Consider the following 144,179-nt stretch of genomic DNA (forward strand, 5'->3'; position numbering starts at 1 on the left):
TCCTCAGGCCGGAATCCTGGGAGTCATTCTCTCCACTCACTAGCGAATCAAGATAATCCAGCCTTCTTATGCATAAAATTCTCTCGCCTATTTGAAGTCACTTATACCCCTCTTAAAATTTCTTTTTTCAAAGATGTGAGCCCCAATTCCTTATGCTGCTGCTGCTGCTAAGTCTCTTCAGTCGTGTCCGACTCTGTGCGACCCCGTAGATGGCAGCCCGCCAGGCTCCCCCGTCCCTGGGATTCTCCAGGCAAGAACACTGGAGTGGGTTGCCATTTCCTTCTCCAATGCATGAAAGTGAAAAGTGAAAGTGAAGTCGCTCAGTCGTGTCCAACCCTTAGCAACCCCATGGACTGCAGCCTACCAGGCTCCTCCATCCATGGGATTTTCCAGGCAAGAGTACTGGAGTGGGGTGCCATTGCCTTCTCCCACAATTCCTTATGACTCATTTTAAAAGCACTCTTATTATTCTTATCTTCACTACCTATATATTCTCCAGTTTGTAAAAGTTTTCTTTTTTTTTTTTTTTTTAGTTTGTTAAAGTTCTTAATTAGAATCATTGATAAAAGACAATTTCTGAATGGGAGACAATATTTGCATCACTTTACCAATAAGAGATTAATATCCAAACTATATAAACAGCACTGCTAAGTTGCTAAGTCACTATAGTTGTGTCCAACTCTGTGCAACCCCATAGACGGCAGCCCACCAGGCTCCCCTGTCTCTGGGATTCTCCAGGCAAGAACACTGGAGTGGGTTGCCATTTCCTTCTCCAGTGCATGAAAGTAAAAAGTGAAAGTGAAGTCACTCAGTCGTGTCCAACTCTTGGCGACCCCATGGACTGCAGCCTACCAGGCTCCTCCATCCATGGGATTTTCCAGGCAAGAGTACTGGAGTGGGGTGCCATTGCCTTCTCCTATAAACAGCACATACAGTATCAAAACAGTATCAAAAAACCCCACCTAACCAAGAAATGGACAGAAGACCTGAATAGACATTCTTCCAAAGAATATATACAGATGGCCAACAGGCACATGAAAAGATATTCAATGTCACTAACCATAAGAGAAATGGGAATCAAAGCCACAATGAGGTATCACCTCATACCTATCAGAATGGCAATTATCAAAAAGTTTACACAGAACAAATGTTGACGAGGATGTAGAGAAAAGAGAGCACCTCTACATTGTTGATGGGGATATAAATTGGTGCAACCACTATGGAAAACAGTATGGAGGTTCCTCAAGAAACTAGAAATAGATCTACCATATGACCCAGCTATACCATCCCTGGATATAAATCTGAAAAAGATGAAAACATGCATGTGCCCCCAGTGTTCATAGCATTTCTCACCTGCAAATTTGAAAGTACACAATTCAATGCTGGTCAATTGGCTCTGCTTCTCAGGGACTTGAACTCCTTCTAGTTCACCATGCCACACTTTGTGTGTTGCCCTAGATATTAAAGTCCAAGATGGTATTTACATTCCAGGAGGCAGGATGGAGAAAAGATCAAACACAAGGTACAAAGACTGTGTGTCCATTGTATGTTCAAGGAGATTCTGGGAAGTTGTCATGTTAACTCTTCCTCTTGTATCCCAACGGCCAACTCAGTCGCATCAACATAGCATGTGATTTGGGAATATATTATTTGTACCTAGGTGGAGAGCTGGTAAAGAATCTGCCTGCCAATACAGGAGATGTGAATTTGATCCCTGGATCTGGGGGGAGATTCCCTGGAGGAGAAAATGACAACCCACTCCAGTATTCTTGCCTGGAATATTCTGTGGACAGAGGAGCCTGGTGGGCTGCAGTCCATGGGGTGGCAAAGAGTCAGATACGGCTGAATACGCACACATGCACGGATTTTTACACAATAGGAAGCATGACTTTAACTTGGTGTTCCAATGCTTTGCACGGTACCTCAGGGAGTACATACTGAGGAAATACTTGTTAATTAAAAGAGTAACCAAATTATCAACTGAACTCTGATAAAATAAGAATCAGAAATCTTGGGGAAATTTTTGAAAAAATCTAAAACTTTAAATCTGAAAGAATGATGGTCTTAGAAAGTTGATATGGACTTGGAACTCACTCTAGCATCTTTGTGACTGTTTCCTAGGTATTTCATGAAAATATTTTGGCAGTCCTATGTCTGTTTCATTTTGGCACATTTTAGATACCAGGAAGACATTTCAGGAAGAAATAAATATCTAACATCTCTGAACTGCTCTGTCTGTAGGCAGCTTTCTCTTGATTAAAAATTGGTTAGCAACAGTGAGTCAGATTGCTTCCTTCAAGACAGTTAAACAGCAGGCTTCTATCTACTAAGGAAGTGGGAAATTCTTAAATGAATAGAAATTAAGCTTTACAAGCACGACCCAGAGGGTATCTTAACACTTATTGATTTTAAATCAAGGAACATGAAGTCTTCTCTTGTAAATGCCAGATGCGTTGTCTTCATGAGGTTGTGTCATGGGAAATGCAGTCACACACTGTTATTTCACACCTCCTTTAAAAGTTACCAATATCACAAGAAATGGCTTAAATTCCCTCACTTCCTTCTTCCCCAGGACCTTGCTGAAAATACTCAAAAACTCTTACTTAGATTCATTTACACATATTTCCAGCTGCTAGTATTTCAGTATTCATCTGACTTCTTCTCCTAAAGTGAAAGTCCATATACTGAATGCCCTATAAATGTCTGAAGCAATTTAAATTGGAAAAGGTAAAATCAGATGCAATCTGATGAAGCTTTGCAAAAATCTTCAAAGCACTGAAATTTCCTATCACAGAAAACCTAACTATATTTAGGCTGCTAAATTAGAGGAAAAACTGATTTGTGTTGGTCTTGATCAGGGTAGCAATCCCTGGTGGAAGGAGCCAATTTGTTATTCAGGGGAGCTGGGCTCTATAAGAGGATAGCAAACTTTCAATGCTTCCTAATGGGTCAGAGATGCTTCCTGGATGAATATCAGACAGGTAGGATTGCTCTCTCTCGAGGACTTCATTTTGTATGCCACTTACTGAGCAACTGAACTGAACTATCACATAATGAGCTGGGTAAGTCAATCCCTGAAGCCACTAGCTCATTAAGAGGCTAATGACACTCCAAATTTGTGGAGAGCTCCATGATCCTTGTGAAATAAGAACATTATGACTGATACGAGTAGAATCTCTGTATCCATAGAGAATGTTATAGTTGAATCTACAAAGGGATAGATTTGGTTCTTTCTCGGGGGCATCTTTCTAGAGGGTTATCCTCAAAGGAGTGAGATGAGAGTAAGAGATTACAATCACTGCCCATCTCAGCTAAACAGTGGTTTATTCATCAACAAAGATCTTCTTAAATGTACCAGTATCTGCATCAGGATATAGAGATGAACAACGCATAATATCTAACTTAAGAAAATTTGAACTATTTTCAGAAGAGCATGCAATTTGTTATTGTACGTGCAGGAAATGTGCTAACAGGAACATACACACGGGATTATAGCAATATTCCCTTATTACTGGGACTAATACAGAGGAGACCTAACTAAACTTTGGGTGGTGAGTTGGTAGGTTAAAAATGTTTCCAAGAAGTGGGATTTCATCTTAATCTCAAAAAAAAATGGGACATGATCAGTTGAACAAGCCAAGAAGTAAATGTTAAATAGAATAAATAACAAGAGAAAGTGTGGAGCAAAAAGCACAAGAGAAAAATCACACATCACAAGTGGTTTGAAGTAAACACACAGAGCGTGACTGTGAGGGAAGATGAAGCCAGAGAGATTGGTCATATACTAAGTGTACGCCGTGTTGGATGTGGGATGGCTTATTTAGATGTATTTTTACACTTAAGTGAATTCAAAGCAGAAGGAAAGTTCAGACTCATTTTCAATATAGTTTTAAATTGTATCAGTGGCATAACTTTAAAACCTCGCAATATTCTGATCTTGTGAAATGAAGGATTCATTACATCAAGTTCTTTTGACTTCAAGAGTACTTCTATGCCATCAATAATCATTCAGATGAAAACTGAATCAGTTACCAGAAAGACATTTTGCCACAGATGTGGCACCTCATCAGATTTCCCATCTTAGTGTGAGGTGGAGTTGGGCAGAGTTAAAAACCAGGGAAGATAAATTAAAATAAAATGGGTTCCTCCATTCCCTCCTCAGCTTACTTACATGTTTGAATGGTAATGGAGGGTAGCATAATAAAACTTTATTTAGTGATTTTAGAGTTTCTAGTATATATATTTTTGTAACCCTATAAGAAAGACTAGGGAATTTTAAGACAACTTTAGTTTATCATGTCTCCTTACTTGAGGCAATCGTAAGTTTTTAATTTAACCTGTAACTTTTTCTGGCTGCATTCAGTCTTGGTTGCAGCCTGTGGGACCTTTCCTTGTGATGCACAGAGTCTAGTTGTGGCTTGCAAGCTCCAGAGCACATGAGCTCACTACTTCCCAGTGTGTGAGATCTTAGTTCCCCAACCAGGGATCAAACCTGTGTTCCCTGCATTGCAAGGTAGATTCTTAATCACTGGACCACCACGAAAGTCCTTTTAGCCTGGAACTTGATACAAAGAAAATCTAATTAAGTCAAACAGATTGTCAGGTGGGAAATAAGTCTCCATCAATAAAATGCATGCATGCTCAGTGGCCTCGGTCATGTCCGACTCCTTGTGACCCCATGGTCTGTAATCCACCAGGCTCCTCTGTACATGGGATTATCCAGGCAAGAATACTGGAGTGGGTTGACATTTCCTACTCCAAGTGATCTTCCTGACCCAGTGACTGAACCCAGTGGCATCTCTTGCATCTCCTGCACTGACACTGTGCCGCCTGGGAAGCCCCCGACATACTAAGTACCAGGCCATTAATTCAGTCTCCATTCTGAATTATATTCTTATATCTGCTCCTTAGAATTTTTAGCCTTTGGGTATGCTAAGCTTTGGTTGGAATTATTTAGGGAGTGGTTAGATATATGCAAAGAGTTTTGTGCTTTAGAAACGTTCTTGTTTTATCAAAGTGAAAAGATAAATATTATACATGTTGAAAATGTGAAAATATTTATGAGAGCTGCCAACTCTTTAGGTACCACCAAGTTGGGTGGCATAAGGTAAATAGGAAAAAGAGCACATCAATTTTGTCAAAGATTATCTCTGACTTTCAAAATAGAGATAGGCATGGGTGTAGTTTGGGGAACCCATCCTTCAGGCAGCAGCTACAAAGTCTGGGGCACCAGATGTGTGAGTAAGCTCCTTCTAGGGAGATACTCATTTTATCACTATAGAGAGCCAGAAGGATAAAGTGAAGAAAATGTCCACATTTTTTTTGTCCTCTGGGGAGGATCACATTCAGGCCCTAGATGTGTGCTAAAATTAGAAGTCAGATCCTCAGGCAGAGCTTGTAAGATATGAAGGTAGACCCCTTGTAGGAAAAGACAGAGATGAGAGGTTTTGCCTGCTCTCCCTCTACTGAGCCCTGGGGGATAGGTAGTATTAATACATGCTTCATCTGGCAGCAAATTATGTTCAGACACCGAGACTCCTTTGCCAAGAACTTGTCTAGCACAGGTTCACTGCCGGAATTGTAATAATTTCACAAGCCAATAGTATAAAGGATAATGTCTCTTAATAAGCCAATAAAGAAATAATCTACTCAAAACCATCAACAGATTAATTACAATATTGTTTCAGGCAAGGGGAGATAAAAGGAATAAAGCCCAAATTTAGTGGAGGAGTATCTTTTTATGCATTGTTCTTGGGAGAGTTGGCTTAGCTAACCGTGAGCTGAGGTCCAACTGCTGGTGCAAAAGCAAAAGTCCGTTGTTGCTAGGGTCGTTGCTAGGGTACAAAGATGCCAACTTTGATGGGAAAGATGATTTTCTTCTTGGGGCCTCTGCATGGTTTTGACCATTGCCAGCAAAGAATCGCCTTGCCCAGCCAGGAGCTAATGCCCCAAGGTCTTTGGAAAGCTATTTTGATTAGCGAGGAAAAGTTGACTTCCCCAGGCTAAACACTTTTCAGTTGCTGGTCAAACCTCTTAATATTTAAAGCTTAAAATCCTCTAGCCAGAGTCACTCTTTCACAAAAGTTCTTTTAGTTAAAAAAAGAAAAAAGATTTATTTACTTAATTTTTTGGCTGTGGTGGGTCTTTGATGCTGCTCGCAGGCTTTCTCTAGTTGCAGTGGGTGCGGGCTGCTCTTCATTCTGGTGCACAGGTTTCTCATCATGGTGGCGTCTCTTATTGTGGAGCATAGGTTCTACGTGGCAGGCTTCAGGAGTTGCAGCGCATGGGCCCAGTAGTTGAGGCTCACTGGCTCTGGAACACTGGCTCAGTAGTTGTGGTGTATGGGCTTTGTTGCTCCATGGCATGTGGGCTGTTCCTGGACCAGGGATCAAACCCGTGTCTCCTGCATTGCAACATGGGTTCTTAACCACTGGACCACTAGGGAAGTCCCCAAAGTGCTTATCCATAAGCTCCCAGCTGTGCCTGTCAATAGCTGAGCTACTGAGTGTTCATGCTAATGATGATATCCTGACACAGCTTTCTCAATGTAAACAACTTCATTAGAACAAAAAACAAGTGGATTTTGAATCATATCAAACCAATATCCAACACTGCACAAGTGTGAGCATGCCTGTTAAGAACCGCTCCTTTGTTTACCATAGTCTTATAGGTTTCATGGACATAAATCATGCTGGCTTTCAGGACTGAGTGTTGGGGGGGCCTGTCCCTCAAGTGGAAGTGTAAAAAGTATGGGCACCAGATGTGCAGTCCAAATCCTCTGCTTCTGAAGGTGACAGTAGGAGTTGGGTATCCCCTCCCAATTGTATGCCATGGTGCCAAGATTGGGTTGTATTGCCAAGGCATGTCTCAGCTTTTCTTACCTGTTTCAACGTGGTATATTCTCATTTGCCCAATGTGTAGGAGTTGCTCAGCTAGTTTCTTGATTTCTTTCAGAGGGAATGGTTCCATCAGTTTAGTTCAGTTCAGTCACCCAGTCATGTCCGACTCTTTGCGACCCCATGAATCGCAGCATGCCAGGCCTCCCTGTCCATCACCAACTCCCAGAGTTCACCCAAACTCATGTCCATCGAGTTGGTGATGCCATCTAGCCATCTCATCCTCTGTCATCCCTTTCTCCTCCTTCCCCCAATCCCACCCAGCATCAGGGTCTTTTCCAATGAGTCAACTCTTCGTATCAGGTGGCCAAAGTATTGGAGTTTCAGTTTCAACATCAGTCCTTCCAAAGAACACCCAGGACTGATCTCCTTTAGAATGGACTGGTTGGATCTCCTTGCAGTCCAAGGGGCTCTCAAGAGTCTTCTCCATGGGTGCTTGTAAATTTGGCATGCCTTCTGGTGAAGGAGTTCAGGAGCCTTCCATGCTGTCATCGTGGTGGACCTCAGGCAGGGGATGGATTTAAATTTAAGTCTCACATAGCTCAAATTAACCCAACAGTGATTGGGAAATCTCAAAAAGTGCAAATACAGAGTGAGGTTCCTGACTTTACATCTCAAAATAATTGAGAATATTCCTGTATTATTTCCTTCACATTCAAGTAGTTCTTCCTCTTTGTATTTCACAAATCTATTCTTTCCCATTTTAACTACAGTTGACCTTGAATGACATGAGATTGAACCTCACAGACCTACTTGCATATGGATTTTTTAAAATGAATATATACTGCAGTACTACACAATCCCTGTTGGTTGAACCTGAAGATGCAGTAAATAAGGAGCTGATTGTAAAGTTATATATGAGTTTCCAACTCTACAGGGAGTCAGTGCCCCAAACCCCCATGTTGTTCAGGGACCAACAATACTGTCAATTTCACTTGACATTTTTGTTTATTTCCTTCTCAGAACAGAATCTAAGAGACAAAAACTGAGGCATCATTTCCCAGGCTGCCACTGATGAAGGTGAGTTTTTACCTAGATTCTGTGTTGTTTCACATAAAATCAGGGACATTGTATAGATACCTGAGCTCATAACCAATCCCTCTGAAGTGGAATCACTAAGTTGGGGCTTGAAAATATGTAGAAGCTATGTGGAAAACCTCTTACGGAAATGGAGAAGGACCCCATAGTCCTTGCGCCCTACGTCTTCAGCCTGCCTTTTGTCTGTGGAAATTTTTACCCGAAGAATGAGTTTAAGCAAAGAAATGAGAACATGCAGAAACAAGGGAAAACAGTCAAAAAAGACCAAATAATATTAGTGTAGTCATTAAGCATCATCAAGGATCTTTTGTTCCTTCTCAGGTGCTATAGATAATATTCTGAGCCGTAACTTGGAAGCTGTCTTATATCTTAGGATACTGAAACCTCCACTAGGTGGAGAAGTTAACTACATGATGTGCTCATGACTCTGGCCATGACAAAAGCTGCCACAGTTCTGATAACTGGCCTCAAAGAAATGGAAACACACTGACCCTGGAACTGAAGATAAAGTGTACCTAAAACAAAATGATGCTGATCAGCCCACCTACGACCAATTTCAAGATGACTCTCAGAGCTGACTGTGCTATCTCAGCATGTATCCTGCTCCCTCAGACTATAAAAGCTCTTGCCCACTGATTGTCAGTTGCGGGGAGTCGGCCTTTGGACCAAGGTCCGCCTCCCTCTCTCTCCTAGTTGCTGGTATCCAAAATTCTTCCCTTTCCACCAGCTTGGCCTCTTTATTGGCTTTTGAGCAGTGAGCAGCTGGCCTGAGTTAGGTCACATTATTATAAGAGAAAATCCCTTTTGCTGCTAATTTATTCATTTGTTAACAAATCCTTACTAATGCTTAGCAGGACTGGTGCTCAATCTTGGGAATTCAACTGTGAAGAAGAAAGGCAAAATCTCTGTCCTCACAAAGATTACACATTTGGGTGGAGGTGAGAAATTATATACGAGTAAACAAATAAATGGCTCTATAACTTCAGGTTACGACATGTGCTTTGCTGATGCCTACGAGCCAAAGACCACAGAAAGCACACTCCCACAAAATTGAGTTTGCCGGTGCTGGAAACCTCATTCAATGGAAAATCATGGGATCCCAATAAGAGGGTATATGTGTGGGCCCTAGTGGCTCAGACGGTAAAGAATCTGCCTGCAGTGCAGGAGACCCAGGTTCAGTCCCTGGGTAGGGAAGATCCTCTGGAGAAGAGAATGGCAACCCATTCCAGTATTCTTGCTGGAGAATGCCATGGATAGAGGAGCCTGGCGGGCTACAGCCCATGGGGTCGCAAAGAATCAGGCACGACTGAACTACTAACACTTTCTTTTTATACAGGATTTAGACTTGTGGTTTGAGGAGTATTCTGAAAGTGTGGTTTTACTCTGCTTTGGGTGTTTTCAGAAAAATGAGGGTAATTTTTTGACTAGATATGATGGTGGTTTTACGCTAGAGGTAGAAAAATAGAGCTTAAAGTGGCCTCGATCAAATTATGTGGAAAGGAAGATGTTTGATCATTTCTGTGGTTTGTGGTGTTCTTGTTTTTGATTTTGCTCAGACACAATTACAGAGTGGTCTTGTTTATTGTCTTTCACCATCAGGGTTAGAATGACCCTGTCTGAAGTTTTATACTGTGAAATCATTTAACAGGAGGGCACCATAGCCTCACTGCGGGTGCCAGGACAACTCCCAGTTGATTGCTGTCAGTGGCTGCTTTTCTTTTCTTTTTCACGTATAAAGAAAAATAAAGTAAGTTAGATGAAATGAGATGGAACGCATTCAGGGAAGTATGGCCGTGGACAAATAAAGAAAGTTGGATGGACGTTGACTTGGGGATAAAAGTAATTTAAGAAAAGTCTTTACTGTATGCATATCACATGTGTGGAGATCTAAATGATGTGAAAAATAAACTATGAGAAACTCTGGGGAAGACTGTAGCAATTAAAATAATGGTTGAGGCATAGCAAGGAGGCTGAAAAATGCAGTGCCTGAAATAAGTTAGAAATACATTTCTCTTTCAAGTAACAGTCTGGTTGATCCAGGGTGGTGAGGCAGATTTGGTCCACAGCATTGTTAAAGGATTTAAGCCTCTATCAATCAATGTCATCTTCAAGAGAATGGTATTCATTTGTGTGGTTAAAATAAATTCATATTTAAAACCAAAAAAAAAAAAAATAAGGAAAAAGTCAAAGTTCAGGGAATGAAGTTTCTCTTTAAGTTATAATAGACCTACAAGTTATATTTTTACATTTTTTCTACCTATTATCTGTTGGCTCTAACTTAGGCATTCCTATGAAAAGGGAGGCTTGTCTTTTAGTGGGTGTCCTGTGTACAAGGAAAAAGATTTTTAACCAGAAGAGCTTTCCAGAAAAGAAGTTTCAGCATCTGTAAAGGCTCTGGAGCAGAACAAACTGGATATGTTAAAGGAAAGACAAGAAGGCCAGTGTGACCAGAGGAAGTGAAGCCGCTTAGCCCTGCCTAACTCTTTGTGACCCTTTGGACTGTAGCTTATCAGGCTCCTCCGCCCATGGGATTTTCCAGGGAAGAGTACTGGAGTGGATTGCCATTTCCTTCTCCAGGGGATCTTCCCAACCCAGGGATCGAACCCAGGTCTCCCGCATTGCAGGCAGATGCTTTACCGTCTGAGCCACCAGGGAAGCCCTGAGACCAGGGGAGGATGAGTGGAATTCAATAGAATAGACAAATACCAGAGCATTTCAGGCCTTTCATGACAACATTTGATTTTATTCAAAGTGAAATGGAAAGACATTGTGGGGGGTTGAGGAGAGACATATGGCATAATCTAATTAATATTTTTAAAACCTTATTCTGCTATATGGATGCAGATAAATAGAAAGACAATGGGGAAATGGTTAGGAAGAGTTTGTCACAGTCCAGCAAGAGGGGGAAACTTGCAAATTAAGGCAATAATGGTGGATGATGTGGCAAGAAGCAGACAGATATGACATGTCTTTTGAATGCAAAGCAGCAAAAGTTCTTAATAGATGAAATCCCAGGTTTGTATTAAAGAGTGTGAGCGCATGCTCAGTCACAAAGTCGTGTCTGACTCTCTGAGACCCCATGGACTGTAGCCTGCCAGGCTCCTCTGTCCATGGGTTTGTGCAGGCAAGAAACTGGAGTGAGTTGCCATTTCCTTCTCCAGGGGATCTTCCCCACACAGGGATTAGACCTATGTCTCCTACTTGGCAGGCAGATTCTTTACCTCTGAGCCACTTGTGTGGTGGTGTATTACAGAGAAGAGTTAAGAATTATTTTTTTTTACCTCAGCAGGTGGTGGGACCATTTACTAACAAGCAGAAATGAAGCAGTGAACCTCAGAAGAGAAGAGACAGTTCCTCCATTGAAATGGAACAGAGTGAAGGGAAATGCTAGGGGATTGTAACATTCAGCTGTAGGACAATGATACAGTTTTCTCCTTATTGCTTTGAATTTTAGGTGAGATCATTAGAAAGGCATCTGACAAATGTGAGGAAAAGATTAGAGTTGCAGTTCAAGGAAAAAGATAAGATATAAAACAACCAGTAGAGAGAATTAGAAGCAAAATCTATCAGGCAAAGGAAATAGGGATATTGGACAGTACTAAGGACCCACTTGAGATTGGGGATCACAAATTTGAAGTGTGTCTCATCAACAGGTTGGGGGTTTTTCTCCAGCTATGTTCAGCTTCTCAGATGAGGTCAGAATCAAGGGGAGATTTCAGTTTAACTAATGGTGTTTTCACAGGCTCATACAAGGTGGAGGGACAGGATGTTGAGGGTAGTAAGATAGTAATTTTAGTTTTGGATGATAGAATCTAAGCTAAGTAAAGTACAAAGTGAGAGTGTGATTAGTAGCTGAAAAGTGAACAGAGGTGGGCAATAGATTAAGTAAGATCATAAATGGTAGAGTGAGAATCATAGATTATATGAACTGAAAAGAGAAGATGACATGGATAGAGTGAGCAGAGTGTTTGAAATTGAGATTTTTGGAGAAGTTGAATTTATTGAGAGTATAATAAGTTCTATAATATGACTGTGGAAATGATGGGATGAGATGAAATGGTTAAAATGTTTATTATTGGAAGTGAAGATGTCAGGGACTGAGGAGGGTGATTGTGGAGGGATTTTGCCCACGTAGGTGAAACTCCTACATGGATAATGAATGAAGCAAGTAATAGGAGATCAGCTGTTGTTCAAAACGCCAAGGGTTAGACCATGAAATTGTGTTATGCTCTGTGGTTTTTTGAAGGAGAAAGGAAAACCGGTATGAAAGTGGCTAGAAGAACTTAAATGTAGTGTGGTTAATATATTCCAGGCACTCTTCTAAGCATTTTATGCCATATCAGACCACTTCGCCCTCACCCAGCTCTGACATTTTGTAGCTGAGGAGACAGAGAGGTGTCCAAGACTATTAGCGAACAGTGGGGCTGAAGCTGGGCGTCCCGACTCCAGAGTGGACACTCCTAATCACTATGGAATAGTTTCCTTCTTAGGATCAGTTCCTGGGCACTTTTTAATGTTAAAGCTCATAGGATTGTAAAAGATGGTAGGGAAGTGGTTATGAGAAATCATGATTTTACCAGAAAAAAAACTCAGATTGGTGGGCTACACTTAAATCCTACTAAGTGGAGTTCAGCCTACAGGAGGGGGTGCTCTCAACTAAAGGACACAGAGTTCTCAAAACTCCTTAATTCCAGAATAACTCAAAACCTGGTTATCTCCCTTCAGAGATGACTGTGGGCCTTGGTTGCGGTGCTGTAAATAGAGGTCCTCAAGGCCACCTGTCAAAGCAGCAGTCTAGGAGACCACTGTTAATGGTGGGTTGGAAGGACTATGAGGGTTTACGAGACCATAACTACAGTCTTAAAGAAAATTTATGAGGAGTTATTTAAAGTATTCCTTTTGCCTCAAAAATGTTCTCCTAAGTGGGAAACATATTAGTCATACAAATTCCTCAGTGAAGTTAAAAATAAAGCTATCATTTACTGAATGTGAGGGGAAAAAGTGGATAAGGGTAACTATTCTAATGGAAGTAAATTTGCAAAGAAACATAGTTCTGATGGCTGTTGTCTTTTTATTAGCTATTAAGTTCATTTAACAGAAAAACAAATTCAGTCTAAGATCATTCATTAAGATATGCATAATTAACAATAATTCATTAATCATTCTTTGAAGATGGTCCTATTTTACTTCTATTACCTTCCCCATATCTGAGATTAATGAGTGAGTCTTGGAAAAGAGCATGTGTTTCAGTTCAATGAAACATTCAAATAATAAAACAGGTGTTACTTTGTTCTGGGTTAATGACAGGTAGGCTAGACTTTGCGGTAAAACTGTCCTAATCTCTTTTAATTTGGTTTAGAATGGCATTTTAACTGCTTCAACAACCCATTAAGTGCTTTGCAAAATGACAAAACATTCTATGTGACTTAATTAATATCTACTCCAATTATACACAACACTTCATGCTCAAGATCTAGATTTATTTTAAAACATTTAGTCCAATTTATAGTAATGCAGAAAAAAATCACATCTAATAAACCACAACTGTAGAAGAGACAAAATAATTGTGCTCTGTCACATTTCCACACAAATATAATTTGATATTTCATTAAAAGAAATCACAATCACATGTAAATAAAATATTTATCCTCTCAGTAGTAGTAAGAACCTCTTTTGAGTATGTAGGGTCTTCTGGGTTTATTCTCATAAAGCTGCCGTTTCAGAATGTAAGGAATTTTTCTCTTTATCACTTCTTCCTTTTCATTTTTGTCATTTCCAGCATCAAGAATGTCTTCCTGAATCAACTGCAAGATAGACAGAATATGAATCAAACTTACATGCATTAAAGTCTTCCATTTCAAGCTGTTTCATCTACCTTTTATCTCATTTGCATTCAGACATAAGACATATGTGGATGATGTGGTTCATAGCAATTAAGTGTTTTGCTTGAGGACAGGTAGATATCAGGTGGCTGAGAGGACGAAAACATGATTTTTCTTATTCTCTGTTCAGTGTTCTTCCTAGTTCATCAGCTAGCTTTAAACTTTTTTTATTTGTCAAGGCCATATTACTACCTCCAAATGAAAAAAATTCACTTAATGTTACTTTTAGTATTTTTCTTCAATGTATGATACATCAAAAGATGGAAATATATCATACTACTACTACTAAGTCACTTCAGTTGTGTCCGATTCTGTGAGACCCCAGAGACGGCAGCCCACCAGGCTCCGCCATCCCTGGGATTCTCCAGGCAAGAACACTGGAGTGGGTTGCCATTTCCTTCTCCAATGCGTGAAAGTGAAGTCGCTCAGTCGTGTCCGACTCCCAGCGACCCTATGGACTGCAGCCCACCAGGCTCCTCCGGCCATGGGATTTTCCAGGTAAGAATACTGGAGTGGGGTGCCATTGCCTTCTCCGAATATATCATAAGTCACAACAAATATAGAGATCTGAATTTAGTGAACCAAGTTTGGCCTCAAAGGTCAAAAGAAATTTATATCCCATTGTTAATTAATGTGGAGAAGGCAATGGCACCCCACTCCAGTACTCTTGCCTGGAAAATCCCATGGACGGAGAAGCCTGGTAGGCTGCAGACCATGGGGTCACGAAGAGTCAGACATGACTGAGCGACTTCCCTTTCACTTTTTCCTTTCATGCATTGGAGAAGGAAATGGCAACCCACTCCGGTGTTCTTGCCTGGAGAATCCCAGGGACGGGGGAGCCTGGTGGGCTGCCGTCTATGGGGTCGCACAGAGTCGGACACGACTGATGTGACTTAGCAGCAGCAGCAGTTAATTAATGATTTGAATTGAAAGCCATTCTAGAGATCCATTTCTCAGTCATAGAGAGAGGAATGCTTGTTCTGCCTACTTGCTCAGCTGTTTTAGAATTAACATATGTGAAGGCTCTGTTTAAGTGTTAAAGATCTTTAGTTTGTGCTTCTTTAATTAATCATTAAAATCAAGCTCACATTCAAAAACTCAAGGGAGTTAATCTTCATGTAGAATCCTACCTAATATCTCATTGAACATGCTGTAGTCTAAAATTAGTTCCAAACACTTTTTCAGATAGTACTGCTCTGATTCAAAATGTTCAACCAGCATAAAATATTTAGAAACTCTTCCCAGAATTTTGCACATGATTTACATAAGATTTTTAAACAAATCAATGCTAATGCTCAAGATAAGAATTATATTCATATTTGTGATTGTCTTCTAAACTTCGGGGTGACTATAACTAGTACTAATAGGAGACTAAGTTTTTAATCATAATCTGTATGCATTGAATCGTATCACAAATACTTTATTTCAACCCACAGCTATTCAATTTCAGAGAAGGAAAAACAGCTACTGTCAGACAAACTAGTTCCTTAATCTTTTGTTTCTCTGTGCACATAGTCTGTAATTACTTGTACCACACTCTGAGTAATATCATCATTTCATTTTAAATCACTCTGTAACATTTCAAATAGCAAAAGTTTTATGTGCACCTGATTTTTGTGTATTATAGTTTATTAAGGGTTTTTTTTTTCTGAATAAAGAGCACATAATTGACATTTCCCAATTTTCCATGTTTTATTGACATAATATTTTAAAGAGAAAATCATTTAACTGGAATTGGAATTAGAAGATAAACAATCCAGCAAGAAAAATTAAAAACCGTTTTTTCATTTTATTTTAATCTGGAAAATACTTTTTTTGTCTACAAGTTAGAATAAATACTAGAAGTTCTGCACTGCATTTCCTCTTTTCTACAGGGTATCTCTGTGATAGCATGTTATAGAGATGGTTATATTAGCAGGAAGGCACCCTCAGACCCTCAGATCCCTGATATTTGTGTAAGCCCAGAATATGAAACATGAAGTAAATTTCTCTTAGGGGTTAATCCGAAAGAAATGTTTCCCTTGTTGGGAAAATTATAAAATTATAAATTTTCTTAAAGCATTTTCATCTTCCTTTTCTCCTCCAAATATTTTCAAACCAAAGGTGGTGAGTCACAGTGTAGTATTTTTTTTTATTTTAATTTCATTTTTAAATTTTTAATTGGAGGAGAATTGCTTTATGATGTGTTGGTTTCTGCCATACAACAATGCAAATCATCCATAAGTATACACATATACCCCATCCCTTTAGAGCCTCCATCCCACCCACCCCCATCCCACCCCTCTAGGTCATCACAGAGCACTAGCTGGGCTCCCCGTGTTATATAACAGTTTCCCACTAGATATCTATTTTACACATGTGGTGTATAATATACATCCATTCCTTCGTTGTAGTTCTGTATAGTGAAATTTGGCTTTATTAGCCAAATAAAATTAGCTGAATCTAATTCAGCTTCTAAGGATGATTGAAATCCACAATCCACACACTCAATTAAAATAGAAATAGAAGTGGTAAGTGGAAATATATATATATATTCTTATCATTCCAGTTTTATTTACCTAATATTTTCAAATACAAATGAAGTCTTTTGTGTTCTGTGTTTATTTATAAACAAACACACAGGATTTAGTGTTTCTAAGAAAACATTTTGAGTTTCCTAAATTTCTTCAGCATGCCACTACCACCACCAGCACCAAAAGTTGCCTAAGCACACCATCCACAATAAAAGGCTGTGGATCAAATCTGCCTGAAGACAGATCCCCCTTTAGAGACCAAAGAAAAGATATTTTGCTAAACTTCAAATATTTGCAAAACACTTTAAAGATCTGAAGGAATGTTAACCTCAACGCATGGTTTATTCTTCCTTAATATTTGTAAGCCTTCCTGTTATGATAATTATCAGGATTAAAACAATCAGGATAAATGAGAGTTAACTAGTATAACCATAATCATATTCATATTTTTCTTCATTTTACCTCCCAGTGTTGAAAGGCCCTGCTGTGACAGATTTTTCGGAGCTGGTATATCGTCAACATTGCTTCCAAGCTAAAGCCATCTAAGGCAGCAGGAAATTTCCTTCTTGTAATGAGCTCCTCCTCATGAAACTCTCCTGTTTCCTCAGCTTGGCTGTCCAGGTTATTTATAAGACTGCAGACATTCAGCAGGCTCATTTTCCAAGAGGGAACACTTGCCTTACTGATCTGAAATGTAGAAAGAAATAGCTATTGTAATTAAACTTATGTTGTATGAGTTAGAAATGAATTTCTACTGTGCTAAGCCATTACCTTTTAGGATCTAACTGTTACTCTAGCCTAACACTGTTATTAACTTAGTAACTTCATATCACAAAATTGAATAGCTCCAAATACTTCATATCCTCTATTTAACAAAGGCAATAAAGCTAACACACATAAACACACACATACACAAGCAAAGCAAGAAAGAAAATAGAAATTATAGTAAGTAGAAATGCGTAAATATATATGTATACATCACAGGTGAAAATATTCAAATACCACTCTCTCTTTATTATACTTCAGGTTAGTGTCTAATGGAACAGCAACTATGATGATACTAATAAATATTGGCAATTATAGTATTGTGGGACCACAAATCTATTCCACATATTAATATTTGTCATAGGTAGCATCAAAGCTGACTAATTTATTTATCTGAAAATTATAATATTTTCTAAAATAACTATTCTTTCTAATAAGACCCTGTATGAAACCATTATTGCCATAGTAAACAGCTTTCTCATTTGTCAATTTTAGGAGAAACTATATGTGAAATAACTTATAAAAATTAATAAACCTCAAAGGACACAGATGAAGAAAAGCATCAAATTTTTCTAAAGAACATAAAAAATGTTTTGTAATGAACACAAAGCTGTGATAAGAAGACTCAAAAATATTAGTATCGATTCTATTGGCATCAATTTTCTCTGAATTATTCTCCAAATGCAGTGCAATTGCAAATCTGGAAAATATGGGGAGACTGGAAGAAGAGGGAGTGTAGGGAAATAATTATGAAGTTAATTTCAAAGTATGAATGTGTAAGAACCAAGAAAATTTAGGAAAACAAAAAGGTCATGAGGCAGGACTTACTCTGCCAGATATTTAAAGCTATCTTACAGCTCAGTGATCAAAGAGTGATCAGAGAGCGATCAAAGAGTGATCAAAGAGTGATCAGAGAGTAATCAGAGAGTGATCGAAAAGTGATCAGAGAGTAATCAGAGAGTGATCAAAGAGTGATCAGAGAGTAATCAGAGAGTGATCAAAGAGCAATCAAAGAGAGCTGAGCGCCAAAGGATTGATGCTTTTGAACTGTGGTGTCGGAGAAGACTCTTGAGAGTCCCTTGGACTGCAAGGAGATCCAACCAGTCCATCCTAAAGGAGATCAGTCCCGGGTGTTCATTGGAAGGACTGATGTTGAAGCTGAAGCTCCAGTACTTTGGCCACCTGATGCGAAGAGCTGACACATTGGAAAAGACCCTAATGCTGGGAAAGATTGAAGGCGAGAAGAGAAGGGGATGACAGAGGATGAGATGGTTGGATGTCATCATCGACTCAATGGACATGAGTTTGAGTAAACTCTGGGAGTTGGTGATGGCCATGGAGGCCTGGCGTGCTGCAGTCCATGGGATCGCAAAGAGTCAGACACATCTGAGTGACTGAACTGAACTGGACTGAATCAAAGAGTAAATCAACAGAGCAAGAATAAATATTAAACTCAAAAGAGAATATAATGTCCAAAATGTGATCCAAGTCCATATGATTGAAAAGCACATAGCAAAGTGTGCATTCGAAGTCCTTAAGACAGTTGGTTCAGGGGAAATCTGGATTTAGATCTAGTTATAACCTTTATTGATATATTATAGTCTAACAATATCCAGATGGGTTAAATATGAGTAAAAATAAAAATATGTAAATATATAGAATTTATTTTATAAATTTGGAAAAATATTGTTAATCAAATAGCCAAACCAGAATCCATAAAGAAAAAGATAATTTTACATGCATAAATTTGTAAATTATCTCTAGAAAGCTAACAGCCTGAACTAAAAACAAAAGCAAGATATAGTGTAAAAGCTGTCACAAAATGCTAATATACTTAACACAGGAGCAGCTCTTCAAAAAGAAAATGGGGAATACTCCATAAAAAATATTAAACCCTAGGCAAATAATATGAGCAGACAGGCACAGAATCACTCATCAAAGAAGAACTATGTAACAGAAATATGTGGAATGACGTTCAGCTTGGCTACTAGCAAATCAAGGACCCTAAAAGTTTAAGTACACTCGATGTATTTATGAGGATATGGAGAAACAACACTTTATCTTCTAAATATTTGTTGGTCTGAGTAAACCTTGCAATAACTTCTTGAAAAGTGTTTTTAGCAATATGTATTAAAATTGTAAATGTGCATACCCTTTGATTAAGATTTTATCCTAGGGACATGAAAACCTATAAGTACAAAGATATTCACTAAAATGTTTTCAACCAGTTTGGAAACCCGTTGCCTCAATTTTTCTGCCATGGGAAACTTAAGAGGCAAAATGCTCCATTCTGTGGCAGCAACACCTGATGTCTTACCAATTAAGGCAATGCTACAATTTTATATCCGAAAGCTCTTTAGAGATCGTCTGAATATGTTCCTTAGAACACTAGCTTTGTACTCACTGTTTTTAAAAAGGAGTTTTGCTGTCAAGTAAATTGGAAAACTTGAGTTTAAAGGAAACTTAAAAGATTCTTGAATTTAGTATCCCCAGAATTTTTTGCTTGCAAATATTCATTAAAACTTTTCAGTGTGTGTGTATGTTAGTCACTCAGTCATGTCTGACTGCTTGCAGCCCCAAGGATTGCAGCCAGCCAGGCTCCTCTGTCCATGGAATTCTCCAGGCAAGAATACTGGAGTGGGTAGCCATTCCCTTCTCCAGGGGACCTTCCCCACACAGGGATTGGACCCAAGTCTCCTGCATTGCAGGCACATTCTTTACCATCTGAACCCCCAGGGAAGCCAACTGTTCAATGGTGCCAACATAATATCCAATGCTCCTCAAACTAATTAGCCACAGAATGCTTTATTCATAAATTATTTGTCAGGACTTTTGTTGTCTGATTAATTTTTGGTTGAGAAAACAGTAAAGCATCTTGCTGTCTTCTGCCAGTTAAAACAGTCACTATAACACTTAGTAGTACTATTTAATATCACTTTAACCCCTGTCATACTCTGGAAGCACAGCAGAGAGAGCACTTTGAACCATATGGTATCTAAATAGACAGGCATTAATATTTGAGAACATTTCTTATGAGGTTTAAATAGTTTACTCAAGAAAATGACAAAGACTCTCTCTTTGATGAAATGAGTCAGGATCCCCTGAACCCTCTTCCTGACAAGGTCCTGACCTTGGTCTTTGTCCTTCATCCAACTGAGTCCAATTTTAGCAAGAATCCTTCAGAGTCAAGTTCGTAAAAATGCCTCACTGTTGGTATCTGATCATCCTAGAATTCTGCTGAGTAGTCTAGCAAGAATCCTCCTAGATTTAGAGTTTCCTTTTAGTAATTTTCCATACACTGACCCCCCCACCCCCCACTCCAACCCTGCTCCTTGGCTGGAAATCCACACTTGTCTTTATTGTATTTGGAGTTGAACTTGACCTTTCTGCATACTGTGGATAGTTCCCTTTCTTAATAAAACTATACCAAAGCACTAGGATCAGTAATGAAGAGAATTCTATTGTGAGAAAAAATTCCTTTATCTTCCACTTCTAGTCAAACTTTGCCATTTCTCTTGACTTTCTGTTGCTACATTTCGGTGTCTGAACAGTTTTACTTTAAAATTGAAACTGCTCGCATATTTTACCTTTAGAGTGGAAAGAGGAAAGCTGGAGGTTTTGGAAGCTTTTAATATGGAATTATTAATAGTATTACTAATTAATAAATAGTCTTAATAATACTATCTTTTTAAAAATTGAAATACAGCAATTTGCTTAAAATGGTCAAAAGTTTAGAGTTCTTATTTGCATAGAATACCCACAGTAAACATGAATTGAATCAGAGAGAAATAAGTGGTAGTAGTTTTGTACAAAGCAAGAAATGAGCTTTCTGTTCCTATTTTAGCACCAAAATTGGGATAATTATGCTTCTGAGTGCTTCCTCATAGTAGTCTGTATTTTACTTATTTCAAAGAGGCAATGGGATTCAAATTTTCTTCCATGATCTGTTTTAAAGGCATATTCCATAACTGAATGAAAGAGAAATATATAATTGTGTCTACACTTTTGCTATGTATTTTTCTTAAGAATAAAACTAAACCACACCCTATACTGGAATTGCTTTTCCCTTGCAGTATCTTCATCAGGGAAGGAATCATAATCACTCCCACATTTTTGCAAAGTAGCTAGCACTCCCCAAACCATAACACATTTTGGAGATTACTTGGGACCTTTATTTATCAATTTAAACTTGAAATCATAAAGGTAAAATCTCTACCAATACACTAAGGCATACTAATCTGCTTCATTATTTAAATAAGACTATTGACTTCACTTGTCTTCCTATTTATGAGTTGAAGTGATTGTAGTCATGGTTATTCTGATTGAATATTAAACAAAGGATCCATTTTCTTAAAGTTATATATATTTGGTCACTGAGTTTTAATGACTAAATAAAATTTGATCATTTGTGATAGGAAGTCTAACAAGTTATGGTAGACTTTGGTTTCAATGTGTTGAACTTTTATAGATCTGGGCAATTGTGGAAATACCCAAATGTCTTCTAAGGACCATAGTAGAAAATACGTCTGTTAGCTTTCAGATAATAATGCCTCACAATCCTAAACACACACACAAATGGGTATTTCCCCTTCACATCCACTACTGAACATAATTCTACTTATATGCTAGAGGTATTGCCCTGGATATCTGCCCAATATATCTTTCATCATCTAATTAGGGAAGACCTGAGGTGGCAGGAGGAATTCTGAACATCTACTTCCTAATCACAGCATCTGTGGAGTCTGGAGTCCTCAACTTTGGAACCCGTGTTACAACAGTGATTACACAGGGTGACTGCCTCACTTCAAAATATATTTTTGATTTTTGGTTTTGTTTTGTTTTGTTGAGAAACATCTTTTGGTTGGGAACCCTGTTCTCTAACCCTACATTTAGATATATTCTGATTATTTCATGCTGAGTAAATCAAAATTGTGTAGTAGCGTGGTACCTGGGGATATTCCAATTGAGTTTTAGTCTTAGGTATAGGCTGGAGTCTAAAAACCTTGCTTTCAAGATCCCAAGAGAGGAATAATAAGGTCCAGTACAAAGTTTTATCTGATTCAATACAAACAATATGCAGGTTCCAATAACATTTCTGTTATGGGGAGAATCTAAATCCAGAGGAGGACTTCATGTAAATGTCCCACTACAGTATTCTTGCCTGGGAAATCTCATGGACAGAAGAGCCTGGCAGGCTACAGCCTACGGGTCACAAAAGAATTGGACATGACTTAGCAACTAATCAACAACAACTGCTGCTGCTGCTGCTGCTGCTGCTAAGTCACTTCAGTTGTGTCTGACTCTGTGCGACCCCATAGACGGCAGCCCACCAGGCTCCCCCGTCCCTGGGATTCTCCAGGCAAGAACACTGGAGTAGGTTGCCATTTCCTTCTCCAATCAACAACAACTAGGAGATCATAAACTCCCACCCCAACATTTGAAAATGAGGATACAAAGGCAAGCATTGTTAATACCCCCCTTGCTTAAGATCAGACTGTTCACAAGGCACAGTTTGCAGGCTTAGATCTCCAAGTTTCTGTTTGCCAGTCTTTGCTCTTTACTTTCTGTTACATTTATTTCATGGATTTCACAAACTTTCATTCTTACTTTAGGAACTCCATTTCACTCTCCCCAATACAAAAACAAAAGGCAAAAATGTCGCTTAATTTTCATTTATGTATGTAACTTGAAGTCAGTGTATCTTTCATCATATACAATGTGATTGAAATGGAGAGAGGATTTCCACATAAATGTGACTACTTAATTAAATCTGCAATGTAGTGATTGATATCACTAAACTTCTGTCCCTGTCATATCGATACCCTTAAGTCCTTTGAATTTAAGGAACAGTTTACCCAAAAAGGAAATGCCTCCCAAGGAGCTTTTCAGTCTCAATGGGAAGCTATTACTATAAGAAGAGGACACCATGTTTGTAACAAGAGTTCATGTGTTTTCAGTCTTTGGTTTAGAAAGAAAGAAAAAGTTACCTTTGATGTATGCATATTGGTCAGTAAATCTGTTTCTAACGCTTTCATTTCCTCTTCTGAATCTGAGTGAAATCAAAACCACATGTTTACTATATAACCACATATCATATAATTATAACTTGAATATTTAGATTAATCTCAAAAAACTTTGTCTTAGAAGTTTATTATCTTTGCTATGTATTTATTCTCCTTATAATAATATTAAAAAAACAATTATAGTTTTGTTTTAGGCTAACAGAATAGAACAATAGAAGCACTTTTACAAAAATAGGCACATGATTTTATGCCAAGAGCTCTCTATGATTTGGAGTTGTTTAATCTCTGAATCTCAGGATAATAAAACCTGATTATACTACAAAGATGTCATCAAATATACTGGTTAATTTTTACTGGCAGTAGTTTACATATACATAGAGTATATATATATTGATATTTTCAAAGCAAGATAATGAAAAGGTAAGTACAAGACATTTTTTAAAGATAAAACCAAAGGAAGTTACTTATTGATAATTTTGGAATAAGAAAGACACTGAGATTTATTTTATTTGAGATGCTATTGTACAAAACACACTTTGAAAGATTTGTTTCTCTATATTAAGCAACAATTTAGAATTATGTGTACTTGGCAATTTTATCACAGGCTATTAAAAAATCATTTAAGCAAAAGTAGAGATGTCCACCAATACATGTACAAGAGTGTTGAAAATGGACTTCTGATATTTTTTAGAACATCCTTTGTTTCCACTAATGAATATTTCACAGAGAAGAAAAACTTGGAAAATACATAAGGTAATAGAAATAAAGCTACGGGACACTATAATGAAAATCAGAGCAGGAATTTGAATTAAACATTTCAGTGTCATATTTATGACATTACAGTATAAAACAGGTTAAATGATTTTTTCTACACTTATCCCTTGGTTTTTTGTTTCCACCTGGATGTGATCATTCAATTATTTTTCAAACATTAATTGGAGCATATTGCAATCATTATATTTCATATTACTCTCTAAAATTTGAAATTTATTTTCAAGGTAAGCTATTGATAGATATTTAGCAATGTATGATTTCTTCTTAATTATTACATGCAAAATACACTATAGGGAAATAAGTTTTATCAATATAAGAATAATATTATTCTAGTTACATTATGTATTAACTTAAATGACATTCAAGAAAATAGTGAAATTCGTAATATGTCTACTTGTCACAGAAAAAAGTTACTTAAAATATATTCTTAAAAAAAACTTGGCATTTTTTTGTATTTCCTAGAGATCATTTTCTACAAATAATGCTTTATTCAGTCGATTCATTAAACATCAATATTCATTTTATCTTTATACACACACTATGAAGAAAATAATTTTTGAGAGGGAGAAGCCACCATGTCTTAAGAGAATGAATGAAAATGGTATAAAACATTTCAAATACAATCAGTTTGAATTATGAGTTTGCATTTTGACAGGCACCACCTCTGTATTTTTCATTAGATCAGCTTGATTTAAGTTTTACATTTTTTTTCCCTAGTGATTACACTGCAAACTGGAACATGAAGTGTCTCATTGAAATCCCTTTTACTACCTAGCAAATTTAAAAAGGAAAGGGAAAATTTTCAGTTCTTGTAATCATAAAGACAGAGAAAGAAAATATCCAGTTTCTATCACTAAAAAGCAAATCAGAATAAGGGAGAAACTCTTCTCCCCAGATACATTAGCATTAGTAACAACACATTGCAAAAACAGAAAAAGATATCATTTCAGGGCGTTGTGAAATGCAGCTGAGCTTACCTGAGCACAGACTCCAGGAGCTGAAAGCCAGGAGAATCATGCACACCAGCTGGATTTTCATTCCTGCCATCATCTTGAGCCTTCTAGCAAGCCAAGTTCATAAACGTCAGGAACAGGCTGAAGGGGGCTCTCTAGCACAGCTGACTTTGGAAGTACTGAACTATGAGAGATGCTTTGACCGTTCCCTATATATATATATGCAGGAGATGATGTCATGAGTATACAGAGATTATCTCTTCACGATGTACCCTTCATCTCCAACCCACCCCACTTCCTCCTCCCCTTTTCCTTTGTCCCCTCACACCTCACCCCCACTTCTGAACCTCCAGGAACAGTGACATCTTCCCTAATTGCCACCACTGCTCCAGATTATGACGCACAAAAGGAGTCATTCAAAAGCAATTCCATATAGAGCATACTGGAAAAGAACTTCCAGTACTATTCTTTCCCCCATTTCCTCTCATTCTCTAAGAAGTTGTCATTCTGATTTCGTGAGGCATAAGATCTGTTATTTCTAGTGTGAGCAAAATCTCCAGGATGAATGCCTAAAGTCAGTAATTCTTTAGGTTTGGAAGTTGTTTAAGAGTTAGGATTCTTTTCTGATAACCCACACTTTTGAACAAGTGTTTTGTGGTTTCAGGAATAATATAGTTCTGCTATACACTGTTGCCAATATGCTGGAAGAAGAAAGGAGGTGGAAGATAAGCAGAGAATCAGTTTTAATACTAGGTTAAGCAAGAGAATTTAGAGAAAGGAGAGAAAACCAATTTTAAGGGAGACTAGTAGCTCTAAGAGTATTATTTCCTAACAAATCGTAAAACCTATATAAGTAACTGGAAGGATGATTGAATTACATATGCTGACTTATGGTTGAATGTTTTAGAAAAATAATTTGATGTTTACAAAATCCAACTATAAATCATTTATGTGCTAGCAGTCAGAAATACGTATTGCTGCATCACTGACTGCTGTTTTCTGATACTTTCCTCTTTTTCTGTCTGCATTGCTCTGCTCCTTTTACAATCATTCTTGCTGCCACATTTTGTTCAGTCTGTAACCCCCTTCTCACTGGCTGTCACCACTGTATCAGATTTCTTGCCCCGTGACAGTCACAAAAATGAGACTGCGCTTCTGGAAAGGAGACAATTCTAAATAACCACTGTCCACCGGTCATGTTTCTAAGACAGCGTCTTCACATGAGTTACAAAGACACTCATTCCCTCTCGGGGTTCTCAGTAGAAAATTGCTCAAAATGTTTTTTGGAGTGAAGTTTTCTTCTTGCATTAAGTATTTCAGGATATATTACATGATCTGAAAAGATGGTACTGTTAGAAATGTGAATATTTGAGGTTCAGGGGTCTGAGACTTGCTCACTTCTGAAACATATCAGATAGTAACAATCTAGAAAAGAAGTCTTGATTACTACAGAGAGTTGATTTATTCCCTATAGCATATGTCTATGGGATTGGCTACTCTATTTTACCCTACACCTAAGAAGAAGGACTAATTTCCAACTTTTAATAATAATGTAAAATAGTCATTCATGTAATTTAATATTTAGGAATTTAACAATGGCTGATATTTTTACTACTTTTAGTTTGTTTTACAGGTCTACATGCCACACAGCATTGAACACGACTCACTTCAGGAAAGTTTTGTGTATACAGTGTAATTAATTAGCAAAGAAATGAGAAATATGTACTCTGAATTTTTGCTTTCCCGCCACTAGGGGGCGCAATAGAGGTCTAAAAAGCTTTATTTTCACTTAACTGATCATATTAGAATTCTGAGCATTATGCTTACTTTCTTCTCACTGTTAGAGCATCTTTGTGACAGAATACTTTAAGGGCACTTTAATAAATAAAGCAAGAAATTTTATATTCTTTGCATCACATATAAATTAGTCATTTTATGAGCTTCTGACTTGCAAATATAAAAACTAATCTTTTCAAATGTGTGATAGCAGCCAGATTGTAAAAAGTAAGTGTGATTCCTATTTATCTCAACTGATTTCTTTAATACATGAGGTTCAGGGAAATGTTGGCAAAATTTATTCCTAATTAGTTAGCTGAAAAAGGGGTAGAATGGATAATGGGAATTCAATTTGTTTTAAATGGTGCTGCTGCTGCTGCTGAGTCACCTCAGTCGTGTCCGACTCTGTGCGACCCCATAGACGGCAGCCCACCAGGCTCCCCTGTCCCTGGGATTCTCCAATCAAGAACACCGGAGTGGGTTGCCATTTCCTTCTCCAACGCATGAAAGGGAAAAGGGAAAGTGAAGTCGCTCAGTCGTGTCCAACTCTTAGCGACCCATGCACTGCAGCCTACCAGGCTCCTCCTGCCATGAGATTCTCCAGGCAAGAGTACTGGAGTGGGCTGCCATTGCCTTCTCCTTGCTTTAAATGTACCACTTTAATATTAGCTGTCAGTATAGAAATTATTTTAAATATGATAAACTGAAAGAATTGGGGGAAATGTGTAAACAAATGTTAAATGATTCAAAATCAGATAGATTGTATACACTATTTTTCTTTGTGGGGAAAAGAAGGTATGTGACTTTTGTGGTAAAATTATGGTATAGATAAACATTATCTGACCTTGAAATGGTATTTTTAAAAAGTCTGTTACACCTTTGTTCTTCAGCCCCAATGCCTTTAAGCTGTGGAAAGCCAACTAGATTATCTGTTCTAAGAAAAGGAAAGTCATGTGTGGGTATTTGCCTTTAGAAGTATTTTAAGAAGTACCACAAGGATGCCTTTTGTGCAGGATTTCAGGCTCCTTTCTATGGAGGTGGGTGAAATATCTTTATTCTAAAGATGTTATGCCTCAAACCCTAATTTTTACTTAGCTCTTGAAATACTAATGAAGAGTTTGAACATTACCCTGGGATTCCCTAGTGGCTCAGGTGGTAAAGAATCTCCCTGCAATGCGGGAGACACAGGTTCCATCACTGGGTCAGAAAGATTCCCTGGAGAAGGAAATGGCAACCCACTCCAGTATTCTTTCCTGGAAAGTCCCATGAACAGAGGGGCCTCACAGGCTACAGTCCAGGGGTTTGCAAGAGTCAGACACGATTGAAGTGATTGAGTACAATCTTTATTTGTTGGCCTTCCAGGTTGAGGTCATCATGGAACAGCTAATTCTAAACAGGTTTTATCTATTTATCTAAATGCTTGAATACTTGAATGCTAAATCACTTCAGTCATGTCCAACTCTTTGCTACGCCACGGGCTCATCAGGCTCCTCTGTGCATGGGATTCTCCAGGCAAGAGTACTGGGGTGAACTGCCATTTCCATAGGTTTATCTAAATAGGTTTAAGGGGCTTCCCAGGTGGCACTAGTAGTAAAAGAATGCACCTGCCAATGCAAGAGACACAGGTTCAATCCCTGGGTTGGGAAGATCCCTTGGAATAAGAAATGGCAACCCACTCCAGTACTCTGCCTGGAAAATTCCATGGGCAGAGGAGCCTGGTGGGCTACAGTCCATGGGGTCTCAAAGAGTCAGAAACGACTGAGCGACTAAGCACAGATGATAACATCTCTACTGTAGGTAATTTCTGAGTTTCTACTGTGGCTTAATTCAGACCTGTATTAGTTGATTATTGATTTCAAAAAATCAACAGAAATGCCTGAAGGATTGGCAACTGCAAAGAGTGGTCTGTAAACATATTTAATTTGGAGATGGGAAAGCTCAGAAACTGTTTAATAAATAGTGTTTCTTCATTTTCAGGTGATTTCTTCCTCTACCTTTGGAGGTTCCAGTAACCCATTTACATAGAGCTTCCTGGACTCTACAACATTTTTATACTGTAATACCTAAAATTTACCCTGTAGTGTTTCTACCATTTGGAATCTTCCTTCCTTCTTCTCTGTGACCTCTCTGTCTCTCACTTTCTGACATTATCTTTCATGTTAAAAAGGCTGTATTTTATGACCTTATCAAAGTTAACTTTTCCAAGTTTGAATCCCGAAAGTCTCATCTGTTTCTACTCTTTCCAGTTTCTGCTAGCTGTTTGTGGTCAATTGTGAAGGGAAGCAGAATTTGCACTCCCAAAATATGCCTCTTTGCTGTGTTGATTATCTTGAGCTGGTTATTTTTAAAACACAGCCAAGACAAGAGAAGCTCTGAAAACTGAGTAGAAGCTACCCCGCTTTTAAGGGCCCTTTACTTTAATAAGGAGAATCTCCACTTGTAAGGTTATCTTCCTCTCTAAACTATGCCTGGAAGGGAAGGATGACTGCATCTCTGAAAGCTCTCCCCAGTGGAGAAGGCACCAATTGCATAACAATTACATCAAGGTTTACTGTGCTTTCCCTGATAATCTCCCATTAACAGGCCTTCCCCAAACCCCTCCCCAACATCTCTCTTGCTTTTAGCTGAAGATGATATTTATTATGGTGGCCTGGACCATTTTGGGGAGCAGCTCAGTTTCCTGGGTATCTCCCATGTATACGGGAAGTGTATCTGGTATTAAACTCCTATTTGTAAACTGTTAGTTATTATGGTGCAGAGAGTGGGGATGGGGATCTCGATGAAAACCTGGAAGGGTAGAGGGAAAATTTGTTTTCCCCTCCCCTACAACTGTAATAGGGCTTCACTGGTGGCTCAGATGGTAAAGAATCTGAGGAGATTCTGAGGAGGTGGCAGGAGACCCGGGTTTGATCCCTGTATTGGGAAGATCCCCTGGAGAAGGGACCGGCAATCCACTCCAGTATTCTTGCCTGGAGAATCCCATAGACAGAGGAGCCTGGCAGGCTACAGTTCATAAGATCACAAGGAATCAGACACAACTGAGCAACTAAGCACACACACTCAGCTGTAAACTTCTAGAAAAAAGGATGCTCACACATAATTATATAGTCCCTTCTTCCAAGGTTTGCAATCTGTAAGTACTCAATACGCAATCACTAAATTGAATTGAAATGCTGATTATTTTAAATTTCTAACTTGTTCTTCCATATTTCCTTTTGTGACATTTCTTTCAGCCACAATTCTAATTTCAGTGACTGAGAACTCTTGTTATCACTAATCTTAATATTTGATATGAGTCTTTAATAATGAGGTCAATCCTCTCAGACTTCACTCTAGTCATTAGTGTCCTCCCTGACTGGGGAAGTCAACTTTAAAAGTATATTTGAGACATACAACCTGGGATCATGTGCATTCACCAGTTGAGTGAATAAATTGCAGGTTTACTCCATTCCTCTAAATAAGTCTCTGGTTTGGAACTGGAACTGTGATTCCTCTGAACAAACAATGATGCCAATCTCTTTTTAAACTCAATTGATTTTTCTGTTCGATTAAGGTCCATTTTCTAAACAAACAGACAATTAAATGCATTCACAGACCCACACCCACATATACTATTGTACACACACAGCAGGTATAATCCAGTCCTTGGAGAGTTAAGTAAATGTAAACCAAATGTCCAATTTTCCAATCTATGTGTAATCATGCTTTGCCCATAATCCCTATAAATTCCCAGCTTCTTTCCCCTTGGCTCTTCCTGTCTGTGCTCTTGCATCCGTAGAGGTAATTAACTTGGAAAACTTGACGATGGATTTCTGCAGCCAAAGCATATTTTGCAACTTGAACTCCAATTATAACACAAGCTTTCCCTGGGATTCACATGTTAATGAGTTGCCATATTTGACTAAGGATTTTCCATATAGTAGTTTCTGCTGATCTCACATAATGTCATTTCTCATATCAAAGAAAACATTGATATGTTCACAAAAATCACTCCCCTCTATATGTGATGCTCCAGCAATTGTCCTTATAAGCCCTCTTTTTGAGTAAGATTGTTAGGTAGTTAGAATAGGAATCAGGAGTCCAGAATGGCAATGGCTGAAAGACAAGGAAGGGAAAAGCCAGTGAAAATAGAAAAAAGGGAGGTCAAAGGAAGGTCCAAGGACCAGAGTGAGGACCTCAGGTAGAACAAACAGCACTCCTGGAGAGCCCAATTTACATAGGGTAGGCCTAGGGGGAGGAAAAAAACATATAAAAAGAGGAGCCAAAGGACCAGGGGTCTCTCTCTCTCTCCTGCACGCTGGTGTACTCCCGCACTCTCTTCTCTTCACGTCTTTGGGTCGTCATGCCCTCACACCTTGAGGATGGATTTTCCTGCTATTTTCTAAATAAAATTGAGCTGTAACACAGAGCTGTAACACTGATCTGTCTAAGAGCTATAACACGGTCTTTTCAAGACCTGAGAGCTATAACAAGGTCTATCCAAGACCCGGGAGCTATGCCACTCCAAGGGCTTTAATGTCCGTCAGTCCAAATCTTTGTTGAGACCAGACAGAATCAAGGCGAATACACTCACCTGACAAGATCAAAATGAAAAGAATTACAGGAAAAGTTCTTAACAATCTTCTTTTTTTATTTTTTATTTTTACAAATTAGAGTGCAATTATTTTGAGTAAAAAATGAGATGAATGAGTTTTATTTTAAAGAAAAGCACCTCTCTCTCTTTTTTTATTATAAAATCTAAGAAGATTTCTCTATCACTTGTAACACACAAAACTGAACAAATGTACTTGAGTCCCCATTTACCAGAAGCAGATTCAGTGACATTTTTCTTCTTTATCTGAAGACAATATTAGACACTCAATTTGGAATATAATGGTCTATATTATTACTACCCCTTTGTCTTACTATTTTTTCAACTTAGATTCTTTCCCTACTGATTTTGTTAAATCTCATGGCTGTGAATTCTATCTATTCCCTAATATCCCCTCAATTTGCATCTCCAACTTCTCAAATTGCATATCCAATCACATCTTCAGCAGCTCTACTTAAAGTATACTTACTGTCCAAAAGACAACTTTTTTTTTCCCCCGAGGTAAGGAGAGACTTAATTGAAAATAATTATTACAGTGAATGGAGGACTCTTGTAACAGGGAGAGTGCTCTGATTACAGATCATAAGGTACGCAAGTATCTCCTAAACTAGTAATTTTAATAGAGTGTGAGAGGTACCGTAATAGCACACCTGTAAGAAAGAGGCCCAGGACACAGATGACAAGGGGGTTAATTCCGCTGCTAGAGAAAGGAACCGAATGACAGGAACAAGGGAATTGTGTCTTGGAAAGCAAGAAGTCACCTTCAGAATTAATAGAGGTTTACATTTACTTGCATGCTTCCCAGGTGCCTCAGTAGTAAAGAATCCGCCTGCCAATGCAGGGACACAAGAGATGTGGGTTTGATCCCTGGGTCAGGAAGATCCCCTGGAGGAGGAAATGGCCACCCACTTCAGTATTTTTGCCTGGAAAACCCCATAGACAAAGGAGCCTGGTGGGCTATAGTCCGTGGGGGTCACAGAGAGTCAGACACGACTAAGCAGCAGCAGTCCATTTATTCATTGAGTGCTTACCACAGCCCTGTGATGCTAAATTGCTTTCTGTGTGATCTCATTGAATCCTCACCAAACTGTCAGTGGGGTATCAATTCACTTCTGCTAGTGTAACTTTGACTAAAGGGTCTTCCGAGTAAAGCACAGAGACACTGAGGCAAGGGTATGGCAGCCTTGGGAGCAGGCAGGGGAGCAGGGATGGGAAACACTGAAGCTTCCTCCTCAAGCTCTTCTTTAGCCAAGTCTCCCTGAGCCACTGACTCCAAAGTTCATGAATTGTGTGTCTATTCGAATGTCTTCTGTGTGCCAGGCATTGTGTTAGGTGCCAAGGCTACAGCTGGTGGGCAAGACAGCATGGTTCCTATCACCCATCATAGGGTTTATATTCTAGCAGGGCAGCTGAAGGCTTCTCAGATGGTGCTAGTGGTAAAGAACACACCTGCCACTGCAGGAGACCTAAGAGACTGGGGTTCAATCCCTGGGCCACAAAGATCTGCTGGAGCAGGGCAAGGCAACCCACTAGAGTATTTTTGCCTGGTGAATCCCAAGGACAGTGGAGCCTGGTGGGCTACAGCCCCTGGGGTTTCAAAGAGTCAGACATGACTGAAGTGACTTAGCATGCAGGGAAGATGAACTGGTGAGTTCCATTCCAGTGTGATGAAGAGAAATGAGGGGACACTTGGAGGACTCCTGGGCTTGCAGGATGAGGGGGGCTTCCTGGAGAACCTTGAGTTCAGGGTAGCTGAGCACCACCGGTGAGGCACAGGGGCTGCCCTTGTCCCCCTTCACAAAAGACACTCCTTGCCCTTGACCCTCCGCTGGCCCAAGAAGATAAGTCCCTCTGCCAGGACCTGGGGTCCAGTCAAGGGCCTTCAGACAGACTCACTTCTGTTTCCAGGGTGTCAGGGTTTCCACCCGAGGCCATGGCATGCCCAAAATAAAACTTTTGAGTCCTTCAAACACCTTTCTGAAAATATCCTCCTCCCTTGGTGTTCCCCATTTCAGGAATTAGAAGCATCATTCATTGAATTGCACAGATCCAAAAACTGGAAGTCATTTACAATTTCCGCGCCCCCATCACTTCTAAGTTATCAGATCTCCCCAGGGTGCAGGTCTGCCACCCAAAAGTATTCCAAGTCCCAGTCCTTTTCCTGACTCCATCATCACCATTCAGCTCCAAGCTATCATCTTATCACCATTCAGGCCTGAGCTGCCACTGCTCCTTTGGGCCGCACTAATAGTCGCTTACCTAGTACACCTACCAACAGTCTTAATCCATTTCAGTCTAATCACCATACAGAGAAGTTTTTTGTTGTTTTTTGCTTTTTTTGTTTTCTTTCTTTCTTAGGTAAATCTATTCTTATTACTCTCTAAAGGTTTCCTGCTGTATTTAGGAGGAACTTCTGACTGTGACCTTTATTATCCTGAATGGGCCTCTGATTCCCTCTCTGTCTGTATATTTCAAGCACACTGGGCTTCTGACTTTTCCTGAAAGAAGCCAACATTTTCCTTCGGAGATCTTCAATACATGTTGGAATTAGATAGAAAGAAACTGAAAGTGGTAGTCGCTCAGTCCTGTCTGACTCTTTGTGACCTTCATTCAGCAAATACTCATCCCATGCACCCTCCCAGAGTGGGTAGAATATACTTCCATACCCTTGACTATGACTTTGGCCATGAGACTTGCTTTAGCCAAGGAGATATTAGTAGACAGGAGATATTAGTACACATAAGGAAAACAAAGACTTAATATCAGTTGCATCTTGGGACTTGCCCTCTTGCTTCTCTGCCACTGCCACAAGAAGAATCTCCCTGCTTTACCCCAAAATAAGAAGAAACATGAAGCAAACCAGAACTAGTCAACTTGCAAAACTGCAATGGTGAAGCAGAGCTTCCTGAGCCTAAGGCAGGGTCCTGCTGACTAACTCACAGCTATACAAAGAGAATTAAATTATTTAAGTAGCTGAGTTTTAGGATAGCTTGTTATGCAGCATTTTCGTGGCAATGGTTGACTGAAGCAACTATTTTAAAACTTATCCCACTGCTACTTGATTCAATCTCTATAGTCTCTATTTGTCCACTTATTTTTGTCTTTTGTGCTTAAAAGCAGGACTTTTTTTTTTTTTTTTGGTCTTATTTTTCATATTACCAGAACATGAAATAATGTTTTTCCATGGTAGGGACTCAGTAAATACTGTTAATTGGATGAATTAATGAACTAACAAAATTCTTAGTAGCCAATTCCTGATGGTTTTAGGGTGGCTATTTCTCCTTCATCTCTCACAAAGACATTTTCACTCTGCAGTCTGTGTACAATGAAACAAATTTTCATTTGTTTGAAGCAAATTCATTTTGCTTCATTCATTTTCATTTGAAGCAAATTTCTTTTGGAGAGAATTTTACTCAAATAATATAAGAGAATGCTTCCATTCCGGGGAGTCGTGAATGTTATTTTTAATTGCAATTAATATTTTGCAAGTTATTATTAAGGAAAAGTGAAAGTATGGTGGTCCTAAAAGCACATGTTGATGTTTCCAATTTGGTGAGTCAGTTTGTACAGAAAGTATATAGAGGGACAAGTTGTCAGAGGCAGAGGCCTACAGCCAACAATATAGCATTCTGCATCTAGAAACAGCCACCGTAACCAATACCACAGTCCTCAGAGTAACATAAGGATTAAACTTGAAATGTATTTATTGAAAACCTGCACTATGATAGACACTGTGTAAGATTAATTTGATTTCATGTATCATAACATACTATGAAGCAGGATTCACAGAATGATATTATTCCCATTGTGTTGGCTTAAAAAAACTAAGGCCATAGTGAGTTTAAATAAGGATAAGGAGACTTATTAAATAGAACTTGGATAGGACTGCACAAGGCTTTCATTTCTAAAGCAACAACTAATCTTTGTAATATTAATGCTGGATCCAAGTACAAGTCAAAGAAAATCTTGTATTAACATGCTATAGAAAATACTATGCCAAATAAAGGGCTGGCTAATACTTTTAACCTAAAAGTACATTTAGTAAAAGTCAGATTGGATTTTATTTTCAAATTGATTCTAAGTCATCAGCTTAGCCCTGTTTTTCTCCCTTTTCAGGTTTAGATGTGTTGCACATATTAAACAAATGAATAAATAATGATAAAAATAATCTCAGAATCCTCTTTTTCTGAGTCTAGAAACAACCACCATAACCAATACCACAGACGTCAGAGTAATCTAAAAATTAAACTTGACATTTATTTATTGAAAATCTACTCTGTGACAAGCACAGTGCCAAATCTATTTGATTTCGTGTGATATAGCTACTATGAAGCAACGTTCATTATAAGGGTTATGTTGCATCTCAATGGCTCTACATGCATTGAACTGTTTCAACTGGGGTAGTAAATTAGAAAGTATGGAAGAAGAATCAGGAAGTTAAGTGGGGTTACAGCTTGTGCAGAGTTGGAGTGAGTGATCTGAAAAGGAGGACACTTCCCACTTCCGACTCTGGGTGGAGGCACTTGTATGTATAGTATGAAAACACCACACAAGCACTCTGGAGAATCAGGTCATATTTTAATGTCATCTGAATTCATGAAGCCAAAGAATGTCACAACTGAAAAAGGCTGTTATGAATAAGCAGTTTTATATTTAAATTTTAGAGAAGGGAATACATAGTTATAAATCTCTGTTTTCCAACTCTTCATCACATTGGTCATGATTGCACAGAGTCTAACTTCACTTCTTATCCCAGAGGAAGACTGTTCTTCAATATCAGTCAAGTGATTTTGAGAAATTAATTTATCTTCTATAAGTCTCTCTGTTACAGTTTGGCATCCCCATAACAAGCTGGAAAGCATCCAATGGATATTAGTTACTGCAGAATGGACTTTTATTTTGGACAGGTCTGTTTTTTTGTCTTGTTCTTTTATATAATATCTTGCTTTGGTCATTATCAGGTTTTGTTGCTCTCTTTCAGTAAACACATCCTTTTGCTTCCAAGTCATAGATTCCTTACTCATATGATCTTTTGTCCCCCCTTTCACAGTGTAATATGACCTTTTTCCCTATGTCTTCTCTGGCCCTGAATTCAGAAAAACGTGGTCATAAATTAGGTGCGTGCATGATTTCTCAGTCATGTCCCACTCTTTGCAACACTATGAACTATAGCCTACTGCGCTCCTCTGTCCATGGGAATTTCCAGGCAAGAATACTGGAGTGGCTTGCCATTTCCTCCTCCAGGGGATCTTCCCAACTCAGGGATCAAACCTGAGACTCCTTTGTCTCCTGCATTGGCAGATGGGTTCTTTACCACTGAGCCTCAAATGCCTTTAAGGACAAGGAGGTGACTTGGCCTATTTAAGTCCTATTTATGGGGACCATCTGCTTGATACTGGGACTTCCCCGCTGGCTTAGATGGTAAAGAATCTACCTGCAGTGCAGGACACTCAGGTTCAATCCCTTGGTCAAGAAGATCCCTTGAAGAAGGGAATGGCAACCCACTCCAGTATTCTGGCTCGGAGAATCCCATGGATTAGCCTGGTAGGTTACAGTCCGTGTAGTGGCAAAGACTCAGACACAACTGAGCAACTAACATTCACTTTCTGCTTGATACTGGGCTTCAGATGATTTTTTTCCATATGGAAACATAGACCCCAAATGGCAAATTTTCCGTTTTTTTCAGTATTTTCCAAAATTTTAGATTCTTATGGAAATGTCACAATCTTTAAATGCAAATATTTTCTTCAATTTTCTCTTTTGCAGTACCAAGAAAACTGAAATGTCTGTGTACTGAATTCAGCCTCAAAATCCACCATTCTGCTACTTCCTGGTTTTAGTCCTATTCCAATAACTTTCTCCCTGTGGCTTAGACTTTAATTCTCTGAGCCTGTATTATCATCTGTAAACTAAAAATAATAATTGCAGTCTTCCCTGGGGATGCAGATGGTAAAGAATCTGCCTGCAATGTGGGAGACCTGGGTTTGATCCCTGGGTTGGGAAGATCCCCTGTAGAAGGGACTGACAACCCACTCCAGTATTCTTGCCTGGAGAATCCCATGGACAGAGGAGCCTGGCAGGCTGCAGTCCATGGGGTGGCGAAGAGTCAGACAGGACTGAAGCGACTTCACTTTCACTTTTCACTTTCATGCATTGGAGAAGGAAATGGCAACCCACTCCAGTGTTCTTGCCTGGAGAATCCCAGGGACGGGGGAGCCTGGAAGGCTGCCATCTATGGGGTTGCAAAGAGTCAGACACGACTTGAAGCAACTTAGCTTAGCAGCTGGTGACGCACATGGTAAAGAATCTGCCTGCAATGTGGGAGACCTGGGTTCGAAGATCTTCCTGTGTTGGGAAGATCCCCTGTAGAAGGGACTGGCAACCCACTCCAGTATTCTTGCCTGGAGAATCCCATGGACAGAGGAACCTGGTAGGTTATAGTCCATGGGGTTGCAAAGTGTCAGACACGATTGAAGTGATTTAGCATGCACACGCACGCATTCCCAGTAAATTTCTCTGATATCACAAACCATTTAAGGTATGGATAACCAACAGTTTGCTGCTAAGTCGCTTCAGCCGTGTCCGACTCTGTGCGACCCCAGAGATAGCAGCCCACCAGGCTCCCCCGTCCCTGGGATTCTCCAGGCAAGAACACTGGAGTGGGTTGCTATTTCCTCCTCCAATGCATGAAAGTGAAGAGTGAAAGTGAAGTCGCTCAGTCATGGCAGACTTCCAGCGACCCCATGGACTGCAGCCTCCCTGTCCATGGGATTTTCCAGGCAAGAGTACCGTAGTGGGGTGCCATTGCTTTCTCCCGTTAGGCTCTATCCCAGACCAATAAATGCTAACACGAACACTTCTCAATAATTGTCTTTCATTATGTCATCTTAGGAAGTTGTCTACTAATCTGACAACATGATCACAATCAGTTTGAGATGCTATCTCAGTATTTCACTATTTTAAAATGCATGTATGTGAAAAAATAAAATAAAATAAAATGCATGTATGTGACCTGATTGAATTATCCTTTTCTTATTAGTTGGTATCCTTCAATACATTTTATTAAATTGTCTAAATTATCAAAGGTATTCATATACCATTTTTAGTAAATTTTCTTTACTATCTTTTTATTGTCTGAGAGTTTCTACAGCAACATTTGCTTTTTTCATTGCTGATATTGCTTGTGGTTCTCTTTTCTCATTTTTTTTTGATCAATTTTGTGACAGATTTTTTAGTTTTATTCATCTTTCCAAAAAAGCTACTTTTATCTTTATTTTTTCCATCATTTGATCTTTATTTTACTGATTTTCAGTCTTACCTTTACTCCTATTTCCTTTTTCTTACTTTTGGCTTAAATTATTCTTCCTTCTCTATCTTTTTAAGGTTAGGTTTAGAACATTAATTTCAAAGCTCTTCTTTTTCTTCCCCAATATAAACATTTAAACATATAAATTGTTTTATCAGATCATGGTTTTAGCTGTTTCTCACTAATTCCTATTAAGGTGTATTTTCACTACCATTCATTTAAAAACATTTTTTAATTTACTTGCAGGTTTTCTTTCTGATCCACAGAGTGCTGGATCCCACCCTGAAAAGTCCTTATTGTGTAGACCAGGTTGGAGTCACAGAATCAGCATTTCCAGCAAATTCCCAAATGATGCTAAGGCTGAGCTCAGGCATGGTCCTTATTCTCCAAGGATGGCCTTTCTGAAGATTCTTCTCTCTAGCAGTTTCGAAACCCAATTTCTTCCAATACTGGGCTACTTTCAGAATCTCTGCTCTCATTTTCTGAGCAATTACTGAGTGCCTGTTTGTGGAGTCAAGTCTTGCAGGGCATTGCCATGAATTTGTTTAGTCGGATATCTGGAGGGGCCACTATGCATACTTCTGAGGCTCCTTCTCTGTGCCTCTCCCTCATCTCTGCTAGCCTATGCCATGGAATATAGCAGCTTTAGCAGCAACAAAATAGAATCACTGTTTTCTTTGACCAGCAGCTTTGCTCTCTTCTCTGGGAGTTCTTCATTCTTAGGCAGCAGTTTGAATGTGCCCGGGTAGAAAATCGAAGGGAATGTGGGACTCAGTTCTGGAGTTATCCCTCTTTCATGAATTATGGTTATATGCTATGTTTTTTCCCAAAGCTTAAAAAGGTGTTTCATATATTTTATTCTATTTTGTTCATTTTTTTATGGCAGGAAGATAAACCTGACATTCAGTAGTCTGCTGTGGCCAGGACTGGCTGTGTATATAAATCATTATCGCAAACTCTTACCCTCAAAGGAATGAAAGATGTTTTCTCAAATAGCTCATTGTTTTTCTTTTCTTCCACTCTTCATTTTCCACTTTCCAATTCCTGCTCCAATTGTAAAAGACACAGCAAAATACTCAATACTTGGAACTCAACTAAAAGGGACTGTCAATGAACGAGAAATCCTTCTCTCAAGTAACACTTTGAAACAAGGTAAATGGCAACAAACCACCTGATGCAAAGAAAATTGTTTTTTAATTGTTGATTCATTTTAAATTAATTCGTTCCATTTATATTTATTCAACAGTGACTTTTTGTCAAGCACTGGGTTAAAGATTGGGAATTAAACGAGGAAGAGAGACATAATTTTTTATTTCATTTTTAAGAGAGAAAGCCTGAAAGAAAAATCTCACAGTAGAAAAAAAAAAATAGAACATTTCAACAGCCTAGATACCAAGAGTTCTCTTTGGTTAGTATCTATATTAGTGAATTCGCCATGATTTAGGACCCAGAAAACTGACCATGTCTTAGTTTTAGATATAATCAAATCCTAGACAACTTAATTCATGATAACTGAACTCACTGGCGAGTAAACAGCAATTTACTCTGAAAGAGCAATTTCTTAATATATACTGAGTTCTCTAACTACCCTCAAAGTCTGCTGCCACACCCTCAGACCAAAACATTCTTTCATTTGATACAAGTCTATTATAATCAAGAGTTGTTTTGTAAGAATGAAATCAGCACAAAGATTGCTAAATGATAAGAATGGCTTCTGGCACCAGGCTCTGGTAATCTAATACTTCGCTTGCACAGTAATAATAGCTAATATTTATTCAGCCGTTATTTTCTCACAGTATTTTGAAGTGGTACATACAATTATAATCCCTGTTTTACAAACAGAGGTACTATCTCACAGAAAGATTGAGCACCTAGCAAATGGTAGCGTTGGCATTCAACATGGTATCTGGCTCAAGGGCCTAAGTTCTCAACTGCTTTGCCACAGGGCAGTACAGAGTCACATATAGCATAGCTCCAATGGACTCATATTCCACATAGCTCCAATCTGCTAGAGCTGTACTCTTACAGGGCACTGTATTCATTAGCATCAGCTGTTAACAACTTTCAGGTACTTTCCTTAGCAATCCTTGATATGTAGCTTAGCTTGAAGGAAATCATTTCTGATATTATTTCATCAAAATGTATATAGATCTAACTTACTATTTTTAATAGAGTTGTCTAAAATTGGAATACATTATTTATTTAAATACTTTCTTATTAAACTGTATTCAAAATGCTTCTTTTTATGAGAGGCAGCCTATCGTAATTGGTAAGAACATAGCTTTGCTTCTCTGTCCTGCTGTTTAGTAGCTTTGTGACCTCAAGGAAGTTATTTCACCTGTGTACATTCCAGTCTCCCTTATCTGTGACATAATTATATAAATGTTGAAGCTGAAACTCTAATACTTTGGCCACCTGATGCAAAGAGCTGACTCATTTGAAAAGACCCTGATGCTGGGAAAGACTGTGGGCAGGAGGAGAAGGGGACGACAGAGGATAAGATGGTTGGATGGCATCACAGACTCAATGGACATGAGTTTGAGTAAACTCCAGGAGTTGGTGATGGACAGGGAGGCCTTGGCGTGCTGCAGTCTATGGGGTTGCAAAGAGTCGGACATGACTGAGCTACTGAACTGAACTGAACTGAATCATGTAAAAAATGAGCTTACCGCATAGCCTCTCAAAAGAATTAAGGAAAGTGCTAACATATAATGTGTTCATTACACAATTTGTTTTTCACTATTGCACACAATGATACAATAGTGCACAATTTGGACACTTACAAATACTTCTTTAGGTTAGATTTTTAGAAGCAGAACCACTGAATCAAAGATATGTATACTTTACATTTTATAGAGTGTACACTGGAAAATTATTTCCCAAACAGATCATTTTGATTAAATGCCCACAAAAAGTGTATACCCTGGTAAATATTATTTTTAAAATTTGGCCAATGAAATGTTGAAAAAGTTACTTGACTGTGTTGTTCTATTTAGCATTTCTCTGGTATCTAGTAAGTCTGATTATAATCATTATTTAACCATATAATATTGTGTAATATTGTGATTTATAATAAGAAATATTTATTTGATTTTCATGCCCATTTCTGGCACAGAGGTTGTAAAACCCTTGGAATTTACTAAGTGAGAATGGTAAAGATGTCTGTCTTTTTTATGTAAATGATGTGAATTTTGGATGGGGGTCTGGTTGCCAGGAGAACCAACCATTTTATTAGAGGGTTGCACTTGTCAGTCCCCTGCCCCCTATCGACTCCAGGGAGGGGAGAGGGGCTGGAGGTTGAGTTCAATCACAAATAGCGAGTGATTAAATCAATCATGCCTATGTAACAACACCTCCATAAAATTTTAAAAGGATGGGGTTCAGAGAACACCTGGATTTGGAACTAGGAGGAGAGTGGAGCACTCTGAGAGGGGGTGGAAGCTCTGCGTCCTGTCCCCGTACCCCGCCTTGGATGTCTCTTTCTTCTGGCTGTTCCCAAGTTATATCCTTTTATAATAAATTGGCCATATGGTCTCTTCTGCCATTATTTGTTAGAAGAAAGTCACTAAGTCAAACCTACCACTATTAAGTGTGTCTCTAAGACCTGTCAACACACAAGGGGAGGAGAATTAAGCTTCATCTTATTGAAGCAAGGAGCATCAAAGAACCTGTGGAAATATTTTTAACACTTCAACACCAGATATTTCTAATCTTTCTATGAATTTTCTGTTTACAAACATGACCATTTTTTTTTTAAGTCATAGGTTTTAGGACTCTGCTGCATCTGAGAATCTACAAATTGTAAGCCACAAGATTGGAATAGCAACAGAGTCACATTTTAAGAACTTATCTCTCCCATTAATCACCTGAGTAAATGCCTATATTTATGAGGAAATCTAGTATCACCTCTCCCTCTTCCTTTACTTTCTTCCTTCTTTGGAAAAACAAAGCAATCCTGCTCACAGAAAATACTGGGAAGGAAATTTTGCAAATATGAACTTACTTACACTTCTAGATTTTTAAATGCCCTTGTCCCTATCGCTCTCACAAGGTTTCAGTCTCAAAAACTGCAAACACAAAGTCAGATCTCTGTCCACTACCCTAAAAAGCAAGTGCATAAAAGGCAACTTGGAAGGTCACACATTTCTTCCTAACCTACCCTAACAAACATAGGTAGAATTGGAAAGCCTATGGTGGCTACTTTGAGAGTTTTCCAGAATAAGTCTTCCCTCACAGGCTAGAGTTTTCTGATAGAACACTAGAGAAAGACACAACCTGAAAACTTCCTTCAAGTTGAACTTGAATCACCCTTGGCAACCCTGGTATCTTTTTGGTCCAGAATGGCACCGTTATTCACTGAGAAATTCTTTAATATTAATTGAAGATGTGGACTGAGACCCCTGCCCCCCTAAGGAGGCTCCCAGATCAAAGTACAAACTGCCCCACCTCTTCTCCAAGAACACAAGGAATATTAAAGGAGGGACAAAAGGTTCAAAAGGGAAATTTTCTCTGGGACAAAAGGTTCTGGTTTGTTCTTCCCCAAGAAATATTAGTCCAAATGTATCTGCTTCATATTATTAGTATATTCATCTGCTTGGACTGTCATAACAAAATATCACAAACTGGGTTACTTAAGCGACAGAAATTCATTTTTTCAGAGTTGTGGGAGCTAGAAACTCAAAACCAAGGTACTGGCAAATTTAGCTTCTGATGAGGATGTTCATCCTGGCTCATAAACTGTCTTCTGTCTTCTCTCTGTGTCCTAATGACCTTCCTCTCTATGCCTACAGTAAGAGAAAGTGCTGGTGCCTCTTCCTCTTCTTATAAGGACACCAGCCCTGTGGGAGCAGCACTCCACACTTATCTCATTTAACCTCATTTAGGTGAGTCCCCAAATATCATCTGTTCAAATACAGTCACACTGGGGGTTAGAGCTTCAGTTTATTAATTTGGGGAGGACACAATTCTGTCCATAACAATGGATATTAGTGCTTTGACACATATGAGGCTAGTACATTCTACACATCATAAAGAAAGATAGCCATCTTTCTTTAGTGTGGTGAACTAAAATTACATTCACAAAATCTTTACTAAGTTTAAAAAAGGAAACAATCCCAAATGTACTTAATAACATATCTATTAAGTATCATATGAGGAAAATTTTCCAAAGATCATGTAAGTGATTATAATTTTAAATTATTATTGTTGCAAACATTCATAAAATAGAAATAATAATACCTAGTTCTCAGAGCTATTATGATTTTCCTCTAACTTGCCTTAATAGATTTAATTGCTTCTCCCCCATAACACCACTGTATTTTATACACAGCTTAATTCAAGGTATAATGCTTTATATTACCATTGCTTTTCACATTCAACTCAAACTTTTTGAAAACTAGAACAGTGTCTTCTCACCTTTTAAGAGCAGACTTTTAATTCAGTGCCTTGCATACTCTAGTAGTCTAATAAACATTTATTCTGTCAAAGAACTTAATAGCCTTAAGCCAATGTGCTTGTTAAACATGAACCAAACATAAATGAGAAGAAAACTAATTAGCAAATGTATTAAGATTATGCTTGTATCTTTTTAACACTAATAATTTAACTGTTTTTAACCTTTGTTAAAAAATCATCAAAATTTGTCAGTCTCTACAATTCTCTGCAAATTACCACAAATTAGTTTGAATTTTTCACTCACAAAATGTATTTCAAAGAAGAAAACCAGATTTAAGGTTTTAATTTTGGGTATAAGTAATACTGCAGACATGAAATTAAAAGACGCTTACTCCTTGGAAGGAAAGTTATGACCAACCTAGACAGCATATTCAAAAGCAGAGACATCACTTTGCCAAAAAATGTTCGTCTAGTCAAGGCTTTGGTTTTTCCTGTGGTCATGTATGGATGTGAGAGTTGGACTGTGAAGAAGGCTGAGTGCCAAAGAATTGATGCTTTTAAACTATGGTGTTGGAGAAGACTCTTTAGAGTCCCTTGGACTGCAAGGAGATCCAACCAGTCCATTCTGAAGGAGATCAGCCCTGGGATTTCTTTGGAAGGAATGATGCTAAAGCTGAAACTCCAGTACTTTGGCCACCTCATGCGAAGAGTTGACTCATTGGAAAAGACTCTGATGCTGGGAGGGATTGGGGGCAGGAGGAGAAGGGGATGACAGAGGATGAGATGGCTGGATGGCATCACTGACTCGATGGACGTGAGTCTGGGTGAACTCCGGGAACTGGTGATGGACAGGGAGGCCTGGTGTGCTGCGATTCATGGGGTCGCAAAGAGTTGGACATGACTGAGTGACTGAACTGAACTGAATATTTGAGGCAATCCAAGAATCTTAAATCAATAGATGATTGCCCTTTGTAACATTTTTAGGTGCTCTAATTGAAGAATAGTATAATTATTTCTCATCTTCAACATATAAAAGTTAACTCCTTTTAAATATTTACTAATAATAGCTATAACTTAGTCAAACCTGAAGGTTGACAACCAACTTTAATTTTTCACTAGTAATAATTCTATGAATTTAGTGTGAGTGGCTGAGGAAGTGAGAAGAGAAGAGGTGACCCGAATTCTGTCCAAGAACAATCCATCCAACAGGATAATTTGAGCCTGAGTCATACATTGTACAGGAGGCAGTGATCAAGATCATCCCCAGGAAAAAGAAATGCTAGAAGGCAAAATGGTTGTCTGAGGAGGCCTTACAAACAGCTGTGGAAGGAAGAGAAGTGAAAGGCAAAGGAGAAAAGGAAAGATATACGCATTTGAATGCAGAATTCCAAAAAAGAGCAAGGAGTGATAAGAAAGCCTTACTCAGTGACCAATGCAAGGAAATAGAGGAAAACAATAGAATAGGAAAGACTAGCAATCTCTTCAAAAAAATTAGAGATACCAAGGGAACATTTCATGCAAAGATGGGCTCAATAAAGGACAGAATGGTATGGACCTAACAGAAGCAGAAGATATTAAGAAGAGGTGGCCAGAATACACAGAAGACCCGTACAAAAAAAGATCTTCACAACCCAGATAATCACGATGCTGTAATCACTACCTAGAGCCAGACATCCTGGAATGTGAAGTCAAGTAGGCTTTAGAAAGCATCACTACGAACAATTAGTGGATGGAATTTCAGATTCCAGTTGAGCTATCTCAAATCCTAAAAGATGATGCTGTGAAAGTGCTGCACTCAATATGCCAGCAAATTTGGAAAACTCAGTAGTGGCCACAGGACTGGAAAATGTTGGTTTTCATTCCAATCCCAAAGAAAAGGAATGCCAAAGAATGCTCAAACTACCGCACAATTGCACTCAACTCACACACTAGCAAAGTGATGCTCATAATTCTCCAAGCCAAGCTTCAATAGTACATGAACCATGAACTTCCAGATGTTCAAGCTGGATTTAGAAAAGGCAGAAGAACCAGAGATCAAATTGCCAACATCCACTGGATCATTGAAAAGGCAATAGAGTTCCAAAGAAACATCTACTTCTGCTTTATTGACTATGCCAAAGCCTTTGGATCACAACAAACTGTGAAAAATTCTTAAAGAGATGGGAATACCAGACCACCTGACCCTCCTGAGAAATCTGTATGCAGGTCAAGAAGCAACAGTTAGAACTGGACATGGAACAACAGACTGGTTCCAAATAGGAAAAGGAGTACATCAAGGCTGTATATTGTCACCCTGCTAGTTTAACTTATATGCAGAGTACATCATGAGAAATGCTGGGCTGGATGAAGCACAAGCTGGAATCAAGATTGCCAGAAGACATATCAATAACCTCAGATGTGCAGATGACACCACCCTTATGGCAGAAAGCGAAGAAGAACTAAAGAGCCTCTTGATGAAAGTGAAAGAGGAGAGTGAAAAAGTTGGCCTAAAACTCAACATTCAGAAAACTAAAATCATGGCATCTGGTCCCATCACTTCATGGGAAATAGATGGGGAAATAATGGAAACGGTGACAGACTTTTATTTTCTTGGGCTCCAAATTCACTACAGATGGTGACTGCAGCCATGAAATTAAAAGATGCTTGCTCCTTGGAAGAAAAGTTATGACCAACCTAGACAGCATATTCAAAAGCAGAGATATTACTTTGCCAACAAAGGTCCGTCTAGTCAAAGCTATGGTTTTTGCAGTAGTCATGTGTGGATGTGAGAGTTGGACTATAAAGAAATCTGAGTGCCGAAGAGCTGATGCTTTTGAACTGTGGTGTTGGATAAGACTCTTGAGAGTCCCTTGGACTGCAAGGAGATCCATCCAGACCATCCTAAAGGAAATCAGTCCTGAATATTCATTGGAAGGACTGATGTTGAAGCTGAAACTGCATTACTGTGGCCACATGATGCGAAGAAGTGACCCATTTGAAAAGACCCGAATGCTGGGAAAGATTGAGGGCAGGAGGAGAAGGGGACGACAGAGAATGAGATGGTTGGATGGCATCACCAACTCAATGGACATGAGTTTGAGTAGTCCTGGAGTTGGTGATGAATACGGAGGCCTGGCATGCTGCAGTTCATGGGTTCGCAAAAAGTTGATTACGACTGAACAACTGAACTGAGCTGAACATACACACCCAGAGTGGCAGGGACTGCAGGTTTATGGAGGTGACTTTTATTGATCAGGTATAATGTACTTTGAATGTTATCTCTGTTACTCTACTAATTTTCATAATAGTCACATTAGGTATGGGTTCTATTTGAAATTAGTTAGGAAATTATATTACCTGACAATAGTTCTCTCTCTTAGAACATTTGACCCTTTTCTTAGAGAAGGGAATGTTGACTGGGAGCTTCCATTAACAGTATGAACCAAATCTTGAGCACCCACTGTATGGTTTTCTATTTACATCAGTCATAATATGGGCCATACCAACAGTCTGACTGTTTACTCAGGCTCTTTGGACCATGTTCTAGAATTTTTTTTTTCACCCATTTAGTTCATACACAGAAAGCATGTCTTTTGTCTCTGAAATCTTCCTGGTGGCTCTACACTGAAATACTATTTACCAAATGTCAAATTGTGTTTGATGTTCTTGATTCCATATCATTCTCTTATTTCCCCACATCAACAGGGTTAGAAGCCTGCAAACTATATTTATGAGATGCTTTGCCAAGCTCAGTCATGTCAGACACGACTGAGTGATTGAACTGAACTTGCCAAGCTAGTGGCTTCAGTGCCAACTTTCTCTTAAGTTCTAACATTGAGAAATGCAGGCAGAGTTTGGAAAGTTGGAGAAGCTGAGAGATTTGCAAATATTGACCCAGTGCTATTGGAATGCACACTTCAGGATTTTCACCAGGAATAGTTAAAACAGAAGTGGAAGAAGTTTAAGAAGTTTCTCCAGAAGCTGAGAATCTGGTGCTAGCTCATGGGTTTCAGTACAATCATGGTAGCAACTTCCTGGTATTCAGCTTATAGTTCTCCGTTCTTTCCAACACCTTTGTAACCAATTTGCTGCATCAAACCTCACTTATCTTGAACTACCTAAAATAGTGTTTAATTTCCTTATAGGAAACATATTGTATCACCTTCTCTTATTCATTCCATATTATATTTTCTAAAGGAGAGTTTTGAATGTTAAAATTGTTAGTTTCTGGCATATTAAAACTTGAATAGTAAGTTTCTCATGGAACACATGTATACCTGTGGCGGATTCATTTTGATATTTGGCAAAACTAATACAATTATGTAAAATTTTAAAATAAAATAAAATTAAAAAAAAGTTTCTCATAATAAACACATCACATGTCTCTATAAGATATATAATTTTTGCAGCAAAAACTCTTAGTGCTTCATGAGTTCGTAAAAATTCCTGTCACTGAATTAAAATAGTTTTCCTTCTTTATTAACTATGAAATAGAGGTTATTTAGGTCTATGAGATTTGAACTGGTTATTTAAATGCTTGAAAATAGATTAAGGACATACAGTTATATAATTTTACAAGAATACTGAATTGGAAGAACTGTGTTGAAAGCCTACTACTGCATTAAATTTGGAAATCTACTCTCCTCTGCACTTAAGCAGTAAAATGAGCCCTTGCACAGATGAATTCTAAGGGCTGTGTTTTTAATTATGCTATTTAGGCTGATTATTTTTATTTTTTTATATTTTAATGTTAATCAAAAAGCTCTATTTGAGTTGTTAGTATAGCCAACAAGCTCTGTTCTTGGTTTTACTTCATGCTAACACTTTTTTTTGAGCAAGTGCATTTATATCTGAGTCTCGTCTTCTTCATTTACATAATGAGAGATTTGAAGTAGAGGGTAGAGCTATGCTTCTTACCTATACTAAAGTCATCTTTGCCTCCACATTTTGTTCTTTGTCTTGAATAATAGTTAAACCATTGCATGGCTCTACACTTCAGTTTTCCTTATTTATAAAACTAAAACAATATTTTCTCTTCTGCTGAACATACTGGGATCAAGCGTATAAATGCTTTGTGTAAAGCACAAATGTTACAATTCTATTATTATTGAATTCTATTGTTATAACATAATGTTATAATTCTATTATTTCATATAACAGGTGAATGTATATTTGAGGATGCTTATATATTCATATATGCTCATTTTATTTTATTAAAGTATCTGTTCTTCACAACATAATCATTGAAGTTGATCAATTTCTAGGAACAGCCTTCCTTATGTGGATTTGTCACTTTATCTCATTTAGGGTTAATAATAGCCATGGCTGTTAAGGGAAGAAATTTGGCCTTTTATTTAGGACACAGGTATCTGGCCAACACCCAACAAGCCAGCTTTTCAAATACTGTTTAATCAATTAAAAGCTTGAAGCCACCTATTGAAGCTGTATGACTAACTAGATTTGTGCTTATGCAAAATCTTCAAAAGCTTCAAAGTGCCATTCTAAAATTTTTCTTTTGGAAGAATCAAAAGAGCATTGCCACTGTAGAATCCTGGAACTGAAATGAACTTGTGCTTCTGGGCTTTTCCTCAACCATTCAAGATTGCTATTTCTTCCTTGCTCAAACTTTTAGAGAGTAACCTCTCATAACCCATAATACATCCATTATTTAAAAGATTCTGTGAGAAAAAGTACATCCATTCCCCTTTTTAGACATGCTTTATACTTCCATGAGCACCCTTAAGAGAGGAAAGAACTTTAGAAGATAGACACTTATTGAAATAATAATAACAGTGATAATAGCTCTGGAATTCCATTTAACCACATCTTCCACTCACATTTTTTTTTACATTTTCTACCTTTTGCTTTAAACAGCTCTGTTCCACATGGTGCCTTTTGGCTGCATCTTGATTGTCCAGAGATTCTCATCCAAATTTGGATTCCACTCTTCTGGCTAGTTTTAATTATCTCTGAGTTCTTCATTGTCCAAATAAAACAGGTTCTCTGTCTTGCTGTGCTGTGCTGTGCTAAGTCACTTCAGTTGCGTCCACCTTTGCGACCCCATGGACTGTAGTCTGCCAGTGTCCTCTGTCCATGGGACTCTCCAGGCAAGAAACCACAGTGGGCTTCTGTGCCCTCCCCCAAGGGATCTTCCCAACCCAGGGATCAGACCTGAGTCTCTTACATCTCCTAAATTGGCAAGTGTGTTCCTTATCACTAGCACCACCTGAGAAGCCCTCTCTGTCTTACCAGTTTTCCCTTAATTGAAAATGGCGTTTTCAGTACATCACTAAACTAATTGATTATAACAAGCTGTTATATTTAGTAAAATATAATAACATATAGTATGCTATTTCTTCACAGATTACCATATGGAGTGGAGTGATTAGCCGCTCATTCACATGACCACATGGACGGTAGCCCACCAGGCTCCTCTGTCCAAGGGATTCTCCAGGCAAGAATATTGGAGTGGGTTGCAAAGCCCTCCTCCAGGGGATCTTCTTGATTCGGGGACTGAATCCACATCTCTTATGTCTCCTGCATTAGCAGGTAGGTTCGGAAGGCTATACTCATATCTACTACCCTTGTAATGAAGTAACACTGCTAAAGCTAAAAGTCAGCCACATTCATATAATACAAAGGTCAGCAGAAGGGTAGACAGGGTTGAGAGAGGGGGAATTGGAGGCAGGTGGTACAAACTACTAGTTACAAGATAAATAAGTGTTGGGGATACAACGAACAGCACGATAACTATAGTTAACACTGGTGTATAAGTACATTGGGCTGGTGGCCCAGATGGTAAAGAATCTGCCTGCATGCAGGTGTCCTAGGTTTGATCCCTGGATCGAGAAGAGCCCCTGGAGAAGGGAATGGCAACCCACTTCAGTATTCTTGCCTGGAGAATTCCATGGACAGAGGAGCCTAGTAGTCTACACTCCATGGGGTCCCAAAGAGTCGGACACGACTGAGCGATTAACACTTTCATTTTCAAAAGGTATACTAACTTGAAGAGAGTAAATCCTGAGAGTTCTCACAAGAATTTTTTTTTCTTTTTTTGTTTTCTCTTTTTATTGTATCTATGAAATGGATGCTGGTTAAACTTATTGTAGTAATCACTTCACAATACATGTCAGTCAAACAATTATGCCATTCCCCTTAAACTTATACAGTGATATATGTCCATTGTATCTCAATAAAACTGGGAAAATTCAATTTAAAAAAGACTCCCTAGGGAATTCCTTGGTGGTCCAATGGTTAGGACTGCATGCTTCCACTTCAGGGAACACAGGTTAGATCCCTGGTTAGGGAACTAAGATCCTGCATGGTGTAGCAAAAAACAAACAAACAAACAAAACCTTAATATGAAGAGAGGCTCTGAATAAACTGGACCCCAAATTCATACATATATCTTGTTATACCTCCTTCTAAAACAGGCCTTTCTATCAGAATACCTGTTTTGACATTGTTTAGCTTCTGATAACAGCTTAACCACAGATTCAATAGCATTCATATGATTCAGGAGAACATTCATTCTTCTATTATCAAGTATAATGTAGTATCTTCCTTGTTGATTTTCATCTTAATTTAAATATATAAGGAAATATACTATTTTTATTTATTTTGGCTGAGCTGTATACTTAACTATGATTGAAGGAAGATTCCATTTTCTACCATCAAACACATTTTACACGTTTTATCTTTTAATAAAGATAGGGATTGTATAGGAAGTTAACCAAATTATTGCTATGAAGATTTTCCATTGATTCAGAAAAGGACAGATGCATGCTCAGAGTTTTTCTAAAGTATGTTATTCAAAAACCTGAACTGTAAGAATCTCATACAAATATTAATATATAGTGTGCAAGTGTCAATGATTAACATATTAATGAAGAATTCAACAGAATTGCAAAGCCAGTCCAAAAGCAGATAGAAAAGACTGCCATATATATTAACAGTTAATGAATTAAAGAAAGAAGGCTGAAATAGTTCTAAGTTAAATGTAAAATTGGTTGATGTCTCACAGAGCAATAAAACTATAATCTTTTGAGTTATCTTTCTACTTGCATCTTTCTTTTCTTCTGTTTCTTTTTTCTTATACAACTTAAGCCCTTATTTCACAGAGTTTGGGCCTAATCAGTAGTAAATAGTAAGTTCAAAAAAATCTCACTCTTCAAGGGAACTGGATAGTCTTTGAGAGGAACTGTTAGAAAAAAGTTCCACTATATCACTGAAAGGCCATGCAGTCATTAGTTTGCCTTATTTTCAATATGAGATAACTTTTATACCACCTTCTACCTAATAAAGAAAAGTACCCAGTTCCTTGTCTAATACTGTGTCAACACTTCATGTGTAATTTTTTATTTAGTTCTCAACAGAGCATTAATAGGCATAAGCCTTTTTATGAAATTGAATATTTCCTTAAGAAGAATTCTTATGAGAAAAAACTTGGATAAAAGAGTTCAAATATTTTAAAGGTTATTGATGTACATAGCCAAATTCATTTCTATCAGGGATATGACCATCTGTACTATTCATGTAGAATAGAATACTCTGACCATCAACTGACAGAGTTGAGCATTATCATTTTAAAAATCAGGCATTTTGGTAGATGAAAAATAAAATCTCATTTCAATTTATCTACATAATATCTGGTTAATAGCTGTTTTTTAAAAACATGGTTTTGTTATTTTCTTTCAAATTATTGTTTGCTTGCATTTCTATCTAGATAAAAGTGACCATGTTTTTGATTCCTTTCAGCTTTTAATATCTGAGGGATATTAATCCTTTGTGTTTAATTCTCATACATCAAAGAGCTTGTCATAAATAGTATTAATAGAATATTTTATGTGAGGAATAATTACATCCTAAATGAAGTTCATTTGTGCTAACTTGAAACTCAACATGACTATGCTAATAAAGATATAATGTTGTTTCCTCTTGTTCCATTAAACTGCTCTATTAAAAATTGTTTTATATGAAAACTACATATATAAATAATGTTAATAAGGGTCGAGGACTGAAACTACAGGAAACGCAGGGATATTTGTAAATGCAAAATTCTTTCCAACTTGGCTGCAGCCAATGTTAATAAGTGAACAGCATAGCTTTAGGGGATTCTATTTTGAACAACTTAGAATAACTGGGCAAGTTTCCATGATAGTATCATTTTGGGGGGATGTGCTTGTAAAATAAAGTCAAGGACTGAAACTGAATTATATCCAAGACTGTTTTATTTATGTTGCATGTAAAGTGTGTACGTGTATATGTATATATACACATATATACACACATACATGTGTATGGTGGTGGTGGTGGTTTAGTTGCTAAGTCGTTTCTGACTCTTTGCGATCCCATGGACTGTAGCCTGCCAAGCTCCTCTGTCCGTGGGATTTCCCAAGCATGAATACTGGAGTGAGTTGCCATTTCCCAGGGATTAAACCTGAGTCTCCTGCTTGGCTGGCAGATTCTTTATCACTGAGCCACCTGGGAAGCCCCATACAGGTATAAATTAATATGTATATATATAAACATATAAAACAAAATATGTCATTAATACTTACTACTTTTAGTATTTTAAAGATTTTCTCTGGCATCATTGCCACAGATGCATTTAAAAGATGACTGTATTTTTTAAAAATTGTCCTCTCTTCCAGGAGTAGATAAAAGGTAAGGGAAGCCTATCAGTGCTTCAATCCACGGGGTCACAAAGAGTTGGACATGACTGACTGAACTGAACTGAATGGAATTAAAGCACTGGCTATTCTAATAAATGAGCTAACATAACAATTAGGGACATATATGTGGCTTGTAATATTTATGTACAATTACAAATAATAAATTTTAAATAATAGTGCTATATAAAACACATATATGTATATACAGCACAGAGTACTAGGTAAGAATTATGATAAATTTTGGAAAGATGAGTTTTTTGAGCTCTGTAGAAATCTGTATAAATCAGTGCATATAAAAATAATAGAAAACTTTGAGATCACTCTTTTTTCGGTGTGCTTTTGTTGAGGGTCAGGAGTGTGCTCCCAAAGAAAGTATAAGCCTTTCATGTCCTTCGCTGAGGGCTAGAGATCCACTAGCCTGAAGTGTTACTCAGATTGAAGCCACAGTCCTTTGATTTTTTTTTTCCCCTCCCTTCCTCCAAGCAAAGATCAGAAGAGCGGCGGGGCTGGGGGCGGGCAGGAGGTGGCGCGAGGAGGTGGTAGACGAGAGGGGAGTCGGAGGAGAGGCGTGGAAATGAAATCTGAGAAAAAAATGTCTTGGGAAAATTCTGCAGGGCCTCGCCCCTGGACAGCGCTTTGTTTCTCACGGTGTCTCCGCGCAGGCGAGCTCCGCCCACCCCGCACCCGCGGGTTGCCGGGGTCCCGGGTTCGAGCCTACGTGGGACCGGGAGATGCCCCCAGCCCCTAGACCAGCACTACACACTTCCGTTGCCAGAAGGCCGCCCGGCGCGTCCTATCTCAATTTACTCGTCCAGGGGCGACAGCAAGCAGTTGGCTCTTCCTTCAAACTCTAAAAGGGCTAGTCAATGACAAAGATGGGGCGGGGTCGAGACCCCAAACCCTGGCTGGTTCCTGTGCCAGTGCTGCGATCTTTCAGCCCTGGAGCCCTTTGGTCCTTCAGGTCCTCCAACTTTTGAAAGATGAACTGGAAGAGTGGAGGAGCTGGGAACCTCTTAACCTCCTGAACTCGGGGGGCTAAGATTACGAGGTGGTCTTCGAGTACACCAGGACCCAGCCTCCAGCTTCGCTCCTCTAAGCCTGAGACCCCAGGCAGGGATTTTTGTGGCGAATCGCTAGGCAAAGAATTCTTGACCCTCACTCCTTCTGGCCTCAGTCAGATTACTTTTCACAGACTGGAGCTGGCTGGGAGGTGGGGGGTATTTACTTTTAAATCTTTTGTATGTGTTCACTACACCTTGTGTGGTTGGGTGTGGAGAGCGGGGGAGAGGGGTTTCCAAATCTAGTGAAATTCCCATTCGTGGGTATTATCATGCCTGTGGGGTTGGCAGTTCTTTAAAGTTTAGCAAGTCTGCAAATAACTACAGAGCACAATACAGTCCCCCTCCCTTCCTCTCTCTAGCTCTCTCTCTCCTTTTTTTTTTTTTTCCTTTTCCTGCCTCCAAACGCCTTCTTGGAGGCTGAAGCTGGGCAGGTCTCCAAAGGTACAGCAGCACAACAATCCCGCAGTTCAAAGTTAAGCAGCAGTTGCACAACTTTCAGCCGCTCTCTTTAGGCGGCTACTAATGAGCTAAGAAACCAGGAGCATCTGAGGAGGTGAAGAGGAAGCTCCCAGTTCTCCTCCCTCCACTCTATGAATCCAATCCCCCCATCCCACCCCCACTCTCACCCCCGAGAACTTTAAGATATCATCCTTGCTGCTCGCTGGCCTGGCGGACCATGGCTCCCTTTGGAAGAAACTTGCTAAAGACTCGGCATAAAAACAGGTAAAAGTTCAGCGTGTGTGTGTTCAGAAGCTTCTGCGTGAAAGTATGTGTTCTGTGGTAGTTAGATTCTGATTTAAAATGCTCTTGGGGGAATAAAGTCCTGGAGAGTTAGGTATTGTATTTGCACTCCAGTGGTAAGGATATTGTTCCAGTCACAGTGACTGCAGAGACCGCAGTGGAAGGATCTCTGAAAATAAAAAATGATGTTTTTAACTCCTTTTTTTCTTCCTTTGGCCACTGCTGGTTCCACCACTAGCATCCCGCTCTTTGTGCTTGTTGCCTTGCTTATTTGATAGTAGTGGAATGGCAAGTTTTCTTTTGTGTCAGACAGGATTTTAGTGTATTAGATGAAGATAGAACTACAATTTATTAGCTACTAATTAGAAAGAAACCAGAACTGCTGATACAGTCTGGAAACAATGCTTTGGCTCCCCTTTGAGTGGGGCATTCTTGAAACCTGGAAAGTTCCCAAAGAGAAAATTCTCTGTAGAGAAGCTTTTTGTGAACTCATTCTTTTGAAAATCTTTGAGAACGTTAGGTGATTTTAGGCACTAAAAAGGATTCAAACAGCTGTCCTCCTTAATCCTTATTATTACTATTTGATTTGATTTGCCATTTTTCAAGCCAGCAATGCCCATAGTGTAAATAAATGTATTTCACATACCTGCAAATTTTTCTTGGTATGTATTTATGTGTGTGTCAGTCCTATTAAATATTTTATTAACTCAAATACCACATTTTTATGCCTAAAAAAAATGTGAGGGTAACTGTAGAGAGGGGCTTTACTTTTTTAATATATTTTGACACAAGGGCTTTTCCACAACTTTTCTCTCAAACACGCTTGTTTGTACTTGTCATAATTTACGTAGTATAAATTTGAAAGCATATAATTACATGGCAGGAAATGATACGATTATTTTAGAGGGTCTGCATGCATTATAGTGGTACAACTTTAAAGTCAGTCTCTAGACTTTAATTTGGGCCTGAATGTCTACTTGAAAAACACTGTCATTATCTCTTTCCAAGTGTCTTTATGATTTAGTTGACTAAATTAAGAAATGAAAGCAGCAATAATCAGTACTATCAAACTTTCTAAATATGTTTTATTTTCTAATAATTTGAATATATATCACAAATATTTCTTATCGTTAATGAGACTATGTGTATGTTAAATGTATCTTAAAGAAAGTGAAAGTATTAGTCACTCAGTGTCCGACTCTTTGTGACCCCATGGACTGTAGCCTGCCAGGCTCGTCTGTCCATGGAATTCTCCAGACAAGAATACTGGAGTGAGTAGCCATTCCCTCCTCCAGGGGATCTTCCCAACCCAGGCATCAAACCCAGGTCTCCCGCACAGCATGCAGGCGGAATTTTTACTGTCTGAGCTACCAGGGTAGTCTTTAAAAATGTGGTAGTGATAGTTATCAAAAATAAGCTTGTATTTTAGTGCTGCCGATGCATTAAAAATTATTTCAAACAACTCCCTCTGCCAAAAGAAAATCCTTACTGCTTTTTGAACGGTATTTCAGTACCATTATTTCTGAAGTGTGTTTGTTTAATGCTGTAAAGATATATAAAAGATTACTTTGGGAAAGTTCATGGTATTATAAAACAAGTTTTGTTTTCGGTATAGTGATCTTTCTGAATAGCACCCCTGTAGATCAGAGTTGTTTTGTATTTGTATGTGTGTTTTAAATAACTCAAGAATTCTGTCATTGGTACGCCAAATAACCGTACAACAAATCTGGGTACACCCCTGGGAGTTTCCCTCCCACGTCTACTTCCGTTGCCTCAAATTGACTCTTCAACATCTGCCCATACAACTGGCTTTTGTTCATGGAGGTGAGTATAGAAACATTTTAATATGACCTTTTCTAGGCAAAATTATGAAAAAGTGGAAGCAGACAATGAAAGATGGGGAAGCTTAATAGTATTTTAAGTTACTCTGAGAAAATGGAATGGTATTGAAGTAATCGAAGGTGATGCTTTATTATGAACATGTGTTTTGGTGAAAGTGGTAGTAGTCTGTAATGACTGTAATAACTATGTTATTAAAGATTTGTATTTTTCCAATCCTTAAGAAACACTTAAACCCAGAGGTGACTTGGGATGTAAAACTGTGGGTATTTCCAACTAAGTAGGTAAATAAGCCACGTGGTGTGTTGAAAGAGAATTAATGTATATTTGTTTTCTTCAAGGTTTAGTTTTGCTATAGATGAGATTTTGTTTGTTTGTTTTGTCTGTTTTGTTTTTCCATATTCTCAAGGGTTAAACTACAAGTGAAATTTGGTTACAGGATTAAGTTTATCAATTTCAGTTCCCAAGTTCTATAATGATTTAAATAATTATACTCCAAAACATAGGAACCAAATAACTTTCCTTAAATGACAGGTGATTCATCCTTTGATCGATTCATTCTTCGATGATAAAACAGTTATCTGATAACAGCCAATGCATTCTTCAAGTACATAGTATAAAATTCCTTGTAAAAAGTAAAGGAAGAATTTGAGCAATGTATTTGTATACACTGTGATATAAAATGTGTGCAGTTAAAAGATTATTGTATCTTTGTCAGTAGGGAAATGAGGATTTTTGGAGGGAATATTAGGATTTTGAGATCATAAAATTTGAAGAAAGTTTGTTTATTGAAGTTTTCTGCGTCATGTTCTCTCTCTTTTCGGTTTTGTTCACTCTTATTAATAGAGTGATATTTAATCACCCAAGATTGAACCTCTTAAGGTAGTTCTGTCAGTAGTCTCATAATACAAGGATATTTGAGAGTCTTAAAGACAGATGAAAAATAAATGAAGCTTCAAAGTATGAAGCATAAAAACTTTTAGAAAACATGCCCTGTAAATGTTGAGGAGGGTAGAGCCATATCTGTGTAGTCCCCAGTCGGTTCAGTCGCTCAGTCATGTCCGACTCTTTGCGGCCCCATGGACTGCAGCAGGCCAGGCTTGCCTGTCCATCACCAGCCATCACCATTGTCTAGTCCCCATTGGTTCTAATTCTCAGGACAGCGCCCGACATGTGATGGACTTATATTGTACAGTTGTTTATGTAGTTTTATAAACTAAAATTGTTACTTGTACTCAAATAAAAAAAAACACGGCAACATTCTATTCTCTAGTCATCATCTGATATCACCTGGTATTATATAAATGTGAATACTCTGTAAAGGATTGATTGACAATTGATACAATCCAAAAACCAGGGAGATGGACAAAAAATTTATATGGATTTGAACACTAAGCTAATCCTACCCTACCAGAACATATTTTCTAAATGTTAAGAATTAGTCAATTCAAAAAACTGGAAAATAGTCTTCAGGAATACTGAGGATAATGCTTGGTCACAAAGCAATTTTATTTGGACACATAAACATTTTATGCTTTTCATTTCTAACTTTCATGTAAATATTTAAAAGAAATGGAGCCAATCTAAAATCTTTATGCTTAAATCAGAATAATTGTTTTACAACTTTCTGCTCGTTATAATATTTAACAGGAAGAGTACACTTTTCAGAAAACCCTTTGGTCTCAGGAAGTGGATTGTTCACTTTGTTTCTGTAATAATTAGAATGTCCTGTGATTGAATCCCAAAGATTGAGGATTACCTTCTTATGCAACTTTTTGTTCACATAAAGAATAAAAATGTTGGAGAGTCTAGATATTTTCTTTTCAATGAACAATTAAAGTTTATGAAAATGTTTTTAAAAAGTCGCTAGGCGGCTTTTGTTTCTCATAGAAAATCCAGAGAAGCAAATAATGAAGTGTGAATTCATTGGTATTCAAATGGACATTCAATAATTGAATTTAGATTATTAACATATTTAGGTACTCACAGAAGTTCCATCTGTGAGTGTGCTTATCTTTGTATTGTACTAGGTCACTTCAGTCGTGTCCAGCTCTTTGTGACCCTATAGACTCCTGGCAGGCTCCTCTGTCCATGGAATTCTCCAGGCAAGAATACTGGAGTGGGTTGCCATGCCCTCCTCCAGGGGATCTTCCCAACCCAAGGATCAAACCTGCGTCTCTTATGTCTCCTGCAGTGGCAAGCGAGTTCTTTACCACTAGCACCACCTGGGAAACCCCTACAATTCCTTGGTGTTTAATAAAATTTGGGGGCAGAGAATTGGTTGGACTTTTTACCAAACCTTGCTAGAAGCAAAAAATTGCCATTGTAAAGCAGTACTTCATACGTTTGTTGGAAATATAAAATTAGAATACTTTTTTCAGGTGATTCACTGAAAATTAACAATGATTATGAAAGAGTCTAATTGTGTGAATGCTGCTGCTGCTGCTAAGTCACTTCAGTCGTGTCCGACTCTGTGTGACCCCACAGGCGGCAGCCCACCAGGCTCCCCCGTCCCTGGGATTCTCCAGGCAAGAACACTGGAGTGGGTAATTGTGTGAATAAGACCTTATAATTATCGTTAGGTGTCATTCAGCTGGGCTTCTCAGGTGGGGCCAGTGGTAAAGAACCCTCATGCCAATGCAGGAGACATGTGTTTGATCCCTGGGTAGGGAAGGTTCCCCTGGAGGAGGCCTTGCCAACTCACTCCAGTATTCTTGCCTGGAGAATCCCACGGGCAGAGGAGGCTAACGGGCTACAGTCCATGGGGTCACAAAGAGTCTAACATGACTGAAATGACTTAGCATGCATGGATGCGATATTTAGACAACTTGTCTTTCCTTTGGCATTTTCCTATACCTATATCAGAGGTGATAACAAACTTTGCCCTAATATCAACTTGAAATCAAAAGTCTCCAAACATTTTGTAAAAAAATTAGTAGTAGTAAATAATACAGCTATATTGTTTTATAATTGACATATAATTTGCATTAAAATTTGCTTTTAAATGAATGAAAACATATCTAACCAAGTTTTCTAAAAATGGGTGCCTCATATTGCTCTTGGAAGCTCCGCATGCCACAAATACTTCATCAGAAGGAAGAATTAAGTTTTGTGCTCATGATAAAAATTGCTGGCAAGCCGGATGTTTTCTCTTTATAATTAGAAGTATGGTAATTTATGAATTCTGTAAAACAGGAAACTATCATGTGAACTATTTTGTCTAACCTCCAGTAAATATTTGAAATGCCCCGGAAACTGACTTGAGAAATGCCAGATATTTGAGTACGTACATCTTTTCAGTTCCCAGGTGTTCCTGAAAGAGATTTCCCCTGATGATACCTGGTAACTTAAGTAGTTATTACTTGGCAGCAGACAATGCATTAGGAACAATGATTGGAATGCTCTAACCCTGGCAAAAATACCCTGAGAGCAGTGGCTGTGCTGAAATTGAGCCCTAGGTTAAATCTTGAATTGTTACTCAAAAAACTACAAGCCAACTTAGAGCCCAGTACGTAAGATGCTTTATTATGCACCATATCAATTCGTGAAACATGTAAAGATGAAAATCTTAAGGATTTTTTTATATTTAAAAGTTTGTAGCTGGTTAACAGTTTTATTTATATGGCCTTTTTATTAGCTAGACTGTATAACTTAGAAAGTTTTGATGTTATTTGGTTGGTATATATTTGGGTAGATCTCTAAGTAATTCACAAAACTATGGCTCTCTTCTTTTGATTTTATTTCTAAAAATGGAAAAAAGTTGAAGTAGTAGTATGAGTTTACCTCTTCCAGGTAAATGTGGATGCCAGTCCTTGATAAGAAATCTCTTAGTAACATATTGGCTTTCTTAAACAAGGCAACATGCCATCTGCATTGTGTACATATGACCGGAAAACATTCAGCATACTTCTGTGTAATAATGTTCTTTAGTGTATACTTGCCTGGGAGTTTTAAAAGATATCCATTTGGCAAAATATGCATAACGCATACAACATTGATTAGTGTATATCTCTTTTTTTAAAAAATGGGTTCTGATTCAATTATTGGGGAGACTATTGCAAGGCTACACCTTCTAGAGATATCTGTTGCGTATTGCATATCTGCATAGATTGCGTATCTGTTGATTGTAACTTGAAGTAATTACTAATGCAAATGGTCACCCAACAGCAAAGTATTTAATAATTACTTGTGTGAATGAAATAGAGTCTTGGGGAGATGTTTAGCATTGGCAGTGATCAGTAAACTATTTCAAGAACAAAAATGAGTGATGGGTATTAAATATGCTGACTGACAAGGCAAATTACTCTCAATGGTTTATATCTGCGTGTTAGAAATGCCCACTGTTTTTATAAGTAAGATGACTTAAGATATCTATAAAAAATTCTCATAGAGTATACACACTCAGTGAGATCAGGGACCTCTCCTATCTTGTTTCTTTCTAGATAAAATTGAGTAGGTGCTCAATAAAACTTGTTGATTGAATAAATGAATTCATATACTCCCCAAATACAGCTGGTCCCCATAAAGCATTTGTATCAGAGTTGTACATTTGTGGTGAACAGATTCATGGGTAGTCAAAGAATGAATCCATAAATTCATGGCTGACCTCTCATCATCCCAGCTTCTAGGCTCAAGTCCTTGCTTTTAGATGGTTAAGGGCCATCTATGAGAAATAGATGCTGTAAGAGACTTTTACTGGACTCCTGGTAAAAAACAAACCAAGGCACAGGGTGATTCATTCTCCTCTAGGGATGCTCTCACTTCCGCTCATGCTCCTTGAATGTAGCCATGTATGTATGTGAGTTAGGTTTGGCGGGTGATGGTAGCTGGCTATTCTAGACCCCACTGTTGAATGTAGAACATTTCCTCCTTCTGTGGAGACAAGAGGGAAATACAGTTGGGGACCAGTTTGTTTTCTCACATGAAAGGAGGATTTATGCTCTTTGTATATGACAATTACAGTTATGAGACAATGGGAAAATGCTAGAAATAGGCAGAAAGTAATCTTAATTGAAAATTCCAGTTCTTTAGTCACCTAAAGTTTAGGTCTTATCTCGGATTTGCCATCACTGGTTGTGTGCATCTTTTTTTAAAGTCTTTATGGAATTTGTTACAATATTGCTTCTGTTTTATGTTTTGTTTTTTTGGCCTCAAGACACGTAGGATCTTCTCTCCTGACTAAGGATGGAACCCAAACCCTCTGCATTGGAAGGCAAAGTCTTAATTACTGGACTGCCTGGGCAGTCCCTATTTTATCTTTCTAATGCAACAATAACAGTAACAAGAGCAAGCAAAGGCAATTTTTTTTTTTAACAGAAAACAGAAAAATTCTGTAAAGCAGTTATCCTGCAAAGGCAAAATGTTAAGTTTGACAGTTGAAGGGGTTGCTCTTTAAGTAGAGGAAATACACAATTATGATTAATAATACACTAAAGTCATTATGGGGCCTCGGAATGTGACTGTGCAAATGAGGAAGCCCTTATGCCTCAACTTCATTAGATTCAGAGTAAATCCATTTATAACACATCTTAAAACACTTACTATGTGCACTAAGTAATTTACATAATACTTAAAATTGCCCTGTGAAGAAGGTACGACTTTTTCCCCTGTTTCATACATATTAGTCACTTAAGACCCAGAGTAGTGCAACAATTAATAAGTGGCAGAGACAGAATTCGAATCCATCCTCTTAACCATTACTCTGCATGGTTTATTTAGTATTTAGTTTTCTCATCTCTAACACAGAGTTAATCCTAAACCATCAAGAATTTGGATTAAATCTGAATATAAATAAAAACTTAGCACAGTGCTAGGAAAGTAAAAATTCAGTAAATATTCACTCCTTGTTTAAGTCTCTTGGATTAAATATGTTATGAAGTATATCTTAAATTTTTAATACCTAAACATGATATTTTGTGGTTCAAAATTTCAACCTTGACTCACTAGAACTCTGGTCTCTTTTCCTGATCACCACTGATCTCTTTTCCTCCCTAGATACAAAGAGGTAACATCAAAAATGACCGAATGTAATCAGATATAAGTATATAAATGTTGCACAGTACTAACTTTGGATCTTGATGAAATATTTCAATTCTGACAGTTTTACCTTTAATTGTCATCTCAGCAAATCTTAGCAAAATTAATTGTCATCACATCTCATCTTAGCAAAATTATGAGACAATTAATGATTTTGCAATGTATAGCATAGGGCTTCCCAGGTGGCGCTAGTGGTAAAGGACCTCCTGCCAATGCAGGGGACTTAAGAGACATGAGTTCCATCCCTGGGTAGGGAAGATCCCCTGGAGGAAGGCATGACAGCTCACTCCAGTATTCTTGCTTAGAGAATCCCATGGACCGGGGAGCCTAGTGGGCTACAGTTCACAGGGTTGCAAAGAGTCAGACACAAGTGAAGTGACTTAGCATGTAGCAATGCTCAGCATGGTTTAAGAGACAGTTATTTATGTGCCTCTGTGAACTTTAACTAAAACGAAATGATACATAATTTGAATATTTTAGTATTATCTTTGTTTAATAATATGAGAGACTGAATCGCATACTTAAGGTGTCTTTCATGTTTCAAGCTTCTGTGATTTTAAAATTCCCCCTGCAGAATATAATTCAATTCTCTTGTCCTGCTTTTTATGCCTTTTCAAGAAAACTTTTAAAAATGGAATTGAAAGAAAGATTTTTTCTTGTAATTTTACTTTACTTAAACATCTCATGCATTGCCACATAACCTCCACCATGAAAGGTAACATTATGGTAAAAGTCAAATGGTTTATTTTCAATTATAAAGAGACATGATTAGTTTATAAATTATAATATTAAGAATTATTGAGTATTTGCTAAGCACAATTCTAAGTTTAGTAGCACAAATGTAAAAATGTTAGGAATAGCTATCATTTTATTTTATTTCTTCAGGACTGGTAAACAATGTATTTCGTATTGTACCAAACATGCAAAGACACAACCTCATTCCTAAGAGATTAAACTCCTAATTGAGAAAACAGCACTATAGTAGCTCATGCATGAAATTGTTTTTTTAAAATCACTCTTCCATGGGAAACTATCATTGACAGGGTAAATAAAGTCATAATCTTTATACTACAATTTAAAAAAATGAAAGTATAATCTTTTAGAGTTGAGGAAGGCTGTTCCTCTGTAGAGTAGCTGCTCACTAAATGTTTTTGATTGATTCTAAATAGAAATACATAATAGAGAAGTAAATGGAGAAAAATAAAAATAAAAGGAGCATCATCATAATTAGATAGTGTTTATTGAACTCCCACAGTTATGTGACAGGCTTGGACAAGAGAAGGGAACACAACAAGGTATATAAAGAGAGGTAGGAGGGGACTGAATCATACAAAGCTAGGAATGACTCAGGGTGATCAAAAGAGAAGAATTCAGGAAGCCCGCAGAAATAGGGTCGGTTTGGCAAGAATCCAGAATCTTGCTTGGGTTGGTGAAAACAATATTTGACAATTGAGAAAAATGTTAAGGATGTGTTTATATAACAGTAATAGACTTACAGTCAACTTTAATTGACTGATGTTTATTCTAATAATCATGTTAAACTGGTCAGTCTATCAGTTTATAGAATTGAGTTGTTCTACTATTTTGTGGATCTTTTAAATTTTAGCTCTACTAACGCAGATAGTGGTCCAATTTCAACAAATTTTCATCCTCACTAATTATGGTGTATAATTGGTAGGAATTTTGTGTCTGGGTTTTACTGATGTACACAGTATATACTTGGTCTCAACCAATGACTGAGATATTTTATAGCCACCTAAGATGTCTTTGGTTACTCTTATGCTCCTCATTTACTCTGATTTTTTTCAGTCCTTCTAGAATTCCCTGCAGTTATGGTTAACTGAAGGTATGTAAGAACTATTAGCAGTGAATCAGCTTGGGGGGACCACAGACCTTCTTGGGCTTTCCAGCTGGTGCTAGTGCTAAAGGGCCCATCTGCCAACACAGGCAACGTAAGAGACATGGGTTTGATCCCTGGGAAGATCCACTGGAGGAGAGCATGGCAACCCAATCCAGTGTTCTTGCCTGGAGAATCCCATGGACAGACGAGCCTGGCGGGCTACAGTCTATAGGGTAGCAAAGAGTCAGACATGACTGAAGTGACTTAGCATGCACACCCCCACAGATCTTGAGAGTAGAACTTGTAGATGTGTATTTTTAGCTCTGCACATAATTACCTTTGTCTGGAAGCTATGAGAGATGCTATTGAAAAACCATGGAGTAGACATATAATAACTACAATCTCATAAGAAGAAAAGAATTGTACACAATTAGCAAAGCACTTATGAAACTATAGTGGACCTTTGAGTTCTACCATTTTTTATGCACAGGAAGTCAAGCACTTTATAGCAGGCAACCACAAAGTGTTAGATTTAATTTCTTGACTGCTTGTTCTTCTACTTTGGTAGTGAAAGTCAAAGAACTTTTTCTTAGAATTACTAATAATAGGCATGGAACTTAGATTAAGTTTGTTTTTTTTAATGATCATTTTTAGTGGTTCTACTTTTAGCTAGGAGAACTTGCTTAATCGCAGTTTACAGAATTATGTAAAATGGCAGCTTTTGTTATGCATTGCCTTATGTAGTCTCAGCATATAATAGTATCGCTTTATTATCTACCTTAACATCTGAAAATAAAACATTCTCAACTCTCCCACTCTATCAGATTTGGTATCTACTTGTATATATTTCCCTTGTTTGGACTCAAGATAATGGTTATTTGATGATTTTTAAAAATTCAAAAATATCAAATGAATCCCTTTCTTTGGGGGCATTAATAAGATTAAATGGACCTTACTTTAAGGAAATTGTTGCTTGGTAGACACACAGACATACTTTAATTAAAATACAGGCAGGTATTTTAAAACATCATAATAAAATCTGTGCTTTCAACAAAAATATTTATTTACCTTAAAATGTGTGCCACACGTTTTTCTGTGTGTTGCAGATAAAAAAGTGAGAAAGACAGTCAATCTCTCTATTCTTATTGAGGTTATAGTGCCATGGTGGACAGGCAGACAGTAAGCAAACAATAAATGAACAAGAAATTTCAGGTAGAGATTACAGTTATAGGAATCACTATAAAGACAGAACTATAAGAATTCAAAACTGAGTAGAAGGCCATGATAGAAAGTATCAGGATGGGAAATAACCAATCAATGATAACTATAATTTGGGCTCTGAGTAAATAGGAATATAGTTGGATCATCATAAAGAAAAGAAAAAATGGCAAGAGTAATTTGAGGGAGGGAAGAACATGAGGGTGAAGAGTAAAAAAATTCAAGGTGTCCTTTGAATGTTACCAAATATTCCACCTCCAAACACCTGGTGTTTGGACACACTGCACATTGAAAGCAGCCTTTCATCCAGCCTACTCCCATCCCGCCTGACATCCATATGGGACTGATTAATATGGAACATAATGCACCTGGAATGGGACTTTAAAGGCAAAACACACTAGTTTCCCAGCCAAGACCTTCAAGCTGACTAATCCTATGTTAAACCCACTCATTCTTCATACAGCATTTCACTGCCATCGTCTTAGTGAGCCTTCACTCATTGCCTTTGGCTGAAATTACTTCCAAACATGGTCATGACTTCCATGAGATTATGCATTCTACTGTATAAAGGCCAGATTATTTTTACTTTCTTTTATTTTTAATTGGAGGATAATTGCTGTACAACATGAATCAGCTATATATATACACATATATCCACTGCCTCTTGAACCTCCCTCACACTATTTTTACTTTCTTATCCCCTAAAGAATAATACATATAACCACTGTATAGATATCAGAGTTCAAATAATATTTTAGTAATTAAATAAACAGAATCTAGATTTTTGATACAAGTAAATCATCTAGGTCAGGAGTCGGTAAACTTTTTGTGTAAAAGGTCATATAATAAATGTTTAGGTTATTCCCACCATAATGTCTCAACCACTCAACTCTTTCCATGTGGTGTGAAATAGACAATTCAGAATTAAGTGGGTGTGACTATACATAAACAAATTTTTATTTACATGGAGTGGATAGTTATAACCAGCAGGTCCTAGTTGACTGAAAAATTCCTTTTATTTATTTCTCCCTCAAAACCCTTCCACCACTCATGCTCCAAAAAGATTAATAAATAAAAGAATACTTAGGTAGACATGGTGACTGTGTTAAAGGGGGATGAGCTAGAGAAAAAATCTAGGAAGACTCCCAATTTGCAAACTCGAGTGAAATGGCAGGGTGATAGTGATTCCCTTTTGTTAGGATGGGAAATCAAGAGATGGAAGAGTTTGAGATGTGTGAGGAGGAAATGGTGAATTCATTTTGATGGGCCATGCTTGAGGTGGCTATAATATAAAGATCAAGTAAACATGTAAATATTAAGTTGGGAATATTGGTCTAGAGCTCAAAGGAAAAAATAATAGATTTTGGAACTGTCATCATACAGCTGGTTGATAAGCTTGTGGCTGACATTACAGTCACCCATAAGATATATCAGTTCAGCTCAGTTTAGTCGCTCAGTCATGTCCAACTCTTTGGACCCCATAAATCGCAGCACGCCAGGCCCCCTGGTTCATCACCAACTCCTGGAGTCCACCCAAACCCATTTCCACAGAGTCAGTGATGCCATCCAACCATCTCATCCTCTGCCATCCCCTTCTCCTTCTGCCTTCAATCTTTCCCAGCATCAGGGTCTTTTCAAATGAGTCAGCTCTTTGCATCAGGTGGCCAAAGTATTGGAGTTTCAGCTTTAGCATCAGTCCTTCCAATGAACACCCAGGACTGATCTCCTTCAGGATAGACTGGTTGGATCTCCTTGCAGTCCAAGGGACTCTCAAGAGTCTTCTCCAACACCACAGTTCAAAAGCATCAATTCTTCAGCACTTAGCTTTCTTTATAGTCCAACTCTCACATCCATACATGACCACTGGAAAAACCATAGCTTTGACTAGATGGACCTTTGTTGACAAAGTGATGTCTCTGCTTTTAATATGCTGTCTATGTTGGTCATAACTTTCCTTCCAAGGAGTAAGCGTCTTTTAATTTCATGGCTGCAATCACCATCTGCAGTGCTTTTGGAGCCCCCCAAAATCAATTCAGCCACTGTTTCCACTGTTTCCCCATCTATTTGCCATGAAGTGATGGGACTGGATGCCATGAACTTAGTTTTCTGAATGTTGAGCTTTAAGCCAACTTTTTCACTCTCCACTTTCATTTTCATCAAGAAGCTCTTTAGTTCTTCTTCACTTTCTGCCATAAGGGTGGTATCATCTCCATATCTGAGGTTATTGATATTTCTCCCGGCAATCTTCATTCTAGCTTGGGCTTCTTCCAACCCAGCATTTCTTATGATGTACTCTGCATAAAAGTTAAATAAGCAGGGTGACAATATACAGCCTTGACGTACTCCTTTTCCTATTTGGAACCAGTCTGTTGCTCCATGTGCAGTTCTAACTGTTGCCTCCTGACCTGCATACAGGTTTCTCAAGAGGCAGGTCAGGTCATCTGGTATTCCCAGATATCTCTTTCAGAATTTTCCACAGTTTATTGTGATCCCCACAGTCAAAGGCTTTGGCATAGTCAATAAAGCAGAAATAGATGTTTTTCTGGAACTCTCTTGCTTTTTTGATGTTCCAGCAGATGTTTTCAATTTGATCTCTGGTTCCTCTGCCTTTTCTAAAACCAGCTTGAACATCTGGAAGTTCACAGTTCGCATATTGCTGAAGCCTGGCTTGGAGAATTTTGAGCATTACTTTACTCACATGTGAGATGAGTGCAATTGTACAGTAGTTTGAGCATCTTTGGCATTGCCTTTCTTTGGGGTTGGAATGAAAACTGACTTTTTCCAGTCCTGTGTATATAGTGAGACAAGAAATGAGTCATTAAAAACCTGGAAGATGCCTATTGTACCAGTTATCATTTACTGATAATAAAAGCATCATAAAAATTAGTGGCTGAAAACATTTTTTTTTTGGCCACATGGGGTCTTAGTTGCAGCATGTGGGGTATAGTTGCAACATGTGGGATCTAGTTTCCCAACCAAGGATCTAACCTGGGCATCTTGCATTGGGAGAATGGAGTTTTAGCCATTGGACTACTAGGAAAGTTCTAGCAATGCATTATTTGCTTTGATTTTCTGGGTAAACTGGGATCGTTATTTTGGTTTTTACTTGAGCTTTCTCATGAGCAGTGAGTTAGTCAAGGCTTAGGATCCAGTGGGTCAACTGGTCAACTGAGATGGCTGGATCACCCTGTCTTTCCATGTGGTCTTTCATCTCAAGTTTTTTCATTAAACAGCAGTCTCAGAACAACATTCCAGGAGGAAGAAGGCGAAGTTGCAAGATTTCTTGAAGCCTGGACTCTAGAACGTGCACATGTGGTTTTCATTGCATTCTATTGGCCATACTTAGTCCCAAAGTCTATTCAAGGAAAAAGAAATAGATTCCATCTTTCAATGGAAAAAGCTGCAAAGAATTAGTGGCCACCCCTGCATCACATCTACATTTATTGAGTATGCAGAAACAAGGGCCACGTCAGAACTGAAAAGAAGTTAGAAAGGGAAAGAAAGAAAGAGTAAAGTTATGAAGTCAAGGGAACAGACTACTGCAAAAGTGAGAGGAAAAGGTCACAACATAAATCTTATAAAGAGGTCAAGTCAGATCAGTTCCAAAAATAGCAATTGGATTTAGAGATTACATTTGATAAAGCTAGGAAGAAATGTGTCTGCTGTGGGTGTGTGGTGGTGGAAGTTACTTTAAAGTGGTTGTTATTGGAAAGAGGTGAATTGGAGAAAGTGACTGTGGGTTATTATTTGAGTTTGTGAAGGAAAAATAGTTGAGGTGTGTGTGTGGTCAAATTGTGTGACCTGATTGTAGGAAGGACCAGAAGCAAAGATAGAAGATATAAAGAGTTTGAAGAGTGAAGAGAAGTCGCTCAGTCATGTCCAGCTCTTTGCGACCCCATGGACTGTAGCCTACCAGGCTCCTTGGTCCATGGGATTTTCCAGGCGTGAATACTGGAGTGGGTTGCCATTTTCTTCTCCAGGGGATCTTCCTGACCCAGGGATTGAAACCGGGTCTCCCGCATTGTAGGCAGACGCTTTACCATCCAAGCTACCAGGGAAGCAAGAAGGGATAAACCGGGACTTCCCTGGTTGTCCAGTGGTTAAGAATCCACCCTGCAATGCAGGGAACAGGGGTTTGATCCCTAGTTGGTGAACTAAGATCCCACATGCCCCGGAGCAGCTGAGCCCCTGTGCTGCAGCTACTTAGCCTGAGCTCCACAATTAAAGAATTCTGTGCGTCACAACAAAAGATCCCACATGCTGCAATGAAGATCCCACATGCTGCAGCTGAGATCCCACTCAGCCACATAAATAAATAAAAATGAAATTATTTTAAAACATTATAAAAGAAGGGATAAATTATGAAGCAAAGTCCTAGAGGAGGTGGAGACAGTGACATTCAGAGGCTATTAAAGAGTTAAAAACTTTTGAGAAGGTAAATGGATGTAAGATACTTTTCATATAGATGACCAGTATTTTTCTTTTATCAATAACATTTTCAAGTAGCTCTTTAAAAAAATGGCATGAGGCCCTGGTATATTCTTATTTCTACAAGTAATTTACTTGTTGCTCTTTAGGTAATTGATTTGTGATTAATGTGAAGAGATGATTATTTTAGATAAAACTTCCAGTTGGAAATCACAGTTTATTACTGTTTATTATAGACCATATTCAGAATGTAGAAATCAGGAATAAAGGAGCTCCTCTTATGTTTTCAGGTATCCTACTGGATAATTAAAATTCTTACATATTTCTAGTGCCATTCAAATCTGCCATCATATTTCAGAACACATTTAGAGAGGGATGAGTAGGTGGCTGCAGGCAAATACAAGCTGAAAATCACCGTCATTAGAAAACAGCTTCCACTAAGAAGGCAAAACCAATTATGGGCTTAGCTGCCAAAAGGAAAACGAATGTTAGTAGTTGACATAACTACAGCTATTGTTAAACTAAATATTCAGGCTGGATAACTTTCCGTTAATGAATATGCTCTGTTGTTATGAAATATTTCTTTACAAAGTACAAATCAATAAGGAAATTTTAGGTATTTGTGAAGCATGGGTAACACTTGGAAGTAAGCCCTAGAATTTCCAATAAGATTAGATATTTTCTCAGCATTTCATCTGATAAACACTACATGTTAATATTTACATTTTGAATATAATCAACTTCCGGAATTTGAACTATAAGCTTAGTTTACTTAACCCCCTGTAATCTCCAATACACATTCTTTACACATCCCCTTCCCTTTTCTCTGTTTATGGGAATTATGTATAGTATTATAGGACCCTGTAGTGATGGAATGTTTAGGGTTTTTCTTATCTTATATGACTGGCTTATATTATTACACCCTAGAAAATTAAAACTGATATTAGTAATGCATAGAACTAGTGATTTTTTCTATGTATATGTATGCATAAAATTTTAATTTTCAAGATAGTTTGAATATTTTGCTGCCCCTATTTTTCATAGAATGATTAATTTTCTGAAGGACTCCAGTTTTAAAACTATTTGAATAAAATGTGACTAAAATAAATAGTTTGTGCTTAATGAAAACTATTTGATAGCACTATTTTCATCCTTCATCTATCAAAACAGTAATCCAAATTTGCATAGCAGCCTTGCTATGCAAAGACTTGTATTATTTGTGATCTGACTTGACCTGTGATTATCTCTTCCTGAGACTGCAGTACTATGATCTCAAAAATGTTACTTCAGAGGGCATGCATTATTCTCTGGGTAAAACAACCAGTTATTTTAGCATGTGGATGTGGAGAGATTCCTCACCATTTGTCTACTTCATTAATTTTAATTGTGTTCAGACTTTGTTTTGTGTGTGTCTAAGTGTGTAAACCATTCCCGTATTTTTTGGGGCTCCAAAATCACTGCAGATGGTGATTGCAGCCATGAAATTAAAAGATGCTTACTCCTTGGAAGGAAAGTTATGACCAACCTAGATAACATATTCAAAAGCAGAGATATTACTTTGCCAACAAAGGTCCATCTAGTCAAGGCTATGGTTTTTCCAGTGGTCATGTGTGGATGTTCAAGTTGGACTGTGAAGAAAGCTGAGCGATGAAGAATTGATGCTTTTGAACTCGGGTTGGAGAAGACTCTTGAGAGTCCCTTGGACTGCAAGGAGATCCAACCAGTCCATTCTAAAAAAGATCAGTCCTGGGTGTTCATTGGAAGGACTGATGCTAAAGCTGAAACTCCAGTACTTTGGCCACCTCATGCGAAGAGTTGACTCATTGGAAAAGACTCTGATGCTGAGAGGGATTGGGGGCAAGAGGAGAAGGGGACGACAGAGGATGAGATGGCTGGATGGCATCACCGACTCAATGGACATGAGTTTGAGTGAACTCCGGGAGTTGGTGATGGACAGGGAGGTCTGGCGTGCTGCGATTCATGGGGTTGCAGAGTTGGACACGACTGAGTGACTGAACTGAAGCGTGTAAACATTACAAAAAGAGTCAAAATTGTCACTTAATAGTTGTTTTTTTTTTTTTAATTTTATGGGTAGTGTATGGGAATAAAAAGTTTTCATTGACCCTGTTAAGTTCCATGCCTGGTTCTGAAAATTAAACTGACCAAAAACAGACTGACAAGAGAAAAGCATTCAAATTAATTTATTGTAAGTTTTACATGACACAGGAGCCTTCTTAAGGAAATGAAGATCTAAAGAAATGGTTAAATCCCGTTGTTTTATGCTAGGTTTAATGAAGAATGCACAGTCATAGAGAAGTGTGGTAGATAGGTCAAAGAATGCAAAGTAAGTATAGTAAACTGCAAGAAATTTAATGGAGTCTCTTTGGATTCTTCTCTTCACTTGTATTCAGAGATAAGAGTGCTCCTTTCCTTCCCATATAGGAAGGGCATCTCTCAGCTGAGGATGCTAGGATCCCTTTCAGGGGAGAGGCTTGGATGGAATGTCCAAGTGAACTCCCCATTTCTCCCATTTTCTAGAACTCCTTCCACTTAAAATACTCAAGGTACTATATTTTGAAGTATCATGTATTGAATCCCATCAATAGTATATTTGCTTTACTTCACATGCCTTCATGGTGCATTAAGGTGATCAATGTTTAAGTACAGAAAACAGCCCAAACCAAATAGATTTTAAAAGTCAATATAGCTTTAAAAATGTGTTTATTTTTGATCATGCTGGGCCTTCATTGCTGTGCACAGACTCTCTAGTTGTGGTGCGTGGGCTTCTCATCGTGGTGGCTTCTCTTGTGGAATGTGGGCTCTAGAGAGCCGGCTCAGCAGTTGTGGCTCACAGCCTGTTTCCCTGTGGCAGGTGGACTCTTCCCAGACTAGGGATTGAACCTGTGTATCCTGCATTGGCAGGTGGATTCTTAACCACTGGACCACCAGGGAGGTTCTCAGTATAGCTTTTAAATGATTAGAGACCGTGTCATGCTTTAGAACTTACTAAAAATGTAGTATATGTACAGAAAAAATATTTATTCTCTCTGGTTGCTGGGATGAATAAAGTACTTTAAAAAAAATCTGAATTGAATGGGCAATTCAGCATTTTACCCAGATGTCTACTAGAGGAACTATAAAATTATTTTATAGTTGCTTCTTAAACGGGTGAAAGAATTAGGAGTCTGTGTACTGACAAGCTTCCAGATTTCCAAGAAAGTTAGTCATTAAATATCACATTGATAGATGATCCTGTATGTATGGACAATGTATAGAAGCAGGTAGTAAGTAAATATATAAAATACTTTTATCATAATATCACATTTTTTTTCCCTCTTCAGTAGATTACTGTATCTGACTCAGATTTAGTATCTTGTTTCCAGTGAGAGAAAACTTAATGAAATATGTTGATTATTTTATTAGGCAATAGGGAGTTCATCAATACGGATTCAATTCTAACTCATTTAATCCAAATTATTCTTATTTTCCTTATTTCTACATGATCTGTATTTTCTCCCACTTACTAACTGAGGGTGGTATTGAACAAATTCTTAATTTCTTGTGCTTCAGTTTTTTAATCTTTGTAATGAATTTGATTACAGGACATAGCTGATAGGGTTGTGATGAAAATTATATGAGTTTATATATTTTAAGCACTTAAAACAATGCCTGGCACATATTAAGCATGCAATAAATGTGAGCTATTCTCAGACTTTATTTTTCTGGGCTCCAAAATCACTACAGATGGTGACTGCAGCCATGAAATTAAAAGACACTTACTCCTTGGAAGGAAAGTTACAACCAACCTAGATAGCATATTCAAAAGCAAAGACATTACTTTGCCAACAAAGGTTCGTCTAGTCAAGGCTATGGTTTTTCATGTGGTCATGTATGGATGTGAGAGTTGGACTGTGAAGAAGGCTGAGCGCTGAAGAATTGATGCTTTTGAACTGTGGTGTTGGAGAAGACTCTTGAGAGTCCCTTGGACTGCAAGGAGATCCAACCAGTCCATTCTGAAGGAGATCAGCCCTGGGATTTCTTTGGAAGGAATGATGCTAAAGCTGAAACTCCAGTACTTTGGCCACCTCATGCGAAGAGTTGACTCATTGGAAAAGACTCTGATGCTGGGAGGGATTGGGGGCAGGAGGAGAAGGGAACAACAGAGGATGAGATGGCTGGATGGCATCACTGACTCGATGGACGTGAGTCTCAGTGAACTCAGGGAATTGGTGATGGACAGGGAGGCCTGGCGTGCTGCAACTCATGGGGTCGCAAAGAGTCAGACACGACTGAGTGACTGATCTGATCTGATTGTTACCTAATGTCTCCTTCTACACAGACCCCACTGTCTTTTCCCCAGTCACCTTACTTATTTTCTAAGTATCTGTTCCTTAACCACCAAGCCTAAACATCATCATATTAAGTAATAAACTGAAAGAGTCCTCCTCACAGATAAGATCTAAGGATCTTACATACAGGATCCAAGATCCTGTCCCAAATGAAATCTCATGAGGTTCTTTTACCTAATTTGACTTTAAAGGGTTATGGAAATTGAGAATGTCTTGAAGACATTGGGGTCAACTTCTATGTCTTATTATGGTTTATTACATATTACCTAACTTTGATTATTATTGCTTTTTAAAAATTTTTGTAGCATTTTTATACAGAATATGTTAATATCTCATGATTTCCAATAATATTTAAGATGATCTTGAATATTTAAGTCTCTTTCTCTCTAAACATATCTTTTGTCCTTCCCTAGCTATATAATGCATTTCTGAACTTAAAGATCATTTTATCTTCTATAGAATTTTACCCTCATCGTTTATTCACATTTATTAAAATCATAGTTCTGTTAACACATTATTGCATTCTGCAATACTGAATTACAGAATTAACACATTCTGCAAAAACTGATGCCTCTGGTTTTGCAGAAACTAATGCCTCTGGTCAGTAATGTGTTAAGAAATGAATCTTGAATCAAGTTATAAAAATATGTATGCTATAACTCAAAATGGACAATTTATTTGGGGAATAACTAACTTATTAGTTACTAGGATAGATTTAATTGATTAACATAGAACTTTTTTCAATCATATATTTAAACTTTTATCTTTACCAGAGTCTGTCTTAAATTTCTATTTGGGTCATTCTTTTTCTCTTACTACAAAGCCACCCAATTATAGTACACAAAATATAAATTTTTCTCTCACATAATAGTAGTGATGTTAACTAATTAATTAGCTAAACTCATTGTATTGAATTGGATAAAGTGTTCATTTGAGTTTTTCTGCAAGATGTTATGGCCAAACCAGTATTTGTATTGTGATAATTTTGATTATTGGGAAAAGATGCTATTAAATTTGGAAGCTTGACCTTTTAGTTTGAAAAGAGATGTGTCATGTAATTTAAACCCTGACTACCCAAACTAATTACTTATGGCATCCCTCAGTATTTTAAACTTCATAATTTGTATAGAGCTGGGTTTGTAAGTTAAAATACCAGTTTATAATCTTTGGTATGAAATGTGATTTAGTAAACTTGCCGTTTATCTTCACCTATCTTTATTCTGGTCATAACAAACACCCTCTTCCAACAACACAGGAGAAGACTCTATACATGAACATCACCCAATGGTCAACACCGAAATCAGATTGATTATATTCTTTGCAGCCAAAGATGGAGAAGCTCTATACAGTCAGCAAAAACAAGACGAGGAGCTGACTGTGGCTCAGACCACGAACTCCTTATTGCCAAATTCAGACTTAAATTGAAGAAAGTAGGGAAAACCACTAGACCATTCAGGGATGACCTAAATCAAATCACTTATGATTATACAGTGGAAGTGAGAAATAGATTTAAGGTCCTAGATCTGATAGATACAGTGCCTGATGAACTATGGGATGAGGTTCATGACATTGTACAGGAGACAGGGATTAAGACCATCCCCATGGAAAAGAAATGCAAAAAAGCAAAATGGCTGTCTGGGGAGGCCTTACAAATAGCTGTGAAAAGAAGAGAAGTGAAAAGCAAAGGAGAAAAGGAAAGATATAAACATCTGAATGCAGAGTTCCAAAGAATAGCAAGAAGAGATAAGAAAGCCTTCTTCAGCGATCAATGCAAAGAAATAGAGGAAAACAACAGAATGGGGAAGACTAGGGATCTCTTCAAGAAAATCAGAGATACCAAAGGAACATTTCATGCAAAGATGGGCTCAAAAAGGATAGAAATGGTATGGACCTAACAGAAGCAGAAGATATTCAGAAGAGATGGCAAGAATACACAGAAGAACTGTACAAAAAAGATCTTCATGACCCAGATAATCATGATGGTGTGATCACTGACCTAGAGCCAGACATCCTGGAATGTGAAGTCAAGTGGGCCTTAGAAAGCATCACTACGAACAAAGCTAGTGGAGGTGATGGAATTCCAGTGGAGCTATTTCAAATCCTGAAAGATGATGCTGTGAAAGTGCTGCACTCAATATGCCAGCAAATTTGGAAAACTCAGCAGTGGCCACAGGAAAGGTCGGTTTTCATTCCAATGCCAAAAAAAGGCAATGCCAAAGAATGCTCAAACTACTGCACAATTGCACTCATCTCACACGCTAATGCTCAAAATTCTCCAAGCCAGGCTTCAGCAATATGTGAACCGTGGATTTCCTGATGTTCAAGCTGGTTTTAGAAAAGGCAGAGGAACCAGAGATCAAATTGCCAACATCCGCTGGATCATGGAAAAAGCAAGAGAGTTCCAGAAAAGCATCTATTTCTGCTTTATTGACTATGCCAATGCCTTTGACTGTGTGGATCACAATAAACTGTGGAAAATTCTTTAAGAGATGGGAATACCAGACCACCTGATTCGCCTCTTGAGAAATTTGTATGCAGGTCAGGAAGCAACAGTTAGAACTGGACATGGAACAACAGACTGGTTCCAAATAGGAAAAGGAGTACGTCAAGGCTGTATATTATCAGCCTGTTTATTTAACTTATATGCAGAATACATCATGAGAAACACTGGACTGGAAGAAGCACAGGCTGGAATCAAGATTGCCGGGAGAAATATCAATAACCTCAGATATGCAGATGACACCACCCTTATGGCAGAAAGTGAAGATGAAAGTGAAAGTGGAGAGTGAAAAAGTTGGCTTAAAGCTCAACATTCCGAAAACAAAGATCATGGTATCTGGTCCCATCACTTCATGGGAAATAGATGGGGAAACAGTGGAAATAGAGTCAGACTTTATTTTTCTGGGCTCCAAAATCACTACAGATGATGATTGCAGCCATGAAATTAAAAGACGCTTACTCCTTGGAAGGAAAGTTATGACCAACCTAGATAGCATATTGAAGAGCAGAGACATTACTTTGCCAACAAAGGTTCGTCTAGTCAAGGCTATGATTTTTCCAGTAGTCATGTATGGATGTGAGAGTTGGACTGTGAAGAAGGCTGAGCGCTGGAGAATTGATGCTTTTGAACTGTGGTGTTGGAGAAGACTCTTGAGAGTCCCTTGGACTGCAAGGAGATCCAACCAGACTATTGTGAAGGAGATCAGCCCTGGGATTTCTTTGGAAGGAATGATGCTAAAGCTGAAACTCCAGTACTTTGACCACCTCATGCGAAGAGTTGACTCATTGGAAAACACTCTGATGCTGGGAGGGATTGGGGGCAGGAGGAGAAGGGGACGACAGAGGATGAGATGGCTGGATGGCATCACTGACTCGATGGACGTGAGTCTGGGTGAACTCCAGGAGTTGGTGATGGACAGGGAGGCCTGGCGTGCTGCAATTCATGGGGTCGCAAAGAGTCGGACACAACTGAGCGACTGATCTGATCTGATCTTTATTCTTTAATTAATTATATGCTTTTCTTCAAGACAAAGTAAACTTCTACAAGGTAATTTTAGATTTGAGCCTGAGATAAATATCCTGAAATTGAATTTCTTTTGTTACTGTATTATAGCTGCCATTCCTTATCTTTAGTTCTGAATCTTGCATTGTTAAGTTAGTCTGTCTCCAAGTGTTATTTACTGACTTGTTTTAAATATGAGTGCCACATGTAGTGGGTTATACACCGAAGAGTTCTATAGACTGGATCTAATTCCCTGTGATAGTTTATTTGGTCAAGATATTTTGAGAACAGACTTCATAAGAAGGATTTTTATAATTCCACAGGCATCTATGTTTTCCATGGAAAATCTGACTATTATGAGGCATTGAAATCTGTTCTCTGTGCTGGATCAGAATCTCAGTGCAACATGTATTTTTTTTTTCTCTGTATTCTTATTTTTATTACAGGATACATAAATGAATAACACATGTTATATTAATTCTGGTTGTGTCCTTGCTATGGCTTTGAACTGCATGATATCAGGGAAAAATAAATGTCTTTTGAGGAGTTTAAATATATTTTGAGGTTTAATCAAAATTTCAAAGGGAATTAATTTTACTATGTGTTAGGAAATATTAAGGAGATTATTCATACTTCTCTATAGAATGAGAAGTTTGACTGGAAAGCATTCATTTAATTTTAACTGCATGTAAAAAAAATACTAAGACAATATCTTAGTTTGGCCAAAAGTCTGATAAAATTTAGAATAATAGCAACCTTTGTTTTGTATTCAGCAATCAGAAAAGCGCAAATAACCAGATTTTTAAAAATACAGCATTGTATTCCAATTCATTTGAATAATGTGACTTCAAGACAGTATTATATTCCAGGGTGCCTTTGAATAACCAAAGCAAGAAAATGTTATATTCAGTGTAGTTTTATTGCTAAGGTATATTTTTAAAGATACTTTCTAACTTGTCTAGGCATGTCGTACATGCCTGTACTGTCCACAGCCTTAACTAAGTGATAGATTTTTTTTTTTTTTTTCCTCACTTCCCTGGTTATCTCTGGGAATTTCCCTTTGGTCCTGTAAAGACTGCAGATATTATCTTGACTACTTCTTCTCCTAAACTGAAGGTGTCTCAAAACCTTCATTCCTAATTCTGGTCTTTGGTTGTCCACTCTGTCACAGGGCAGAATAAACTTGCAAAGAAAGAGTAAGGGAGAAATACAATGAAACCCTTTCTGCTGACTTCCAACCCTCTCCATGCCTCTGGCACTGCCCTAGTCTCCTTGGCCACTTCTATCCTGTCATTTCATCCCCACATCTTTTCTTCCTACTGTCCATTCCCCCATTTAATGGTCAGATATTCAAATACTATTTCTTAATGAAGACGGAAGATTTACTATTTCTTAATGAAATCTATGAATGCAAGTTTGTTTGTTTGTTTTTCCCTTGAACTAAAATTAATCCTATTCTGAATACTTGTGTTTCTATAGCATCTTAATGCAGCTATCAGTATTCTTTAGGACCAGTTCTGGGACTAACAGAGGGAAGTCCAGTTGGACAGGATTAATAATAATAATCATAAATACTGGCCATGAGGGTGAAAGGAGAAAAAGTTCCATTGGCAATCCATTAAGTAGAATGCCAACTTCCATCACTTATTTAGGAAATGTCTCACTTATTTGTTATTTTTGTTTTAATATATTTTACTGTTAGATTCTCCACAAGATGTAAGAAAAAACAGAATAGACAAAGCTGTGATGAAAGTATATTTTGTTGTATATATGGATCAAGATTCCTCAACGGGCTTCCTCTGTGACTCAGCAGTAAAGAATCCACCTGCCATTCAGGAGCCACAAGAGATGCAGATTCAATTCCTGGGTGGGGAAGATCCCCTGGAGGAGTAAATGGCAACCCACTCCGTATTCTTGCCTGGACAATCCCATGGACAGAGCAGCCTAGTGAACTACTGTCCCCGGGTCACAAAGAGTCGGACATGACTAAGCAATGAGCCCACGCACGCATGCATACACGGTTCTTCAACGGCACCACTGTTGACATTTTAGGCTAGATCATTCCCATGCTCCTAGCATTCCCAGACCCTAATGTGAAAACCTGAAATGTCCCCACACATTTCAGGCAAAATCACCGCTGGTAGAGAACCACTGGTTTAGAAGGAGAGCGTTCAGTTTACATAATAAGCAATGATAATAAAAAGAAACAGAACAGTCTTTGGGCACTGAGGCAACACTAAGAGAGATGTCCAACATGCCCGTAAAGCTTCACAGATCTGTATCCTTCAATCTGTTGGAGACTTCCATCACTGTTTGCAGACAGAGGTTCCACCAATTGCTTGAAACTGATAAAAGTATAACTTTTGATTTCCAAGCATGGAATATGATTCTGCAGAGTTGAGCAATAAGAGCATTTCACTTAGAATCACTCCTATATATGGCAGCTAGATTATGTTAGTATCATACTTCCAGGCTGGCCTAGGAAATAAAAAGTTATAATGTAGATTCTTTGGAAAAATGCATTCAGAGATCTAAATATTTTTTATAAATACCATGGATTGCTAGTTTACATATACTGGGTTTTAGCATATCTTATAATGTAATTATTCTTAATAATTTCTCATTTTAATGATTCTTATTTTTTTAAAGTAGGGCTCAATATGAAATATTTGTCCTGATAAATTTTATACATCAAATTTCAATTAAACTTCAATGTCTACCATACTAGGAAGAAATGTCATTCTTTGAATTATTCTCCTGGGCCCCAAGTTCTTTTTTTTTTTGTACAACTTAAAGATAGCCAAATATTATCTGTTTATCTTTATTTTTTGCTGCCTTCACACTTAATCCTTTTTCTGTAAATACTTATGTTGTGGATCTTCAATTTGACATTAAAATGTTTTATTTAATACTTAAGATTTCCAGATTTAAATAGTTGATTTATTCCCTACTGCTTTATGCACCATAGTTTCTCAATGGAAACTTGTTGAAGAAATGTTTAGTTGTATGAATTTGCATATATAATTCCAAGCCAACTCATCTTAATTCTGTGTGTTCTGTGGTATTAAAACTAATTATCAGTGGAGGCATTTTTAAGTTCATGATTGAATATAGGGTGAATGCAAAAATTCTCAAATATAATTTTCACTCTATTTCAGAATAAATCTGGAAAAGTACCTGTGAGGCTAACACATGTTGCTGAAGAGTTTCATTTGGCATATAAATTTTCTTAATTGTCTGAAGAAGATACTCTAAAAGGCAAAAACTGAATAATGAAATAGTTATGGAAGAGTAGTCAGGTGAAATATAAATATATGTAAAGATTTCTTTTCAGTATAATAAACTTTATTACCACAGTGTTAAAATCTGAGAGTTATAAATCAGAGAAAGATTAAAAGGATTCTCAGCTCATCTGTGATCCAAATATTATATTAATGATCCTTTTAAACATCTTTAATTAGATAAACAGTTGTGTTATATTGGAAGTGTACATGCAAAAATACTGACTAGCTGAAAACAGGTGAAAAAATATTGTGGGATGGATTGGAAAAGATTTTGAAAATAATACTGTTAACTACTGCAGCAAGCTCAATAATGTTACTGAATAATACCACACCCTTCTCAGCATTAAGTAATAATAACAGTAATTTTACCATTAGTGTTAATAACCTATATTTACCCGGTACATTTTCCACAATTTTCAAAGCACTCTTCTTCTTTCTCTTATCTGATATTTGAAGCAATCTTGTGAGAAATGTGAGTCAGATATATAATATATATTGCAGTATTACAGTGATAAGTACAGAAGATTAGAAAAATTTATAATTTTTCTAATTATAAATTCATAAATAAATTCTATACATTAAAATAATTTATTGGAATTCAAAATGAATTAGTTAGTGAAAATGAATTGTTAGTGAAAATTAAGATGAAATCATATTTTAAACTATCAAGTATTGTTCCTACTATTCCTTTTTTGAAAATCTTTACAAATAAATCTTGTTAATGTTTCAGAAGGCAAAAAAGAATTTGAAGCATCAGATAAAAATGGATACTGTGGTGCTATGAGTGTTTTTTATTTTCTTTTATATACGTAAATAATTTTTAAGCTTATTTTGTGATTATAAACTATTTGAAAACATAAACAGAGCATGTTGTTGTTATTCAGTCTCTCAGTCATGTCCGACTCTTTGCGACCCCATGGACTGCAGCACGCCAGGATTCCCTGTCCTTCACCATCTCCCGGCGCTTGCTCAAACTCATGTCCATTGAGTCAGTAATGCCATCCAACCATCTCATCCTCTGTCATCCCCTTCTCCAGGCTTCAGTCTTTCCCAGCAACAGGGTCTTTTCTAATGCTCTTTGCATCAGGTGGCCACAGTACTGGAGTTTCAGCTTTAGCATCAGTCCTTCCAAAGAAATCCCAGGGCTGATCTCTTTCAGAATGGACTAGTTGGAACTCCTTGCAGTCCAAGGGACTCTCAAGAGTCTTCTCCAACACCACAGTTCAAAAGCATCAGTTCTTCGGTGCTCAGCCTTCTTTATGGTCCAACTCTCACATCCAAACATGGTGACGGTGGTTTAGCCGCTAAGTCGTGTCTGACTCTTATGACCCCATGGACTGTAGCCTTCCAGGCCCCTCTGCCCATGGGATTCTCCAGCCAAGAATGTGACTACTGGAAAAACCATAGCTTTGACTGTATGGACCTTTGTTGGCAAAGTAATGTCTCTGCTTTTTAATATGCTGTCTAGGTTGGTCACAGAGCAAGCGTCTTTTAATTTCATGGCTGCAGTTGCCATCTGCAGTGATTTTGGAGCCCAAGAAAATAAAATCTGTCACTGTTTTCATTGTTTCCCCTTCTGTTTGCCAAGAAGTGATGGGATTGGATGCCATGATTTTAGTTTTTTGAATGTTGAGTTTTAAGCCAGCTTTTGCACTCTCCTCTTTCACCTTCATCAAGAGGCTCTTTAGTTCCTCTTCACTTTCTGCCATAAGGATGGTGTCATCTGCATATCTGAGGTTATTGCTATTTCTCCCAGCAATCTGGATCCCAAACAAAACAATACTTAATTAGAATCTTTGGATATATTCAATAATATCAAATTTAAGAAAGTATAAAATACATATATAATTTTTAAAGTATGTATGGGAAAGGTCATAATATATAGTAAATAATTATGTAGTATATATTGTGTATATAATAATAAGGACTTCCTACGTGGCTTAGATGGTAAAGAATCCACCTGCAATGCAGGAAACCTGGGTTCCAGTCCTGGGTCAGGATCCTCTGGAGGAGGAAATGGCAATCCACTCCAGCATTCTTGCCTGGGAAATCCCATAGACAGAGGAGCCTGGCAAGCTACATACAGTCCATGGGGTCACAAAGAGTCCATGGGGACACGACTGAGCAACTAACACACTTTCATACTACATAATTATAGATGCAGTATACTATATATTGGGCTTCCCAGGGGACTCAGTGGTAAAAGAATCCACCTGCCAATGCCAGAGACACAAGAGACAAGTCTATCCCTGGATCAGGAATATCCCCTGGAGAAGGAAATGACCACACACTCCAGTATTCTTGCCTGAAATCCCATGGACATAGGTGCCTGGTGGGCTACAGTCCATGGGTGGTAAAAAAGGCTGACATGACTTAGTAACTAAACAGCAAATGTTTTATAAATCATACAAATATTTCTGTGATCCACATTTCCATGATGGTATCAACTGCTGAAGAAATGCTCAGCAAATATTTGTCAAATGAATGAGTGAATAGAAACTCGATTGGAGCCATACTATAAAATAAACATCATTTGCAAAATCCTAAGCCTGCTACAAAGTAGAATTAAACATAATGTGGCTTATACTAGGTATGGAAGATTTACTGCCTACATTCAATGAAGAATGGTCATTACTTTTAAACATGCTCAGTCAAGTGGCAGAAGTTTTGAAAATTACCTGGTTTGAATGATGATAATAAAAATTCCTCAAAATATTTAGAGAATAATTGACTCAAGAAAATAAAAGGACGTTTAGAGCAAATTTTTTTTTAAGTGTTTGAAACCAGTTAGCTTGTGAGACTGTTAATAAAGGCACTCAATTTCTCATATATAATATGGAAATAATAATATCTTTCTTGATTGTGCATAATGACTGTTAGGGTTATATCATCCACATGAGCTGAAAACTATCAGGTCTCTAGTGGAAGCCATAACATATAAGCACTTGCTCCTTCCAAAACAAGAGAATCCCAGTTAGCGCAGGGATCATGGAAGAACTGGGGAATTCTCATGTATGTCATTATTATTTTAGCGTACATAAAGACTCCCTGATCCCTGTTTTCCAGTCTTCTTCACAGCTACAGTGTAGAGCTGAAGCATTTATAAGTCATGTGTCATCCTTAGCTACAGACCCAGAACTGAGGTTTCCCATCTAGAAAATGGAACAGGACATAAGGATTACTCTAAGGAGTTAGCCGTAGGGCTTTTATGAGAGTTTTATCAGCTAAGGGAGGCATCCAGGCCAGTCAAAATCCTTATTGCTGTATGAAAGCAGGAATAAGATTAATAAGAAAAAGACATAGAAGGTAATACATTTCCACATGCTTTTCTCCATGGCTGGCTTTTGGGAAGTGTCCTTCCTTGACCAGTTGGGTGCTCTAATGAGGCACTGTGGTTCCATTGCTATCAAAGGCTAATTTATGTGATAAAGTTCCTCTTTAAGTAGTTTATGGTTTTTCTTCCAATTTAATCTACATGTCTAAGCCATTAAACTCATAAATTTGTTTTTACAGTGCATTAATTAAAAGTACACTCCAGTCAGCTTTTTTGCTTAGGTTGAATCTTCACTTTCCATGTCACCTTCTTAGAGAAATCTCTCCTGACCTCTCGAAATAAAGTAGACCTCTCCTCTTCCAAGTCATTCTCTATCACTTCATCCTCTTTAATTCTCTTCCTAGCATTTACCACTATCTTATATTAATTACACATTTATGTCCATGTCCTTGTCTCCTTGGTTTATTGCTATATCTTTAGCATCTTCAGACATATCTGGCACATGGTTGACATACAGTAAATATTTGCAGGATGAAATAATCACTAATTTCAATAATGGACTATTTTCAATTCTTTTACTCTACTAACATTCTATTTACATTTCCATGGTTATTCCCTAGTCCTATGTCTCCAGCAAAATAGTCTTGTGTGTGCATGCTAAGTCACTTCAGCTGTGTCCTACTCTTCATGACCCTATGAACTGTAGCTCCTCTGCCCATGGGATTCTCCAGGCGAGAATACTGGATCAGGTTGCCACGTGCTCCTCCAAGCGATCTTCCTGACCCAGGGATTGAACCAGCAACTCATGTGTCTCCTGCATTGGCAAGCAGGTTCTTTACTACTAGCACCACCCTGGGAAGCCCCAGAATAGCCTTATTCTACCTCTTATTCATCACCACTCTGATTATTATCTTAACTCTGGTAATTCTAACTGCAGTTATATTGTGTCTGGCTTTCTAAACATAAAATAGCCTCCATTATCTTTGACAACAATTTGCCTGTTCCAGAGCCCAACAGGAGTTAAAAAGAAAACCAAGATATTTTTCATGGTCTTAAATTTTCTTTATTACCATAAAACGTCTGATTCTTATGTAGTCTCACCTCAAAATGCATCTGTCACTGAGGGTAAGATTTAGAGAGGGTATTAAAATTAAACCATCTTTCTGGGTTCATACAAGTGATGGCTGTAGTATAATGTACTTTGTTTTTCTTTTAGATCTCCAACTAAAGAAATGGATTCAGAAGAGAAGGAAATTGTGGTTTGGGTTTGCCAGGAAGAGAAGATTGTCTGTGGGCTAACCAAACGCACCACCTCTGCCGACGTCATCCAGGCTTTGCTTGAGGAACACGAGACTACATTTGGGGAGAAACGATTTCTTCTGGGAAAGCCCAGTGATTACTGCATCATAGAAAAGTGGAGAGGCTCTGAACGGGTTCTTCCTCCCCTAACTAGAATCCTGAAGCTTTGGAAAGCATGGGGAGACGAGCAGCCTAATATGCAGTTTGTTTTGGTTAAAGCAGATGCTTTTCTTCCAGTTCCCTTGTGGCGGACAGCTGAAGCCAAATTAGTGCAAAACACAGAAAAACTGTGGGAGCTCAGCCCGGCAAATTACATGAAGACATTACCACCAGATAAACAAAAAAGAATAGTCAGGAAAACTTTCCGGAAACTGGCTAAAATTAAGCAGGACACAGTTTCCCAAGAGCGAGATAGTATGGAGACATTAGTTCATCTGATTATTTCCCAGGATCACACTATTAATCAACAAGTGAAGAGAATGAAAGAGCTGGATCTGGAAATTGAAAAGTGTGAAGCTAAATTTCATCTTGATCGGGTAGAAAACAATGGAGAAAATTATGTCCAGGATGCATATTTGATGCCCAGTTTCAGTCAAGTTGAGCAAAAGCTAGGCTTGGAATATGATGAAAGGCAGATGCTGGAGGACCTAAGAGAAAGTAATGGAATTGTACAGCTGGAGGAACGACTGACCTACTACAGAAAGCTCATTGATAAGCTCTCTGCCGAAATAGAAAAAGAAGTAAAAAGTGTTTGCGTGGAGATAAATGAAGATGCAGAAGGGGCAGCTGCCAGTGCACTTGAAAGCTCTAATTTAGAGAGTGTTAAATGTGATTTGGAGAAAAGCATGAAAGCTGGTTTGAAAATCCACTCGCACTTGAGTGGCATCCAGAAAGAGATTAAATACAGTGACTCATTGCTTCAGATGAAAGCTAAGGAATATGAGCTCCTCACCAAGGAGTTCAATTCCCTTCATATCAGCAATGCAGATGAATGCCAGCTAAAGGAAAACAAAGGAAAGGAATCTGAGGTGCCCACCAGCAATGGGGTGGTTTCTCCTTTTACTCAAAGAATATTTAACATGTATACAAATGACACAGACTCAGACACTGGTATCAGCTCTAACCACAGTCAGGACTCGGAAACAACTGCAGGAGATGTGGTGCTGTTGTCAACGTAATTTAAATGGCTTCACTCTGACCTACTTTAATATTGTTTGTGTTTGTTTAATTTAATAGGAAAATTTAAATATTCCACTCTGGAGAAAAATGTAAATAATGTTAAGGAATTCAGTAGCTAGTAAGAACTAGAGAATTTTGTTTGTTGGTTTGTTTTTGATTTAAGAGTTCCAGTGTTATCTAATTATTACAAAAGTTCAAACAATGAGCTGTTCATTAGGAATGCAGCAAAAATAGCTTGTAGGTATATAACAGAGAAGTAATTTGATGTGAATTATAGTCTGTTTCTATGAGAAGTGATGTATTCAAACTTCAAACTAGTTCTTAATATTAGCATCAGTATATTGAAACTATACACGTGAACAAGTAAAATTAAGATGTATTGTTATAGAATTTTCAACACTGTATCATTGGTATTTTATAATCTGTAAAGTATATGATAACTCTTATTGTAACTATATTAATTCAAATCCTTGTTCATTTCTTTGCTATTTAAAATGTATATCATCTCTGTTAGTTCCTGAATCCCTCTACCTGTTTAGGTTTAGATAAGAGGAGATGGAAGGGTTGTTATTGGAACATGTACAAATACCATCAGTGGATCAGACAGGGATATAAATAAGAAAAGCCAAATTTTGCAGACAACAGCAACTTTTCTAAAAAAGCTGAAAATTAATAGATATTTATGTGCTTTCTCTATCTGATATGCAAACCTTTAGATCAAACCAGTCATCTATGCAGGTTCATTCTTTGAGTGAGATACGGTGTGAGTTACAGAGAAAAATCACAGGGTCATAGTCCTATTTGATTATACCTTATCTAAAAAAGGTGAAGGGATGCAGCTTGGCGTCCTTTGTGTGGGTAAAATAGAACTCCATGTACCTTAAGTATCCCCTGGAGGAGGGCATGGCAACCCACTCCAGTATTTTTGCCTGGAGAATCCCATGAACAGAGGAACTTGGAGGGCTACCGTTCATAGGGTCACAAAGGGTCAGACACGACTGAAGCAACTTGGCACACACAAAAATACACCCATAAATATTAGTATTTTTCCTCTGAAAATAGAGATAGGAACTCATGTGAACAAAAACCTTTTATTCTGCTACACTATAATTCAGATGGTCTATATGGTCCTTCATTTAAGGTGCAAACTGAAAAAAAAAAAAAAAAAAAAAAGGAGCTCTACTCTATCCCACTCTCAAGCATGAAAGTAAATATCCAACAAGTTGAATAGATGGTTTAGATTCTGTCTTGACTGAGAATCATTATAGTGCCAGAAGAGGCTTAGTTTGGCTTGGTTTTTAGTTAGGAAGTTCCTTTCTTTCTCTTTCTCTCTCTTATCTCCTTCTTTCCCTGCCTTATTTCTTGCTATTGAACACATGACACAATCATATTAAAAACTGTTTTGTTGTACTGTTGCATGAATACAGCCGCAATTCATTTTTCCTTTAGCTAATATCTTTCTCACATGTGAGTAGATAGAAAGATTATTTTACTTAGTTTGAATATGTGGATATTGGTTAAGATTCTCAGTATTTCTCATTTCTTTCCTTTTTATATTTATGTTTACTGTACTATATGTTTTAACTCCGTCTCCTAATCTTTTTTAAAATTTCTCCATCCTCCAGACATTTTGCCAACCTTTGGGAAGATATTTAAATTTTCTTAATATTTCAGCTTTGGGGAGTATCTAATGTTACCCTTTTTCATACTAAGATTCTGCTGAAGGCCTTATTGAAGGTGCATGATAAACACCTTATCTGAAGTTGCATGGTAAGAAAAGTAGGAATTTCCACTGTAGGGAAAGTATGATGATAAGTAATAACACAAACATGGGTTTAATTTGAAAGAAATAAGGGAATTAAATAGTCATTTAAGAAAGGGAAGTTTATTTGCCTAATATCTCATTAATCATTCAGTACTATGGAAAGCTATTGACATATTTATTATTCTCTTCTGGGGATTAAACTCAGAAGATCATCATCAAAGATAAAAACAGTTGTAGTATTGTTTTTCAAAAGTAATCTCTGAATCTCTTTGGATTACTCTCTAGTGAGAAAATAATAAGAAGAATATTGTTATCTGCTATATAATTTGATTAATTATCTGAATCCAAATCTGATAAATAGAACTAGCTAGATAATGGCATTTTTAGAAACTTTGCCTGATTTTATACAATGTCTGGTTTTATACAATTAAGCATAGTGATGCATTCTAAGGGCCAATTCTTCCAATTTTTCAGTAAATAATGTTAAAAACTCTTGTCAGAAAGCAAGACTATTGAGTTTTAAAATCACATTAGAATTTCAACTTGTTCTGTTGTTATACAAATGTATTTGTGCCTTTGATTCATTACAGTATTAAATCATCAACTACCATGGTGAATCTCTAATTTAGAATAATATATTAATACAAATAAAAATACTAAAATGCAGTGCCCTCATCTCTGGATACTGAGCTATGAAAAATTAAATGAGAATGTATAGTCTAAATTTAGAACTTGATAAAAAACTTTAGTATTTTAATTATTTATAGAAGCTTTAAAATAAAATGTTTATAAATTCTTGAGTAACCTAACAGATTAACAATGAAATTGTTAGATGAAGCTAGAAATAGCAAACAAAACCTATTTTTCCCTGTAACAAGACAGATTTTCACAGACTGTGTCTTGTTCATTCTCCCACTTGAAATGTCTCTCTTTTTCTTCCATCTGCTATATACTGAAATACCATCCATTTCAGGCTTTTCAGTGTGTTATCTCTTGCTATGAAACATGTTTTTCTATTCAACCATTGTAATAATTTATCTCTGAACCCACAATTATTTTAGGTGTATTTTTCATAAAGGAGCATTTATATTCTGGCTTAGCATATATTTATGTATGTACTTATCTAACTTCCCTCCCTCAACATATTTTTATTGTCTTATTACTTGTCTGTCTTGTTAACCTTACTGCCTCTAATCAATCTCTTTGTCCCTACTCAATTCTGGAATTGAATTGCTAAATTTTAGAAGATTATAACTTAAAAAAAGTTATTTCTATACATGGTAAATGATACCGGTGCATTTTATACATAAATATGCATTTTAGCAAACTTAAAACATTAACAATTCTACTTATAAATCCTTTGGAAGAGAGACTACGTCTTAGTGTCATTATGAAAAAATGTTGCCTTACTATTTTCTATTTTATTTTTAATTCACAGAGTTACTGATTACAAACAATGGGAATATTTTCTTTATAAAAGCTTCAGTGGTTAAATTATGGTGTTTTTCACTGCATCCCTGCATGTAATGAAAAATATTTTATAGAGCTAGGTTTTAAGTGGTAGACACACAAAATAACTTTGAAATATCTTAACTATTTTATTTTCTCCTTTTCATTAAAAATATAAATAAATGGCCTTTCATTGGTGTGTAGAAGCTATTTTAATCCATTAAAATTTTATTTTTATATTTATTTAAACATCTACTGTACATGACAAAATATATACCTGTGGCTGCATTTTATAATTTTTCAAGGTAGGATTATTATTTTAATTGAAATGTATTTTTCTTGAGACAAAAGGAATATCTTTTAATATGATACAGATTTCTTTTAATTATTAGGCTATTTCTTTTCATACTACCTGATTGGTTTAATAACTTGATGTGACAAGTACAAAATACAATTTTTTCAAGTGTAACTGGTCCAAAATAATAAAAGGAATAGTTGTATACTTTTGTGTGATATTGTTTGTCTTTTGGGGTGTGTTACCTGTCTATTAAAAATAAATTTTTTTCAGTTGAAATTATATAATTGTCATGCTGACTCACACAAGTTAATATCAGGCATCGTTTCATGACAATATTAATATAGAGCAAATGATCTAACAAAACCTTTTGTTTTGGGTTTCATACATGTTTGTTTCAACTTAGCATGAAAGAATATCCTCGCTTTTATACTAGATGGTGGGATTTATACTAGATGGATACTAGACGGCTATCTTACTTTCTATAATGAAGTCCAGTTAAAAATAAAACTACTCAAGTATATATCTACCCTGCTGTTATTCAGTTTGTCATTACCCTTATTTCTCAAACAACAATAATTTTAATTAATTTTGGAAATAACTCAATGATTTGGAAAATAAGGAAACTCATTTGTTCACTTTATAAATGACCATGAAATTGCTCTTGAAAGATTGTATATAATATTTAGTAGTGACACATCGAAATAAGTTAACATTGTTTTCTTAGTGTATCTCAATAGTGACAGAAAATGCACAGTAGTCATTTTCTTAACCTAAGATTAACTTGTGTTTTCAATAACCCTTGGAATTGAGAATCACAATTTGTAAGGTCCATAATGAATAGTTTCATATCAGGAAGTGAAAAACTAAATGCCTTCATATTTTTAAAAAAGGAATTTATTAAATTTTTCCTAAATACAAATATCAGACGCATTTTTATAGACTATTAAGTCTCTCCCTACATCACATATGTATATATATAATGTATATGTACTACCATTGAGTTTGTTTTCAAGTAAAATAGACACATGATATTTAAATTATTATTACTATAATTCAAATACTCAAAAAATGTGTACCAAGAAAAGTAAGTCTCCCATTACTTAATTATCCAGATATCCTCCTCAGAAATATCACTGTTATTTATTGTTTTAGAGATAACCTATGCATATATATATGTATATATGCACACACACATATATTCCTACATTATTCATGTAAAGGTTTGATGGTAGCAGGCGATTCCACTATATCAATCAGAATTTTATTTCACTAGTCCTCTTCTGATGGACATTTAGGTATATTCCAATTTATTATTATTAACAATCATTTACTGTTATCTCATCAATGTATTTCTGTTAGGCTAGATTGCTAGATATAGAAATACTGTGTTAAAGAATGAAAAATATATTTTTAAAAATTGAATGAACATTGCTAATTATTCTTTAAGGAAATTAACTCTTTAAGAACTGAATTGGAAAGATACTCATTCCTTCCACAGTGTGTGCTGCTTGTGTATTTGAATGTAAACATTTAAAAAAAATTTTATTTTGAATTTATGGATTTTTCTCATTAATAACACATGAGGGTTTTCTTGGGGTGGGGGGATTTTTCTTTAAAACCACCTTTCCATTTCATGATAAGTGATTTTAAAACTGTTTCTATCATATCTTCTGTATGCTATATATGTTTCATGTCTTATTTTTAAACATTTGAACTATCTAAAATTGAGTTTACCACAATGTTTAAAAGTAGAAAGACAATTTTTTTGATAGTTACTAGAAAGAGAATTATTTTGATAGTTACCAGTTATCCCTCATCACTTACTAAATAAATCTGTCCCACCTTTTTTTGGTGAATCAATCTCTGGTATGTTTTTTGGGTCTATTTCTGGACTTTCTATAGCATTCCATTGATTTAGATGTGTATTTTATTAGAATTTGTGCTTTACCTGGTGATTGCTATAACTAACATTAGAAAGTAACTTGGAAATGCTGGTATCTATCAACATCTCCAATTATTCACAGCTTTCAGTCAGTACTCCTATTTTTCATAATAAATGGCAAGCAAATATTCCAAAATTTGTGAAAACACATATACATTCAAGTATTTATCAAGTTTTTATGAATAATAGTAAATGAAAACCCCAATAATAGAGGAATTAGGTAAATTCTGAGGTGTTACTTGTGTGAGAAATTTATAGACATTAATACTGATGTTTTTATAAGACCACACAACAGAGAAATCTAGTTTGAAAGAAAGGAATTACAAATGTATACTGACCAATTCTGTTTAAAAAAAACGAAAACATGCATTGTTGTTGTTGCCGTCACTAAGACATGTCCGACTCTTTGTGATCTCACGGACCGCAGCACGCCAGGCTCCCCTGTCCTACACTATCTCCCAGAGTTTGCTCAAATTCATGTCCATTGAGTTGGTGATACTATCTAACTATCTCATCCTCTGCCACCCTCTTCTCCTTTTGCCTTCAATTTTTCCCAGCATCAGGATCTTTTCCAATGAGTTGGCTCTTCCCATCACATAGCCAAAGTATTAGAGTATCTACTTCAATATCAGTTCTTCCAATGAATGTACAGGGCTGATTTCCTTTAGAATGCCTGGTTTGAGCTCCTTGCAATCCATGGGACTCTCAAGAGTCTTCTCCAGCACCACAATTTGAAAATATAAATTCTTTGTCACTCAGCCTTCTTATGGTCCAACTCTCACATCCATATATGACTACCTGAAAAACCATAGCTTTGACTATACGGACCTCGGTTGGCAAAGTGACGTCTCTGTTTTTTAATATGTTGTCAAAATGTATATTGACCAATTCTGTTTTTTAAAAAATGCATACCAAATAGCAAATTCATATAAAAATGAAGATGCATATTTTTTGCTAAGAGTTTTTGTATTAAGGTGAAAATTTGGTTCACAATATACTTCATATATACACATCATAACCTAAAGACGTTAAAAGTGTTTTCTGTACATACTAGAATATCCCACTGACTTTCTTATATTTTTTTCTGAGACTTTTTAGAGACGTTCATGTACATCAAACAGCTAGAGTGATGAATAATGATAAGATTAACCAACTGGGAACAGAAAGCCTGAATGCTATAAGCAAACCTTCTGAATCCCAGAATACCAAGTTCCTACCTATAAAATAATTTTTTAAAAGAAAGTGAAAAGTTAAAAAAATAAATTAGCTAATCCACATTTGGCTTCTCTGGTGGCTGAGTGTAAAGAATCCACCTGCCAAAGCAAGAGACACAGGTTTGATCCCTGGGTCAGGAAGATCCCCTGGAGAAGGAAATTGTAACCCACTTCAGTATTCTTGCCTGAGAAATCCTATGGAAAGAGAAGCCTGGTGATCCAGAGTCCATTTTGCAAAGAGAGGAATATGACTTAGTGACTAAACAACAAGAGCAATGGTTCTTTCTAGCTTGATTAAATTATGTAAGATAATACATTCAATGGCTTTGGTAAATGACAACAAACACTTGATATATTTCTTGTTTTTGGCTCTGTTCTCTTTCTTTTATCTCTGGCAGCAGCTGCTGCTGCTGCTGCTAAGTCACTTCAGTCATGTCCGACTCTGTGCAACCCCAGAGATGGCAGCCCATGAGACTTCCCTGTCCGTGGGATTCTCCAGGCAAGAACACTGGAGTGGGTTGCCATTTCCTTCTCCAATGCATGAAAGTGAAAAGTCAAAGTGAAGTCGTGTCTGACTCCTAGCGACCCCATGGACTGCAGCCTACCAGGCTCCTCCGTCCATGGGATTCTCCAGGCAAGAGTACTGGAGTGGGGTGCCATTGCCTTCTCCGGTGGCAGCAGCTATGCAAGGTTAAATCAAAGTAACCCATTGAAAGAAGGGGTTAAAACTAAAAATTCTGCCTTTCTCAATATTTTCACTCTTATCTCTTTCCAGATTAGTTAGGACAGGGCTGTAGGGCTGTTAGCATGGCCCTTGGTAGACAAAGGAGTCATGGTTATGTTAGTTAAACAATACATGGCCAGGGAAAAAGAACATCATTTATGTTTCCAGAACAGGAAAAAACTATGCTGGAAATAGAGTTGGAGAGACAAATAGCCTGGATTATTTATATTTATATTGCTCCAGACTCTAACAGATATTAGCACCTAGTATTAACCAAAAAATTTTTAGTAAAATCAGATGTGTAACTAAGAGTTCTAGCACAGTTCCTAGACCATAAAAGCAGTTCTATAACTGTTAACTATTATTTTGTAAGTGATGCAAAAGTGAAATTTCTATCCAATAATTTTCTTATTATAATTTAAGTATCTTGGAAAGATTATATCATAACTGTCTATCACTCAGTACAAATACACTGGCACTTATACAGAGGCACATTCAAGGTAAGGTTTTTCCCTTCTGAGTCCTATTTTTAAAGTTTATTTTTCATTCTAAGTAGCATTTGTCATACCTCACACAAGAGAATGGAGAGAGTTTTATACCATTTCGGAACTGAAACAAAGACTTTGAAATGCTTCTTAGCATTACCTTTTACATATGTGAGTTTCATGAATCACTCCTCTAGCAAGTGCAAGTGTTTGACATAGTGATTACCAATATTGTTTCTGATTTTTCAAGTATTGACAAAAAGCTAAATTACCGTAAGGAGAAAGAGCCCAAAGATGTACAGAAAAGTTAACTACCCCCTTTTCAGCATCTACTCACACTACCCACTCCTGAGGTCATCTTCCAAAGGATTATATCATGACAAATGTCAATCCTGAGAGGAACAGCAGTTTCCCTGGGATGAAGCATGGTAGTGCTAACTGGGATTTATAATTCAAAAGTATGTCAGAGTAGGGAGGAACATGCCCTGGGTTGGAGAGTTAACTTTTTAGGCATTCTGAGCCGTGAAGCTTTCTGCAGTAATTCCCCAAACCTATCTCCACAACAGACTCACAAAGAGTGCTTGTTAAAAATTCCTAAACTTCACCCTGGAGAACTGGACTAAAGGCGGTCTAGATCGTAGCCCCAACTTCTGTGCTGTTAAACAGCTACCCTAATGTTTCTAAAGCAACAACATTCAATTGTGGTTTATTAATTCTAGCAGAGCTGGTGAGTAACTGAAGGCTTTGCTATGCTAAAATAAAGGATGTGAGGAGCAAGAATTCTCAAATTGACTAAGAGAGATCATTGGCTTGGGAAAGATGTAAACAGTTCTAGGGTCTGAAGCCAAAGGCAATCCGAAAACAGACACTAAATTTGTTAAAGGGCAGCTCCTGAGATGGCAGGTGCCCAAGGACAGAACCCTTATTGTATCACTTTCAAACAGCATGTAATATGAGATGAAAATGATAGAAGAAATTAGACTATCCTGGGGACTACTGTTGACATATACGTACTGCAGATATTTTTTTGTGTGTTTCATACTCTTTTCCTCAAAGAGGCGAGTAAGTAGGCTTGCATATTGAGAATAATAAACTATCCAACCTGGTGTGTTTTATTAGCTCAAATTAAATACGATTTCTTCCATCATAAAATAGCTAAGAGTTTTCACTCGGGAAGCCAGGTCAATTCTGTTCAATTTGGATTTCAGGCTGTTTTCCTACATGATTTTAGTCAAATTGTTCAAGCATTTTGTGCTTGAATTTTCTCAACTAAAAAATTGAGATAACAGTATCTGAATTTTTGTAACGCTTTAAGGATAAATGATGTAGCATGAAAAATACCGAGCATGGCACCTGTAGGCCTTTTTTAATTGCAGCAAGTATTACTACAACAATATGTTCTCGATCTTATTACTTTTTAATATGTTAAGGATAATGAAATAATCATGTATCATTTCATTTATGTCAAAAAAATTTAAATGCCCATCGGGTTGAAGAGTAGGTTATGTTACAGTTTTTGCTGTCAGTTTTGGGGGATTATTTACAGAGTGTCCGTCTACTCATCCCACTTGCCATTTCAGCTATGTATTTACATAGTTTGTACTACACCATAAAATTTCATTTAACATACTTGACTACAGTCCAGCATGAAAATTAAAATTTTGTATGAAAAAAAAAAAAAGAATCGAAGTAGAGCTATAAATTGAAATATAAATGCAAATTTTATTAGCAATATATATATATATCCTTTCTTGGAGAACGACTACTTTTATACTTAATTTGAAGCAACAACCAAAATTTTAATGAAATTAATAAGATAAAGTTGCACTATACTTGATAATTGAAACACTTATGAAGGGATTGTGTATTCATAGAACAGACAATTAAAGGCAGCAAAAATTGCCTAGAATCTCAAAAAAGACCACAAAATTTTCAAAGTTAAGAAATGTTGGTGTGAGTAAATTATGCATGGTGCAGAATATCTCTCAGACACCAAATGACAATTTTTCAAAAACATCTGACTGATTGTTAGGAAAAATTAATTTCCAATAATATTCAATTATGTTAAGGAATCAAACTATTACAGAGTGTTTACATTCTCTGTTTCTCAAGATAATGAGATCAAGTTCATAAATATTTGTTATGAAACCAGCATTTCATGTACATATGCTGCTGCTGCTGCTAAGTCACTTCAGTCGTGTCCGACTCTGTGTGACCCCATAGACGGCAGCCCACCAGGCTCGTCCGTCCCTGGGATTCTCCAGGCAATAACACTGGAGTGGGTTGCCATTGCCTTCTCCAATGCATGAAAGTGAAAAGTCAAAGTGAAGTCACTCAGTCGTGTCCGACTCTTAGTGATCCCATGGACTGTATCCTACCAGGCTTCTCCTGCCGTGAGATTTTCCAGGCAAGAGTACTGGAGTGGTTGCCATTGCCTTCTCCATAGGTACATAGGAAGTAGTCATAATTGTCAATACTTTGTGATTTAGAACAATTTAGGAGTTCTTTTTTTTTTTTTTTTAATTTTATTTTATTTTTAAACTTTACATAACTGTATTAGTTTTGCCAAATATCAAAATGAATCCGCCACAGGTATACATGTGTTCCCCATCCTGAACCCTCCTCCCTCCTCCCTCCCCATTCCATCCCTCTGGGTCGTCCCAGTGCACCAGCCCCAAGCATCCAGTATCGTGCGTCGAACCTGGACTGGCAACTCATTTCATACATGATATTTTACATGTTTCAATGCCATTCTCCCAAATCTTCCCACCCTCTCCCTCTCCCACAGAGTCCATAAGACTGTTCTATACATCAGTGTCTCTTTTGCTGTCTCATACACAGGGTTATTGTTACCATCTTTCTAAATTCCATATATATGCGTTAGTATACTGTATTGGTGTTTTTCTTTCTGGCTTACTTCACTCTGTATAATAGGCTCCAGTTTCATCCACCTCATTAGAACTGATTCAAATGTATTCTTTTTAATGGCTGAATAATACTCCATTGTGTATATGTACCACAGCTTTCTTATCCATTCATCTGCTGATGGACATCTAGGTTGCTTCCATGTCCTGGCTATTATAAACAGTGCTGTGATGAACATTGGGGTACTCGTGTCTCTTTCCCTTCTGGTTTTCTCAGTGTGTATGCCCAGCAGTGGGATTGCTGGATCATAAGGCGTGTCTATTTCCAGTTTTTTAAGGAATCTCCACACTGTTCTCCATAGTGGCTGTACAAGTTTGCATTCCCACCAACAGTGCAAGAGGGTTCCCTTTTCTCCACACCCTCTCCAGCATTTATTACTTGTAGACTTTTGGATTGCAGCCATTCTGACTGGTGTGAAATGGTACCTCATAGTGGTTTTGATTTGCATTTCTCTGATAATGAGTGATGTTGAGCATCTTTTCATGTGTTTGTTAGCCATCTGTATGTCTTCTTTGGAGAAATGTCTATTTAGTTCTTTGGCCCATTTTTTGATTGGGTCATTGATTTTTCTGGAGTTGAGCTGTAGGAGTTGCTTGTATATTCTCGAGATTAGTTGTTTGTCAGTTGCTTCATTTGCTATTATCTTCTCCCATTCTGAAGGCTGTCTTTTCACCTTGCTAATAGTTTCCTTTGATGTGCAGAAGCTTTTAAGGTTAATTAGGTCCCATTTGTTTATTTTTGCTTTTATTTCCAATATTCTGGGAGGTGGGTCATAGAGGATCCTGCTGTGATGTATGTCAGAGAGTGTTTTGCCTATGTTCTCCTCTAGGAGTTTTATAGTTTCTGGTCTTACGTTGATATCTTTAATCCATTTTGAGTGTATTTTTGTGTATGGTGTTAGAAAGTGTTCTAGTTTCATTCTTTTACAAGTGGTTGACCAGATTTCCCAGCACCACTTGTTAAAGAGATTGTCTTTAATCCATTGTATATTCTTGCCTCCTTTGTCAAAGATAAGGTGTCCATATGTGCGTGGATTTATCTCTGGGCTTTCTATTTTGTTCCATTGATCTATATTTCTGTCTTTGTGCCAGTACCATACTGTCTTGATAACTGTGGCTTTGTAGTAGAGCCTGAAGTCAGGTAGGTTGATTCCTCCAGTTCCATTCTTCTTTCTCAAGATCGCTTTGGCTATTCGAGGTTTTTTGTTTTTCCATACAAATTGTGAAATTATTTGTTCTAGCTCTGTGAAGAATGCTGTTGGTAGCTTGATAGGGATTGCATTGAATCTATAGATTGCTTTGGGTAGTATACTCATTTTCACTATATTGATTCTTCCAATCCATGAACATGGTATATTTCTCCATCTGTTAGTGTCCTCTTTGATTTCTTTCACCAGTGTTTTATAGTTTTCTATATATAGGTCTTTAGATTCTTTAGGTAGATATATTCCTAAGTATTTTATTCTTTCTGTTGCAATGGTGAATGGAATTGTTTCCTTAATTTCTCTTTCTGTTTTCTCATTATTAGTGTATAGGAATGCAAGGGATTTCTGTGTGTTGATTTTATATCCTGCAAATTTACTATAGTCATTGATTAGTTCTAGTAATTTTCTGGTGGAGTCTTTAGGGTTTTCTATGTAGAGGATCATGTCATCTGCAAACAGTGAGAGCTTGACTTCTTCTTTTCCAATTTGGATTCCTTTTATTTCTTTTTCTGTTCTGATTGCTGTGGCCAAAACTTCCAAAACTATGTTGAATAGTAATGGTGAAAGTGGGCACCCTTGTTTTGTTCCTGACTTTAGAGGAAATGCTTTCAATTTTTCACCATTGAGGATAATGTTTGCTGTGGGTTTGTCATATATAGCTTTGATTATGTTGAGGTATGTTCCTTCTATTCCTGCTTTCTGGAGAGTTTTTATCATAAATGGATGTTGAATTTTGTCAAAGGCTTTCTCTGCATCTATTGAGATAATCATATGGTTTTTATTTTTCAATTTGTTAATGTGGTGTATTACATTGATTGATTTGCGGATATTGAAGAATCCTTGCATCCCTGGGATAAAGCCCACTTGGTCATGGTGTATGATCTTTTTAATGTGTTGTTGGATTCTGATTGCTAGAATTTTGTGAAGGATTTTTGCATCTATGTTCATCAGTGATATTGGCCTGTAGTTTTCTTTTTTTGTGGGATCTTTGTCAGGTTTTGGTATTAGGGTGATGGTGGCCTCATAGAATGAGTTTGGAAGTTTACCATCCTCTGCAATTTTCTGGAAGAGTTTGAGCAGGATAGGTGTTAGCTCTTCTCTAAATTTTTGGTAGAATTCAGCTGTGAAGCCGTCTGGACCTGGGCTTTTGTTTGCTGGAAGATTTTTTATTACAGTTTCAATTTCCGTGCTTGTGATGGGTCTGTTAAGATTGTCTATTTCTTCCTGATCGAGTTTTGGAAAGTTGTACTTTTCTAAGAATTTGTCCATTTCTTCCTCGTTGTCCATTTTATTGTCATATAGTTGTTGATAGTAGTCTCTTATGATCCTTTGTATTTCTGTGTTGTCTGTTGTGATCTCTCCATTTTCATTTCTAATTTTATTGATTTGATTTTTCTCCCTTTGTTTCTTGATGAGTCTGGCTAATGGTTTGTCAATTTTATTTATCCTTTCAAAGAACCAGCTTTTGGTTTTGTTGATTTTTGCTATGGTCTCTTTTGTTTCTTTTGCATTTATTTCTGCTCTAATTTTTAAGATTTCTTTCCTTCTACTAACCCTGGGGTTCTTCATTTCTTCCTTTTCTAGTTGCTTTAGGTGTAGAGTTAGGTTATTTATTTGACTTTTTTCTTGTTTCTTGAGGTGTGCCTGTATTGCTATGAACTTTCCCCTTAGGACTGCTTTTACCGTGTCCCACAGGTTTTGGGTTGTTGTATTTTCATTTTCATTCGTTTCTATGCAAATTTTGATTTCTTTTTTGATTTCTTCTGTGATTTGTTGGTTATTCAGCAGCGTGTTGTTCAGCCTCCATATGTTGAATTTTTTAATAGTTTTTCTCCTGTAATTGAGATCTAATCTTACTGCATTGTGGTCACAAAAGATGCTTGGAATGATTTCTATGTTTTTGAATTTACCAAGGCTAGCTTTATGGCCCAGGATGTGATCTATCCTGGAGAAGGTTCCATGTGCGCTTGAGAAGAAGGTGAAATTCATTGTTTTGGGATGAAATGTCCTATAGATATCAATTAGGTCTAACTGGTCTATTGTATCGTTTAAAGTTTGTGTTTCCTTGTTAATTTTCTGTTTAGTTGATCTATCCATAGGTGTGAGTGGGGTATTAAAGTCTCCCACTATTATTGTGTTATTGTTAATTTCTTCTTTCATACTTGTTAGCATTTGTCTTACATACTGCGGTGCTCCCGTGTTGGGTGCATATATATTTATAATTGTTATATCTTCTTCTTGGATTGATCCTTTGATCATTATGTAGTGACCATCTTTGTCTCTTTTCACAGTCTTTGTTTTAAAGTCTATTTTATCTGATATGAGTATTGCTACTCCTGCTTTCTTTTGGTCCCTATTTGCATGGAAAATCTTTTTCCAGCCCTTCACTTTCAGTCTGTATGTGTCCCCTGTTTTGAGGTGGGTCTCTTGTAGACAACATATGCAGGGGTCTTGTTTTTGTATCCATTCAGCCAGTCTTTGTCTTTTGGTTGGGGCATTCAACCCATTTACGTTTAAGGTAATTACTGATAAGTATGACCCGGTTGCCATTTACTTTATTGTTTTGGGTTCGAATTTATACACAATTTTTGTGTTTCCTGTCTAGAGAATATCCTTTAGTATTTGTTGGAGAGCTGGTTTGGTGGTGCAGAATTCTCTCAGCTTTTGCTTGTCTGAAAAGCTTTTGATTTCTCCTTCATACTTGAATGAGATCCTTGCTGGGTACAATAATCTGGGCTGTAGGTTATTTTCTTTCATCATTTTAAGTATGTCTTGCCATTCCCTCCTGGCTTGAAGAGTTTCTATTGAAAGATCAGCTGTTATCCTTATGGGAATTCCCTTGTGTGTTATTTGTTGTTTTTCCCTTGCTGCTTTTAATATTTGTTCTTTGTGTTTGATCTTTGTTAATTTGATTACTATGTGTCTTGGGGTGTTTCGCCTTGGGTTTATCCTGTTAGGGACTCTCTGGGTTTCTTGGACTTGGGTGATTATTTCCTTCCCCATTTTAGGGAAGTTTTCAACTATTATCTCCTCAAGTATTTTCTCATGGTCTTTCTTTTTGTCTTCTTCTTCTGGGACCCCTATGATTCGAATGTTGTAGCGTTTAATATTGTCCTGGAGGTCTCTGAGATTGTCCTCATTTCTTTTAATTCGTTTTTCTTTTATCCTCTCTGATTCATTTATTTCTACCATTCTATCTTCTAATTCACTAATCCTATCTTCTGCCTCTGTTATTCTACTATTTGTTGCCTCCAGAGTGTTTTTAATTTCACTTATTGCATTATTCATTATATATTGACTCTTTTTTATTTCTTCTAAGTCCTTGTTAAACCTTTCTTGCATCTTCTCAATCCTTGCCTCCAGGCTATTTATCTGTGATTCCATTTTAATTTCTAGATTTTGGATCAATTTCACTATCATTATTCGGAATTCTTTATCAGGTAGATTCCCTATCTCTTCCTCTTTGGTTTGGTTTGGTGGGCATTTATCCTGTTCCTTTATCTGCTGGGTATTCCTCTGTCTCTTCATCTTGTTTAAATTGCTGAGTTTGGGGTGTCCTTTCTGTATTCTGGCAGTTTGTGGAGTTCTCTTTATTGTGGCGTTTCCTCGCTGTGTGTGGGTTTGTACAGGTGGCTTGTCAAGGTTTCCTGGTTAGGGAAGCTTGTGTCGATGTTCTGGTGGATGGAGCTGTATTTCTTCTCTCTGGAGTGTAATGAAATGTCCAGTAATGAGTTATGAGATGTCTATGGTTTTGGGGTGACTTTGGGCAGCCTGTATCTTGAAGCTCAGGGCTGTGTTCCTTTGTTGCTGGAGAATTTGCTTGGTATGTCTTTCCCTGGAACTTGTTGGCCCTTGTGTGGTGCTTGGTTTCAGTGTCGGTATGGAGGCGTTTGATGAGCTCCTGTCAATTAATGTTCCTTGGAGTCAGGAGTTCCCTGGAGTCAGGGTTTGGACTTAAGCTTCCTACTTCCAGTTATCGGTCTTAATTTTACAGTAGTTTCAAAACTTCTCCTTCTATACAGCACCACTGATAAAACATCTACGTTAAAGATGAAAAGTTTCTCTACTGTGAGTGTCACTCAGAGAGGTTCACAGCGTTACATGGAGAAGAGAAGAGGGAGGAGGGAGTTAGAGGTGACCCAAATGAGATGAGGTGGAATCAATAGTGGAGAGAGTGGGCTAGCCAGTAGTCACTTCCTTATGTGCACTCCACAACTGGACCGCTCAGAGATGTTCACGGAGTTATACAGGGAAGAGAAGAAGGAGGCAGGAGACAGAGGTGGCCAGAAGGATAAAAGAGGGAAATGAAAAGGAGGGAGACAGATCCAGCCAGTAATCAGTTCCTTAAGTGTTCTCCACCGTCTGGAACACACAGAAATTCACAGAGTTGGGTAGAGTAGAGAGGGGTTAGGGAGGAGATACAGGTGACCTGGTGGAGAAAATGGAGAGTCCAAAGGGAGAGAGAGCAGTCAAGCCAGTTATCTCGTACACTAGTGAAAAATGGGTCCTGAAGATTGGGTTCTTAAAGGTACAAAATTGGTAACAAATACATAAAAACAAAAATTAGAAATCTAGAGTAGAGTTTGGAATTTCAAAAATGCGATGTTAATGAAAAGAAGAAGGAAAAGAAAGAGAGAAAAAACGAACAAAGAAAAACAAACAAGGTCGTGAAAATTATAAAGAAACTACAGGTACAAAATTGATAACTAATACCAAAAAGCAAAAATTAAAAATCTAGAGTAGAGTTTGGAGTTTCAAAAATACAACGTTAAAAAAAAAAAAAAAAAAAAGAAGAAGAAGAAGAAAAATAAAGAGAGAAAACAAACAAACCAACAAAAACAATGTCGCAAAAATTATAAAGAAAATACAGGTACAAAATTGATATCAAATACCAAAAAGCATAAATTAAAAATCTTGAGTAGAGTTTGGAATTGCAGATATACGATGTTATATAAAAGAAGAAGAGAAAGAAACAGAGGGAAAAAAAAGTCACAGAAATAATGAAAAAAACTATAGGTACAAAATTGATAACATATATCAAAAGGCTAAAATTAAAAATCTAGAGTAGAGTTTGGAATTTCAAAAATACAATGTTAAAGAAAATAAGAAAAAGAAAAAAGAAAAAAAAAACGGTCAAAAAATTATAAAATATATATATGAAGTTTGCTGAAGAAGAAAAAAAAATAGGGTCTTTTTTTTTTTTTTTTGCAAAGTAATAGTTATAAAAGTGAAAATTAAAGGACAATAGAGGACTTAAAAAAAATTTTTTTTAATTAAAAAAAGAAAGAAAGATTGATCTTAAAAATAGTAAAAATATATCTAGGTCTTTCTCTAGTTTTGTTGTGAGTATTGTGGGTTCAGTTCATTTTTGGCAGTTCCTTAGTCCGACTTATATTTCTCAAGATCTATAGGCCCCTTCCTATGTAATCCGTAGTAACCACAGGGTTTTAATCTATGGCCTGTAGCTTCCAAGGCATTTCCCTCTGTTATAGCTTCTTCTGTTTGCTGGTCTCTTCAGTGTCTGGTTCCCGCCCTGACACAAAGGGGATGGTTGAGGACCCTATTTTTTTTTTTTTTTTAATTTAGGCTCACTTGTTCAGCCGCGCTGTGGGGAGGGAGGGAGGGATGCTGCAAACAGATAACACTGGCGTGCGCTCGCAGTGCCTCAGCCACACTGGGTCTGCCCCCGCTCACGGCACGTGTAGCCTCCCTGTCCACACTGCTTGGGCTCTAGGTTGTTCCGCCGGGAACAATCAGAGGCCGGCCCTGGGCTGAGCTCCCATGTCCAAGCCGCTCAGGTTCAGGCACTCGGGTAGTCCTCAGAGGCGCAGACTCGGTTGGGCCTGCGTTTTGTGTTCTTCCCAGATCCGAGCAGCTCAGGTGTTGAGGTGTTTGGCGGGCGCCAATGCTGCGACTTATCGCCTCCCCGCCACTCGGTTATCTGGGTGTAAAACCCGCGCACCTTCTCAGGCAGATGTTGACCGTCCAGACCCCCAAGAAGTTTTAGTTAGCAAAGAAGCCTGCTTACAGTTTTATAGATAGGGTCTCTCTGGGGCTGCGATTGCCCCCTTCCGGCTCTGGCTGCCTGTCACCGGAGGGGGAAGGTCTGCAGCCGGCTATCTCTGTTCAGTCCTTTGTTCTGTGCGCGGGCCTGGCGGTGTCTTAGGTTAGGGCTGGCTTTTCGCGTGGTAGATATCCCACAGTCTGGTTTGCTAGCCCAAATTATTTCGCTCAGATAGCGCTCAGGACATTCGGCCCGATTCTTACTCTAAGGGACACAGCCCGCGCCGCACTTCCCTGCCCAGCCCCCGCTTGCTAATGCAGTGTGCAGGCGTCTGCGCTGCTTCTCCGCTGGGGGAGTTCCCGTAGGGCTCACAATCCGCGATTTTTAATTGTTTATTTTTTTTTCCCCTCCCTTTTATGTTGCCCTCTGTGCTTCCAAAGCTCGGCACAGATTCAGCAGTGAGAGGGTTTCCTGGTGTTTGGAAACTTCTCTCTTTTTAAGACTCCCTTCCGTGGACGGAACTCCGTCCCTCCCTCTTTTGTCTCTTTTTTTGTCTTTTATATTTTTTCCTACCTCCTTTCGAAGAGTTGGGCTGCTTTTCTGGGTGCCTGATGTCCTCTGCCGGCATTCAGAAGTTGTTTTGTGGAATTTACTCGACGTTTAAATGCTCTTTTGATGAATTTGTGGGGGAGAAAGTGTTCTCCCCGTCCTACTCCTCCGCCATCTTGGCTCCTCCTCCCAATTTAGGAGTTCTTAAGAGGAAGACTGACCTGCACTTTTGTTATAACAGAAAAGTTAGTGATACAATGGTTGGCCAATAATGTTATAACATGTAGTGTTTCTTTCATTCCTTAAAAAACATTACTGAGCAAATACACATTATTCTATGTATAGTACATTTTGCCTTACCACTATTATTTCATAACAGATAACATCAAGAAAGACATAATCAAAACCCCAATTTCCAAAGAAATAAAGGCTGCTGACCATCTTTCTCTAATGTTACTTCAGTTTAGTCGAGCTAGGGAGGAGGTAGTATGTGACTTCGGCACATGAGGAACTAGATGATAGTTATGAAACAGCTGGAAACACCTGGAAAGAGACCAACTCCGATCTCTATTTCCATGTCACATTAACAAAAAGAAAATATTACTTTAGCAATTAGTATCAATTATTTTTGAGATTCAAGTAATAAAAATACTACAGGAAAAAATTATGTGGCTGTTACAATATAATCAAAGTATCAATAATGATTAAAGATGAAGAATCCCAAAATGCTATAAAAAGATAAAATATATACTTATTTTCAACTGAAATCTTATGTCTTTTCATATATAAACACATAAATAAGTAAGCAACTTTTTTTATATAATGGAATTGAAGGATGTGAAGTGAGTTGAATACTTTAAAGCCTTGATGCAGTGATGTGTCATCCCAGATAGACTTTTACAAGCACTGTGTACAGGCCTCAGTCACCATGGAAGCTCAGCTGAAACTGGCTCTGTAAGTCTCCGTCTCCACCTTATTGTACTTAATACCACCATTAACTGGGATCATGGGTGGTCATTTCTTGATGTTTTACTCCACTATCTTAAAATTATAATTATAGCCCTTGCTTAGCATTCATCATTCCTTGTAGACACAAATTAAATGAGGCTTGAAGAGTGTATGCTTACTTTATGCTAAAGTGAGTTATGAATTTTTAAAGCATACGCCAGGGGAATTTTTCTACATGGGTAGAACAAGAACATGCAAGTCAGGGAAAGGAAAAGAAAAAAGATTGATTATAGTTTTCTTAGGCAATCAGTGCTCAATTGTCAAGTATATGAATCACCCTGGCTGCTGCTTCCTTCTCATTTCAGGTGTATTAGGAAGGAGTTAATAGTTAACTAAGCTCTCTAAAACCTTTACCCAGACATAGGTTATCCAATTGGAAACCTCAGTAACTCCTTAGACTCTTCACTACATCAAATCCTCACATTAAATGATCCATTATTTTGGTCATCCACATAGTTCTCAAAAATCCCATATTTATTATGGTCTTATTGCAGTTAGGGGCTTCCCTGGTGGCTCAGAGGTTAAAGCATCTGCCTGCAATGCGGGAGCCCTGGGTTCGATCCCTGGGTCTGGAAGATCCCCTGGAGAAGGATATGGCAACCCACTCCAGTATTCTTGCCTGGAGAATCCCATGAACAGAGGAGCCTGGTAGGCTACACAGTTCATGGGGGTCGCAAAGAATCAGACACGACTATTGCAGTTAGGGCCTGAGACAAATTTAAGAGTTCCTGTACTTCATGTTTCTCATATTATGAAAAGACACCTGATGTTTTAAAGACAGTTAGTGGCAGAATTATAACTGAGATTCAGACCTCTCTCTTTCTTCATGTTGCTTTTAGGAAAGTAGATTATTTGCAGTCTCTGTATTAACTTATCACTTACTGTCCCAATTCTAATATTCTAAGAATATTTATCTTAGTATCTTTTCTTTTTTTGAGGGAAAAAAAAAATATTGATACAGAAGTCTCATGAAGCCCTGGAAGCTGTAGAGTCTGGGATCAAAGCTCTCTATAACTCATACCACATACTCACAGTAGCTACAAATGGACAACTGCAGTATTTTGTTTACCTTTTCATCCTTAATTACTAGAAAATGCTAGACCTGACAAGTATCTCATGAATATTGGTTGAATTCAAATGAACTAGTCATTTTACACAACTGGTTATACAATTCAAAGACATGTACCTTCTCCCTATCTCAATAAACAGTTAACATTTTTCAAAAGTATCTACTACAGGACTATTGAGAGTCCCTTGGAAAGCAAGGAGATCAAACCAGTCAATCCTAAAGGAAATCAACCTTGAATATCCATTCGAAGAACTGGCACTGAAGCTGAAACTCCAATACTTTGCCTACCTGATGCGAAGAGCTGACTCATTGGAAAAGACCCTGATACTGGGAAACTGAATAGCAGGAGGAGAAGGGGGTGACAGAGGATGAGATGGTTGGATGATATCACCAACTCAATGGACATGAGTTTGAGCAAACTCTAGGAGACTGTGAAGGACAGGGAAGCCTGGCATGTTATTGCAGTCCACTGGATGCCAAAGAGTTGGACATGACTTTGTGACTGAATAAAAATAACTACAGGAAAATCAGCAGCAGTTTCCAAAGGGGCAGAATAAATGTTGTTTTTGAATGTCATAAAGTATTAGACAATCTTTAAAGAAGTGCTATTTCATATTTAGCAGATTTTAAAATATTTCATTATTATTTGTTGCTTTGTTGCCGTGAATATAGTTTACAGAAAGGCTGACAGAGTATCTCTTGTTGAAGTCTACCTTCCTGAGACAAGAGTCTGCACAGCCATAGTCTTTCTTCCGTGGATGCGTTTATTTACTCCAAACTTGTGATGGAAATAAAAGAAGAGATTTCTCTGCTGGAGCCACACCAAGTAAATCCTCTCACTCACTCATTTACTCAACAAATGTTTCTTGCTAAAGGCTTTCAGTTTTGTCAGTCCTTTCATCCTGCAAGGATAAATGACATAGGAACATTCCAGAAGTTATCTGTTAAGCCACCCTCTGGAGTTCCAGTCAATGTGGGGAGTCAGCCTGCTGATTCCTCTCACCCTACCCTTTTTGCCACTCCCAGGGGACACCCTGGGAGAGTTTACCCAAGGTGAAAAATCTCCAAGCCAATCTGTTTATATAGGCTCTCCCAGTAACCCATTATCATAGATAATTGAGAGCTTACTGTACTTTAATTATAATAACAAACATCTTGAGCTTTAGCCTAAAACTTAAGGTACACAACCTTTAGGGATGACTGAAGAAGCTGAACTTAGGTAGGTCCCAGTTTCAGGGAGCATATTCAGCAAAAGAGGGAGGGAAGGAAGAACAGATAATATCAGGTAAAATGAATGCTATGTAAACATGAAATCATCACTAACAAGAATAAATTATAAAAATGAACTAATATTGTAAATCTGGAAGAATTACATCTACACAATATTTATAGTATACACAATGATGACCCCACTTTATAAATAGCAGTAATTGAAACTTTCCAAAAATCTCAAAAGATTTCCATATATGATATCATCCTACCATCATAACTCACATGGAAGAGAGTTAAGTGAATTTACTGCATTTTATAGATGCTAAAACAAAAGTACATCAAAGTGTTTTTCTCCAAGCATTATCCTCCAAGGTGTAGGCAGAGAATAAAATTTGCCTTTTAGTTCTCTCATATCAGTTTCTTATCTTAAACTGTATACACATTTTACTTTTTTAAAAACCACATTTTAATTGCTCTTCTTGACCTTCCTTCCTCTCTTATTCCCTCCCTCCCTCCCTTCCTTCCTCTCTTTTGTGTTCATTTTTTAAATACCAAAAGTTTGATGGCTTTTTTTTTTTTTTTCATCTACAGATTAGGAGCACCCATGAAATTCTTCACAATTTAAATTTTCAAGATTTTAGATTATACTTCAATGGAAGAATGTATAACTGATTTAGCAAAATCCATTCAACTAATATTTGATGATCCTAACAATGAAAGCAATACATGCTTAGTATTGTGGTGAAGACAAAAGAAGTATGATTCAAGATGGGTGCAGTCTCAAAGCAAGACAGACATATAGCCATGAAAAGAGAGGAAGTGATGATTATAAATAAAAAGTAACATGGCAGAATTTTAAAGAAAATCTGTAGGGGAGGCAAAATTAATTAGGAAAGAAACTTAACACTTTTGAGGGTCTACATTTAACTAGCGGAGAAGGGGATGACACCCCACTCCAGTACTCTCGCCTGGAGAATCCCATGGACGGAGGAGCCTGGTGGGCTGCAATCCATGGGGTCGCTAAGAGTCGGACACGACTGAGCGACTTCACTTTGACTTTTCACTTTCATGCATTGGAGAAGGCAATGGCAACCCACTCCAGTATTCTTGCTTGGAGAATCCCAGGAACGGCGGAGCATGGTGGGCTGCCGTCTATGGGGTCGCACAGAGTCGGACACGACTGACGCGACTTAGCAGCAGCAGCAGCAGCATATTTAACTAGGGACTTTGCAATCATTATCTCATTCAATTTCACAAGCCTGCGATAGATATTATCATCTCAACCATCCAGATTAACAAACAAACAAACTCTGAGACTAAAAGAGGATAAGCGTATTTCCCATGATAACACAGTCAGATTTGAAACTAAGTGCATGATGCCAAAGATCTTATTTGGATCCCGAAGGACTTGAAAAGTTGTTGTTATTTAGTCACTAAATTGTGTTTGACTGTTTATGACCCCATGGATTGTGGCCTGCAAGGCTCCTCTGTTAATGGGATTTCCCTAGCAAAAATACTTAATAGGTTGCCATGTCCTTCTCCAAGGGATCTTCCCTACCCAGAGATCAAACCAGGGTCTCCTGCCTTGGCAGGCAGACTCTTTACCCTTAGGGAAGTCTCGATAGTTGGTAGAGAGAAAAAAATGTAAACAAAGGAATACAAAGATTAAGGAATGAGAAAGAGATCTGAATAGTCTAGCCTGGCTAAAGGAAACAGACTTGGGAAAAGTGATAAACAAATGTTGCATTTGTTTGTATTTAATTTAAATAGTTAATAAATTGGCAATAACATGATCAAAACTTTTTTGAGATTACCATTCTGGAAGGATAAACGAATAGATGGTATAGCAAAATGTAGTTAGGAGGGAATGAGGTACTAAAGGGTGGCTGCTACTGGGATTATAGAGGGAAAAACAGGAGAGATACTCAGGAATACTAACTGTAGGAAAGTGTTTGAAATATTGGGCTATGGTTGAGGAAGGAGACAAAACATACATAAAATTGTAAATTGAGTAGGACTTAGTAGAACCAAGGTAGATAAAAAATTAAAGATTCTGATTTGCTGATTTTGAGGTTTCATTAGAATTAAAAAATCGGTTGCTATCACTAAGAGAAAATTCATGGAGCAGTGGCCTTCAGTCAGTTCAGTTGCTCAGTCATGTGTGACTCTTTGCAACCCCATGGACTGCAGCATTCCAGGCTTCCCTGTCCATCACCAACTCCCAGAGCTTGTTCAAACTCATGCCCATTGTGTCGGCGATGCCATCCAACCATCCCATCCTCTGTCATCCCCTGCTTCTCCTGCCTTCAATCTTTCCCAGCATCAGGATCTTTTCCAATGAGTCAGTTTTTCACATCAGGTGGCCAAAGTATTGGAGTTTCAGCTTCATCATCAGTCCTTCCAATGAATATTCAGGACTGATTTCCTTTAGGTAGACTGGTTGGATCTCCTTTCAGTCCAAGCCTTGAACCTTGGCTATTCCCTATAATGACTTTAAGAAGAGCTCTGATGATTATATTGATAAAACCAAAGTAGGAGAAAGAAGGAAGAGGTTCATTGAAATACTGACTGTGATGCCTAATAATTGGGAATTTGCTCAGGTAAGTAAAGAAGTATAATAGAGGAGATGATAAGAGAAAAATATTTCAGAGTTTAAGATTAAGCCATGGAAGGAACTTCCCTGGGAGTCCAGTGGTTAACACTCTGCACTTCCAAGGCAGGGGATGCAGGTTCGAGCCCTAATCAGGGAATTAAGATACCACATGTTGCACAGCATGGCCAAAAACTTTTTTTAAAAAATGGAAATTAACATCCAAATACCTTGAGGACTAAAGAGTCAAAAGAGTAAAGATCCCTGAATTTAAAGAGTTTGAAGCCTTGTGAGACTATTGTGTAAAAAAATTGCACAACATTTCTAATCTAGTCTATATAGACCCCTAAGTGGAAGCTACTAAAAGAAATAACATGCTAAATAGTCAAGAAAAATCATTTCTGATATTTTTACACAAGCATTAACCAGGGATTTTTCACTAAAACACTTGTCAGTTATTAAAAAAGAAAAGAAATGGGGGAGTCCCATGGACCAATATTTTGGGAAATAATGTATCCTACTATTATTCATTATTTGCAATGTATATGAGCATGTTAAAATATCTGAGAATATCTGTGTTAAAAACAAAGAAAAATACACAATAAGAATAGCACAATAACAAATAACCTGCTTCATTTAAGATAATTACGTCCAAGACTATTTGGTTTCTAAACTCTATTTTTTCTGTTACATCTACAAAGCATCCACTAAAGTAGCATTTTATGAGACATTTGGGGAAACAATGGCTTGCCTAGTGCAAATTAAATTGTAGTCTTAGCAGTTATATTTTCACATTCATTAGGAAGTAAATTATTCTGGAATATATTAGTTTTTCTAATTTTACTTTATTGAAATAAGTAGCCAGCTAATTTCTCTTTTGTCTTTAACTCAGTAAACAAAGCTTCATTTCTATTGAAGCTTCTATTGAATATTGATTTTACATTCATTGAAGCACATATTTGTGTACTGGTGATATCAGTTCAGTTCAGTCGCTCAGTCGTGTCCAACTTTTGTGACCCCATGAATTGCAGCACACCAGGTCCCCCTGTCCATCACCAACTCCCGGAGTTCACTCAGACTCATGTCCATCGAGTCAGTGATGCCATCCAGCCATCTCATCCTCTGTCGTCCCCTTCTCCTCCTGCCCCCAATCCCTCCCAGCATCAGAGTTTTTTCCAATGAGTCAACTCTTTGCATGAGGTGGTCAAAGTACTGGAGTTTCAGCTTTAGCATCATTTCCTCCAAAGAAATCCCAGGGCTGATCTCCTTCAGAATGGACTGGTTGGATCTCCTTGAGAGTCCAAGGACTCTCAAGAGTCTTCTACAACACCACAGTTCAAAAGCATCAATTCTTCCATGATCAGCTTTCTTCACAGGCCAACTCTCACATCCATACATGACCACTGGAAAAACCATAACCTTGACTAGACGGACCTTTGTTGACAAAGTAATGTCTCTGCTTTTCAATATGCTATCTAGGTTGGTCATAACTTTTCTTCCAAGGAGTAAGCGTCTTTTAATTTCATGGCTGCAGTCACCATCTGCAGTGATTTCGGAGCCCCAAAAAATAAAGTCTGTCACTGTTTCCACTGTTTCCCCATCCATTTCCCATGAAGTGATGGGACCGGATGCCATGATCTTCATTTTCTGAATGTTGAACTTTAAGCCAACATTTTCACTCTCCACTTTCACTTTCATCAAGAGGCTTTTTAGTTCCTCTTCATTTTCTGTCATAAGGATGGTGTCATCTGCATATCTGAAGTTATTGATATTTCTCCCGGCAATCTTGATTCCAGCTTGTGCTTCTTCCAGCCCAGTGTTTCTCATGATGTACTCTGCATATAAGTTAAATAAGCAGGGTGACAATATACAGCCTTGACGTACTCCTTTCCCTATTTGGAACCAGTCTGTTGTTCCATGTCCAGTTCTAACTGTTGCTTCCTGACCTGCATATAGGTTTCTCAAAAGACAGGTCAGGTGATCTGGTATTCCCATCTCTTAAAGAATTTTCCACAGTTTATTGTGATCCACACAGTCAAAGGCTTTGGCATAGTCAATAAAGCAGAAATAGATGCTTTTCTGGAACTCTCTTGCTTTTTCCATGATCCAGTGGATGTTGGCAGTTTGATCTCTGGTTCCTCTGCCTTTTCTAAAACCAGCTTGAACATCTGCAAGTTCACAGTTCACGTATTGCTGTACCTGACTTGGAGAATCTTGAGCATTACTTTACTAGCATGTGAGATGAGTGCAATTGTGCAGTAGTTTGAGCATTCTTTGGCATTGCCTTTCTTTGGGATTGGAATGAAAACTGACCATTTCCAGTCCTGTGGCCACTGCTGAGTTTTCCAAATTTGCTGGCATATTGAGTGCAGCACTTTCACAGCATCATCTTTCAGGATTTGAAATAGCTCCACTGGAATTCCATCACCTCCACTAGTTTTGTTCGTAGTGATGCTTTCTAAGGCCCACTTGACTTCACATTCCAGGATGTCTGGCTCTAGGTGAGTGATCACACCATCATGATTATCTGGGTTGTGAAGATCTTTTTTGTACAGTTCTTCTGTGTATTTTTGCCACCTCTTCTTAATATCTTCTGCTTCTGTTAGGTCCATCCCACTTCTGTCCTTTATCGAGCCCATCTTTGCATGAAATGTTCCCTTGGTATCTCTAATTTTCTTGAAGAGATCTCTAGTCTTCCCCATTCTGTTGTTTTCCTCTATTTCTTTGCACTGATCATTGAGGAAGGCTTTCTTATCTCTTCTTGCTATTCTTTGGAACTCTGGTGTTTAATAGGAATCTACAAATACTCATATTTCTAAAACAATAAGAAAGAATTATTAATTATTACTAATATGTTAGTGTTGGCCTCAAAATGTTTGTAGATACAGAGGAATAGAGGGTACCACAATAATAAAAACTCATAAGAAGAACATATTAACAGGTCCATCAACCATTTATTTTTTTCCATGCAATTATATATATATGCATGCCATAAACATACAAAAAATATATGATGATAGTACATATATTGATTCATATAAATATAACATAGGCTTAAGAAAAATTAAACGAACATACATTAGAATAGTAGTTTGTGTGTGTGTGTGTGTGTGTGCTCAGTCACCCAGTAGTGTCTGACTCTTTGCAAACCCTTGGACTGTACTCTAGAGAAACTGGTTTCAATTTTTTTTTCCATTTGGTCCAATTATATATTCTAAGGTTTTACCATGAGCATATACTATATCTACAAAAAAAAAAAAAAAATACTCCTTGACCAAATGTTCCACTGATCACAAGAGAAATTCAGTTTGGCCTTTAAAAGGCTCTTTCACATTCTCATAGAAAATTACAGACAACTGACTCACAAATGTAAGCCTGCAGCAGTGCCAGTCCACACCTGGGTCGAGAGGTAATCTAGTGGTATTATATGTAATACTGTGGTGTCTCACATTTAGACATATGCTGAAAAATATGATTATAAATGAGTGTGGGAAAGATACAATCTCATATGCAAAGGTGTTCAATGGATTTTAAAAACAATGTGGGAAAGAATAACTCCTTTCAAGTGAAGAATAATCCAAACTGAGGTTAACCTTTCTTAAAAGAATAATTGAACATCAGGTATCCTGCTAGGTAAAGCAATATAAAGTTACTGTTATTAAACTGTTTTTCACTTAAGAAATATTCAAATTCATTTGGCTCAAACTAACACTTGAACATGCCTACAATCAGAAGGTTAATCATTTACAACAGAATGTATCTACTGAATTGAGGAGTAGTTCCTGTGAGAAAATGAATTGAAAATAGAAAGTACTTTTGCTGTTTAGGATTGAAAAGTCATTCTGTTGTTTTCCTTTTCTTATTTCTTTGTATCTGATGGAAAGGATTTCCAAGGACAAATAATTAATAGTTTGATTTGTAGTATATTTAAGACACATAATTAAGCTACAGGTTGCAGCTATACACAGAAACATATATTACAAGTAATGAGCAGGAATCTAATGAGATGATAGCCTTCACTGGTGGTTCAGATGGTGAAGAATCTACCTGCAATGAGGGAGACCTGGGTTTGATCCCTGGGTTGGGACACTCCTCTGGAGGAAGGCACGGCAGCCCACTCCAGTATTCTTGCTTGGAGAATCCCCATGGACATAAGAGCCTGGAAGGCTACCGTCCATAGGGTCACAAAGAGTGGGACATGACAGAGCAACTAAGTAAACAATGAGATGAAGGGTTTAGACCAAATTACAGTAAATGTTTGATTATATAGACATATAATATAACTCACCAATAGGAGAAAAGGGCACAGCAATTGCTTTCTTTCTAGGATGAAGTTGTCTTAAAATAATAAGATTCTCTCTGGTTTCAATCCTCACCTGTTGAAAACTGAGCATAGTTTATTTGATCCCATGATCCTCTTGCTAGTCAAGATATTGACCACCTACTTCTTTCATGAAGGTTTAGAGACAGAAACTCTAGGTTAATAATGCTGGTTTTATGACTTCTAATAACTTTAGCTACATTCAACTATTTTTTTTTTAAGCTGCTCTTGTTTTTACAAAGGATCTGCTACTGTGTCGTAACACGAAATATACTGAGCTGGTTTGTTGCACCCGTAAAGCCTTTGTGGTCTCTGTGGCATTTTTGCTTATTTGTTTTAGTGGTTATTTGTTTTGGTTTGTCGTGTTTGAATACAAGTTCTTAATTACATAAAGTGAAAGAAGAAATGGTAATATATCACTGTGAGGAAAAAAAATACAGTAAATCAAAAAAAATGGTAGTGAGTCACAAAGAAAAAAATTGGTCATAAAATTAGGTGACAGATTATGTAGTCAAAGAAAAATCTCAGAGATGTGCCAAAATAAAAAAGCAAATAATCAAGACTCTGCAAGAGATATGGAATGGAAAGTTCCACAGGTAAGCAACTTTCCTTAGAAACAACAGAATAGAATATGTAAGGAACAAACTGAGCACAATAAATAAATCAGAGCACATTTAATCTTTACATATAATATATGATGAAATCATTTCTTTAACATCTCTTTTAGCTTGTTTGTTTGTTTTTTGCCATACCCTAAGGCACATAGGATGTTTAGTCCCCAACCAGGGGTCAAACCTGCGTTCCCTGCTTTAGAAGCATGGAGTCTTAACCACTAGATCATCAGGGAAATCTCTAACAGCTCCTTTTTACTAAAAAAATTGAAAAAGTTCAAGAAGTTTTGATTATTCTTAGACCTCAGTGATGATACCTAAGTGATGAAGAAGGTATACTTTGCTAATGATAAATTACCACACTGCCAAAAGAACAAAAAATGTCTAGAGAACACACCAGAAACCTTTATATTAATATTCCAAGTTCTATGCACAAAGAAATTAACATAAAATTACCTAATATGATCATTTATCTATTGGTACATAACAAATTATCTCAAAGCTTAGCAGCCTAAAAACAATACACATTTCTTATTTCACAGTGTCTGTAGATTGGCAGCTTAGAAATAGCTGAGCTAGGGCTTCTTCAAAAGAGCTCACAAGATTGTGATCAAGATGGTCTCATCTGAAGGCTCAAATTAAGAGGGATTATGCCCTCAAGCACTAACTTGGAAGAAACACATGTCTTAGTTACCTTAAAGTCACAACATCTAACTTCAACTGTAGAATATCCAAATTATTTGGAATAAAAATTGCAAACTTTGAAATGAAAATGATTGAAGCAATGGCAATAGTTAGAAACAAAACATCCTTAAATGTCTCAATATAGATTTTAGATGCTATTACTCTGTTCATTCACTGATTCATTGATTTTTTACCTATTCTTTCACACTCTATTTTTGAACCCTTACTTGTTTCTGAGAATACGTCAGTGAGCAAAGCAATGACCCTGTGTTCACTCAGCTTATATTATGTTAATAGGGATAGAAAAATATTCAATATATTAGCTGGTATAACTTGCTATGAAAAAGAAATGCATGTTATAAAAGTCTGTCTAATTTTATGTACAATGGTCCATCCATGTCTCCCTGAACAGGTGACATTTGTGCAGATGCTTGAAGGAAGGAAATAAGCAAAATGTATTATAAAATAACAGGTTGAAGAGCACTTTAGAGAGAAGAGAAGGTGCATAACCTGAATTGTGGGCATGTATGATGTTTTTACAGAACAGAAAGGAAGAGAGGATGGTTAGGAGCATGGTGAGGAGGAAATCTGAGGGGAGACCACTATATTGTGTAGGCCTGGTAGGTCATCATACAGGTTACCATTTCTCCGGGTAAACCGGGAAGACATGGGAGGCACAAAATTAAAGCTATGCTTTAACAAGATCCCTATGGATATTGTGTATAGAACAGAAAGCTGTTCTATATACATGGGGTATACAGGACAGTAAAAATCCACCGAAACAGTTCAGGTGGGAAACAGTGGCTTAAATAAAGGTGACAGAAATGAAGGTGGTGAAAAGGGACCAAAGCTGGGGTATACTTTGACGTGTGGTGAACTTTTTTACAAAAAATTAGATGTGGTATAAAAGTAAAGCAAAGGAAGTTTTGTTTTTTTTTGTTTTTTTGCAGATGCTTAATTAAACATAAAATTAATACCTAATATTACTGATGAAATTTTCATATAAACAGTTTAAGCTAGGTTTCTTAAAGGAAATAATATTTTTTACTGGAAAAAAAAAGAATGTTGTCTTTTTAAATTTCACAAGCTCTTTATTTGATGTAGAATTTTTAATAGCTTTAACACTAAAACATTTACAAATATTTCTGAAATATTTCATTTCTCACTAAGTAATCTGGGAGAAGCCTATCTCAGAGAAAATGTTGTAAGATTGCTTCATCTCAACTTTCACTGTTTATTTATAATAAACCAAAAAATCTTTTAAAAGTCTTAATGAATGATGCTCAATATATACTTAGGGCAAATGTCAAAAAGCTTAAGAATCAATTATGTATCCTGGAGTGTCATATTGACAGACTCACTCTCTTTTTCACTATTGATTTACTCTCTGTTGGATAAACATAAGTACACAAAAAGGAAAGAAATCTATTTTTTATAGTGACTAGAACTTTAATTCCTTCCAAATTTGTTGCTAAAAGCAGAAACAACAAATAAAATTAACAAAACAATGGCACTAATAAAGATGACTAAGTAATTTTATCTAATTTAACTCACTGAATTACTTTTGCTTGAATATTCCAAGCAAATGCTATAAACCTATTTTTATTTTTTTGCCTCAAGTCTATGTAAGGTTGAGGAGATTGTCACATAAGAAAACTGTGATTTTGGTTAAGTTTAATCAGTATGGGGCCTATATCTTTCATCTGCAAAATGATAACATTGGGCAGTAAGAGTACTGTGGTCAAATATAATTTACAATTTTATTACAAGAAAACATTTTAAAACTGATTTATAAAAATTCATTATTTCAAAATCCATAATTGTGCATGAGTTTAAATTTGCTTTATTTCCAAAGCTTTGCTAAGTGTATAATCTAACATATTTATTCAATAATTATGTATTGTTTATTGTGTTAATATTTGCAGAATCATATACCAAGCATCACCCTCTCTTCTCATCCCTTAAATTTTCAGTCTTATTTGGGAAATGAAATATACAAACATAAATCAACAGAGAATGAGAGTATTCAGATAGCATGTGGTTCAGGTTGGGTATTTTTATAGTTAGGACTCTGTGGTTGTGAGTGACAGAAACCTAGTTAATTTGCTTATACAAAAAAGGAGGTATGTTGTAAAGAAAAGATTCTGTCACAATTAAAGAAAGTTCTATTGCAACCCCGGCATCTCTGGAAACGTCAGGGTTTATACGAGGACCACACCTCTGGCAATACTATTTTTCTATGCATCTTTCCTCTCCATTTAGCATCATTTGTTATCCAACAAACAGGCTTTTTCATGTAATGGGGAACATGGACATTAGCTGACCCAGATCCCATGTTTCCTGTTCCATGTGTATAGAACAGTACAGTTTTCTTGTTAGTATCATAAGAAAAACACTGGAAACAGACTCTGTTTGGACAGGATAAATCAGTTCTAGACCAGTAACCATTGCCAGTAGAGTGAGGATACTGCGACTAGCAATCTGGGGCCATCTCTCCTCCTACTTTTGTGAGAGGTAAGGAAATGGAAAGGAGTCTGAGCAAGAAACAATAATAGCAAAGCAATAACTTTCCCAGTGGTCAACCTAGAACATGAAATACAGTATTTATGCCGGGAGAAGCCCTTGGACAGAGGAGCCTGTCGGGCTACCGTCTATGTGGTCACAAAGAGCCAGATCAGACTGAATATCTTTCATTTTCACTTAAGGAGTAAAGAGGCGGTGGAAGGGGTTAGGTCTCATTATGTAGGGCCTTTATATATAATACTAAGGTTTTAACATTCAGACTTTAATGGGAAGATTACTGAGAAAGGAGATCAAGAGACAATCCAGGCAAAACTGGTAAAATCTTGAAGTGAGCTAGAGATATAGACGGATGGGAGATAGAGAGGAGACAAAGAGAGATTTTGAAGTATAATAATTGGGTTTTTTGCAAAGAAGTGGGGGCAAGAGAAGGTAAAGTCTAAGATGAAACACCATAGTATCATTCACATTGAAAAAATGGTACTTATTAACACTGAAGAGAGAGCATCAGAGGAGCACAAACAAAACTTAGGAAAACACACAGTTTTGATAACTTCAGAATAAAATTGCTTATGCATCTGGATTACAAGTCTTGCCTTATGATTTCAACCTAGACAGCATGGTCTGTTCTAATGCTAAAATCTTTCATTTGACTGTAGCTCAGCCATTTTATTTTTTAAACTGAATTTACCCTTGATTGGTTCGATATAGTGAAATCCCAAAGTATTTAATCTATGAGTTTAACTAGAGCCTGGCTAGTTGTTACCAATATGGATTAACTATTGTAATTACTTATGTGACAAAGATTAAGTAATCATTTTTAAGTTGAGTTATTTTATCTGTAAAATGATAATTAGAATTACATTCAAAATTCACATATTTTCTGAGTATTTTCTTGGAGACAGATTTAGAACTAATACTTTGAACCAAAACTACATTGAAAGTGGACCTGTAGTGGTCTGTGCTATGCTTAATCACTCAGTTGTGTCTGACTCTTTGCGACCTCATGGACTGTAGCTTGCTAAGTTCCTCTATCCATGGGGATTCTCCAGGTAAGAATACTGGAGTGGATTGCCATGCCCTCCTCCAGGGGATCTTCCCAAGCCAGGGATCAAACCCAGGCGTCCTGCATTGCAGAGGGATTCTTTGCCATCTGAGCCACCAGGGAAGCCCAAAAATACTGGAGTGGGTAGCCTATGCCTTCTCCAGGGGATCTTCCTGAACTGGGACTCAAACCAGGGTCTCCTGCATTGCGGGCTGGTTCTTTACCAGCTGAGCTACCAGGGAAGCCCGTGTAGTAGTCTACTGTCTAGGAATAACCTGAGAAAGAGAAAAAAGAGCAAAAAATATAAAAATCTGACCTTTCGTTCTTGTCTCCATGCATGATCCTAAAGTTTGAATTTTGATGAAAATTATCATTGAGTCCACTTTCCTGGGATGCTCAAGTTAGTCGTTAGTCACCCAAATTCTATGTCTCTGCTCAGTTTCTATATATGTGCTTGTGCTCACCATGTCTGACTCTCTTGTAACATCATGGACTGTAGTCCACCAGGCTCCTCTGTCCATGGGATATCCAAGGCAAGAATACTAGACTAGTGGGTTGTCATTTCCTTCTCCAGGGGATCTTGCCTATCCAGGGATTGAGCCTGGGTCTCACTAGCGCCACCTGGGAAGACCTCATGTCTCTGCTCAGAGTTATGCCGTAATATTTATTTAAAGTCATTTCCCTCACAGAAAAACACCCTGGACATCTAGAACAGGGATGGAGCTAAACAGTAATACGAACCCACATGTACACAGGTCACACTATGAAACAGGCACTGTTTTAAAGTCCTTTGCATTTACCCAACAATGTAACTATCACAGCAATGCTGTGAGATAGGTTTTTATTTCTTATTTCTCTTATTTGAAAAGCACACTAAAGTAGACAATTTAAGCAGTTTGTCCAAAGTCCTAAAGGCAGTGAGTGGGAGAGTCAAAGTCTGAACCCCAGAAGCTATCTCTAGAATCTCTATGTTTCTAACCTCTCAGGCAGGCAAGAGTCTTTATTTTCAATTTAATCAAATGCTAGGAAGTTGTGCTTGAGTACCATTAATTATTGGATTTATGGAAATGGCTTCCTATGCATTCCTTACAGGTACAAAGACAATATGTATTATATCAACATTTGTTTAAAATATATCAGTCAGTCAGTTCAGTTCAGTCGCTCCGTCGTGTCCGACTCTTTGCGACTACATGAATTGCGGCACGCCAGGCCTCCCTGTCCATCACCAACGCCCGGAGTTCACCCAAACTCATGTGCCTTGAGTTGGTGATGCCATCCAGCCATCTTATCCTCTGTCGTCCCCTTCTCCTCCTGCCCCCAGCCCCTTTCAGCATTGGAGTCTTTTCCAATGAGTCAACGCTTCACAAGAGGTGGCCAAAGTATTGGAGTTTCAGCTTCATCATCAGTCCTTCCAATGAACACCCAGGACTGGTCTCAATATTGACAATGAAATATTGACAAGGTGAAACATTTGTGCTTCTCAGATTACAGCAATGTTGTGGAAGAAATTATGCAACTGATATATTTTATTTTTTATTATTCTCAAAACAGAGATTCTCTGTTGTGGTGACTGTATTTATTATTTTTATAAACACTCTGTTTTCAAAACCAGTCTGATCCAAAGATACAATGGGTCCAATGAACACACTGTGCATAAACAGGTACCTCTTGGCTTCTTTGCTCTTCCCTCCATGTTTTTTTGTGGTGATGACTGCGAATCTTTAAATGTTTTGTCACCATGTTAATAAGCTAAATGCAAAATAGAATGGACATATTTTAATTATATTGCTCAATAAAGCAATCAGTTATTTCAAATTAGGCTGATAAATTGAATTATTAACTATGTGTGGCCTGATAACTTTTACATAAGAAGGTGCCCTGTAAATCAGGTGAGCATATTATATTAATACAATGGAAGGGGCTGCACTGATATGTTATTAGAAAATGAATTTCCATAATTAACGTTATTTAGTTCTCATACATTTTCAGGACCCCTATTGTATGGTTTCCAGTGAACAGAATTTTTGATGTTATTTTCCAAGTAATACATTTAAGCAACACAGATTTCAAATGTTAGCTTAAGTTAAGGTATATTGATTCACCCTTTTAACTACTGTGTTAAATTATGTATAATATTATATTCATGTATTACCCTAGCTGTTTCTTATTGTCCAATTATAGCTGATATTAGAATGCAGATCAAAGCTATCAAGGGAATATTTTTAAAAACATTAAGTGACAATGAGTGAAAAAGGATTTTAAATATTTGTTTTGTTTTACTTAAATTTGGGGTTTGATTAGGTTAAGTGTAAATAACTTATTTATTTATGCTGTACCACAGGGCATGTAGGATCTTAGTTACCTAATCCATGATTAGATCCCTACACTGGCAAGAGAGTTTTAACCACTGGACTGACAGGGAGGTCCCCAAGTAACTCATTTTAAAAAGGAATTTAAAAAGCTGGATCTTCTTATAAATAAATCTTGAGGTACATTAATAGAGTTCTGTTAGTAGCAGTGCAGATAGACAATGTTAGCTAAACATAAATGAGGGGAGATGAGTCTACACTCCATAAACTAGAATAGAATTGTAAGAGAGTTGAAAGACTGACAGTTTCCATCAAGGCAGGCCCCTGTCTCACACAGCTGTTTCTTCCCAGCCTACTGACACATGACCTTAGTCGCTAATTCTTTCTCCTTATACTTCTTGAGAAATTCGAATGGACCGACACATAAATTACCAATCTGCAAAATAATTTCTCCCTGTTCCTAAAACTGATTTTGAAACCAAATATTTCCAAAATTAGCTCAATGGTGTACAACGACCTTGCTAAATAAAACTCAGTTACGGTTTTCTTTCCTTCTTCATGACAATGCTCGTGAACATTCTTGTGTCCAGTATTTTTGAATAAAGCCTTAGGCTAATGGTGCTCAAATTTTCTTCCACAAAATGAACAGAAAATTAAGAAATATGCTCACTTAACAGTTTTGTTGTAAGAACCAAGGTGATTTTTTTCGAATTCTGTTGATACAAATTAGCAATTTAATCAAGAACTAGGAAGTCTTATATTGTAAATGGAATCATTGTTTCTCATTTACCAAAAAGTAATTTATAAGTGTCCATTGAAACGAAAGCCACATTTGGAATTTTACTGGCTTTGGGATAGAGTTGGCTTCAAAAGACAGGCTAATGATAGTACAGAAATTTAAATAAATAAATAAGATGATAAAATGCATCAATATCTGGACCTACTTTGTTTGCAATTTCATTCACAATTGAAAAACAAAAACAAAAGAAGAGAAACATGAATTGAGGTCTGAAATTCTGAAATAGAATCCTTATTCACCTTGGGTACTTGAAAAACATCTCTAAATCTCAGTTTTCTCATTTGGAATAATTATAACTGTAATGAATTGAACTAAATGTGGAAAACCAAGTCCACTGCACCCTGTAAATTCCATTTCTCAGCAACAAATGCCAAGTAAGTGAAAGTCACTGAGTTGTGTCCGACTCTTCGTGATCCCATGGACTATAAAGGCCTTGGAATTCTCCAGGCCAGAATACTGGAGTGGGTAGCCTTTTCCTTCTCCATGGGATCTTCCCAACCCAAGGATCAAACTCAGGTCTCCTGAATTGCAGACAGATTCTTTACCAGCTGAGCCACAAGGGAAGCCCAACAAATGCCAAAAACCTACTCAAACTACATGAAGCAATCATGATGATGTCTCTGAAGAAAAAAATTGTAAGCTGAATATTGTTATGTATGTTCATAAGCTATTCCTGTGTGGACTGGAAGAAAACTTTAAAAATTCTGCTTACTTTTTTGGGGAAGCTAGAAATAAATTATATATATAATATATTATACATATATATGTATAATAATAAATTATACATGTGTATATATGATAATGAAATAAATTATATACATAGGAAATAAATTACCTCAACTACTCCCAGATTTAGGAGAGGATATATGATTTAGGTTCTCATCTAGGCCTTCTGACTGACTCTGTCCTGTCCACAGTGACTGGTTTCAAAAAGAAGCATATACTTAAAAGTGGGAAATTCTTTCTTTGTTAGGAGGATTAAAAGTTACTTTCTTACTTCGGGAGTCACAGTGCAGAAAGTATATTTAAATGCTGGCCTTACCTATTTTCCCCACCACATGGAGGAAACCTGATTGCATTAACAGAAAGAAAGAAAGAAAGAAACTGAAGTCGCTCAGTCGTGTCCAACTCTTTGAGACCCCATGGACTGTAGCCTACCAGGCTCCTCCCTCCATGGGATACTCCAGGCAAGAGTACTGGAGTGGGTTGACATTTCTTTCTCCAGGGGATCTTCCCAACCCAAGGATCGAACTCAGGTCTCCCGCACTGCAGACAGATTTTTTACCAGCTGAGCATTAACAGAGAATACGGCCAAAAAGTCAGAGAAGCAGGGTGAGCGTGTAGAAGGAGCTCTAAGGACAATATGTGAATCCTAGATCCACTCTTAGCTTCTGTCACCTCTACACCTATCCTTAGTTATTGAGAGACTGGCCTATTTTTAAAATTTCTCTACTTTGACTTAGGTTTCTGCCAAGTGAATATTTAATACACACTGCGATTTGGTGGATTAATTACTTTTAATTTAATAATTTGATATATAATTCTTTAGAAGAATATTTGATAATATTAAAATATCAATACCAATAAGAAAAAACGTCTTCCATAGTATGTATAGAAGAAAGTGAATGAAACCGGACACAGACAGATTTAAACAAAAATTAGAATCAAAATAATATCATTTAATAGGTATGTATACACAGTTATAGATTCTTATGACTGCCTTGTCTGTTCGTAAAATATCTATTTCAGTCTTTCTGTTATTTTAAACTAACATTGCAATTAATCCATTTGGGCATGCTAAGGAGAATAACCTTTAATGATTGATAACGTTGGATTATTTTGGAAGGAATGGTGACTTCATTATTTACAATGTCTCTTTGGCATATCTGTCTTAGGAAAATTCATATCCTTAGCTGAGGTCTTTCTCAAGTCTGCTACATGGTGTGCCAGTTTTATTTAGATTGACTTGAAAATACAAACTTTAAACCAGATTGCATGTATTGTATGTCATTTATCAATGACCTATGTGGGACTGCTGTTTTTGGAGGAGTAATTCAGTAGTTTATGCCATTTTAAAGTATGCAATTTGCCTTGACAATTCTGTAGAACTACCCCCCCCCACCCCAAAAGCAATTATAAAATGATTTCTTTATTATTAACATACTGTGTTGATTTAAGGATAGCTGACTCTGTGTATCAGTCAAGGCCATCTTGCAAAACTAGGTTGTATGGAGGCTGCCTAACAATGCAGCTTGTCTTTGTAGAATTTTATAGGGAATCATTCTGTAGTGTTCTTTGAGGGTTGACTCAGTTCTGACTTTCAAGTTTCTTACATGCAAATCAGTATTTTCCACTGTAATGACCTCAGCAACTCATGATTTGTAGCCTACAGAACACAGTAAATAATTTCTATGACTCACTGTTCTATACCTATTCCACACCTTTCTTCCTATCTCGTCCTTCAAAAATTCCTAGATTTTTCATTTGAAGATGGATAAGCATAACAATTTTAACATAACTGAGAGGTTTTTTTGGTGAAAACTAGTTAAGATATTAGGGGGGGAAGTTTTTTATTTTATTTTATGAAGAAGGATTCTATTTCAGATCATCTGACTCCAATTCACTTTTTTTTTTTTTTTCAATTTTTAATGAAATAGAACAAGGCAGGCCAAAATTTTGGTTGATTTCACCAAGTCTCTCTCTGTCTCTTCCTGCCATCCTTCCTTCCTTTCTCCTAGTCTCCTTTCTTCATTTTTCTTTTCGTTTTCCCTTGAGGTCTACTTCTTAGATATGTAAAAGAAGACTCAAATTTCTAAGGAATTGAAGCTGAGGAAAGTTGAGTAAATTTAAAAGCAATATAAATAATGTTCTAGTAAAAACAAAGCAAAACAAAACCTAATTGTAGCATTTGCTGATTTCTGTAGTGTAAAATATACCCACAAAGGCCAGTTTCAAACAACCAGCCTGACATCATGGAAAATGAAGTTGGGCATAGATGTTGACACCTGGCTCTAATTAACAGGCACAAGCCTGATCCAGCTCATTACTAAATATGAGCAAGGAGGGTGGAACAGCTTAGTAATTTACAACTACTAAGCCCTTTTGCTTCCTCTAAGGTAGACTACATTCTAGTCAATGGAAGGCCAGGAAAGATATTTGCTAAAATCAGTATCAGAATCAAGGGAGGAGTCAGAAAAGGAGTCTTATTTCACCAGCTGTTTTGAGGACTTGAAGCTTGCATACACTCAAACTTGAAAATTTCTCATTATGTTGCCATATTTAAATATGTCTGAAAAGTTACCTTATGTAATGGATCTACAGTTTATTCCCAAAACCATAGAACAGCTTCTAGACTGGTTACATTTTAAGAATCAATGAAGACAGAAAAATAATTATTAAGTTCACTTAAACATTATTATAATTAGAAATGACAGAGTTTGCAATAAGATAGTTCAGTCTCACGTATAAAATAAAGAAAGGAAAAGATGGAAATATTGATATTTGAAGGAAATAAAGAATACAATTATAAGAAGATGATGCATAAAGTTCAAATAAATTAGAATACCAATTATCTTTTAACTCTACTAACCATAATGGAGATGATCTTCAATGAACTTTGTTAGAAGTTACTACTATTTCTCAAAGAATGGTCTGTGAGCAATGTGTATTAGAATTAACTGAGCTTAATCTCCCTTGGTAAATGAGTTTCTACTTCTGAGGACTTGAAATCCATCTCTGATAAACTTTCTAGATGAATCTTAAGCATCCTAATTTTGAAAACTTCTGTAGTCATTATAGTGTTGTAAACTATTTCTGTCAAAAAGCAATACAAAAGCAAATATATTATTTTCTTACCATGAGAAGAGAGTCCTACTTTACCCTGTAATTTTCTTTTTTAGTGGTATCTTCGGTTTTGGTATTAGGGTGATGGTGGCTTCATTGAATGCCCTAAGAAGTGTTCCCTCCTCTTCAATTTTTTGGAAGAGTTTGAGAAGGATTGGTACAAGTTCTTTGTATGTTTGGGAGAATTCACCTGTGAAGCCATCTGGTCTTGGACATTTGTTTGTAGGGAGATGTAAAATTACAGATTCTATTTCAGTTCTCATGATCAGTCTGTTCAAATTATCTATTTATTCTTGATTTAGTTTTGGTGGGTTGTATGCTTCTAGAACTTGTCCATTTCTTCCAGCTTGTCAAATTTATTGGCATATAATTGTTCACAGTATTTTTTTTTTCCCCTGCAGTATCAGTTGTTATGTTCTTCATTTCTTATTTTGTTTGTGTTCTCTCTCTTTACTGCTTTGTGAACCTGGCCAGAGGTTTGTAAATCTTGTTTATCTTTTCAAAGAACCAGTTCTTGGTTTTACTGACTTTTCTACTTATTTTTTTATCTTTATTTTATTTCTTCTCTGATCTTTATTATTTCCTTCCTTCTATTCATTTTAGGTTTTGCTTGTCCTTCTTTTTCTGAATCTTTTAAGTGGTAGGTTAGGTTGTTTATTTGAGATTTTTCTTATTTTTTAAGGAAGAACTAAAAGAGCCCAGCTTTTATTTGGCTAAAACACACAGATAAAAATAGTTGCAAGGGGGGTTGCTGTTTTCCAGCCAAGGTTATAAGTAGAGGTCCCTTGGAAGGATGTATTGACTTGCCCTGCCTTTTGTTCTTCTTTTCTGCCTGAAATAATATCACATTCCCTGGAAGTGGAGCAGTGTACAAAATTACATGCTAAGAATGGTAGATCAGGAAGCCAGTATGAGTTCTGGTCCTTGATAATTTCCTTAAGCAGTTGCCCTGACCTCAACTGCCTATTTTCTGACTCTTGTTAGTTGAAAAAAGTAACTCCTATTTGTTTTAGCCACTGTGGATAGATCTGATACATAAACAAACACAATCCTAAATGCTACAAACACTAACACAACATCAAAACAATAGAAGCAATCATTGCAAAGCACTGAGTTTGATTTTTGAAATATAAAGGAATATCATTTAATATTAACATATATATGTGGAATAAGACCAGATAATCTAATTTTTACATATTTTTCTTTTGGTTCATTTAAGTCTATATACTTTAATCGCTGTTTGTTTTATTTTCACTATCTCCTTTGTAGAACTTACATTTCTTAATGCAAAAATGGTATTTGATCATCATTTCCATTTGCCTATGAACCTTTTCAATAACTTACAATACAATGTGCTTTTATTATTCTTGCCTAATAAGATACTTTCAGTTGGTATGGAGTCATTCCAAAACACAGCAAGCAAATTATATTATTAAAAATAAAAAGAAGCTTACAAAGAAGGAAACCAACATTCTAAAGGAAAAATTTAAAAGACTGTGAAAAAACTAGTCATAAATGATGAAGCTGATAAAGGACTAATTGTAGAAGCATGCAGCAGAAGAAAATGTCTCAGGCTTCTGATATAATTTCTTGAATTATTATATTAACAGCCTAGGTGCTTTATTAGACTTCTGAATAAAATGTTACATATGAAAACTAAAAAATAATCAGCATAGAACATTGAGTTTAAATCCAATAACATTTTCAAAATTTCTCTACAATGTTTTTTCATATTGAAAAGATATTCTCTTTAATTTTCCTGATACTATTTAAAGTGAACAGAGCTGCTGAGAAGGCTGCTAAAAGAACAAACAACAAAAAAAGATAGGATAAGTACTTCCAAGATAGTGAAATGGACCCACCCAAAGCTCTAGGTAGGAAGAATCTGTGTCAGCTAGAAAAGTCTATATGAGGGTCTCAATCCAAAATTCAGAACCAAAACCCATAATTACAGGATAGGGCGTGGAAAGAAAGAAAGAAAGTGAAGTTACTCAGTCGTGTCCGACTCTTTGCAACCCCATGGACTGTAGCCTACCAGGCTCCCCCATCCATGGAATTTTCCAGGCAAGAGTACTGGAGTGGGTTGCCATTTCCTTCTCCAGGGGATCTTCCCAACCCAGGGATCGAATCCAGGTCTTCCGCATTGCAGGCAGATGCTTTACCATCTGAGCCACCAGGGAAGCCCCTAGGGAGTGGACTTAACCTTTTTTTTTCTGGTGAGAGGAGATTTGGCAGATGTAGATATAAACAAACTATACCTGGGAGTCTGGAAGGATAGGAAACTCCAGCCCAATTCCCCTCTGAGGCTGACCCTCAGTCACCTGCTTACACCCCGCTCCCCATTCTATTGGGCTGAAGGAAAGTTATCATATTTTTCAGATTTCATGCTTAGAAAGTAATAATTTAAAAAACAGGACAATTCTATTCTACTATCAAAATGAAACAACTATTTGATGAGCAGTTGTTGCTAATAATAACCTTTTCTTTGGCATAGTCTAGTGCAATGTGTTAGGAACACTGGGCCCCTCAGCAGGAGGTGAGTAGCCAGCAAGGGACTTTTCATCTGCTGTTCTTCATTGCTGGCTCAAATTACTGCCTGAACCATCCTGAAACCAGTCCCTGCTGCCAAAAAGGTTGGGGATCGCTGCTCTAGTGAATTATTAAGGCAGGGTAGCAAGATGCAACCTCTTACTCATCAAAATCTTAAGTGCCTTGGTCTGTTCTTAGCCCTAGTGTGGAAGACAGCAAAGCACCGTACTCTGATATGGAGCCAAAACAGGGAGGCATATTTGTTGTATAACAGATAGAGGAGAGACAGAGAGGGGAGAAAGTGGGGAGGGAGAGATGGGAAAGAAGTGGGGAAAGAGAGGGAAGAGAAAGGGAAAGAAGAGAGGAGATGAAGGGGAGTGGAGAGTGGAGGGAAAGGGGAGCAGAGAGAGAGGGAGAGAGAAGAGAGGCCTTTAAAAGAAGGGACCCATAGAGATGAGAGCACTTTCTCATTATCTTTAGCAACAACTTCTGAAAGAAGGGAGGTACAAACCTTCAGTGCTTTGTTAGAAGAGCTTGCTTTATCCTCAATCCTCCTGCTTCCACATGGAGGGACTTCCCAGGAGTTGCACTCTTTGCCTTTCAATCCTACTTTATGAACGAAGGGTAACTAATCTCATTGGAGCCCATGAAAGGAGTTGTGACTGATACCCAACTCCTGATCTCCTGGTCAGCCTGGAGGTCTCCTGGAGACCTCCATGGCCCGCTGTCTTATTTTTAGGGAAGCTTATTTTAGGGAACCTCATTTCTCACTTCCATTGACTTCAGCTGTAATGGCTTTTTATTCATCTCTGCTTTAAAAATCCCCAACCTAGACATAAAGTAAAATACTGAGACTAAGCAGTGATTTTATAGATACTCCTGCTGTTCTTATTTTGCATTTGCACTAGAGTTTCTTATTAACTGATGAGACTTCCTTGGTGGCTCAGATGGTAAAGCATCTGCCTACAGTGCAGGAGACCTGGGTTCAATCCCTGGGTTGGGAAGATCTCCTAGAGAAGGGAATGGCAACCCACTTCAGTATTCTTACCTGGAAATCCCATGGATGGAGGAGCCTGGTAGGCTACAGTCCATGGGGTCACAAAGAGTCAGACGTGACTGAGCAACTTCACTTTCCTTTTCCACTTTCCTTTTTTATTAACTAATTCTAGTGTGTGAACTTCAGTTTTGCTATTTTAATGTATGTTAGCTGCTCAGTGATGTCAGACTCTTTGAGACATCATAAACTGTACCTGTCAAGCTCCTCTGTCCATGGAATTCTCCAGGTGAGAATACTGGAGTGGGTTGCCATTCCCTTCTCCAGGGGATAGACTTCTTGACCCAGGAACTGAACTCTGGTCTCCCAAATTGCAGGCAGATTCTTTACCTTCTGAGCCATGAGTGAAACTGATTTTAATAGTCCTTATTATCTAAGCTTCTTCTTCTTTCTTTTTTTTTTTTTTTCTTTTTACTGAGTTTACTGTCTCCTATCTGAGTGCACTCATTAGTTGGAATTCTTGAATTATAAATTCAAAAGCTTTCATAGCTGGGTTGTTGGCAATTGTGGAAGATAAGCTTGATGGTCCAGCAGTCCATCAGAATATTTGTGAATCATTTCTCCTACATTCGGGAATAGAAACCTTAAGTCTCAGACTCTGTTCAAAAACTATCAGTCAGTTGAGTTCAGTCACTCAGTAGTGTCCAACTCTTTGCAAACTCATGAACCACAGCACGCCAGTCTTCCCTGTTCATCACCAACTCCCGGACCTTACTCAAACTCATGTTCATTGAGTTGGTAATGCCATCCAACCATCTCATCCTCTGTCATCCCCTTCTCCTCCTGCCTTCAATCTTTCCCAGCATCAGAATCTTTTCTAATGGATCAGTTCTTCACATCAGATGGCCAAAGAATTGGAGCTTCAGCCTCAGCATCAGTCCTTCCAATGAATATTCAGGACTGATTTCCTTTAGGATGGACTGGTTGGATCTCCTTGCAATCCAAGGACTCTCAAGAGTCTTCTCCAACACCACAGTTCAAAAGCATCAATTCTTTGGTGCTCAGCTTTCTTCACAGTCCAACTCTCACATCCATACATGACTACTGGAAAAACCATAACTTTGACTAGACGGACCTTTGTTGACAAAGTAATGTCTCTGCTTTTGAATATGCTGTCTAGGTTGGTCATAACTTTCCTTCCAAGGAGTAAGTGTCTTTTAATTTCATGGCTGCAGTCACCATCTGTAGTGATTTTGGAGCCCCCCAAAATAAAGTCTGACACTGTTTCCACTGTTTCCCCATCTATTTGCCATGAAGTGATGGGACCGGATGCCATGATCTTCATTTTCTGAATGTTGTCTAGTCAAGGCTATGGTTTTTCCAGTGGTCATGTATGGATGTGAGAGTTGGACTGTGAAGAAAACTGAGCACTAAAAAAATGATGTTTTTGAACTGTGGTGTTGGAGAAGACTCTTGAGAGTCCCTTGGACTGCAAGGAGATCCAACCAGTCCATCCTAAAGGAGATCAGTCTTGGGTGTTCATTGGAAGGACTGATGTTGAAGCTGAAATTCCAATACTTTGGCCACCTGATGCAAAGAGTTGACTCATTGGAAAAGACCCTGATGCTGGGAGGGATTGTGGGCAGGAGGAGAAGGGGACGACAGAGGATGAGATGGTTGGATGGCATCTCTGACTCAATGGACATGGGTTTGGGTGGACTCTGGGAGTTGGTGATGGACAGGAAGGCCTCGTGTGCTGCAGTTCATGGGGTCTCAAAGAGTTGGATGCAACTGAGTGACTGAACTGAACTGAAAGCAACCAATGGAAAGCATAAATAACAATACATATGAAATCATAGCAGAAATAATTACCTAACAACTCTTGATTGCATAAATATAACAAATAAGCATTTTCCCCTCTTCCTTTAAAATATATAAGAAAATAAAAGATATATAAATGATGATGTAATCAGCTAAGTCCATTTTTTTATGCCATGATATAGGAAAATATACTAATCTTGAATAAAATTTTGTCACTGCAAATATATATGTGAACTTAGAACAAATGGTAGCAAGTAGTAAAGAATCTGCCTGCCAATGCAGAAGATGCAAGAGACACATTTTTGATCCTTGGGGTTGCAAAAAGTCAGACACGCTGAACATACAAGCACACACACATTGTTTCTAAGTGTTCTTGACATTCTCAATGTACTCTAAATCTGTAATGATCAAAATTTCAATCTCTAGGCAGAGAAAAAAGGCGACTCTCTAGTATTTCTCTCCTGATTAGCCAAAACAAGGGAATCATCTAGTTACAGTTAGTGCATCTACAAACTGTACAAATACAAGTAGCCTGGAAAATGTATTTTAGACAAGTAAAGTTCTACCAAAGCAAGGCCCATGTCTTCTTTCTTCTTTATATCATCAGCATGTTGCATAGCACCTAATATTAAACATACAATTGTGGAATACACGAACAGGTAAATGATTGACTCCCTCTCTTCTTGTTTGTCCTTATCCTATGATTAACAAGTTTGCATCAATCTCATTTCTGAATTCCATTCTTGCCCTGTCTTGAATGAGAAATATTATCTACCTTATACTTCAATGTGAGTAATATAGAAAGAAAAAGTTGAAAATTACTTGATGAGAAAGAAGATATTTGGGTGCTATCAAAACAAATGAAAATATTAAACACTGACAAAAAGTATCTTACTCATTGTTATTGTACAAGTTTTAGTGAAATAGATATATAAAGGTTTCGACAATGATTTATTAACTTTTTAAAATGTTTCTAAGAGCAAATGGAGATTTTAAAAAATTTAGCTTTCTAATCTGTAATTAAGATGCTTTTGCTAAATCATTCTTAGTCATAATTACCTACTGAAAGACTTATGATACACTCAATAAAAATATCAAACAAAAAGTGTTCTGAATTAGTATAGGTGGATATTAAGAGGTGGTGTGTAAAATTCGGGGATTTTACTTTAATTTCACAAAAAAATGAAAGTACCACTTTAAATCAGCCAAGCATTTCAGACAGCATCATTATCATAAAAATGTAACAATGATAAATGAGAGCTCTTTTATCATCTTGATAATGAGAAAGTGATTCACTTTTATTAAGAAAGTAATTTATGTAATTTAGCAATTTAGAATTTTAAGTGCTCTTGAAAATAAGCAATAGGATAAAATTATTTTTCATTCATCACAAGATAAATGCACTATACTAGTTTGAGGCACTTAAAAATCTCTAATAAAATACTTCATTATAGAACTGTCTTTTCTAAATCAGCATTCTGTGAATGCTTAAGAAAGAAATCTAATGAATAAGAGTGTTAATATCATTTTTGGTAATTCTTTTCAAGAAAAACTTTTAAATGAATCACTTTTCTTCCATAAGGCTTTTGCAATATACAGGAATATAAAAACTTCTCTATAAACACTAAGTAAAATATTTCAAACCAACAATTTGTTTTGCTTCAATGGAATTGTTATTGTTTGAATGAAAAAACAAATAATTTTTTCATTATACATTTTAAATGTATAGTGATCATTTTTATTGAACCATGATTTACTAAAAATATAAAAAATAATAAGAACAGCTGAGGTTTTGCTTTCGTTTTTACGTCTTTAAATACACTGCTATGAATCTTGCTTAAGAGTTTGCATTTGGCTGTAATGAGAGAGAAATTTGCTACAACCATATATGCCTTTCTCACCTCTCCTTTCTTTACCTCAGCTGAAGGGTGGTTTAAAATATTTACATTGATGTGCCAATATTGACACAGAGGGGAAAAAAACGTGTTGGTAACAAAACATATCATCGTAAACAAAATGGTGCTACTTTTTCATGTTAATAATTTTGTGGTTCCACGTTTAAAAAGACAAAAATAAATGTGGGGAATGTTGCAAATCTTACATGTTCCTTGATCATAAGCAAAAGTGATGTAGTTTTGGAGATGTTTTTTTCCTAAGCTAGCAAGAAGAGACTTTTAAAAAATAAGTTTTGTTTTTTTTTTAATGCGGTAAGCAGAATGGAAGATATTGACACATAAGGAAGAAAAATCTAGAAAAAAACAGAATATCAAAGTCAATTTGTTTATATGAATTGCTTGATTAGAGAAAAACTGATGTAAAAATCTTAAGATTCCAGAGGGTAAAAGCAGTAATATGCTTTGAATTGCTTGGGATCAGTTATTCTGCACAAATATTTAAGTATTAAATAGGCAACTATTCACTTCTAGGTAGCGCTGGATAATTCTGCACACAAATGGAAATGCAGGAGCTGAAATGGCTTGGCACAGCTTTGTTATACATTGTTATCCTGATGAAACATAATGAAAGTGCACTAATTTTTAATGGAATGAAAACACAAAATTAACAAATCCTTCTCAAGAACTTGAAGCACCTGAGGGGCATTTTTAAAACACTACTTTACATCCAATTAAGAAACAAAACCAAAATTAGTTAAGCAGACAGTTTATCAAAGAAGATAAAGAACTTTAAAACATAACCATATGAAAAACTGCTCAACAATACTAATGATTAGGAAAATGCAAATTAGAGTCAGTGAGATACTATTACACACTAATGAGAATAGCTAAACTTAAACAAACACATATACACATGACCATAGTGAGTATTGTCAAGGATGCAAAAGAATTAAAACTCTCACACACCATTGGTAGGATACAAAATTGAAAATGGTTTGGCAATTTCCTAAAAAGTTAAACATTCGCCTGTCATATGATCCAGACTTTCCACTCCTAGGTATTTATCCAAAGGAGGTGAAAGCACATGACTATACACAGGCTTACAGATAATGTTCATAGAAGCTTTATTTGTAAAAGCCGTAAATGAGAAATAATCTAACTGTTGATCAACAGGTAAATGGATAAATTATTGTATATCCCTAAAATGAAGCAGTATGCAGCAATAAAAAGGAAAGAACTATTGATACATACTATTATACTTAAGAGTATCACAATAATTATGCTGAATGAAAGAAGCCAGGTCAAAAAAGAGAATACATTCTGTATAATACAATTGGCTCAGACAGTAAAGCGTATGTCTACAATGTGGGAGGCCGGGGTTCGATCCCTGGGTTGGGAAGATCCCCTGGAGAAGGAAATGGCAATCCACTCCAGTACTATTGCCTGGAAAATCCCATGGACAGAGGAGCCTGGTAGGCTACAGTCCACCGGGTTGCAAAGAGTCGGACACGACTGAGCGACTTCACTTTCATTTTCAATATTCTAGAAAATATAAACTAATCTATACTGACAGAAAGCAGATCAGTGATTTCCTGGTGACTTTAGTATGAAAATAGATCCCCTACTTCTCTAAATCTATGAAGTATCTGTTTGTTTAAGAATACATATAAGTAAGATCATATGGTATTTATATTTCTTTGTCTGGCTTATTAAGCTTAGCATAGTGCACTGAAGGTCTACATACAGTGCCACAAATGGCAAGATTTCCCTTTTTTATGGTTGAATAATATTCCACTGGAGCCTGTGCCCTCCATCCCAGAACAGGATCAGGCAGCCGTGCACGTCCCTGCAGCCTCCTCACCTCAGGACATGGTTGTCCACCCCTTCTTGCACAGCGCTGGGCTCCCGCACCTCTTCCACCACTGCCGCTGCTGCCAGTGGGCACTCTGTGCTTGGGCAGCCCCTGGGCCCATCCTTACCCCCATCTCCCATCTCTCTGGCTGCTGCCTGCTTTCTCCTCTGAGAGCTTGGATCAGAGTTCCAGAAAAACATCTACTTCTGCTTTATTGACTGCGCCAAACCCTTTGACTGTGTGGATCACAATAAACTGGAAAATTCTTAAAGAGATGGGAGTACCAGACCACCTGACCTGCCTCATGAGAAATCTGTATGCAAGTCAAGAAGCAACAGTTAAAACCAGGACATGGAACAACTGATTGGTTCCAAATTGGGAAAGGAGTACTTCAAGGTTGTATATTGTCAGCCTGCTTATTTAATTTCTATGCAGAGTATATCATGCAAAATGCCAGGCTGGATGAAGCACAATCTGGAATCAATATTGCCCAGAGAAATATCAATAACTTCAGATATCCAGATAATACCATCCTTATGGCAGAAAGAGAAGAACTAAAGAGCCTCTAGATGAAAGTGGAGGAGAGTGAAAAAGTTGGCTTAAAGCTTAATGTTCAGAAAACTAAGATTATGGCATCCAATGCCATCACTTCATGGCGAATAGATGGGGAAAGAATGGAAACAGTGATAGACTTTACTTTCTTGGGCTCCAAAATCACTGCAGATAGTGACTGCAGCCATGAAATTAAAAGATGCTTCTCCTTGGAAGAAAAGCTTTGACCAACCTAGACAGCATATTAAAAAGCAGAGACATTATTTTGCCAACAAAGGTCCATCTAGACCAAGTTATGGTTTTTCCAGTAGTCAAGTATGGATGTGAGGGTTGGACCATAAAGATAGTTGAGTGCCAAAGAAATTAATGTTTTTGACCTGTGGTGTTGGAGAAGACTCTTGAAAGTCCCTTGGACTGCAAGGAGCCCAAACCAGTCAAGAAATCAGTCCTGAATATTCATTGGAAGGACTGATGCTGAAGCTGAAACTCCAATACTTCGGCCACCTAATGTGAAGAACTGACTCCTTGGAAAAGACCCTGATGCTGAGAAAGATTGAAGTCAGGAGGAAAGGGAACGACAGAGGATGAGATGTTTGGATGCATCACTGACTCAATGGACATGAGTTTGAGAAAGCCCCGGGAGTTAGTGATGGACAGGGAGGCCTGGCCTACTGCAGTCCATGGGGTTGCAAAGAGTCAGACATGACTGAGCGACTGAACTGAACTGAGATGAGTACTTAGTTTTTTAAGAGCTTCCACTTTGTACACAGTGTAAGAACCTTAATATAATATATCCTTCTATTTTTCCAACTCTGGGTTTTGTCCATAGTTTGACATGTGGTTTAAAAACCCACACTACAGTGTAGTAAAAATGAAAAAGGTGAGATAAAATATTTGTTTATTGATTTGCCATAGCTATGACAGAACTCTGGTTGAATTTATTCCTGTTGAATTTGCTATGGCTTTACTCTTCAAACTTGAGTAATCAAAAAATTATAATTCAAAAGGCATGTGGGCATGCAAGCCTATATTGATGGTAGTAGGCTTCCCTGAAAATCCAACAAAAACTACTGCATTTGGATCACATTATTTCAGCCATGCCTGATCAATCAAGGTCACTGATAAGATGTTGAAAGCATTTTTAGTTTTATTGTCTCTGTTTATTTTTCTAAAATCTGGAGTATAAAAACAGCAGGTGCACCTAGCACTATATCATAGCTTCAATTAAAGTAAACTAAGCATGGCAAATAAATGGAGAAACAGTGGAAACAGTGGCTGGCTTTATTTTGGGGGGCTCCAAAATCACTGCAGATGGTGACTGTACCCATGAAATTAAAAGACGCTTACTCCTCGGAAGGAAAGTTATGACCAACCTAGAGGGCATATTAAAAAGCAGAGGCATTACTTTGTCAACAAAGGTCCGTCTAGTCAAGGCTATGGTTTTTCCAGTAGTCATGTATGGATGTGAGAGTTGGACTATAAAGAAAGCTTAGTGTCAAAGAATTGAAGCTTTTGAACTGTGGAGTTGGAGAAGACTCTTGAGAGTCCCTTGGATTGCAAGGAGATCCAACCAGTCAAGCCTAGAGGAGATCAGTCCTGGGTGTTCATGGGAAGGACTGATGTTGAAGCTGAAACTCCAATATTTTGGCCACCTGATGCGAAGAGCTGACTCATTTGAAAAGACCCTGACATTGGGAAAGATCGAAGACAGGAGGAGAAGGGGACGACAGAGGATGAGATGGCTGGATGGCATCACTGACTCAATGGACATGGGTTTGGGTGGACTCTGGGAGTTGGTGATGGACAGGGAGGCCTGGCGTGCTGCAGTTCATGGGGTCGCAAAGAGTCAGACACGACTGAGCGACTGAAGTGAACTGAAGAAAATATTCGAAGATTGTTAGCAATTTATAAATCTCCTTTGCCAGAATTAAAACAACAGAATAAAAGCCTTTTGATAAATTCTTATTGGCCAATGGTTTTCAATATCTCTAAAGGAACTTACTCTGTATAAGATCTTGTGCTGGGAATTTGTGCTAACATGTGTTGATTTTATTTAATCTTTAGAATAAAGTGTAAATGTAAGGACAGTTATTCTCATGTTTGAAGATGTGGAAACTGAAGTCCTGAGAAGGAAAACGTAACTTGTCATATCTTTTTAACCAGATTGTTCATGGTGATGTAGCTCGTAAATACTGAACAGAAAGAGTACAAATATTTTAATCACTCTAGTTGGGTGTTCAAAGGCTTGACTATTTCCTAGTTCTGATAGCCAATGCTTTAAAGGAAGGAAGCCAGAAAGCATCATTAAGAGGATGTTTATGTTGTGTTTTGAGAGGGAAGTGGGATTTTGTTGTGACCATCTACTGATTAGGCAGCACTTTACATCCATGGTTTCTGATAGGAAGAAGATAAAACCTCCCAAGAATATAGAGTCAGGAGGCATAAATAAAGTTTCAAAACCAGATTTGAAGTGATCATAGAGCCCTAAATTATAGTAGTACAAGTATTGCTAAACAGAAAATTAGAAAGCTATTTGCAGGGAGAAAAAACAGCGACAGTAACAAAACAGATGAGGGAGGGGTCAATCAACATGAAACTGTGCAAAACAGAAAAAGAACAATGTATAGTCATTCGTTTAAAGAGTAAGCTTGAAGAAGTGAGCAGCAATTTCGAACTATGGATAAATGGACACTGATTAAGTTCCAAAGGAAATCTATAGGACTTTTGCAATTTACATAAGAAATCTGTAGATTAAAAATGAATATTTGATGAAAACAAAGCCTTCTCAGATTAATGAACTATTACACTTGAGATATTAAATGTAATCAATTAGCTTAAGTAACAGAGAAGGCAATGGCACCCCACTCCAGTACTCTTGCCTGGAAAATCCCATGGACGGAGGAGCCTGGTAGGCGGCAGTCCATGTGGTCGCACAGAGTCAGACACAACTGAGCGACTTCACTTTCACTTTTCACTTTCACGCATTGGAGAAGGAAATGGCAACCCACTCCAGTGTTCTTGCCTGGAGAATCCCAGGGATGGGGGAGCCTGGTGGGCTGCCGTCTATGGGGTCACACACAACTGAAGTGACTTAGCAGCAGCAGCTTAAGTAAACTCATTCATATCATTTATGTGTATTATTAGTTCCATTTTAATTTCTGTATACATTTCCTTTTTTCAGGCACATTAGGAAACAAAGATTCTTTCATAGAAGAGTAACTTCTGAATCTAAGTAGGATTATCCTCATAAATTTGTATTGGAGTGAGTTTCCCAGTACCTAGTTTGGATTCCCTGATAGTTCACTAGGTAAAGAATCCACCTGCAGTGCAGGAGACTGGGGTTCAATCCCTGGATCAGGAATATCCCCTGGAGATGAAAAAGGCAACCCCACTCTAGTATTCTTGACGGGAAAATCTCATGGACAGAGGAGCCTGGCTGGCTAAAGGCCTTGGGGTCGCAAGAATAGGACACAACTTAGCGATAAACCATCTCACTGAGCTCACAAAGAGGGAAACTGCATTCTAAAAGCAGGTGCCCACATAAACAGGGCAAATTTCACAAAGACAAGTTCAAGTATAAATGGGCAAATATTATCAAAGTACTTTCCAACCTTATTCCCCTAAATTTCTCATATTTAAGTCATGACAGGTCAGTCCTGCAGTTACTCTGATATAGATGTGCTATAAATCAAAATTAATTAAGTCCTAAGTAGTTTTTGAAGATCTCATATTCAGTATCTCACTGTAGCACACTAACAACCCTTAATTAATTTAATCTCACACTGTGCAACTTTCCTAAAACTATGATTTTAAAGACTTCCACAAAATTAGAAAAACTCTTTAAATACAAAGAAGCAAATTACGAAAGACAAAAAAAAAAAAATCCAAGAATTGATAGCACTACACTCTGAAATATTCTATGAATAATTCTATAATCCAGGCAAAACTTGTGAAGGAGTTAGAACAGAATTAAAAAGAAAGAGTTTTATAAAATTTATTGCCCCAATGTATTTGAAAAAGTAGGTCAAATAATCATCTATATACTTGAACTAGGTAGGTAATATTTTAACAAGTTAGCAGCTTTATAATGTATAATAGGTATAACATGTGTTACATATATAGTGTGTGCTTAGTCGCTCAGTCATGTCCAGCTCTTTGTGACCCCATGGACTATAGCCCACCAGGCTCCTCCATCCATGGGGATTCTCCAGGCAAGAATACCGGAGGGGGTTGCCATGCCCTCCTCCAGGGGATATATTGTATAAATAAAAAAGACACAGGGATATGTCTTTTACTTTCAAATATGTGTATTTTATAAGTCATATTCATAAAATATTAACATTTAGACATTTCTCTGGATTGTCTGTTATTATAGATAATGGTGATTTCTTTTGTAGTTGATAGCATGTTTTAAATTAAGCATTTCAAAAAAATAATAAATTAAGCATTTCAATTATAGAAGTAGTACTTGCAAACATTTCGTAACAGGACATAAGAATATTGAACAAAGAAAAAACTCTATGATCACACACCACCATAGAGGCTATTACTTTTAACAAGCAGAGTTTCTGCTTTTATTTTGACAGCTGTCCATATAATTTAGATGTTACACTTCTATTTATTATTTCAGTTTTTCATATCTATCAGCTGCCCGCTATGAAAACTGAGCAATGGATACAAGATCTTTCATCATCCTTCCTATGATAATTTCAGGTTATGAAAGCTAAAGTGATAGTCGCTCAGTCGTGTCTGACTCTTTGAGACCCATGGACTGTAACCCGGCAGGCTCCTCTGTTCATGGAATTCTCCAGGCAGAAATACTGGAGTGGGTTGCCATTTCTTCAGGGGATCTTCCTGACCCAGGGATCGAACCTAGGTGTCCTGCATTGCAGGCAGATTCTTTACTATCTGAGCCACCAGGGAAGCCCATATTTTGTCTTCTATGGCAATATTTATCGTATTAACTACTGTATTTATATTCACATTCTATAATAAACCCATTTTAATTAGTATATGCTAGCACACTAATAGGGGCTTCCCGGGTGGCTCAGATGGTAAAAGCGTCTGCCTACAATGTGGGACACCCCGGTTCGATCCCTGGGTTGGGAAGATCCATTGGAGAAGGAAATGGCAACCCACTCCAGTACTTTTGCCTGGAAAAATCCCATGGACCGAGGAGCCTGGTACGCTACAGTCCATGGGGTCGCAAAGCGTCGGACACGATTGAGCAACTTCACTTAATACAGTGCTATGATTATGTATATCTTTTCTAATCCTCCATTGTCCTTTTAATATTTCACTTTATCTTACTTTAAAATTTTTAAGGCTATTGTTCCAAAATCAACAATCAATCCTCTGATTCACCTGATACCAAATGGGTGTTTAAGAATTCAATTCAATTCTGGCTCAACTTAAGGGCTCAGTCTCACATATGACTCCCCATCTCAGATGCCAGTCACAAGTCTTGGCCCACATACTTCTTACTGAAGTACTGCTATAAATCCATCATAAACAGGGGGTTCCCACAATTTTATCCTAAGGTTTAATAATTTGTTGGAACAGCTCACAGAACTCAGAGGCACTTTATTTCCTGGTTATTTTAAAGGATACAGATAAACAGCCAGATGAAGAGGTACATAGGGCAGAGTCTGGAAGGGTTCCCAGCACAGGAGCAAGCATGTGAAAATGTAAGCTCAACAAATGCTTTGTTCAGGAGTTTTCATAAAAATTAATCTCCAGCCCCTCCCCTATATGGACGTTGATGGGTGGAGCTGAAATTCTAGCCCTACCTTTATTTATTTTGGTGACCACCACAATCTGGAGGTTATCTAGGGATTCCCATCTTCTTAGTCACCTCATTAGCATACACTCAAGTGTGATCAAATGAGGTTCCTTAAGAATAACAAAAGATATTCATATCACTCAGAGAATCTCAAGAGATTTAGGGCTTCTTTCTGTGTGTAACCAGGAACAAAGACCAAATATATGTCACACTGCAGCTGTTAGCAGTTATATTTTATTTGGTCATTTTATTAAATATTTATGGCTTGATTTGATTTAAGGAACTCAAATATAATAAATAGTATTTAGCATTTCTTTATAAAATTGTTCACTGTAAAACCAGTAGTGTGATTAGAGATCAAAGAAAGAAAATGGGATCCTAATGCAGTTTCCTGCACTACTGAGAATCTTCCAAGTGGCAAAGTCAACTGGGTTCTCTTCAAGATGGATTTAGAAAAGGCAGAGGAACCAGAGAGCAAATTGCCACCTTCTGTTGGATGATAGAAAAAGCAAGAGAGTTCCAGAAAGCATCTACTACTATTGACTACGCCGAAGTCTTTGACTATGTGGA

The 144,179-nt window shown here is 37.4% G+C and overlaps 2 protein-coding genes across 5 annotated transcripts; one reads left to right on the plus strand and one right to left on the minus strand.

Moving 5' to 3' along the window:
- Window positions 1-11,681: 11,681 nt before the first annotated feature.
- Window positions 11,682-27,923, minus strand: NTS (neurotensin). Of its 2 annotated transcripts, none has more exons than XM_055586351.1 (5): window positions 27,750-27,923; window positions 24,869-25,053; window positions 23,082-23,143; window positions 16,792-17,016; window positions 11,682-13,738 (listed from the first exon to the last, which is right to left on the minus strand). In XM_055586351.1, the coding sequence occupies exons 2-5, from the start codon at window positions 24,939-24,941 to the stop codon at window positions 13,586-13,588; spliced, it is 513 nt and encodes a 170-aa protein (XP_055442326.1). In that variant the 5' UTR covers window positions 24,942-25,053; window positions 27,750-27,923; the 3' UTR covers window positions 11,682-13,585. The 2 variants fall into 2 exon arrangements, with proteins under 2 accessions (XP_055442326.1, XP_055442334.1); XM_055586359.1 differs by lacking the exon at window positions 27,750-27,923 and adding an exon at window positions 27,465-27,587.
- On the plus strand, window positions 27,586-89,313 carry RASSF9 (Ras association domain family member 9). Of its 3 annotated transcripts, none has more exons than XM_055586331.1 (2): window positions 27,586-27,657; window positions 86,353-89,313. In XM_055586331.1, the coding sequence occupies exon 2, from the start codon at window positions 86,369-86,371 to the stop codon at window positions 87,611-87,613; it is 1,245 nt and encodes a 414-aa protein (XP_055442306.1). In that variant the 5' UTR covers window positions 27,586-27,657; window positions 86,353-86,368; the 3' UTR covers window positions 87,614-89,313. The 3 variants fall into 3 exon arrangements, with proteins under 3 accessions (XP_055442306.1, XP_055442315.1, XP_055442299.1); XM_055586340.1 differs by lacking the exon at window positions 27,586-27,657 and adding an exon at window positions 50,326-50,439; XM_055586324.1 differs by lacking the exon at window positions 27,586-27,657 and adding an exon at window positions 54,977-55,348.
- The last annotated feature ends 54,866 nt before the right edge of the window (window positions 89,314-144,179 follow it).

This window comes from Bubalus kerabau, chromosome 1 (genome assembly GCF_029407905.1).
Source record: "Bubalus kerabau isolate K-KA32 ecotype Philippines breed swamp buffalo chromosome 1, PCC_UOA_SB_1v2, whole genome shotgun sequence".
NCBI classification, from domain to species: domain Eukaryota; kingdom Metazoa; phylum Chordata; class Mammalia; order Artiodactyla; family Bovidae; genus Bubalus; species Bubalus kerabau.

Coding starts and splice junctions, on each gene's coding strand:
- RASSF9 (XM_055586324.1), top strand. CDS start 55,302: ATGGCTCCCTTTGGAAGAAACTTGCTAAAGACTCGGCATAAAAACAG. Junction 55,349..86,352: donor AAGACTCGGCATAAAAACAG/GTAAAAGTTCAG, acceptor TTTTTCTTTTAG/ATCTCCAACTAAAGAAATGG.
- NTS (XM_055586351.1), bottom strand. CDS start 24,941: ATGATGGCAGGAATGAAAATCCAGCTGGTGTGCATGATTCTCCTGGCT. Junction 23,144..24,868: donor CTCCTGGAGTCTGTGCTCAG/GTAAGCTCAGCT, acceptor GATTTCACTCAG/ATTCAGAAGAGGAAATGAAA. Junction 17,017..23,081: donor CCAATATGCATACATCAAAG/GTAACTTTTTCT, acceptor TCTACATTTCAG/ATCAGTAAGGCAAGTGTTCC.